The sequence below is a fragment of the Oryzias latipes genome, chromosome 17 (assembly GCF_053564925.1).
Source record: "Oryzias latipes strain Hd-rR chromosome 17, Olatipes_Hd-rR_3.1".
Classification (NCBI taxonomy): domain Eukaryota; kingdom Metazoa; phylum Chordata; class Actinopteri; order Beloniformes; family Adrianichthyidae; genus Oryzias; species Oryzias latipes.
Genome location: NC_136253.1, coordinates 13120922 through 13265100, shown reverse-complemented (window position 1 = coordinate 13265100; position 144179 = coordinate 13120922). Strand labels below are relative to the sequence as shown.

At 41.9% G+C, this 144179-nt stretch overlaps 2 protein-coding genes, 3 long non-coding RNA genes, 1 pseudogene and 1 gene segment (V, D, J or C); 6 read left to right on the top strand and 1 right to left on the bottom strand.

The window, feature by feature from the left end:
- Positions 1–21079: 21079 nt before the first annotated feature.
- LOC144986700 (uncharacterized) lies at positions 21080–22087 on the top strand (the record flags this gene model as incomplete). Its single annotated transcript, XM_078934474.1, has 2 exons — positions 21080–21422; positions 21596–22087. Coding segments are annotated over 2 exons (573 nt in total), but the record flags the coding sequence as incomplete, so codon positions are not given.
- Positions 22088–26620: 4533 nt separating this feature from the next.
- On the bottom strand, positions 26621–27584 carry LOC144986607 (uncharacterized). The gene is made up of 2 exons (XR_013650426.1): positions 26879–27584; positions 26621–26800 (listed from the first exon to the last, which is right to left on the bottom strand). It is a non-coding gene; the product is annotated as an uncharacterized LOC144986607 (long non-coding RNA).
- A 19949-nt stretch (positions 27585–47533) lies between these two features.
- LOC144986699 (uncharacterized) lies at positions 47534–48519 on the top strand (the record flags this gene model as incomplete). The annotated part of the gene is made up of 2 exons (XM_078934473.1): positions 47534–47876; positions 48029–48519. Coding segments are annotated over 2 exons (573 nt in total), but the record flags the coding sequence as incomplete, so codon positions are not given.
- A 419-nt stretch (positions 48520–48938) lies between these two features.
- Positions 48939–61359, top strand: LOC144986777 (immunoglobulin lambda constant 6-like). The segment is given in 3 exon segments: positions 48939–48956; positions 60674–60959; positions 61091–61359. Coding segments are annotated over 3 exon segments (534 nt in total).
- Positions 61360–74302: 12943 nt separating this feature from the next.
- Positions 74303–75155, top strand: LOC144986698 (uncharacterized). The gene is made up of 2 exons (XR_013650552.1): positions 74303–74602; positions 74735–75155. It is a non-coding gene; the product is annotated as an uncharacterized LOC144986698 (long non-coding RNA).
- An 8699-nt stretch (positions 75156–83854) lies between these two features.
- Positions 83855–101820, top strand: LOC111949127 (immunoglobulin lambda-1 light chain-like; annotated as a pseudogene). The gene is made up of 5 exons (XR_013650551.1): positions 83855–83897; positions 83990–84305; positions 90674–90716; position 92993; positions 100950–101820. The product of XR_013650551.1 is annotated as an immunoglobulin lambda-1 light chain-like (transcript).
- Positions 101821–126415: 24595 nt separating this feature from the next.
- On the top strand, positions 126416–127217 carry LOC144986828 (uncharacterized). The gene is made up of 3 exons (XR_013650671.1): positions 126416–126682; positions 126773–126834; positions 126900–127217. It is a non-coding gene; the product is annotated as an uncharacterized LOC144986828 (long non-coding RNA).
- Positions 127218–144179: the final 16962 nt, after the last annotated feature.

The following is a 144179-nucleotide window of genomic DNA, read 5'->3' as shown; positions in this document are numbered from 1 at the left end:
TTAACACAGATTATTATTTATCTATATTTTACTTTTTCATTTTTTACATGATCCAGTAATAAAATAAGCTCATTTTCTGAATGGAAAATGATTCATTTCTTTCTTTGGAAGCAGCAGTGTGCTGTGGGTCTGGAATCAGAAGCGGTGAGTCTCATCCTCTCTTTCCTCGTCCTTCTACCTGCTTTCCCTCTCAGAGTCAGACTATCTGTTCTGTTGACTTGATAGTAGGGACGCCCTATAGCAGTGGTGGACAAACTTTCTGACTCATGAGCAACAGATGCTTCTAAAGTTTGACAGAAGGGCCGGTCCAGGAGCAGATGTGGGGAGTGTTTTGGTAATCCACCTGATGGGAGAAAGAAAGAAGATAGAATGTGGATGAAAACAAGTTTTATTGTTGATTGAAAATGAGCATGCATATTATAAAGCAGAGCATTTTAATTTTTTTTCTCAAAACTGTGACTTTTGTTCTCATTTTAGTTCCAATTGCACCAAAGGGTCGATGTCCCTCAGGGACAAAAACAAACTTAGAGAAATGAGGAGCAGTGCTAGAATGATTGGAAAATGACTATTAGACTCATAAAACACACATGAACATCAGAAAAACAACAAATTTCCCAAAACCACATGAATGCAGAACAACTTTCTGCATCTAAACTAAAGGTGAAGGTCAATTTGTAATGTTCCATCTATGGGCAGACACTAATATTGAGCTGTCAAAGAGAACCTCCAGATTTCTAACAGCAGTAGAGTCAAATGGAGAGCTGGGGGGTAATCCAGAAAGCAGGTTATGCTAGCTCCCACGATAAGTTTGAGGCTAAGGAAGTTGATAATCTCAGCTTTCGGTTCCAGAAATAGAGGTATGTTTCAGGGTAGGTCAAGTTACCATGGCAACTCATGCTCTGAACATAACCTGGTCTGGAGCAGGTTTAGTTGAAGCTTAGTTTGTTTACAGAGAGGTGAAGCAGCATGGCGTGTCCATTTGAAGATGATTTAGTGGATGAAGAAGCTCAGATAATACTTTTTCCACCATGAGAGGGTGATAAGACCACATATGGATGTTGGAAAGATAAACTTTTTTACTTTGATCTAACTTAATTATTTGCTTCAGTTAAGATAAATCATTTTTTGTTAGGTCACCTTAAAAATAACACGTAGTTTTCAGACAATTATTTTCCTTTCGTTCAAATTAATTCAATTAAGTAGGTGTAACTTTGATGCTGCTGTTAGATCGGCACCGCGAGGGATTCTGGGATATCATTCCCTTTGCCTGTCTGGACGGATTTGGGTTAAAGTGTGTTTTTTTTTTTACAAAATGTGTTTAGTTGTATAGCTGTTTTACTGTGTTTCACCGTGTTTTGCAGAGCTATTTTGTCCTACTATGCTTACGTCTCTGCACCATGAGTGAGAGTAAAGGAGACGATGATGAGTTTATATAGCACCCCTACCACTTTAACTGTCATTTTAGAGATGGAAAATTCTTTAATGAATTTTTGCACTCCGTGCATTTTTTTCTGTTCTTTTTATTGTTATAAAAATGAGCATATCTGCCGGCTCAAACTTAGACATATGAAAGTTCAAGAAATATAAGTAATTTATATGGAAAAAGATTAATGGAGTAATGTGACATTTAGTTAGATAAATACGTAAATTTGAGTTGTATAAACAATTATTGAGTTTGAATAAATTTAACTAAATTATTTAAATTATTTTTCAGCCGTGTTACTTTTTTGATGGACTTATAATTTTTATCCGCCGTCATTAAAATCTCAGACTCCGTCTCACTTCCGTCTCAAGTGTCGCGCTTTCTTTTTTTTCTCCACGCGTTTCCATGGTGACTCCAGAAATCGGCGATCTATTGAGAATGTCTTTATGTACCGTGCGTTAACCCAGGGTTACCAAGTCGAGCGTAATTACGCCAACTCATATCCGGTCTTTTGGAACCGACATACCCAGAGTAAGCAAGTTCAGGCGGATTTCAGCCAGAGTTCAGGCTTAAAGTCAGGCTAGTTTAAACATGCTTCCTGGAATACCCCCCAGTTGTTTTAAAGGAGGACAGTTGTTAAAATGACAGATGTGGGGCATTTCGTGAAATTGTACGTCAGTATGGTTTCATAAACGAAGACATGCTGATATGCCAGAATATGAAGTATCACATTGCCATAACTATCAAAACTGTTAAAAGAATATTTTGCTTTTCTGCAGAAAGAACCAGCCTCATAAATTTATGACTATCTTTTTTCCTCAGTGGGGCCCTAGTAGTCTGTCATATAAACAAATACACATTCCATATGAATATAAAAACACAATGTGTAACATTATGTTCCTTTATTGAATAAGGATAAAACAAAGCAGGTAAACTATCTTTAAAAAACGTTCACTTTGAATGAACATAAAAAAATTATGGAAATGATTTCCACATGATTAGATAGCGTTACTTGAACAAAAATGAATCATATTGGTCCTACTTAATGTATTTAGGTTCAAACTAATAAATTTAAGTTGATTCAATCTAAATACTGCAGTTGGACCCAACTTTAAATTAATATTGTTGCTCACTCTCAAAAGATAAAAGTTGATCCAACTTAGTTGAATCAATTCAATTGGTCACACCTCATTAAATTAAGTTTATTCAACTTAAATTTGTATGACTACTTAACACAATTTATGTTGATATAACTTAATTTTTTGCTTTAATTTTATTTATACATCTGACATTGATAAGGTTTTCCAAAGTTACAACCAATAATTTTCACATCAAAGAAATGAAATACGCAGCAAAGTCCCACATCACAAGCTCCAATATCACAAGGAGCTCCAATATCGCAATTTCTGTCTTGAGCATAGTAACATTAATATTGTTCCGCACAAGGGGGTTGGTCATCATCCTCTCCCACACTAACTCATGGTGCAGAAAAATAAGGAAACATGACAGTTTAAATCACTAGTTAAAACGGAGTAAAACAGCTAGACAATAAAACCCATGGACAAAAACTCACACTTAGGCCCCAATCTTCCCAGTTAGACAAAGAAAATGGAATCCCACAATTCCTTGCGTTACTAACGTTACTATTTGAATGAGCCGTGAGCGCTCACCTATCCAGGATTGGTTACACCTGGCTTGATGAATCCATGTCTGCTCATCCTGGCTTGGTCTTTGTGTAACCAATTAAGCCTGGACGCACGTTTTGGCTTCATTGAGCTCAGCTCAGTCATTTATCCCAGATGTCTTAATTCTACTTTTGTGCAATAGGCCTCCAAAGTTTGTGCAGAAACTCAGCTTCAAGCTCTTTGCTCCAAATGCTGTTTTGTGACCTTAAGTCTGATCAGGGAATTCTTTTAGTTTAGTGAAGTTTAGCAGGAAAATAACAAACATTATATTCGTCTCAAACTAAAAGACTTGATGTCAAATTGAACAGAATTGAGACACAAAGCTGTTCTAATGTCAAGTAAAAATCCTTGATAAAACAATGAATATAAAATATGACGAAGAAATGGAACCTTTGTCAGAATTTTGAGTGTTCATGTGTTTCATGTCTTTAGGATCACGTATGTTTTTACAATCAGGAGGAAAATGTCATGTCTCGTCAAGTTCCTGTCAATCTCTGGTGTTGTCTTGTGTTTAACTTCCTGTTTTATTTTGAAGGTTTAACTCACCTCTCGTTTCAGTCCTTCCTCTCCCTGTCTGTTTCCCCACAGCTGAGCCTGCCTCATCATCCCTGATCGTTTCCACCTGTGCTTCCCCTCCTCATGTATTTATAGCCAGAGTTTCCCTGTGTCCTGTGCCTGATTGTCTTGTTTCCTCCTTGACAAAGCCAAGCCAAGATTATCAAGTCTAAGTAATTAAAACTATCTAAAACTCTGCATCTGAGTCCAGTCCCGTGTTCTGCCCTGTCAGAAAAACCACAACAGAGGAAGAAAAAGTACATTACCCCTAATTTTAAAATGGGACATATCCAGGGGTAACCTGCCTTCACCCAAAAATGGTCAAAATAGACTCCAGCAGCCCTGTGACCCCGTGACCCTGTGAGGGATCAAGTAGGTTTAGGAAATGGATTTAAAGTGGTCAGATATGAGGGAGTACAGTAAGGTTTGGATCAAAATATTGATTGTTCCTCAGTTTTGAGACTGGGACTTTATAAAACAATTGTTAAAGTAAAACTTAACCATAACAATTATTAGGCTGCTAGAAGTTTAAAGCTGTTGGAAACTATGATGCACTGGGGTTCTGTCCTCTATTCTCATCTACTTCTACTCTCCTTCTCTCCTCTATTATTGATCATTATTTATCATTCAGTTCTCCATGTCTCTGTTTGGTGCAGTATGATTCAGGTACTGTCCCTCCAGGGGAGGGGGAGTGATTTCAGATTCCATTTGGCTCATCCGTGCTCCTGTACCTGACCGTGTGCCTCGTCTCTGGCTGGTCTCTGCTCCTACACCTGGCTGTGGATCCTGTCTCTGACTTGACTCCCCAGCCATCCCCCCAACTCCATCTGGATGAAGCTCATCTGCTGGATTATTTAAACATGTAGTTGTAAAGTTAGATAATGATATTTCTTCTCTAAGAATTCTGGTGCATCGCCTGTCTGTCCTGGGGGAGGATCCCTCCTTCATGTGGACACCCCTGAGGTTTCTTCTTTTTTCTGGAATCTGCCTTACCACGAAGGAGGGTCTAAAGGCAGAGATGCCAGTTTAGTTTAGTCTGTTTAGTTTAAGTTTTGTATTTTCCTATTGAATCCTATGTATTCATGGTCCTTTTGATTTTACGTTTACTTTACAATTACCGGTAAGAAGCCCATTGAGACGACTGTTGTTGTGAATTGGGCTATACAAAAAAAATTGAATTGAATTAAATGAAATGGAATAATGCTGATATGCTCAAAAATAATATTATGTCTGTGAAAAACTGTGTTTCTGTTGTGGCAGCAACACAAAAACGGAAATCTAAAACCATCCTCATGCCCTGTAACCTGTGATGTCATCACTTGGTTGTAAACATTCTTCTCCAGTGAGATCCATTCAATCCAGAAATGCTTTAAATTTCTAGTCAAACCTAAACTGTGATTGTGTGAAAACCATGTAAGGAATTGTTGAAAGAAGAACAAATGAAAGAGTCCAATCTCTGCTGAACAGCTTGAAGGTTGAAAAGTTTCTCAGGCTGAAAGTTTTCAGAAGTTTAGGGTTTTTAGAGAGAACAAAACATTCAGAGTTGAACACCTCCTCTTCCATTTCTATGATAATACAGGGATTTTGTTCATTATGAAGCATTTTACTAAACTTAAACACACTTTTCCTGATTGATCTCAATGTTTTGTATACCAAAAAGCTCCAAGAAATATGTAGTCGCCATTATCATGCTTGTATATAATTCCATTTTTTTGGTCACGTGATTAGTTAAGACGTCATTTAGGCGCACCTGTCACCTGTGTTAGTTTGGTTTGTTATACTTTATTCTACCAACAGATGGCGCCCTTTTTACTGGAAGTTTACAACGAAAGTATTTCTAATGACACCCTACCCTGGAGTATGACCCAAGGACTTATTACCCTTATCCCAAAACCTCACAAAGATTTACTCTATATTGATAATTGGACACCCATCTGTCTTCTTAATAATGATTATAAAATTTTAGCTTTAGTTTTTGCTAAAAGAATTAAATCTGTTCTTAACTCAGTAATAGATGAATCACAATCAGGTTTTTTACCCAACAGACATATCACAAACAACATTCGTTTGGTTTTGGATATACTCGATTACTCTTATCTAATTGCAGATGACTCTTTTATGCTATTCCTGGACTTTTTTAAGGCCTTTGATACAGTAGAACATAACTTCCTGTATCGCTCCTTACAAATATTTGGTTTTGGTGACTACTTCTGCAAAGTCATTAAAACTCTTTACAACAATGCCACCTGTTCTATTAAACTGAAACATGGTTCATCACCTAGGTTTGATATAAAACGTGGGATTAGACAGGGTTGTCCCATATCTCCATATCTATTTCTTCTTGTAGCTCAGCTTCTCTGTGACCACATTAGATCCAGTCCATTACGAGGGATCTCCATCGCTGGTAGATCTATTGTCGTAAGTCAGCTCGCCGATGATACGACTCTCTTTCTTAAAGACAGCTCACAAATTCCACTAGCAATAAATATAATTAAGTTCTTTTCCAAAGCATCCGGTCTTTCATTAAATCTGAAAAAATGTGAACTCCTACCAATTAAATCTTGTGATTCAGATTCACTCTTTAATATTCATGTAAAGACATCAGTCACGTATCTTGGTATAATAATATCAAAAACTGAAAAGGATAGAGGTAATACTAACTTTTTCCAATTATTGATAAAATGAAAAAGAGGTTTAACCTCTGGCTTTTACGTGACCTTTCCATTAAAGGTCGAATTCTCCTCTCCAAGGCTGAAGGGCTCTCCAGAGTCATTTATGCCGCTCAGTCTCTTTATGTCAGTAACATCGTTAGCAAAACTGTTGATAAACTGCTATGCGACTTTGTCTGGAAAAACCGAACTCATCATATAAGGAAATCTGTTCTAATGAATGATTATACTAGTGGGGGTCTGAACTTTCTGGATTTCAGTACCTTAAATATGACTTTTAAAATTAATTGGATAAGAAAGTTTTTGAAAAATCCGAACTCTCTGTGGAACTTCATTTCAAATTATATTTTCTCCCAGGTTGGTGGCCTCGACTTTTTACTGCTCTGCACCTACAAGCCCGACAAAGTGCCCATCAAACTGTCTTCATTTCATAAACAGATGTTACTTGCTTGGTCCATGATTTATAAACATAATTTTTCTCCTCACAGGTTTTACATTTGGAACAATAGATATATTCTTTACAAAAACAAATCTATCTTTATCCAACAGTGGTTTGATAATAATATCAGACTAGTTAGTCAATTATTCAATCAACAAGGTCAACAAGGTCAACTTTACACTTACATCGAATTCCTTCAGTTCTACCATATCCCTGTCTATGAAGGACTTTTCGGTGGTTTTTGATGCCGTTTCCCTCAACCTCACCTATCTTTATAAAGGAACTCCTACTCCATCTGCCCCCCAACCACAACTTAATGTGACAGACACTGCTGTCGGAAAACTCTGCTTCTCTGCTTTGAAAAATCAAAACAAAGCCATCCGAAGACTGTTCCAGCAGGAGCTAAAAACGGAATCCCCGGCCATAACTTTCTGGACTTCACTTCATGGTCAAATGTGTTGGGAAAAGGTTTGGCTTCTGCCAAACAAATATCTTATAAACAACAAAGTGAAAGAGGTTTCGTTCAAGATCATTCATAGGTTTTATCCAACAAATCAGTATATGCAAAGGCTATAAAGGGATATTGATAAAAACTGTTCTTTCTGTTCTCAGTCTGAGGAAACGTTGGTGCATATTTTTTGGACCTGCAAGTACACTGAAAGAATATGGGACAGATTGACAAATTTGATAAAAACTCAAATTTATCCACATTTTAATTTAACCTGGAAAAACATCTTATTTGGTTACGTTAATTATGATAAGACATTTTTATCTCAATTTAATTTAATAAATCTTCTGATTTTATTAACCAAGTATTATATTCACAAATATAAATTCAGCAATAAAGCTCCTAATTTTCTTGATTTACTAGCCCAAGTTAGATGCTACTTACATTCCATTTCCCCCAGTACAAACAAAAAAGCTATTAAAACGTATCACCTTGCCCAGCTGTATAATTTAATATAAGTTTATTTTTTTGCTTGTATATCCCCTGGCGTTTATTTTGAACATTCGATGTGCAGTTTATTGTTCCTTGTTCTTTTGCTGTATGTCACTTTTGTTCTGCATAAATAAATTTTTTTTTTTAAAAATAAAGGTAAAAAAAAAAAAAAAAAAAGTTAGTTTGGTTTGTTGGTTTGATACAGAGAGGGTGTACAGGGCCCAGTATTTTTGGTTGACCGCTTTTAAACTTGATTATGTACAATACTTTTCAAATGGATCGTACCACATGTGTCATCTGAGGCAATAATGAAGTGGAATAAATCACGACACACAAGAAAAGTGGATTTCATGGTCATAGTTTTCTGTGGAGCGCGTCGCAAACAGGACCTGCCGCAGCCTCTCTAGCGGCTCATAAGCCCGCAGCTGCTACAACTTTGTCAACAAAAAATATAAAAGGACACTCCACACAGCGCAAGAATTACGGACGCCACAAAGACAGCGCGACAACCGCGGGATGGATTGCAATGAAAGCGCCTCTGTCAGTGTCATCCAAACGGAGGTAAGCACCCGGAAGCGACAGGCGCTCGGTCAGGAATCCAGTTTAGTGAAACTCTGAACCGCTATCTGGTGAAAACGAAAAATCAAACTGTGTATGTTTAACTAAGTCAAGATTGTATGGCAATCCCTGCACGAATGCTGCGCTGAGCAAGTCATTGCAGGATCTGTAAAGCTGCTCAAACAACGGAGTCGAATGAATGAAAGTATTGCGCAACACCACGCAAGTGACGAAGGGAGAATGAGTGAACCAGAGAATGAGTGCTCTGCGGCGGAAACGAATGAAAAAAGACAAATTAAACTGACTGTGAAAGCTCTCAGTAATAAAATTGAAAGGCTTCAAAAGGAACGCAAATTTGCTGTGAATAAAATAAAGGGCCTTATTCCAGAAATAAAGAAACTTATGACAAACGAAAAGAATGCTGAACATGTTAAGTCTCTCACGGTGGACTTGACAGAACTGTGCGCAAACGCTGGTGAATCACATGCAACGTTACTCCCTTTTTTGCCACAGCAGGATAAACAAAACATTCAAGATGAGTGGTTTTCTAATATTCGGGATCACAGGAGGTGTGACACAATGGCTTGGTGACGTTAAGGAACAAAAGGATGTTTCTGCTGCAACATATAATTTGCTCTCAAACATAAACATACATCAAATCACAAATCAAGAAATGGAGGAAAACGATGACATAAAACCCAGTGACAGTGTGTCAAATGTGGAGCGAAAATCAACAAGATCACATTCTGGAAAGTCAATAACGTCCTCTACAACTTCATCATGCATTAAAACAGAAGCAGATCTGGCTGCTTTAATGGCAAAACAAGAAGTTTTAAAACAAAGACATCAACTGAAAGAGGAGGAAGAACGACTTTGTCAAAGAAAAGAACAACTTAAATTGGAAGAGGAAATCTGTGCACACAAGGCCAAACTGAAAGTGCTGAAATCACAAAGTATTACAAGTCAAAGGCTTTCTAAAGCATCAGATGGAATGAACTCCTATTTAGACAGACAAACAACAAGATAAAAAACTCTGGATTGGAAAGTTGACCCCTTTATACCATTTTCACATCAAACAGCTCAACAGGATCATCAGGCTACAGGGACAAAGCCTAAAGAGAAAGCTGTTGGGGCTGAAATTACAATGATTAAAGACCAAAGACATGGAAAAGAAACAGTTCCCTCAGTCCATCCAAGTTTCCAAATCCAAGACACCAGAAACACAAACACTGTGATGGACAATCAACAACCAATGTTGGACATAATGAGAAATCAAAATGAAATAACAATGCTTCTGATGAATTAGCAATGTGTTTTATCTTTGCCGAAGTGAGATGTACCCATGTTTGACGGAGATCCACTACAGTACCACATGTTCTTGAGAGCATTTGAGAACAACGTAGAGAAAAAGACTGATAATAACAGTGATCGACTTTATTTCTTGGAACAGTATACCAAAGGTCTGTCTAAGGAACTGGTTCGGAGCTGGTTATTTCAAAGCTAAAACCTTACTTAAAGAACACTTTGGAAATGAACACAAGGTGGCAGCAGCTTACCTGGACAAGGTTCTTTCATGGCCTTCAATTAAAACAGAAGATGCTAAGGCTCTTCAAGATTATAGTCTTTTTCTCAGAAGCTGTTGCAATGTCATGGATGATTTGCATTACCTGCAAGATCTTAATGTGCCTGCTAACATGCTCAGTGTTATCAAAAAACTTCCCTACAAGATTAGAGACAAATGGAGGACAGTAGCTTGTGAACTACAGGAAAGAACTGGACAAAGATGCAAGATATCTGACATCACAGAGTTCATAGAAAAACAAGTAAGAGTCTTAACGGATCCAGTGTTTGGAAACATACAAGATGTTCCACCTGCAACTAGGAGTTTGACCAAACCAGAGTCACAGATCCGTTTTGGAAGGAAAGAAAGCAGTTTTGCTACAACAGAAACCCCAGTGAATAAAATATTAAAAGCTGAAACCCAGGAAAAGAAATGTACCCAAACGTCGAGAAAGAAATGTCTCTTTTGTGGAAAAGAACATTCTTTGGATTCATGTGAACAGTTGGAAAAGAAATCCCGAAATGAGAAGATTGGCTTCTTGAGAGAAAAGGGGGTTTGCTTTGGCTGTCTGTGTATTGGACACACCAGTAAAGACTGCAAATGGCGCGTCTCTTGTGCTAAATGTGGCTTTAAACATCCAACTCTGCTTCACATTACTTCACTTGGGAAAGAAGAGACTCCAGACATTACAGAGGCTGAAAAGAAACCAGAGGTTCAGCAAATGAGAACTTTGGTGTCCAATGGTCTTACTGGGGCTGGTGATCAAGACTGCAAATTACCAATAGTTCCAGTTCAAGTGAAACTCAGCAAAGGAAGCAAGATTGTCACAAGCTATGCTTTTTTGGATCAAGGAAGTACTGCGGTGTTCTGTACCGACAGTTTAATGCACAGACTCAACGTGGAAGGACGGAAAACACACATTCTTCTCAGGACAATGGGTCAAGAGAAAATTGTGGACAGTCATGTTGTCAATGGACTAGAGGTAGCAGCCATTCAAGGAAATGATTTTGTTGCTATTCCTAAAACATACACACAACCAAGCATCGCAGTGCAGAAATGTAATATACCGCTGCAAAAGGATCTGCAAAATTGGCCTTATCTAAAGGACATCTACTTACCACAAATAAAGGAAGAGATTGAACTTCTAATAGGCGTCAATGTTCCTAAAGCTTTGGAACCACTGCAAGTGATACAAAGTGAAGATGACGGACCTTTTGCTATAAGAACAATGCTCGGTTGGACAATAAATGGACCACTGGGAAGTAACTGTGGAAATACAATAGATCAACGACAACCAGAATTGTCAGTAAACAGAGTGTCTGTTGTACAGATGGATGAACTTTGGCAGAAGCAATTCCAAATTGATTTCCTGAATGCAGTATGGATGAACAGTCTGGATTGTCACAAGAAGACCAAAAATTTATGGAGACAGTTTCAAATTCAGCAAACCTCATAAATGGACACTATCAGATTGGTTTACCACTGCGAAACAAAAACGTTTACATGCCTAACAACAAAGATTTAGCTCTGCAGCGTGTTGCTCATTTAAAGAAAAGACTCCAAAGAGACCCTGTTTTCTGCACGGATTACATGGCCTTTATGAATGACATGTTCACCAAAGGTTACGCTGAACAGGTACCGGATGAAGACCTGAAGGGTCCGGATGGGAAAGTATGGTATATCCCACATCATGGGGTTTACCACCCAGTTAAGAAAAAGTTAAGGGTTGTTTTTGACTGTGCTGCAACTTTTCAAGGCACATCTCTTAACACCCAGCTGCTACAATGGCCAGACCTCACTAGTTCTTTGATAGGAGTTGTGACTAGATTCCGCAAAGAGCAGGTGGTGATCATGGCAGACATTGAATCAATGTTTCATCAGTTGAAAGTACCTTCTGAGGATGCAGACTTGCTAAGATTCCTTTGGTGGCCAAATGGAAATTTGAACTCACAGCTGTCTGACTACAGAATGACTGTACATTTGTTTGGGGCATCATCATCTCCCAGTTGTGCTAACTTTGCCCTCAGGAAATGTGCCGAAGACAATAAGGATCAGTATAATCAAAACAAAGTGGACACAATCAGACATTGTTTCTATGTGGATGACTGCCTTGTTTCAGTGGCTACTGAAGATGAAGCCACAGTTTTACAACAAGAACTTGTTTCTATCTGTGCTAAAGGTGGATTCAAACTTACAAAGTGGATGAGCAACAGGAAAAATATTCTCGAAACTATACCAGAAGAGCTCCAATCCAAAGACACAATGATTCTCCATTTCAACCAAGATCAAGATCATCTTTGGGTGGAAAGAGTGCTTGGGATGCATTGGAGTGTGCATTCCGACATCTTTGGGTTCAAAATCACCATTAAAAACAGACCTCTGACCCGAAGAGGAATCCTCTCAATTGTAGGCTCCATCTATGTTCCACTGGGTGTTTTGAGTCCTGTGGTGTTATCAGCAAAATTATTGCTAAGAGACCTATGCAGAAGAGGAGTTGGTTGGGATGACACCATACCAGAAGATATTGCCAAAAAATGGATGAAATGGTTGCAAGAACTACATCTTCTGAAGGACTTTAACACTGAAAGATGCCTGAAACCACAGAACTTTGGAGAAATAACACAAGCACAACTCCACCTCTTCTGTGATGCAAGTCAACTTGGTTATGGATCTGTCGCCTACTTGCTGTCACGCAACACAGAGTCACAAGTACACTGTGCTTTTCTCATTGGAAAGGCGAGAGTAGCTCCCTTAAAGACAGTCAGCATACCACGAATGGAGCTCACAGCTGCCACAATGGCAAGTCGAATTGAAGGCTTCCTGCACACTCTATTTTTTGGACTGACAGCGCCTCTGTTCTCAAGTACATCAAGAATGAGACATCCAGATTTAAAGTTTTTGTTGCTTACAGAGTCTCTGAGATACTTAAGAACTCCCATTCATCTCAGTGGAGGTTTGTCAACACCACAAACCACCCAGCTGATCTGGCATCTCGTGGTTCAAAAGTGGATGCCTTTCTTAAAGACACGATGTGGACCTCTGGACCTTCTTTCCTCATGCAACATGAAAGGGAATGGCCAGTGAATCCTGAAGATATCGAACAACTTCCCTTACATGACCCTGAGGTCAAGAAAATGGTTGCAAATCCACTTCGAGCCAGCGAAGAGGTTGATCCAGTTATGACCATTATTCATCATTTCTCCTCTTGGACCAGGTTAAAGACTACTGTTGCTTGGCTTCTGAAGTTCAAAAGGTGGATTATGGTGTCCCACCGAGAGAAAGCTCTTTCAATCGCAAAAACTACAAAGATAAATGAAAAGCAACAACCAATCTCTAAGAAAAATAGAAAGGTCCTAAGTAAACAAGAATATGTTGAAAGATGTTTAACTGTGGAGGATATAGAAGAAGCTGAAGAGGAGATAATCAAGTACTGCCAAAAAATAAGATTTAAAGAAGAATTCTTCTGTTTACAAAGTGAAGCCGCGGTGAAAAGATCCAGCCATGTCTACAAACTCTGTCCAATCATAACAAATGGTGTACTAAGAGTTGGTGGACAGCTTAGCCGATCTTCAATGCCACTGGAGACTAAGCATCCAGTTATACTGGCTAAGGACTTGCATATTTCCAACCTTATACTACAACACGTCCATCATCAAGTGGGGCATAGTGGTCGTAATCATATGCTCTCTAAGCTTCGAGAAAAGTACTGGATTACAGGGGCCTCCTCTGCTATACGAAGTATTCTAAAGAAATGTGTTCTCTGTCGTCGACTAAATGCACAACCCCTGTCTCAACACATGGCTGATCTGCCAAAAGAGAGAATCTCGCCTGATGAACCACCGTTTACATATGTTGGCGTTGATTATTTTGGGCCTTTCGAAGTAAGGAGTCGAAGAAGTGTTGTGAAAAGATATGGAGTTATTTTTACTTGTATGACCATACGTGCAATCCATATTGAAGTAGCATCTTCGCTGGATACAGACTCTTTCATAAATGCCTTAAGACATTTCATAGCAAGACGTGGTCAAATCAAAGAGATACGGTCAGATAATGGTACAAATTTTGTTGGAGCAGAACGTGAGCTTAGGACAGCTATGGAAGGGGGGAACCAAGCAAGGATCAACAGCATGCTTCTCCAGAAGGGAATTAAGTGGAAGTTCAATCCACCCACTGCCTCCCATCATAGTGGATCCTGGGAACGACTAATCAGATCCATACGCAAGGTTCTTAATTCCATAATGACTGAACAAACAATGGATGAAGAAAATCTACATACTCTGTTCTGTGAGGTTGAAGCAATCATTAACAGTCGTCCATTGACTACAACGTCTTTGGATCCTCATGATCTGGAAGCCTTGACTCCAAATCATCTTCTACTACTGAAGACTTCACCATTACTGCCACCAGTACTCTTTGATGCTGCGGATATCTATGCACGTAGACATTGGAAACAAGTTCAATATATGTCAGACTTGTTCTGGAAAAGATGGACAAAAGAATATTTGCCACAACTGCAGGAGAGACAAAGATCACTTGGAATGAACTTCAGAAAGAAGCATTTTCTAAATGTTCCAGAGTCTCTGTCCTGGACTTTTAGGAACTGATCCTTCCAGAATGTGAATGTGGATTTGAGCTTCTTCATGGTCTACATCTACAGTTTTCATTGAATCAGCTTCTCTAGTTTCAGAAACACAAACTGCTCTGGTTCAGAGAAATGTTCTGTTCAGACAGAATGGGATTGAAACCCAAAGTGTGGTTTTCTCAGAGGAGCAGAGATCTTTCTGCTTCTGTTTGACTGCATGAAACCAGCAGTGACCAGAAGTGAGACAGAAACTAAACCACACCCCATTACTGAAAAGCATACAGGACGATCTAACACGCTGGACCAACCTGCCTCTGTCCCTTATGGGCAAGGTAGTCACGGTAAAAATGAAAATCCTACCCAAAGTTAATTATCTCTTCTCAATGATTCCCACACAACCGCCATTAAAATGGTTCAAAACATTAGACTCATCCATATCAAGCTTTTTATGGAACAATAAACCTGCAAGAATCAGTCTAAAAACTTTAAAATCTGCAAAAAGCTGTGGAGGATTAGAATTACCTAACTTCCACAATTACTTTCTTGCAAATAGATTACAATAAATCTTAAAATGGTTAAAAAATAATCTAGAAACCAACTCATGGTTAGACTTGGAACAGGCGTTAGGTGGAAAGATCAACCTGTCAGATCTACCATTTATTAGCCAAACAGTCAAAAAACAGGATTGTTTCAAAAGTACTAATATAAATTCCACTTTAACAGCCTGGTGGGAATTTCTCAAAATATCAAAATCGTCAATTCAACCGTGCAAAATGACACCCATCTGGAACAACCCAGACATTCTTATTAACAAAAAAATTATATACTTCCCAGCTTGGCAAGCAGGGGGCATAAAACAACTAGAACACATAATTATTGATAGAAGATTCATAACTCCCCAGGAACTTCAAGACAAACATGGAATAAATAACTTCTTGGAATATCAGCAACTTAAATCAACTATTGCTAAAAAGTTTAAATACAGAGACAACGATTTAAAGCTACCAGATGTAGTTACCACTCTGATCAATTTCTCAATGAATAAAACTCTCTCCAAAATATACAAACTTTTATGTAATTTAGATAACAATATTTCACTTCCAACAACAAAATGGGATGCGGATTTGAGCATCAGCACAGATGGAAGCTTCTGGTCAGAACTTTGTCTAAACACCTTTTAAACTGACAAAAAGTCCAAATCTGCAGCTAATCCATTTCAAAACTCTTCACAGAATTTACTACACTGGACAGAGGATGTTCAAGATGGGTCTCAGTAACTCAGACATTTGTCAGCACTGTGACAGTAATCTACCCGACAATTACATGCATGCACTGTGGTTCTGCACTCCTGTCCAGGCTCTCTGGCAGCAGGTATGTGCTGATCTATCAGTCTGGCTTAAAGTTTCAATCACTGCTTCACCGTCACTTTGTGTGCTTGGTGACATGAGTGCCATCGATGTAGAAGGAGGATTAGGCTCTATCATTTTCATAACTCTTTGTATTGCTAAAAAAAATATTTTAATGAATTGGAAAAACAAGAAAAATATAAATATAAGTCAACACAGAAATCTGCTGCTTGATCATATCAGCTTGGAAAAAATGTCAGCCCAAAGTTCAAATAACTTTGAAAGAATTCAGTCTCTCTGGTCTCCCATAGTTAACTCCATGACTTAGGGGGTGAGGGGCCTGGTCGTCGCTGCTCCTTGCCCTTCTGCCGTGGTTCGGGGTGGGGGTCGGGGCCTCCGGTGCCTGGCGGGGGGTGGTGGGGGCTCCGTTGGTCGGGGGGTCGGGCTGGTGCGCTGCGTGGTCCTCTGGGCTTGGGTGTGGGGGTGCGTGGTGGGTGGGTGGGGTGGTGGTCTGGCTTGGCTTGGGGGGGTGGTTCCTTTGCCTGTTCTGGGGGGGGGTGGCGGAGGGCCCTGCTCGGGGGGGGAGGCCCGGCGGCGCTGGATGGGCTGCCCATCTGCGCCTGGGGCTTGGATCGGCCCTTCCCTGGCTCTGGGGCGGGACGGGACAACCCTCTTGGGGCCCCCGGTCGCTCTGGGTGTCATCCGCTTCGGCTGCGGGGTTTTGGGTGGGGTGGTGTGGGGGGTCTTGTCTGCCCTGTCCTGTGGGGGGGCATTCTGGGGGAGGGGGGGGCCCACTATTGGTACGGGGCAGGGGGGGTTGACGGGTCGGTGTCTCCGCTGAGGCCATCGGCGGTTTCCCCGGCTGGTTGGCTGCCTCGGTCCCGTCGAGGCGTGACTAGAGCTCTTCTAGGGCCGGCGTTTGGAGGTGGGGGCCTGGGCTTGCTCCGGGGGGGGGGGGGGGCGACGCTTTCTGGCTCCTCTCTCTCTGTGTGGGGTGGGTGGTGCTGGGCCTGGGATGTCGGCGCCTCCGGGGGTGGGGCCCCTGGGCTGGGTGGGCCTGGCCCCTTTGCTGGGGGGGGGGGGGGACAGCTGTTTGACCACCGGGGGACAGTCTACCAGCTGTCCCCAACTTACCCCCTTCCTCATATAACCTCATATTAGGGTAAGGGGGGGGGGGCTTAGCCTGCGATGAGCCTTGGGGGGGGGGTTACTTGGCAGTGGCCCCCCTCCTATGGTTGCCGTATGGAGTGGGCCCCCCTTCTTTCGGTTTTATTTGCACCTTAGACATGTAGGGCCCTTGGTAGGGGGGGTGCTTGGACATCACTGCCAGCAAGCAGCAGATGTCCTCCTAGCACCCTACCCGCCAATTTTTACCGCACCTTAGACATTTAGGGCCCCTTGGTGGGGAGGGTGAGGGGACGTCACTGTGAGTAATCAGGAGATGTCCCCTTAGTGCCCTACCCGCCAATTTTAACTGCACCCCCCTTAGTACACACACCCCTCCCCCCTCAATATATACATCCCAACATAAACACACACACATGCACACACACACCCTCTCAAACACACATACACGCACACACATTTTGCAAGGAAGGTGGGACCTAGGACCATCTGTCCCCTACCTCTTCCCTGGTGGGGGGTACGGGCCCCTTTGCAACGGCGGCCGTGTCCCCGGGGTGCCGGCTTCCTGGGCCCGGCGGTGCTCTCTCCGCGCGATGGGTGGGGTTCACATTACATCTGAGCCGGGGGTGTTCGTGTCCCTGGGGGGTGGGTTCTGGTCGTTGCTCCTGAGCGCTGGGCCCCGCCAAATTTCCAACTGTGGCCAAGCCTGGTCGGGCCGTAAATACAACACCCCTTGTGGGCCCTCTTTTTTCCCCGGGGTTCCCCCCTCCTGGGCGGGGGCGGCGGGCCCCTGCCTCGCTCCTCCCTGGACCAACCGTGGGCCGGGCGGATGGCTGCCTGGAGTGCGGAGCGGGTCTCCCTTGGGGGGTCCTGGCCTGTACCTGGGGTTGGGGCGGGGTTATGCCCGGAACTCCTGGGTGGTGGTGGGGTGCTCGTCTGGGGCTGTGGGCGTCCTTCTCCGGTGGGGCCCTGCGTTGGGCTCTCCCGGCGCGGCGGGGGGGCTGCTCTCCTGGTTGGGCTGGGGCGGCGCTCTCTTCCCCTCCGTGCCTCCCTGCTCTCTGGCTCTGGGGGCCTTGCGGCGGTCCTGCTGGCCCTGGCCTGGGTGGCGGGCTTGGTCGCCCGGGCGGCGGTTGTTCCCTGCCGGTTCCCGTGTGGCGTTGGGGGGATTCCGGCTGCCGCTGCTGCTGCGGTGGGGGTCTTGGGGTGGGGATGGCTGGGCACTCTCCCTCCGTCTTTTCACGTTCCACCATCCATTTTAGAAGAACATAAAAACTCACCTGAGCACAGGTGTTAGCTCACCTTTGCACTAACAGTTTGCATGATTGAATGACTGAATTATCTCACACTAGTTGGTTTTAAGGCATAAGTATGCGTGTGAACACTATCTGTTTTGTGTACAGTAAACCCTTGTTTTTCGCGGGGGTTACGTTCCAAAAAGAACCCGTGATAGGCAAAATCCGTGAAGTAGAAACTTTTTTTTTTTAACAAGTATTATACAATTAAATTCTCTATTATACATTGAAAAGAAAGAACAAACCGTTTTACAGGCTCAATCATTTCTTTCACAAATAAAAGTACTTTAGAAAAGGGTTTTCAACAAATATCTTTTGTACTGTACTGTCAAATAATAACTTTAATCATCAATGTGAACAGAAGGCTTCAAATCGCAGTGATTAGCCCCGCCCACCGCGACCCGAGAGTAATTGGATTAAACGGGAGAAAATTTAAAATGATTTTAAAAAAAATACAAAGCAAGGTCAGACAAATAGTGACTCAGGTGTATTTAACTGCTCTTGAGCCGCTGCATCCTGACTACACTCTGCAGTGTTTTCTCCCTTTAAAGCCCGCGGTGCAGCTGTGTTTGTTCGGGAGAAGAACACAGTGATTGACAGTTGTTGTTGTCGCTCTTTTTTCCATGGGTTATAGAGAAACTCGAAATTGCAAGATGATTTGCACGTATCTGTTGTAAATTTGGCAAGCTGTTTTACCTACGTGTACATATTAAACTGCAACGTTATTGACGCACAGGTAGAGAAGTGGAGTGACTTTTTAGCCAATCAGAATGCAGAACACAATGCACGATGCAAATCCGTGAAGTAGCGAAACCGTGAAAAGTAAACCGTGTTATAGCAAGGGATCACTGTACATGTCGACAGGTGGACATTTTTGCGGCTAACAGGTGTGTTTATAACATTTGAGTGTGTGTGGACAGGCCCTGCCCTTTTTGTACTACATTTGAACCTTACCATAATGATTAACAACAAGTAAACTTGTTGCTTTATGCTGCTTCATGGTCTTATCCCCCTTCCCCTCCTATTATCACCCTCCTACCCCCCCCCCTCTCTCTAACGTCCCTCTCTCTTCTTCCCCTCTTTCCTTTTCCGTCCGGTCCAACACCAAAGATTTTCAAACATGATTGAAATTAATAAAGTTTGGCCTCAATTACAAAAGGGGTTTATTCAGACATACCTTTGGTTTGTCTGAAGATTAATAACCCCTCTTGTTAAAGTAAAATATGTCCAACACAAGAGGCTCTCAGCTCTCATCTGACTGCCCAGCTGTTGGACAGGACAAGTTAAAAAAAAAACAAAAAAAAAAAGAAGTGAGACAGAAACTCTGAGAGTGGAAGTGAGCTCTGAATGCTGAATGTGTCTGTGTTTGGACTCCCAGCAGAACTGTGCTGCTCTCTCATGTTCCTGTGGTTTCAGGAGGAGCAGAAGAAAACAGACTGATGGACTTCAGGATAACTGAACACGTGCACAACTCTACATTTCCTCTTTCATGCTGTCACTTTCTGCATGAATCTTTCATCTAATAACTGCAGGAATATTTGTCATTTTTTCTCTCATTTCACACAGCAGTTCACCAAGTTCCTCCACTGCAGACAGAGACAGTCATGTTGATCTGAACATTAGAGAAACTCATCATGGAGCTGAAATATGATCCTGATTCACTCAGATGACACTTTAACAGCACACAGGTTTTTGTAACACACTTTCTCACTGTGTGGGTCGGGCTATTGGTACTTCATCTTTGGATCTGGAACTGGACTGTTTGTAACGGGTAAGAAGAACCATTTCTGCTCCTTCAGCTGTTTGATTGTAGAAAATGTGTTTCAAGTCAGTTTCTGCTGCTTCAGCTTCACATGTTAGTTTGTTCATCATTAGCAGAGAATTCATCAAGCAGCCATTGTTCCAGAAGAAAAGCTGAATCATTTCTGCAAACATGTTGAAATCTCACTGAACAACTAAACTGATTCTTGATTTCTGCAAATCTGAGTGATGTTCCAAATATTTAGAGTTTGATGGTCTCACTGATTCTGGAACATCTGCTGGTTTCTGAGAACAAGATCAGATCTGAGCTTCAACTGAATTTAAAGCAAGTTTGGAAACAAAACGGAAGAAAATGATCATTTTGACAGATCTTGACTAACTTGTTTAAATTAAATCAATATGATAATTTAAGACACAATTGTAATTTACCAAAGTCTAGATTTGAAAAAAATTCAAAGCATTTTGCATAAGTTACCTTTAAGTAAAGTAATTATCATGAAAAACAAAATTGATTTGTTGGATCAATTATTGATCGTATAATGTTATTATTTTTTCACCAAAAAAATAATTCAAATTTAAAAAGTCTGAAAATCTAGAAAATAATTAATGTGAGATTAAAGGGATAATTTGACTACAGTGTCTTGGCATGTTCTCCCCCTACTTTTCTTTCTTATACATTTAAAAAAAAAGTTTGGAGTAAAAGGATGTTGTTTTTAGAGCAGCAAACTAAATATATATATATATATTGTTTTCTAATAAAATGGCTACTTTTCTGGATAAAAAAATAAAAATTGTTTAAATATAAAAAAAAGAAGAATTTTATCATAGAATGAGAAAAAATTTTTTTTGATGAACTTGAAACTTGAAAAAAGTTTCATTTAATTGAGGATATTTAATATTTTTAATCACATATTTAATGTTTAATTTCCAAATTTCTAAAGATCTTTTTCTTCCAAATGAGTTAGTCTGAGTGTAAAAATGATTTGCAGCCGTCGTTTCTCCTGATGACGGTTTGATGTGAAGCTGAATCCAGTGAGTGAAGTGAACTTTGTGCTGCATTGATGAGGAGTTTAGTGATCAGAGTTCATGGAGTTTCCAGGATCAGACTGAATGCACTTCTGGAAGCTGCTGTTGACTGTGTGAGTGTGTGTCTGTGCTGCTTGTTGCTGCTGTCAAACTTCAGATGAGTCCGTAGTGAAGCCCGTGGTGAGCGTGTACCCAGCAGCATCCAGAGTCCATGTGGAGGGGAGCAGCTCCCTGCTGTGTCTGGCCTCAGCCATGTTTCCTCCTGTGGTCCAGTTCTCCTGGAAAAGACAGAAGAACAACGGACCACTGGAGGACCTGACCTCTGAAGAGCAGCTGGATCTCAGAGAGTCGGGACGCAGCGCCTCCATCCTGCTGCTCCATCAGCAAGAGGACAGCTCCTATAAATACATCTGCTCCGTCAAACATGAGGGGGGCACAGTGGAGGCCCAAACACAACAAGGTAATGAAGGCTTGGTGACTGTGTTCAACGGAGATTCAGCTTCATGCTGACTCTTTCTGACTCTTTCTCTGTTTCAGAGGTTCCTGCATTTCCAGCTGCAGGTTCCACAGCAGCTCCAACATCCCATCCAGCAGCTCCAACATCCCATCCAGCAGCTCCAACATCCCATCCAGCAGCTCCAACATCCCATCCAGCATCTTCCAGCATTCTAGCAGAGGGAACAGCCTCTGTTCCTCCTCTGGACCTGGTGAAGCTGTCCTTCCAGTCTGAGTGCAGGGTGAAGCTGCTCTGCCTGCTGTACTCAGTGCTGATAGTGAAGAGTCTGGTGTACTGCTGTGGACTCTCTCTGCTGATGATCCTCAGAAACAAGGGAGCATCCACCAACTCCAGACATGCTGAATGACTGTTTTCTGCTCGTCTTTTCTCTCCATCAAATCTCCTTCTTTCATCTCATTCATCACTTTGATCACAGTTCTCAAATGTTCTTCATGACTTGCTGTAGATCCTTCATCAAACTGTGTCAGCTGTGTTGTAGAGATGGAACTTTGCAGTTTTCTGCTTTTTCATTTACATTTTCTGTTTCTACACATTGATCCATGTTGTTACATTTTATTTGCAACAATATTCTCAATAAACTCAAAGACAATTTTTCTTGTTTGAAGACATTTTACTGTAAGTTTGTGATTCTTTCAATAACATCAACAAATCAAAAGTTTCCATGCAGCAGAATAAAGACAGAGAGCAGAGAGGAGGGAGGTTGATGAGTGAACAGCAGCAGATATGAATCTGCTCTCAGTGGTTTGGATTACAGGAAATGCTGCTGACAGACAATCAAACTGCCTGCAGATGTGTGTGTTTGTGCTCTGCAGCCTTCACACCCTGAACTCTGGCTACACAATTGAAAACACACACAAAAGAGAGGGTAAAGAGGGGAAGATGGAGAGGATAAAAACAAAAAACAAAGCAAAGAAATCTAAAAATAAACAACAACTAAAGTTGTTTTAAACTTAACATTATTAATGCTTTTCTTAAGAGGACTGAGGCGTTGTTCTGAAGTTCACCACGAGAGGGCGCCGTCGTTGTTTGAGTAAATCCAATTCTAAATTGTAAACAGAAGTAAACAGAGCAGTAAACACAATATTTTAAAGAGCAGTTTGGGTTTCTAAGCTTAAGTGTGCGTCCATGAGAGCAGTGAGACAATGTTTGTGTTTGTTTAGAGTAAAATCTGATTGTTTTTTGGTTTGGACATTTTATGCTGACTTAACAAGTTAAACTAGTTTTGGTTAGAAGTTTAGAATATTGGATTTAATAAGTTCCTCCAGTTAATATCATAAGTTTTCTGGTTATAATATTCTGGGTATAATAATGCTATAATAGGTTTGTGGAATGTTTCCAAATGCAGATCCAACAGGCTAAGTGGTTATTATGAAGACATCCTGTTGCTAAATTATTGACTCATGAATATTATTCAAATCATTCAAATCTTTAAAAATCTGATATCAGGTAATAAATCAGTATTAGAAATTTACATACGATTTTTTTATTCAAACAAACAAACTGTTTTGTTCTTTAAAACATTTGAAGTTTCACTCAAACGTCTTATTATTTTGTCCTAATGAGGACATTGAAAAAATCGGAGAAAAATCTTCAGTAGATCAATGAGAACCAAAGAAAAACTGGTATCTTGTCTTTGTGACGATCAGGTCAGAAGTTTTCACACAAAGATCTCCTGAAATGTTTCTAATGGAGGAAAACAGACTTCATGGTTTAGAATCTTCCATTAAAAAGTAACTGAAATATCTCTGAAACCATTACTTTTCATTTAAAGCAGCTGGAGAGCGCCCCCACATGGCTGTTGAGGAACTTCCCTGTGTTAACAGATGAGAATCATTGATATTTTTCTCTAGACATAAACAGTGTAGAAAACATTTCAAGCAGCTTCCAGCATCAACATGAGTTCATCATGGATCACAGAGATTCATCAAGAAACAGAACATGAATTGATACTTGTGTATTTTCTCCACAGCTGTTAAACAGCAGATAACAGTGTGTGTTTGTGAGTTCAGCATCAAGCTGAGTGTGTTTGTGGAACATGAATGTGTTGGAGTGTTTGTGCATCATGTGACCCAGATTCTCTTCATCTGCTGTCAGATTCAAATCAGGAAGATGAAACCACACAGCAGCTTCAGCTGAGCTGTCCGTCTGCAGCAGCAGTCTTCTCTGTGAGCTGCAGGGGCTGATGGGAGCTTGGAGGAGGAGTCCCAAACAACGTGGTCCTGCTCTCATCTCACAGCTCTCAGGTCCTTCTTTGTCCTCAGCTGCATCAGAACGCCACTTCTCCTCAGGTTGAGCAGAGGAAACACGGCTGAACAAAATGCTTTTCCTCCCAGCTGCTGCTCTGTGCTGTCTGTGTTCAGGTGAGTGTTTGCAGCCAATCAGGAGCCAACCAGGTCTACCTGGAACAAACACTGTCATCCTGACCTTCACCTGTCTGTCTGTGTCTCTGCAGCACTGGTTTCCATGGCAGCAGAACTGATTCAGGAGGATTTAACATTGACCAGGAGAGTTGGTCAAAGTGTCTCTTTCAGCTGTGGAGGAATTCAGGAGTGTTATGATGACTACAGATACTGGTACCAGAAGAAAGAAACAGAAACATTTAAAATAATTCTTCTTTTTTATGGAAGCAGTTGTGGAATCAACAAACCTTTTGGTCATCCTCAACAAGATGATTTCACGGCTGAAAAAACCCAGAGTGGATGTGAATTGAAGATCAATAAAGTCAAAGTGGATCATTCAGCCTCCTACTACTGCAGCTGCTATAAATACAATCCTCCACAGTGAGAAATGATCCCTGCAGGCTGAACAAAAACCTGCAGATGAACAGATGTTAGTGTTTGTGACAGAAAGAGAGCAGGAAACCACAGCCAGGTTCACATGTTTCACCTCCATCTCACACAGACTCACAAACTCACTGAACTGAGGATGAAGGCGCCAAATGAAAACACAATCAAATCAAATCAAACTTTATTAAAAAATAGCTGTCAATGCTTAGTCAGCCTTTTGAGAACATCTGCTGCTCTGCAGCCTTCAGATCCACTGAACTGAACTGTTTCCCTGCTTCTCCTTATTTTCAGACTGGAAATAGAAAAAACTCCAGTTTGAACATCAGTGTGAGAACAAACACATTCAACATTCCAGGCCTGTTATTTCTCTAACCACAGTTTTTTAACATGTTGGAAAACAGCAACTGGAAACATTTAGAGACACAAACCCTTTATCTATTATTTTTTTGTTTTTAATATTAAGTTACTGCAAGTTCAGTTTATTTATGGATTTAATAGAACGTTGTAAATTAGTGACAAATGGCATGAAGAGTTGAATAAAAATAACCAGTAAACTGGAATCATGTCAGATGATTACATTCAGTTTTCTTCATTAAATCTAAATCAAACATTGTTATCAGTGTGTTTGTTTTTAGAGGGTAACTCAGTCCTGTCTGAACTTCATCTGATTGATTCTCCTGTTAAATATTGTCATCATCAGTCTGCAGACATTATTCTACAAATGTTTACATTCCAGCTTTTAGCAAAAACTTTCTTGTCTTTTCTAATCTGAACTTTAAGTTTTGTCTGTTTGGTTCTCAATACTTATTTTCAAAGGCGGTTCTGGTCAGTTTGGCGCCCTAGATGAAACACTGGACCCCCCTAGCCCCGCCCCCAAGAATTCAAACCTGCATACACACAAATAAAAAAACAAAATATAGAATTTATTTCCCTTTATTAACTATGGTATTAAAAGTAAAATATATACTGAATTCCCAACTAAGATACAGTATCTAAGTTTGTTCCCGCTTAACTTGAAGCTGTTTTCTTTTTAAAGATTTATGGTAAAAATCACATCAGACCTGCAGAAAAAGACAGAAATAAATCCACCATTAAGCTAAATAACAATACTAGTCTATTTAGGTGCAAATATTTATTAGCCATTTGGCAAATGGTCCTCAAAATGTGGCTCATCAAATGGTATCTTTGGTTTCATCTGGTGTTTACTGAGTGTTAATTGTAGAAAATGTCTGCTTATCTTTTTCTGTGGAGTGTTTTTTCTTCATCTTTTCTGTCTAAACTGAACACCTGATGCTTTCTTAAATCTTTTGTCCTTTGTCAACAACCTGACAACCTTTAATAGACTTTTCTGTCCATCAAACAAGACGAGTGAAGTTATGGATATAAAATCATTTTGACAAAGATTATCATTTATTATGGTCTGCAGCATTCACAGACTGCAAGGACCATATTGTAACTGTAAACACTCAAAAGGGTTCAAAACACCAAAAAATCAGGTCAAAAGTCACCCAAAGCACAAAATGACAGGGCAATTGTGTAACAAAACAAAAATACACACACACGTGCACAACATCACCGCAAAAATGTCAAAATTGTCATTGCAAAAATGACGACAAAAACACAGGAAGGGCATAAAGCCAAAAAGACATGCCCATCCTATAGTAAAAGACAGGCCGCATTGAAATACATAAGAGATCCTAACCGCAAAATCTTCAAGATTGTTTTTCAAATGTTTTCTTATTCTTCTTTCTAACGGCGTCTTTGAGATCAAATTTGACCCCCGCCACATACCAGAAAACTCACAAAAATTGGCACACACCTGGGATAAATGTGAAATGAATTTTCGGTAAAGACAACCACACAACGCCACTTGTGGCTTTAATTTATTAATTACATTTTCATTGTTTGACATGATCCAGTGCAGTCAATAAAATACACTCATTTTATGAATGAAAAATGATTCATTTCTTTCTTTGGAAGCAGCAGTGTGCTGTGGGTCTGGAATCAGAAGCGGTGAGTCTCATCCTCTCTTTCCTCGTCCTTCTACCTGCTTTCCCTCTCAGAGTCAGACTATCTGTTCTGTTGACTTGATAGTAGGGACACCCTAGAGCAGTGGTGGACAAACTTTCTGACTCATGAGCAACAGATGCTTCTAAAGTTTGACAGAAGGGCCGGTCCAGGAGCAGATGTGGGGAGTGTTTTGGTAATCCACCTGATGGGAGAAAGAAAGAAGATAGAATGTGGATGAAAACAAGTTTTACTGTTGATTGGAAATTAACATTCTGTAGTTGTCATAGTGACGATGACAAGGCAGACCCAGATGCTGGAACCCGGAAGTAAACTCAGGCTAGGAGATCAAGTGAAAGAGTTTAATGGATTCACAATCCCAGAGTTCAGGAAAACAGCGTGGACCTGAGGTGAGTATATGTGGCGTGGAAACCAGAGCTTCGCGCCAGAATGTCTTGGGACTTCGTGGCCTGAGCGGAGGAGACGAGGAGAGAACAGGATACCAGCTGCACCCGTGGTGAGGAGGACCTGAAGGAGCACAAAAGAGGTAAGTTCAAGGCTTAGACTTGAATAGGCGTAACTTAACCTTGAGCCAGACGTAAGCACCGGAGAGTGTATAACGGACTGGCGTCGAATGGTGGGATGGATCTCCTTAAGAAGGACAGCAGGTGATGAGATGATGAGAGGCAGCTGGATCCAATGAGCAGAGTAGGGAGGGGGAAGGCAACCGACCGAGGCACCGTGACAGTGCCCCCCCCTCAACGACCGCCTCCAGGCGGTCCAGGACGGCGATCCGGGTGGGACCGGTAGAAATCCTCGATGAGGGAACGGTCCAGAATAAGCGAGCGGGAGATCCATGAGCGCTCCTCTGGACCGTAACCCTCCCAGTCCACCAAGAACTGAAAACCACGGCCCCGGCGACGGACGTCCAGAACCCGGTTGACCGAGAAGGCGGGGGCGTTGTCAATGACCCGGGCGGGTGGAGGGGAAGCGGACGGCGGGCACAGGGGGCTCTCCTGAACGGGTTTGATCTGTGAAACATGGAAGGCGGGGTGAACCTTAAGCGCCGCTGGAAGCCGCAACCGTACGCAGGTTGGGTTTATGATCCTCTCAATGATGTAGGGACCGATGAATCGAGGAGCCAATTTGCGAGAGGTGGCCTGGAGAGGTATGTCACGAGAAGAGAGCCAGACCCTCTGTCCCGGCTGGTAGATGGGACTGTCCCTCCTGCGACGGTTCGCGATGCGGCAATTACTCTCCTGGGTGCGCAGGAGAGCGGCCCGAGCTTGGTTCCAGAAGTGCTGAACACGCTGGAGATGATGTCGCACGGAGGGCACAGCCAGATCCAACTCCTGAGAGGGGAAGAGAGGTGGAGAATATCCCAGAGAGGCTTCAAAGGGGGACATACCGGTGGCAGAGGAAGGGTGGTTGTTGTGGGCGTACTCGATCCAAACCAGGAACGAGGACCAGTTAGAAGGGTTCTGGGCAGCCAGACAGCGGAGGGCAGCCTCGAGTTCCTGGTTGGCACGTTCAGCTTGCCCGTTGGATTGAGGGTGGTGACCTGAAGTGAGACTGACAGTGGCCCCGAGGGCAGAGCAGAAAGCCCTCCAAACCTGAGACACAAATTGAGGGCCTCGGTCGGAAACAATGTCACAAGGGATGCCGTGATGACGAAAAACCTGCTGAACCATGATGTCAGCCATTTCTGTGGCTGTGGGTAACTTGGGGAGAGCGATGAACTGAGCAGACTTTGAGAAGCGGTCGATTATGGTGAGAATGACAGTGTTACCTTTCGAGGGTGGTAACCCAGTGACGAAGTCCGCTGCGAGATGAGACCAAGGGCGTTGAGGAACGGGCAGTGGATGGAGCAGACCGGCAGGTGGGGCATTGGAGGATTTTGAACGGGCGCAGACGTCGCAGGCGGCGACGAACTCCCTGACATCTCGTTCCATGGAGGGCCAGAAGAACCTACGTTGGAGGAGCTTGAGGGTTCTCTGGACACCTCCATGACAGGAAATACGAGAGGTATGCCCCCAAACCAGAACTTCAGAGCGGAGTGAGGAGGGGACATACAAGGTGTTCACCGGGACAGGGGGATGATCAGGTTCTTCGTCTTGGGCCTGTAGGACTCGAGTCTCAATGTCCCAGGTGAGGTTCCCTACTATGCAGGTGGGGGAGATAATGGGAGAGGGGTCCTGACTGTCCTCTTTACTATAAAGACGTGAAAGTGCGTCCGGTTTAACGTTCCTGCTGCCAGGCCTATAAGTAATGATGAACGAGAAACGGTCGAAGAAGAGGCACCAACGGGCTTGGCGTGAATTAAGGCGTTTGGCGGAACGAAGGTAGGCCAAATTTTTGTGGTCTGTCCACACTATGAAAGGCTGCTCAGTACCCTCGAGCCAGTGACGCCACTCCTCAAGGGCGAGTTTGATGGCGAGGAGCTCCCGATTACCCACGTCATAATTGCGTTCAGCAGTGGACAGTTTTCGTGAGAAGAACGCGCAGGGTTTTAATTTGCCCGTGTTGTTCTCACGCTGGGAGAGGACCGCCCCAACGCCTGAGTCGGAGGCGTCCACCTCGACAATAAATTGGCGAAGGGGGTCAGGCTGAATCAGGATAGGAGCCGAGGTGAATAAACCCTTTAGGAGATCAAAGGCAGCCTGAGCCTCGGGACCCCAAACAAAGGGTCTGTTAACCGAGGTGAGCTGAGTGAGGGGAGCTGCGATACTGCTGTAGTTTCTTATAAAACGGCGATAAAAGTTAGCGAAACCGAGGAAGCGTTGCAGTTGCTTTCTGGAATCAGGAGGTTCCCAGTTGGCTACTGCCATGATCTTAGCTGGGTCTGGACGGATATTACCGGCCTCTATGATAAAACCGAGAAATGATATGGTAGGGACATGAAATTCGCATTTCTCTGCTTTAACAAAAAGCTTATTTTCAAGAAGGCGTTCGAGGACCTGCCGGACATGGTGGGTGTGTTGATCTTGATCACGTGAGTAAATTAGTATGTCGTCCAGGTAGACAAATACAAAACGATTTAAGAAATCACGGAGGACGTCGTTTACTAGGTGCTGAAAAATGGCGGGGGCATTGGTAAGCCCGAAAGGCATCACCAGGTATTCAAAATGCCCTTGGGGTGTGTTGAACGCCGTTTTCCATTCATCCCCCTCCCTCATGCGGACTAAATGATAGGCGTTGCGGAGATCTAATTTAGAAAAGATGCGAGCCTCTTGAACGGAATCTAAAGCGGAGCTGATGAGGGGAAGGGGATACTTATTTTTGACCGTGATCTGATTTAGTTCGCGGAAATCTATGCAGGGTCGTAAGGTTTTATCCTTTTTCTGAACGAAAAAGAACCCTGCACCGACAGGGGACGAAGAGGGGCGGATGTGACCGGAAGAAAGAGCGTCGTGAATGTATTTCTCCATAGCCTGCTTCTCAGGGCCGGATAAATTAAATAAGCGGCTCTTGGGTAGAGTAGCCCCCTTTAATAAATCTATGGAGCAATCGTAAGGTCTGTGAGGGGGAAGAGCGCCAGCCTTGGTTTTGCTAAAGACAGCCCTAAGGTCGTGATAGCAGGAGGGTACCTTAGTAAGGTCGATGATTTCTGGGACTGAGTGATGACTTGGAGGAACCGAAGGGATGGCGGAACGGAGGCAATTAGCCATGCAGGCAGTACTCCAGTTGGTGATGTGACGATTCACCCAATCAAACTGCGGGTTGTGAGCATGAAGCCAGGGGAAACCTAAGATGACGGGAGATTGGAGGGATTGAATGACATAGAACTGCATGAATTCATGGTGATTACCAGAGGAGATGAGTTGAACAGCCTTGGTGCGGTGAGTTATGTGAGTGAGGAGCTGGCCTCCCAGACCTGCTGCCTTGACCGGGTGTTCCAAAGGCTCTGTGGGAAGGTCGAGTTCAGACACAAGGTTACAGTCAATGAAACTTTGCTCAGCGCCAGAATCTATGAGGGCTTGGCAAACATGGGTCTTAGCTTGGTTACATAGCTTGACAGGAATGTACAAGAAAGAGTTCTTAGTAGTGAGGGAGTGACCCGCCCGCGGCCTGTCGTCTAGCGGGGGGTTCTGGCGTTTAAACGCAACGTACACTGGTGAACAAGGTGACCTGCCTGACCACAGTAGAAACATGATCCCTCGTCCCTCCGTCTCCGCCGTTCCTCGGGTGTGAGCTTTGAGTGCCCGATCTGCATAGGCTCCTCACGGGATTGTCCGGCGGCCTCATGAGAAAAGGAACGAGCTGAATCAGCTGTGGCGAGGGGGGGGAGAAAGTTAGCCAAAGGTCCTTTATCATGGCGTAGACGCTCAGTCTGGCGTTCCCGGAGACGCACGTCGGACCGCAAGGCCGCGGTGACGAGCTCTTCAAAAGATCTAGCCTCGGGTTGAGAACATAAATGATCTTTAATTGAATCGTTTAGTGACTGGTAGAACACGCCTTTCAGGGCGATGGCCGGCCAACCTGCTTCCACCGCTAGAATCCGAAAGTCTATTAAATGGTCACTCACAGATCTGTTGCGTTGCTTCAAGGCTAGTAGACGACGGGTCGCTTCCTCCTCCTTGCGGGGCTGGTCGAACACCAACCGGAATTCCCCTATGAATCGTTGAAACGGAATTTGGTCAATGGGATTAGCCGTTAGGTAGGCCTGCGCCCATTGTAGCGCTTTACCCCTGAGGGAGTTAACGATGAGTGTAATTTTGCTATGATCTGCGTGGTAGTGTCGTGGAGCCTGCTGGAAAATCAGTTGGCACTGAAGGAGGAAACCCCCGCAGGCCTCCACGTCTCCCTGGAAGTTCTCGGGTTGAAGCCGGATGTTTTCGTTAGCCGGGCTAACGGTAGCGGGGGCTGAACTTCCGGCGGAAGGAGAGGCGCTGGCTGTGGCGTAGGCGGATCGCTGACCTGTTAGTTCCATCAGGGGGAGGAGCTAAGATGGCGGTCCGTGCGGTCAACTTTTTGTGAGCTGCTACGGTCCGGTCCCAAAATATCCCTTTTGACCTCATTTTCAAACTGCTGAACTAGTTTTGCTTTTTTTTTGTATTACTCTCAAGTCTTACCATTGTAAAGGGACAAGAACGAACTGAGAAAAACAACAACGGCAATATTAAGAGCTCCTAGAATGCCACGGGAAAAGCCTGTATCGGAGAAGCCGACTCCCGCATCCAAAAACCCAGAGATGACAACACATGACCACGAATACGCCATGGAAGTTTCCTCGCTGTCTACTAAAAGGAAAACCCCGGTTACACCCACTAAACCCTCCGTTCCACCTAACAAGGTAGTCATCTCTAACAAAAGTGATGCCGAGTTGTCAGCATTAACTGCCGCCATCGAAAAACTGACTGCGAGATTTGACGACTTTGACGGCAGACTTCGGGAAAACTCTGTGATTCTGGCTAATCTGACGAAGATCACTGAGGTAAACGCTGCTGATATAAAGGACTGTAAATCCAAAGTGCACAATTTGGGAAAAGAAGTTTCTGTGCTGAGGAAAGAAAATGATGACTTAAAAGAGAGGGTGGTGGAGATGGAGCGATATAAACGGCGCTGGAACCTGAAGTTACAAGGTTTGAAAGAAAAAACCGAGGAAAACACCCGCAAAGAAGTCCTGGAGATCCTGGCAAAGATCGCGCCACAGCACACATCGGTGTTGGAAATGGTTGTGGATACAGTACATCGGCTGGGGAGGAAAGAAACCGGGAGGCACCGCCAAATTATCATCCAGTTCTCCATGAGGCACTACCGCGACATCTTCTGGAAGGTTTCTAAGGATGCAAGGGTTTGTCAAGAGTTGGGAATCTTCTTCAAGCAGGATTTCTGTAAAGCTGACCGAGAAGCAAGAGCTGCTGTCTGGCCCAAAATGGAGAAAGCTAGAGCTGCGGGACAGAACGTGTACTATCGAGGCCACGTCGGGTACGCTAATGGAGTCCGTCTGTTTCCAGACTAGTTGTGTTGTTGTTTTTTTTATTCTTCTTTACTAGTTTGGAGTTAACTACCATAAATGCTTTGTTCTTAAAGCATAAACCTCATTTGCTCCGTTTTTTCCACACCTTAAGTTCACAGAGGAAAGTGAAACTCTGTTGTTGTTAACTTGAAAGTTATAAGTTCTAAAGTATTTTTTCTAAAAGTTTGAGGTCTAGTTCTGCATTACAATGTTGTTTGGGATCTGAATTCCAACCGCTAACTTTCACCTTCAGTAACTAGCTAAGTAAGTAACTTTTTGTTCATTTTTGTGTTATTGTTTTTTTGTGTTTCATGTCTAATTTTAACTTTGTTTCTTTAAATGTTAGGGGTTTACGAGACAATGTAAAAAGAAAATCTATGTTCCTATTCTGTAAAAATGTGAAAGCCAGCAGCATTCTACTGCAGGAAACTCATTCTGTTAAAGCAGACGAACAGTTTTGGTCTAATCAATGGGGAGACAAAATCCTATTCTGTCACGGTACAAACAAATCTTCTGGAGTTGCTTTGCTCTTTAAAAACTGTTCGTTCAAAGTGATTACCCATATCTCTGATGATGACGGTCACTGGCTCATCTGTGTTCTTAAAACTGATGATGGTTTTCTGATCCTATGCAATGTCTATGGCTATAATATTCCTAGTCAAAACAAGTTATTATTAACGGAAATTGCAAAACATGTCAAACTTCTCAATCACAAGTACTGTACAAATACTGTAGTAATTGGTGGTGATTATAACATGGTTCTAGATGAATGGCTGGATAGAGTACCCTCAAAGTTCAATACCCATCATATTAATCCAACTTTACGGGACTTTTGTCTTGATGTTAATGTTTCTGACCCCTGGAGGATTAAAAATCCTCTCAGACAAACATTCTCTTGGTTCAAGCCTAATGGATCATCAAAATCTCGTATTGACTTCTGGCTAGTCTCAAATAACCTTCTACAAAACAAAATAGACGTTAACATCTCAGCAGCTCCCCTTACTGATCACTGTTTGATTGAACTTAATGTCAGCTCTCAAATCCAAAAATCCTTTGGAAGAGGCTACTGGAAATTTAATTCTTCACTTCTCACTAATGAAACTTTCTGTAATGCTGTTATTGAATTATTAGAAACAATAAATAGTGATTCAACCCTAAAATCTTACACTGATAAGTGGGAATTCTTTAAATTCAAAGTACGTCAAACTGCCATTAAACATAGCAAATTAATTGCAAAACATTATAAGCAAAAAGAAACTGAAATTTTGACTGAGTTAAATCAGATTTGTTCCAAGCCTGTTTTCAACGAGGATGATAAACAACGCAGAAGCATTTTACAGTGTTCTCTTGACGATATTTATATTAAAAAAGCGAAAGGAGCCTTCATCAGATCCCGAGCAAAATGGGTGGAGCTTGGTGAAAAGAGTACTTCTTATTTCTGTAATCTAGAAAAGAAGAGGCAAGAGAAGAATGCTATAAAGAAACTTCATATTAATAATCAATTATGCTCTGATCCTCAAATGATCTCTAAAGAAATAAGTTCATTTTATAGTAATTTGTATTCGTCATCTTATTCCGAATCCCATAATAATACTTTTTTCCAGACAATTAAAGATTTCATTCCTAAGATTGATGACAATTTTAGAAATTCTTGTGATTCAGAAATAACTTTGCAGGAATTAGAGAAGGCTTTAAGCTGTCTGTCCAAGGATAAAGCTCCAGGATGTGATGGACTGACCAGTAACTTTTATAAATTCTTTTGGGAGCATATCAAAGATTTAATTTTTGAAATGTTTAAAGAAATTATTCAAAATGGGTCTCTAACACATACAATGAAACAGGGTGTAATCACCCTTATTCCCAAGCCGGGTAAAGACCCAACATTTCTAGATAATTTAAGGCCTATAACTCTTTTGAATACTGACTATAAGCTTCTAACGCATATATTTTCAAACAGATTCAAGTCAGACATAACCCAAATAATCTCTGAAACGCAGTCCGGTTTTATTAAAGGTCGCTCAATTCATAATAACTTACGTCTTGTTCTGGATATGATTGACTATGAACAACTCATAGATACAGACGGTTTTATTTTATTTTTAGATTTTTACAAGGCCTTTGATATGATTGAGCATAATTTCATGTTTCAAACTCTGCAATTCTTTGGTTTTGGTAACAAATTTATTAATACAGTTAAAACTTTTTATTATGAAACCAGTAGTTCTGTTTGTTTACCTCAGGGGACGTCTCACAGATTTAACATCAGCAAAGGTATAAAACAAGGTTGCCCAATTTCACCCCTTCTTTTTATTGCAGCAGCAGAAATGCTGTCTTTGCTCATCAAACATACTGACTTTGGTAAGCTGACAGTTGCAAATGCTGAATTTTCAATAAGCCAACTAGCCGACGATACAACAATTTTCCTTAATAATCTTCATGACATCCCCAAGATTCTTAAAACGATTGACTTCTTTTCAAAAGCTTCAGGCCTCAAATTGAACCTAAACAAGTGTGAGATCTTACCCATTAAACCATGTACATTATTGAATGCTTATAATATCCCTATTAAATCCACAGTTAAATACCTCGGAATGCATATAACTAAAAACAAAACAGACTTGGAAAAACTGAATGTTTGGGACAAATTAGAGAAATGTTCGACTCTGCTGAATAACTGGGCACAGAGAGATCTTTCTATTTTTGGTAGAATTCTCCTCACCAAAATTGAAAGCATATCCAGATTCATATATCCCACCTATTCTATAGGTGTCCCTAAACAAGCCATCAAATCTATTAATCAAGTCAATTTTAACTTCATATGGAAAAGGAAAACACACTATGTTAAACAAGGTACGCTGACTAAAAAATATGAAGATGGAGGTCTTCAAGCCATAGACTTTAACAGCCTTAATGGCACCTTAAAAATAAACTGGTTAAAATCATTTATTAGGAATCAAAATAGTATTTGGTTCATTGTTCCTAATAAAATATTTTCCAGCCTAGGAGGGATCCAATTTTTACTCAGTTGTGATTTTGATAATAAGAAACTTCCCATCCAACTCTCGTCTTTTCATCAGCAAGTTCTCATGTATTGGAAGCTCATTTATAAACACAATTACAGTCCACACAACACTCCCATATGGAACTGCAGATACATCACTATCAGAAACAAATCCATCTTTGTTCCAACATGGTTTGAAAATGGAATTTGGTCTTTAATGCATCTTCTTAATGACAATGCCACTCTCATGTCTTTTGATGATTTCACAGCTAAATATGGTTCACTAACGAATAGAAAAGATTTTGAAAAAATTATTAAGGCCATTCCTCAAAATGTTGTGAGCTCAGTTTCTGATCTGTTTCATAATGACATCTACAGACATCCTACTGTCCCCAAGCTTCTGATTAATGGACACAACATAGCAACTGCCAAACTCCCAAACCTTCAAATCAGAGAATATTTTAATGTAACGTCCTTTCCCTACATCTCAAATCCAAATTATATAACCCAATATTTTAATCATTCAAAAAAGAAACAAATACGAACTAAATATTTAAAACTCCCCATTCCTCCTAAAGCCAAGGAAGTTCACTTTAAGACCTTTTCAGGTATTTACCCTTCCAAGGAATTATTAAGAAAACGGTTTGGAATTCCTGAAAATTGTTGTTCTTTTTGTCATGTGGAGATTGAAACAACTGAGCATCTTTTCTTTGAATGTTTTTATTCTGATGTCTTTTGGAATAGTTTAAATTATTGGCTTTTCCCCAAGATTCCACTTTTAGCAGACTTTTCTATTAAGGATATCATTTTTGGGTTTATTTTAGAAAACAAGAACACAGAACTTCTTCTGAATGTTGTAATTATTTTGGGTAAATTCTATATACATAAATGTCGTTTCCTTAAAATCAAACCATTTTTTTCTACATTTCATAAAGAACTCTGCTCTTTTTTTTCATCTGTAAACTTCATGGAAAACAAACTTGCTATGGAACTTCAAAGTATCATATGTAAATTACAGCTTCTTGATAGCCCCCTAAGTTAAGATTAATTACAATGTCTATGTAACCCCCCCCCTTTTTTTTTTTTTTTAATTTATTTTTTATTTTAATGTCTTGTATTTATTTTATTTTATTTTTCTGTATTATTGGTAAAAAAAAATTATATTGTCTTTATTCTGGAAAAAAAAAATATCAACAGTATTCGAATTTCAGAGAAGCAAAAAGCAATCAGAACATTGTCTGTATGTGATAGATTCAGTATTTTTTCATAGAGTTTAACCCCCTGGCTTATTTCTATTTCTACTCGTGTTCCTCTGTATGTTACAGATGTTTATTTGATATATGCTGTTGTGTTTTTTTTTTGATTGCATACCTAAAAGTACTTTCTTGTAAAATGGCATAATGTGCAATAAAGTTGTTAAAAAAAAAAAAAAAAAAAAAAAAGTTCCATCAGGGCCTGAGAAATTCCATCCAGACGTCTGAAAAGGTCCTGTTGTGCGGCGGCCATCTGGTTCAGGGATTCAGCTTGTCGTCCCAGGGCTATGCCTTGATGAGAGACGGCCAAGCGGAGTCCTTCCGGGTCAGCTGGGTCTGGGTGATGGCCAGTCCGTTCTGTCATAGTGACGATGACAAGGCAGACCCAGATGCTGGAACCCGGAAGTAAACTCAGGCTAGGAGATCAAGTGAAAGAGTTTAATGGATTCACAATCCCAGAGTTCAGGAAAACAGCGTGGACCTGAGGTGAGTATATGTGGCGTGGAAACCAGAGCTTCGCGCCAGAATGTCTTGGGACTTCGTGGCCTGAGCGGAGGAGACGAGGAGAGAACAGGATACCAGCTGCACCCGTGGTGAGGAGGACCTGAAGGAGCACAAAAGAGGTAAGTTCAAGGCTTAGACTTGAATAGGCGTAACTTAACCTTGAGCCAGACGTAAGCACCGGAGAGTGTATAACGGACTGGCGTCGAATGGTGGGATGGATCTCCTTAAGAAGGACAGCAGGTGATGAGATGATGAGAGGCAGCTGGATCCAATGAGCAGAGTAGGGAGGGGGAAGGCAACCGACCGAGGCACCGTGACAGTAGTTTTATTTCAAAACTAAGAATTTTCTTCTCATTTTAGTCCCAATTGCACCAAAGGGTTGATGTCCCTCAGGGACAAAAACAAACTTAGAGAAATGCTGCATTCATGCTCTGTTGGAATGATCAGAAAAATGACTATCAGACTCAGAAAACAGACATGAACGTCAGAAAAACAACAAATCTTCCAAAACCACATGAATGTAGAACAACTTTCTGCATCTAAACTAAAGTCAAGGTCAATTTGTAATGTTCCATCTATGGGGAGACACTGATATTGAGCCGTCAAAGAGAACCTCCAGATTTCTAACAGCAGAAAAGTCAGCTGGAGAGCTGCTCTCTGGTTTTGATAACTCGTTAAAAAAACAACAACAATATATATTTACAGTAGAAGTTATGTGACAAACAGTATTAGAAGGATCAAATTTGCTTTTAATGATTAAAATGTTAAATCCAGAAAAATCTAAATTTTTGTCAGAATCCTGAACCTGTTGAACTGCAGACAGATTTCTGTGTTTATTCAATTGTAAGTTGAAGAAACAGTGATGAAGATGTCAAAGTCTTCATCAGTCTGTTAGTGAGAGTCAAGCTGTTGTTGTTGTGTTTGTAAACATTGTGTTTGTAAACATTCATTGATTCAACTCTAAACAGGTTGTCTTTGTTAAAAAGACCCAAAGTTTGTGCAGAAACTCAGCTTCCAGCTCTTTGCTCCAAACATCTGGATGCTGTTTTGTGACCTTAAGTCTGATATAGATAGATGGGTAGATAGAATTTATTCCAGGCTCATGGTCCAATCAGTAAAAAGGAGTACACAGACCTACCACGTTTAAAAAAATACAGTGTCAAGAATACACAAGCTGAGGTATAGAGAATAGTTACGGTTAATGTTGTTTCTCTTTTGGCTTGTCCCATCTGGGGTCGCCACAGCGAACAAGTTGCATGGTAAACTTGGCAATGTTTTACGCCGGATGCCCTTCCTGACGCAACCCTCTCAAAGCAACTGGGCTTGGGACCGGCATAGAGGTAGAGAAGGGAACAGGGAGCAGCCTGGAGTTGAACCTGGGTTTCACGGATGGAAGGCGCCGCAAACCAGCACGAGCTAAACCGGCTCCCCAGTTATGGTTAATAAAAAAGTTAATAAAAAAATACTTAATAAAAATAAATTAATTAAAAAAGATAAGAATAAATACCAAGATAAAAAGATTACATATACATAACACACTATAAAACCTTAATTACAAAGACAAGTACAAAGACAGTCCCTCCAGTGTTTCCATAGATTTGACCGGAAACGTATTGCACTAAATCTAATGTTGCTTATAACCAAGATGAGAGTATTCTCTGAAGCGTTTAATCTGCAGATAAATTTGAACATAAGCGAGCGCATGCAAGCCCAGAGAGTGTTAATTCTGAGTGAAACGAAAAGCGAACTAGCACTTGTCCTCCTTGGCTTTTTTAAAAGCAGTCTGACAGCATCATTGTACGCCGCCTGCAGCTTTCTCCTACTGGCACTTTTATAGTCGCCCAAAGATGAGCTGTGTACAGACGAGTGCAAAAAGCTTTAAATAATGTCACCTTGACTCCTTCTGTGCACATACCAAACATTTGAGAAAGAGTGTTGGCTTGCCCATATACCACACGACACTGCCTGTAGATGTCTGCATCATCTGACAAGTCTTCCGAAATGATATGCCCAAGATACTTGATCTTATTAGTACACACAAGGACAGCATTTGACAGGTAAAAATCAGAGAATTTTTGGTTTTTGTCTTCTTTTGTCCGAGAGATCATAATCAGACTTTTTTGTGCATTAAAAATGATGTCATTATCAAGCCCATAAGCAGAACAGATGTTAAGCAATTGTTGAAGTCCAGCAGTACTTGGACTCAACACAACTAGATCATCAGCATACATCAAATGGTTGATAATTAGATCTCCAGCCACACAAACAGTGTGACAGGCGTTAAGTTTGAGAGAAAATTCATCCAAATATAAATTAAACAGAATAGGAGAGAGAATGCCCCCTTGTTTCACCCCGTTGGTGGATTTAAAAGGTTCTGACACCTGGTTTCCCCATTTAACCTGCTTTGTTTGTTGAGCATACCAATACAGCAGAATACGCACAACACATTTGGGTACATCTCTTCGTCAGTTTCATAAATAATTTCTTATGATTTACCCTGTCAATTGCTTTAGAGGCATCTAAAAAACACAGAAAAACAGAGGAATTTAGACTCCTATATTTGTAAATCATTTCTTTAAGAGCATATATACACACGTCAGTACCAAGCTTTTCTTTGAACCCAAATTGATTGTGAGTCGTTCTCACAAACTCTGTAATCATGTCCAGCAGGATTATCTCAAAGAGTTTAGATAGAATATTAGCCAGAGCAATTGGTCTGTAGTTTTCAGTGCAACCAATCTTTCCAGCTTTGTTTTTTAACACTGGTACTAACATTACAGCTATCATGGAGTCTGGTAAAAATCCATGAACAAGAAAAGCTGTAAAACACATTGCAAGTAGTGGAGTTCCCCTTCCACTGGCAAACTTCACATGCTCAGAAGATACCCCATCAAGTCCAGTAGCTTTGTTATTAGACAGTCTGGAGATGGCTTGGTGAACATTATGTGTTGTGATTATACCAGTGGTATCAGCATCATTGACTACATACAGATCAGTCTGGACACAGTTGAATATTCTTATGTAGTGTTGTCGCCATAGCTCTAAAATATTTTCAGTGCCAGAGGCCCCGTCTACCACACATGGAATTGTTTTTATGCCAGCAGTATTAACTTTCACTTCTTTCCAGAAGTTTCGACTGTTGTGACAAAATAGATTCCTAGCCATGGAGTCAGCTCTCATTGCCTGGTCGTTTTTACAAATAAAACGTTTTGCATTCTTGTATCTTACATTGGTAACCCGCTTTTGCTCAAAAACTGGCCCATGCCTTGGTTTCCCAGCGAGAACCCATTCCTTTGAGGCTTCTCGTGCTCTTAAGAAGCTACTAGAATCAAGCAAAGCTTTCGTTATATTCTTGTACAGAGAGGAGATAGCAGAGACATGAGCAGGGTTTTTGCAATTTCCATTTCTACATGTAATTGCTTCTCTAGGCAGAGAAATGGAACTTAATAATGTATCTGAATATACAGAGTACAATGACACTTCATCTTTTGAGAGAGTGCTCCAATCCAAATATGAGGAACTATCAGGATTGTACCTTTGCCTCAAAGGTAAACTCAGCAAATTTATTTGCATCCCAAAAGGAATATGGTCAGCAAATGACAGTTCATAAAAAATCGTAATGTTAGTCAGGGAGGCATGAGCATCAGCTGTTGTAATACAATGGTCTAACCAGGAAGTCATATGCCATGCTTCATTAATGTGTGTAAAACTATCTTCAGGCAGCAAGATTTCAGATGAGAGTGTCAGACCATTATCCACACAGAAATGTTTCAAATGATTTGCAAAAATAGATTTGTTGTCAGAGGCGTGAGAGTTCATATCACCAATAACAAACACATTTAAAAATGTATAATCTTGCATAAAACAGTTAATAAAAGCAAGCCTATTAAGAAACTCTGTTTCATTTTGATGACACTCATAGGGGGTGTACACATTGAGGATGACACATTCCTTGCCGTTCTGTGTTGAGTGTATAGCTATACACCAGTCCACTTCCATCCTTATGATATTTATACAGGAATCAAGTCTTTTATCCCAGAGGATGGCTACTCCCCCTGATATTCGACCTCTTATTATTCCATCACAAATATCCGTCGTGGACTCCCCAGCCCCGTGGAAATTGTCATGTATTGAGTTTAATCCCTCCAAGTCCTGCTTTGTTAAGAAGGTCTCTTGTAAGCAAAGCACATCACATTTTTCCAGCAGTTGGTCTACAACAACTCGGCGGGCTCGGTCCTCTGCACCCTGACCCAAACGCAGGCCACGACGGTTGTAGGAGAGTACTCTTAAATCCATCAGTTCAGCTTTAAGGCACTGCTGCGCTACCAGGAGGTGAAGCCCCGCCCCTCAGTGACAAGGACCACAGAATGGCGAGGACTCAGATGCAGAGTTCTTGGAAAACTTTTATTCCTGAGAACCTGAGATAGGCGTAGGGTTTGGTAAACATCTACACATGATAATCAGGCACAGGACAGAGGGAGACACAGACCATAAATACATATGAGGAGGGACAGCACAGGTGGGAACGATCAGGGATGATTAGGACCACAGCTGTGGGGAAAACAGACATGAACAGGAAAGGGAAGAACTTTCAAAAGAAAACAGGAAGCGACACACGAGGACACAAAAGTCAGACAGGAACTTGACGAAATATGACACTCAGCTTGCTTGGAAGCGCGATGTTTAAACCAGTGACACCAACTTTACGTGGCTCAAAGAATCGCCGCACATAAGCACCAGCTGGCCAGATTTCCGGGTTATACATGTCAGGCACATTATTGCACTCAGCTGAGACTTTGAAGGATGCATATCTATTATTAACAGTGTTCAGCCTCTGGCACATCACCTCCCGGCCAAGTTGCCTCTTGAGATAATCCGATAATGTCTCTGGATCAAGATCGGGAGAGAATTTTGAAGCAAATACACTCACCATTTTTGTGGTGACCATTCGGATATTCCCTGCTGCTCCCGTGCCCATGATTATTTTTTTACCCAGTTTTTTAACTCCGGCCGGATGCGGCTGTTCGTGGGACCTTCTTGTTCGCCATTTGCCTTTTGCCTTTTTTAACAACGTGGCAGGTGTTGGGGCAGGGGGCAGGTGTTGCGTCGAAGAGTGGGGATTCCCATCCTGCTCACCCACACACCCACTCGTCGCAGCACCGGTAGCTCCAGTGGCCTGCGGGGTCTCTGACGTCGATCCACCTCCTTTAACCCCCAGGCCAGTACCAAAGACACGCTGATCGCTGTCCTGAACCATTTCCGTGACACGCTCCAATCTACACACCCAATGATTCACGTCAGTGGTGATTGCACGAAGATCAGCACACACATCCACTTGAAGCTGTAGCGCATCCCATAGCGCTGAAGTCAGCATGTAACCTCTCCACTCTGCTCAGCAGGCCGCAAACATCCTCAAACTTTTATCTTCAACTTTTCAAAGTTTATTTAAAGTTTTGATTTGGAGACAGTGTTGTTGTTAGACACTGATGCTATGAAGCTATGAAGCTACAAAGCTATGATGAAATGCTAAAGAGCTGTTCTGTGTGTCACTTATGTGTTTTCAAGGACCAGTTTCAAGTCACACAATATTTTTACAGACCGGACATTAAGACGTGATGGATAAATACAGCTACATAAATTTATAGGACCTTCATAAAATATTTTGTGTTCTAACAGAATTAAATCCACTGCTTCATGAAATTCTTTCAGTTTAGTGAAGTTCAGCAGGAAAATAACAAACATTATATTTGTCTCAAGCAAAAAGTCTTGATGTCAAATTAATCAGAATTGAGACACAAAGCTGTTCTAATGTCAAGTAAAAATCCCTGATAAAACAATGACTATAAAAAATGACAAAGGTGAAGAAATGGAACCTTTGTCAGAATCTTGAGTGTTCATGTGTTTCATGTCTTTAGGATCACGTATGTTTTTACAATCAGGAGGAAAAACCACTACAGAGGAAGAAAAAGAACATGACCTGATTTAAAATGGGACCAATGCAGGACGAAACCTGCCTTCACCTAAAAATGGTCAAAATAGACTCCAGCAGCCCCGTGAGGGATCAAGTGGGTTTAAGAAATGGATTTAAAGTGATCAGATATGAGGGAGTCCAGTAAAATTTGGATCAAAAAAGTGGATGTTCCTCAGTTTTGACACTGGAACTTTATAAAAGAATAATTGTTGTTAAACTTAACAATTAGTTGTTAGTAGGATGCTAGAAGTTTGAAGCTGGGGTATCTATGGTGCACTGGGGTTCTGTCCTCTATTCCCATCTACTTCTGCCCTCCTTCTCCCCTCTATTATTGATCATTATTAATCATTAGTTCTCCATGCATCTGGTTGGTGCAGTATGATTCAGGTACTGTCCCTCCAGGGGAGTGGGAGCGATTTCAGATTCCAGTATGCTCATCCGTGCTCCTGTACCTGACCGTGTGCCTCGTCTCTGCTCCTACAACTGATTGTGGGTCCTGTCTCTGGCTCGTGTCGCACCCCCAGCCGTCCCCCAACTCATCTGGATGAAGCTCGTCGGCTCGATTTTTAAAAATTTTATTTGTAGAGTTAGATAAGTCAATTTTTTTCTAAGAGTTCTGGTACATCACCTGTCCATCCTGGGGGAGTGTCATGGTAAGTTGGACGGGGCAGACCCAGACACTGAAAACCCGGAAGGAAACTCAGGCGCGTAGCGAAGTAAAGAGTCTTTAATTTCCAAGCAGGAAATAAACAGTTCAGTTTGTTTGTTTGTTACTTCTAGCTTGGAGCTCTGGAGGTGCGTCGACGTAGCAGAAGCTCGTAGCGTCTTGAGAGTTAGGCTGGAGCGGAGCGAGATGTGCGGAGAGGATCCCCGCAGACTGCCTGATGTCTTGGGGCCCGTGGCGAGCGTGGAGCGAGGCGTGACTTGAGGTGAGACTGGAGCGAAGCGTGAGGAAGATCTCCCAGGTGGACACTCGTGGAATGGGAAACCTGAAGGCGGATCGAATAAGCAAGGTAAGTAGAAGGCTAGGACATGAATCACAACTTAACTTGAGATTCAACATGCACCGAGGTAGGCAACGGACTGGCGATGAATGCTGGGCTGGATCTCCTTATGAAAGCAGAGAGGTGATGAGCAGAGTGTCCACAGCTGGTTCCAATCTTCAGGTGCACAGAGAGAGGGGAGGGGAGGAGCACTGACAGAGGCCACCATGACAGGGAGGATCCTTCCTTCATGTGGAGACCCCTGAGGTTTCTTCTGTTTTTTGGAATCCGGTTTATTTAGGAGTTTTTCCTTACCGCGAAAGAGAGTCTAAGGGCAGGGATGTCCAGTTTAGTCTGTTTAGTTAAAGTTTAGTATTCTCCTATTGAATTCTATGTTTGATTTTATGTTTATTTTACAATTACCGCTAAGAAGCCCATTGAGACAACTGTTGTGTGAAAACCATGTAAGGAATTGTTGAAAGAAAAACAAATGAAAGAGTCCAATCTCTGCTGAACAGCTTGAAGGTTGAAAAGTTTCTCAGGCTGAAAGTTTGCAAAAGTTTACAGTTTTTAGAGAGAACAAAACTTTCAGAGTTGAACACCTCCTCTTCCATTTCTATGATATACAGAGATTTTGTTCATTATAAAGCATTTTACTATCAAAGCATAAACACACTTTTCCTGATTGATCTCAATGTTTTGATACCAAAATGACCAAAAAATCAAAGCTGATCAGAACTAAAATCCATCCATCATCTTTGTTTATTTGATCCTGAGTCCCAGGATTTACTGACAGAGTCATAAATCAATGTATTTGTTGCTGCTGCCTTCATGAAAAGGCTGGAATTCATAGATGAAGCCACATTGCAGAGGAATCATCAGAGTCTTTGTTGTCTTTGTCCAACATTCCTGTGTCCAGGAAAGAGGTGGACATTTTCCAGTAGATGAACAACACCCACAGACATGTTGCTCCTCCCAAACAGGAAGTCATGTCAATTCAAAACACTGAGGCTGATGCTCAACTAGACCCTCAGCAACCAAACCAGCAGATGCAGTTAGTTGTTGACTAGAGGAGGAGATTCTCTGACTCCTGTTTCTCTGCATCTAAACATCCAAAAAGCTTCTCTTTTCTTCAGTAGATCCATGTCAGTCCAACTGTTTGAACAGTTTCAGGGAGAGTTTTGCATCTTTACTGCATTGACACAATGACAATAATCCAACATTTTATCAGGTTTTCCAGCTGAATTTATTATTTCATATAAAATATAATAACCTGAAGGTAGAATTATGTTACTTAAAAAAGATTCTTTAGAAATAAAAACCATATACAGTTGTTGTTGTGTTGTTCCTGTTTGTGTTCAACATACTATCATTGTATGAAGTAAAACACTTAAGTGTCTCTGTGTAAAATAATTTGGTGGATAAAAAATGTGTTTGACTGGTTGATATCTACGGGCAAAACTTGATCAGTGACTAGAAAACAGAATTCCAGCTCTAACCAACAACACAGCAGAGTTTCAGAAAGAAGCATTTTCTAAAAGTTCCAGAGTCTCTGTCCTGGACTTTTAGGAACTGATCCTTCCAGAATGTGAATGTGGATTTGAGCTTCTTCATGGTCTACATCTGCAGTTTTCATTGAATCAGCTTCTCTAGTTTCAGAAACACAAACTGCTCTGGTTCAGAGAAATGTTCTGTTGAGACAGAATGGGATTGAAACCCAAAGTGTGGTTTTCTCAGAGGAGCAGAGATCTTTCTGCTTCTGTTTGACTGCATGAAAGCAGCAGAGACCAGAAGTGAGACAGAAACTCTGAGAGTGGAAGTGAGCTCTGAATGCTGAATGTGTCTGTGTTTGGACTCCCAGCAGAACTGTGCTGCTCTCTCATGTTCCTGTGGTTTCAGGAGGAGCAGAAGAAAACAGACTGATGGACTTCAGGATAACTGAACACGTGCACAACTCTACATTTCCTCTTTCATGCTGTCACTTTCTGCATGAATCTTTCATCTAATAACTGCAGGAATATTTGTCATTTTCTTCTCTCATTTCACACAGCAGTTCACCAAGTTCCTCCACTGCAGACAGAGATAGTCATGTTTATCTGAACATTAGAGAAACTCCTCACGGAGCTGAAATATGATCCTGATTCACTCAGACGACACTTTAACAGCACACAGGTTTTTGGAGCACACTTTCTTACTGTGTGTCAAGGGATTACTACATCTTTGGATCTGGAACTAGACTGTTTGTAACGGGTAAGAAGAACCATTTCTGCTCCTTCAGCTGTTTGATTGTAGAAAATGTGTTTCAAGTCAGTTTCTGCTGCTTCAGCTTCACATGTTAGTTTGTTCATCATTAGCAGAGAATTCATCAAGCAGCCATTGTTCCAGAAGAAAAGCTGAATCATTTCTGCAAACATGTTGAAATCTCACTGAACAACTAAACTGATTCTTGATTTCTGCAAATCTGAGTGATGTTCCAAATATTTAGAGTTTGATGGTCTCACTGATTCTGGAACATCTGCTGGTTTCTGAGAACAAGATCAGATCTGAGCTTCAACTGAATTTAACACAAGTTTGGAAACAAAACTGAAGAAAATGATCATTTTATAGAAAATAATGATTCACTGAAAGTTGTTTAAATTGATCATGACTTTAAACTTGTTTAAACTAAATTGAAATTATAAATTATACATAAATTTGAATGATTCAAAGCACTTTGCATAGTTTATTTTTGAGTGTTAATGATTAGAATAGATGTTTAAATTTAATGTTAAAGCGCTTCGAGCTGCACAACTGCATGAGAAGCGCTATATCATACATAAAGTTTGATTGATTGATAAATAAAAATTCACAAAAATGTTGTAAAAATGGTTCTTGAATTTTAACTAATTTAAATAAAATTAAAATAATGCTTTATATATAAATGCATTACATAAATGTAAAAAAAAATTGAAAACATTTAAAGCACTTTACATAATTGAAGTAATTATCATAAAAAAACAAAATACTTTTCTCAGATCAATTATTTTTTAGAACTTGTTTCTTTTCTCTAAAATATCTAGAATTTAAAAAGTCATAAATATAAGATTAAAGGATTTATTTGCTTAAGTTGACATGTTTTTTGGTGTCTTTTAAGGTCCTTTTTGTTCTTGAATATTTTCAAAAATCTAAAAATAGTTTAAAGTAAAAATAAATGTGTTCTGATTTTTGGGATAATGTGAACAATTTTCTGTAAAAAGTAAGATTCTGTAAGTGTTAAAAAATCTATAAATGTTATCATAAAATGATAACATAAATCTTTTGGTAAATTAAATAAAAAAATTGTTTTTTAATTCAGCATATTTAAAATTTTTAAGCACAGATTTAGTGTTTAATTTCCAAATTTCTAAAGATCTTTTTCTTCCAAATGAGTTAGTCTGAGTGTAGAAATGATTTGCAGCCGTCGTGTCTCCTGATGCCGGTTTGATGTGAAGCTGAATCCAGTGAGTGAAGTGAACTTTGTGCTGCATTGATGAGGAGTTTAGTGATCAGAGTTCATGGAGTTTCCAGGATCAGACTGAATGCACTTCTGGAAGCTGCTGTTGACTGTGTGAGTGTGTGTCTGTGCTGCTTGTTGCTGCTGTCAAACTTCAGATGAGTCCGTAGTGAAGCCCGTGGTGAGCGTGTACCCAGCAGCATCCAGAGTCCATGTGGAGGGGAGCAGCTCCCTGCTGTGTCTGGCCTCAGCCATGTTTCCTCCTGTGGTCCAGTTCTCCTGGAAAAGACAGAAGAACAACGGACCACTGGAGGACCTGACCTCTGAAGAGCAGCTGGATCTCAGAGAGTCGGGACGCAGCGCCTCCATCCTGCTGCTCCATCAGCAAGAGGACAGCTCCTATAAATACATCTGCTCCGTCAAACATGAGGGGGGCACAGTGGAGGCCCAAACACAACAAGGTAATGAAGGCTTGGTGACTGTGTTCAACAGAGATTCAGCTTCATGCTGACTCTTTCTGACTCTTTCTCTGTTTCAGAGATTCCTGCACTTCCAGCTGCAGGTTCCACAGCAGCTCCAACATCCCATCCAGCAGCTCCAACATCCCATCCAGCAGCTCCAACATCCCATCCAGCATCTTCCAGCATTCTAGCAGAGGGAACAGCCTCTGTTCCTCCTCTGGACCTGGTGAAGCTGTCCTTCCAGTCTGAGTGCAGGGTGAAGCTGCTCTGCCTGCTGTACTCAGTGCTGATAGTGAAGAGTCTGGTGTACTGCTGTGGACTCTCTCTGCTGATGATCCTCAGAAACAAGGGAGCATCCACCAACTCCAGACATGCTGAATGACTCTTTTCTGCTGGTCTTTTCTCTCCATCAAATCTCCTCCTTTCATCTCATTCATCACTTTGATCACAGTTCTCAAATATTTTTTTATGACTTGCTGTAGATCCTTCATCAAACTGTGTCAGCTGTGTTGTAGAGATGGAACTTTGCAGTTTTCTGCTTTTTCATTTACATTTTCTGTTTATACACATTGATCCATATTCTTACATTTTTTTTACAACAATATTCTCAATAAACTCAAAGACAATTTTCTTGTTTTAAGACATTTAACTGTAAGTTTTTGATTCTTTCAAGAACATCAACAAATCAAAAGTTTCCATGCAGCAGAATAAAGACAGAGAGCAGAGAGGAGGGAGGTTGATGAGTGAACAGCAGCAGATATGAATCTGCTCTCAGTGGTTTGGATTACAGGAAATGCTGCTGACAGACAATCAAACTGCCTGCAGATGTTTGTGTTTGTGCTCTGCAGCCTTCACACCCTGAACTCTGGCTACACAATTGAAAACAAACACAAAAGAAATACACAAACATCATTTTTGTTATTTTGATTATGACAAATATTCAGTTTTGACATTGGTTTCAGTAAATATAGAATCTAAAATATGTGTATTCATATTTTATTTCTTCATGAGGATTCTGAATTCAGAGCTTTAAATGAATCATCACTTCCATTGTCTCTAATCATGGGTAGAGGAGAGAGGGTAAAGAGGGGAAGATGGAGAGGATAAAAACAAAAAATCATGAAAATCTAAAAATAGACAACAACTAAAGTTGTTTGAAACTTAACATTGTTATTGCTATTAAGGACTGAGGCGTTGTTCTGAAGTTCACCACTAGAGGACGCCGTCGTTGTTTGAGTAAATCCAATTCTAAATTGTAAACAGAAGTAAACAGAGCAGCAAACACAATATTTTAAAGAGCAGTTGGGGTTTCTAAGCTTAAGTGTGCGTCCATGAGAGCAGTGAGACCATTTTTGTGTTTGTTTAGGGTAAAATCTGTTTTGTTTTGTTTTTTGTGTGGATTTTTTCTGCTCGCTTAACAAGTTAAGCTAGTTTTGGTTAGAAATTCTAGAATATTGGATTGAATTAGTTCCTCCAGTTAATATCATAAGTTTTCTGGGTATAATATTCTGGGTATAATAATGCTATAAGAGGTTTGTGGAATGTTTCCAAATGCAGATCCAACAGGCTAAGTGGATATTATTAAGACATCCTGTTGCTAAATTATTGAATCATGAATATTATTATTTTGGGTTTGGTTATAGAATTTGGTTTATTCTAATTGTATTATTTTTTTCTTGATTCTGTTGTAGAACCACACACACAGACACATGTGCAAAACAGGCATGGATGTATCTTCTAATGTAAATCCAACTACATTAAAGAAGAAAAAGGTCAAAGGTCATCATTTGGTCTGTGGTTGTTTGGGGATTAAACACACACTTGACCAGTTTGCTCTCTGTGATCATCAGCATCCAGAACCCATATTAGAGACAGAAGTCTTCAATCTAAATGCTGGAAATGACTGTTTACTGAGAGGAAGCTTGAAGCAGATTCTCACCTGAACACACCTGTTTACTCCTTGCATGTGTGTTTTTTTGTGTGATGAAAATTAGTGTGTATTTATAAAAGGATAGATAAAAATTGGTAGGTGACTGTTTGATGGACAACATTCAAATCGTCAAAAATCTGATATCAGGTAAGAATACAGAATTTTACATACAATTACATACATTACATACAGACAAAAAAAACTGTTTTGTTGTTTTTACAAAAAAACAAAAAAAGTTTCACTCAAACGTCTTATTATTTTGTCCTAATGAGGACATTGAAAACATCAGAGAAAAATCTTCATGAGATCAATGAGAACCAAAGAAAAAAACTGGAATCTTGTCTTTGTGACGATCAGGTCAAAAGTTTTCACACAAAGATCTCCTGAAATGTTTCTAATGGAGGAAAACAGACTTCATGGTTTAGAATCTTCCATTAAAAAGTAACTGAAATATCTCTGAAACCATTACTTTTCATTTAAAGCAGCTGGAGAGCGCCCCCACATGGCTGTTTAGGAACTTCCCTGTGTTAACAGATGAGAATCATTGATATTTTTCTCTAGACATAAACAGTGTAGAAAACATTTCCAGCAGCTTCCAGCATCAACATGAGTTCATCATGGATCACAGAGATTCATCAAGAAACAGAACATGAATTGATACTTGTGTATTTTCTCCACAGCTGTTAAACAGCAGATAACAGTGTGTGTTTGTGAGTTCAGCATCAAGCTGAGTGTGTTTGTGGAACATGAATGTGTTGGAGTGTTTGTGCATCATGTGACCCAGATTCTCTTCATCTGCTGTCAGATTCAAATCAGGAAGATGAAACCACACAGCAGCTTCAGCTGAGCTGTCCGTCTGCAGCAGCAGTCTTCTCTGTGAGCTGCAGGGGCTGATGGGAGCTTGGAGGAGGAGTCCCGAAGAACGTGGTCCTGCTCTCATCTCACAGCTCTTAGGTCCTTCTTTGTCCTCAGCTGCATCAGAACGCCACTTCTCCTCAGGTTGAGCAGAGGAAACACGGCTGAACAAAATGCTTTTCCTCCCAGCTGCTGCTCTGTGCTGTCTGTGTTCAGGTGAGTGTTTGCAGCCAATCAGGAGCCAACCAGGTCTACCTGGAACAAACACTGTCATCCTGACCTTCACCTGTCTGTCTGTGTCTCTGCAGCACTGGTTGCCATGGCAGCAGAACTGATTCAGGAGGATTTAACATTGACCAGGAGAGTTGGTGAAAGTGTCTCTTTCAGCTGTGGAGGAATTCAGGAGTGTTATGATAGCTACAGATTCTGGTCCCAGAAGAAAGAAACATAAACATTTAAAATATTTATTTATTTTTATGGAAGCAGTTGTGGAATCAACAAACCTTATAATCATCCTCAACAAGATGATTTCTCAGCTGAAAAAACCCAGAGTGGATGTGAATTGAAGATCAATAAAGTCAAAGTGGATCATTCAGCCTCCTACTACTGCAGCTGCTATAAATACAATCCTCCACAGTGAGAAATGATCCCTGCAGGCTGAACAAAAACCTGCAGATGAACAGATGTTAGTGTTTGTGACAGAAAGAGAGCAGGAAACCACAGCCAGGTTCACATGTTTCACCTCCATCTCACACAGACTCACAAACTCACTGAATTTAGGATTAAGGCACCAAATGAAAACACAATCAAATCAAATCAAACTTTATTTGTAAAACAAAAAGTTCTTTTCATGACACACAACTCAAAGTGTTTTACAGCTAAAAATCAACCCACCCCATTGCCCCCCCTTCCCCTCCATTGACACATTGACCCCATGACCCCACACACAATGAATCCAGACATGAAATCATGACTGTAGTTCTAAAAGACACTCATGGCTTGACTCTGCAGGAAATGAAATGAAATCCTGAAATCATGAACCTGTTCTAATTCCTTTGTTCCTTTGTCCAAATGTGTGGAGAATAAATGATCTCTTTCTGAGTTTCATGAATGCAGAAACCAGAGTGACAGCTTCTGCAGACACAGAAACTCAGAAATCAGTGAGTCTGAAAAAGCTGAGCTTTCAGTCTGCTTTCAATGCAGTGATTAGCAGCTGCTCAGAGAAACACACAAAACAAAGAAGACTGTGGATCTGGCAAAGTTCTGACAATCTGTTTTTTCCAGATGATTCCTTGATGGACTGCTCACCATCTTCTGTCCTTTTGTCCACCTGCTAAACCTCCAGAAAAGTCCACATAGCTGTCAATGCTTAGTCAGCCTTTAGAGAACATCTGCTGCTCTGCAGCCTTCAGATCCACTGAACTGAACTGTTTCTCTGCTTCTCCTTATTTTCAAACTGGAAATAGAGAAAACTCCAGTTTGAACATCAGTGTGAGAACAAACACATTCAACATTCCAGGCCTGTTATTTCTCTAAGCACAGTTTTCTAACATGTTGGAAAACAGCAACTGGAAACATTTAGAGACACAAACTTTATTTATTATTATATTGTTTTTAATATTAAGTTACTGCAAGTTCAGTTGAGTCCTGGATTTAATGGAACATTAAAAATGAGTGACATACGGTGTTAAGAGGTGAATAAAAATAACTAATAAACTGGAATCATGTCAGATGATTACATTCAGTTTTGTTAATTATATCTAAATCATTTCTGTCCATTTGTTTTTAGAGGGTAACTCAGTCCTGTCTGAACTTCATCTGATTGATTCTCCTGTTAAATATTGTCATCATCAGTCTGCAGACATTATTCTACAAATGTTTACATTCCAGCTTTTAGCAAAAATTTTCTTGTCTTTATTAATCTGAGCTTTGAGTTTTGTCTGTTTGGTTCTCGATACTTATTTTCTTTTTTTTCTTTTTCTTTTTTTTAACTTGTCCTGTCCAACAGCTAGGCAGACAGATGAGAACTGAGGGCCTCTTGTGTTTGACATATTTTACTTTAACAACAGGGGTTATTAATCTTCAGACAATACCAAAGGTATGTCTGAATAAACCCCTTTTGTAATTGAGGTCAAACTTTATTAATTTCAATCATGTTTGAAAATCTTTGGTGTTACATACCTTTGGTTTGTCTGAAGATTAATAACCCCTCTTGTTAAAGTAAAATATGTCCAACACAAGAGGCCCTCAGCTCTCATCTGTCTGCCTAGCTGTTGGACAGGACAAGTTAAAAAAATAAAAATTAAAAAAAAAAAGAAAATCTTTGGTGTTGGACCAGACGGAAAAGGAAAGGAGGGAAGAAGAGAGAGGGATGTTAGGGGAGGGGGGGTAGGAGGGTGATAGTGGGAGGGGGGGGGGGGGTGAGACCATGAAGCAGCGTAGACAGCAAGTTTACCAGTTGTTTATCATTACAGTAAGGTTCAAATGTAGTACAAAAAGGGCGGGGCCTGTCCACACACACACTCAAATGTTATAAACACACCTGCTAGCTCCAAAAATGTCCACATGTCAACATGTACACAAAACAGATAGTGTTCACACACGCATACCTATGCCTTTAAACCAACTAGTGTGAGATATTTCAGTCATTCAATCATGCAAACTATTAGTGCAAAGGTGAGCTAACACCTGTGTTCAGGTGAGTGTTTATGTTCTTCTAAAATGGATGGTGGAATGTGAAAAGAAGGAGGGGGAGCGCGCAGCCATCCCCACACCAAGACTCCCGCCGCAGCAGAACCAGAACCAGAACCCCCCAACGCCACACGGCAGCAGGCAGGGGACAACCGCCCCCCGGGCGACCAAATCCGCCACCCAGGCCAGGACCAGCAGGACCGCCGCGAGGCCCCCAGAGCCAGAGATCAGGGAAGCACGGGAGGAAAGAGAGCGGCGCCCCAGCCCAACCAGGAGAGCAGTCCCCCCGCCGCGCTGGAAGAGCCCAACCAACCCCCCCCCCCGAGCGGAGAGAGCACCGCCGGGCCCAGGAAACCGGCACCCAGGGGACACGGCAGCTGTTGCCAAGGGCCCCGTTCCCCCCCACCAGGGATGGGGTAGGGGACAGATGGTCCTGGGTCCCACTTTCCTTGCAAAATTTGTGTGCGTGTACGTGTGTTTGTGAGGGTGTGTGTTTTATGTTGGAATGTATATTTTGAGGGGGGAGGGGTGTGTGTACTAAGGGGAGTGCAGTTAAAATTGGCGGGTAGGACACTGAGGGGACATCTCCTGATTACTCACAGTGATGTCCCCTCACCCTCCCCACCAAGGGGCCCTAAATGTCTAAGGTGCGGTTAAAATTGGCGGGTAGTGTGCTAGGAGGACATCTGCTGCTTGCTGGCAGTGGTGTCCAAGCACCCCCCCACCAAGGGCCCTAAATGTCTAAGGTGCAAACAAAACCGAAAGAGGGGGGGCCCACTCCATACGGCAACCATGGGAGGGGTACCACTGCCAAGTAGCTCCCCCCAGCCCCCCCCCAGCATAGGGGCCAGGTCGCCCTAGCCCAGGGACCCCATCCCCGGAGGCGCCGAAACCCCAGGCCCAGCACCACCCACCCCACACGGAGAGAGAGGAGCCAGAAAGTGCCGCCCCCCCGGAGCAAGCCCAGGCCCCCACCCCCAAGCACCAGCCTTAGAAGAGCTCTGGTCAGGCCTGGACGGGACCTAGGCAGCCAATCAGCCGGGGCAACCGCCGAATGCCTCAGCGGAGACTCCGACCCGTCAACCCCCCAAGGTCCTGTACCAATAGCGGGCCCCCCTCCCCCCCAAAATGCCCCAACACAGGACAGGGCCAACAAGCCCCCCCACCCCCACCCCACCCCAGACCCCGCAGATGAAGCGGATGACACCCAGAGCGACCGGGGGTCCCAAGAGGGTTGTCCCGTCCTGTCCCAGAGCCAGGGAAGTTGCTGATCCCAGCCCCAGGTGTAGATGCTTATTTTCAGAGGCGATTCTGGTCAGTTTTGTGCCCTGGATGAAACACTGGACCCCCCCCCCCAGCTCCGCCCCCAAGAACTTAAAGCCTGCATACATTTTATAAAAAAAATCTTAAATCTTGTTGTTTTTTTTTACTCCAAATGGTGAAACTTTTCTTTATGGTGGGTCTTATAGTGGTGCTGAATGTTGTATTTTCTGAGCACCTGTGGCCTGTTGATGACATACCAAGCACGCAATTCAGCTCTGTGAACACATAAAACTGTCCACTTTTCCTGGAAGGTTTAGGACTTCACTTCAACCCTTTTTAATTTTGACAACATTGTGGTCATTATTGTGTCACTGCTGATCATTCTTATAGCAATTTAACAGAGATGAAGCTCACAGGGAACCAAACTACTCCCTACCCAGATGAGGAGCTGTTAGGTTTCGCTATTGGCAGGTGCAGAGATATGCTTTTCCCCTGTTTTTCTTGTCCTTTGCTCCCCCTAATGGCGGAATTGTGCATTTCGGTTATTTCTTTAAAAAATCACAGCTAGCCACAGGAATGGACTAGTGCTTTCTGTTTTAAACATCCTTATGATTTTTACTCTTCACGTGTGGGCCGGACTAAACCACCTGGCGGGTTGCTTACGGCCCGCGGGCCGTGTGTTTGACACCGCTGTCTACTACAAGCAGAAACTCTTTCTTTTGTTGATGCAGCCATATAACTTTTTTGATCGGCGTATAATCTTCATTCGCCATCATTAAAATCTCAGACTGTCTTTATGTACTTGCCGTGCAGGTGCGTTTACCTAGGTTACCAAGTCGAGCGTAATTACGCCAACTCATATCTTTTGGAAACGACATACCCAGAGTAAGCAAGATCAGGCGGATTTCAGCCAGAGTTCAGGCTTAAACTCAGTGTAGTTTAAATATGCTTATTGGAATACCCCGTGCTGTTCTTGTTGTTGTTGTGTCTGTAAACATTAGCTGTGTTTACATGCACAAAAGTAATCGGTAAGAACGCCTGATCGTAAGGAAAATGCGTCATGTAAACACGCCGTTCGGAATAGTCTGCCCCGATCAGACTCGTTCAGGTCAAAATTTCTGTCCAATCAAGATAGGTGGGTTATGCCGATTGATTATCCGATTGTGTTGCATGTAAACGGTTCATTCCGATCGTGTCTCACTACTCTGGTTTACGTCACTCATAGACGGTGCCGTGCTTCAGAGAAAGTTTTGGAGCTCAAACAGGTCCGACCGGCTGCTCTGCAGACGCCCGGTGCGAAGCGCCGCTCCGCTCTTGCCTCGCTCTCGCCCCGCTTTTGCCCCGCTGGCTCTTCGCCTCTCCCCTCTCTTACACCCCTCACGAAGGGGTTGCGGGGGAGGAGTGCTTCGTGCGCGGTCTAGACTTGGGTGCCGGTGGACCGAGCAAACTGTGTCTCTGAGCAGAGAAGCTGGACTTAACAATGTGTGTTTTAGGGGAGGATGCTTTGTTACGTGTGCGTTTTGTTGATTTGTTATGTGTGGGAGACTTTGGTCTGCGATCCGTCTCGCCGCTCTGGGTTAGCGGTTGCAGGACTCAGGAGAACTGTGTGTCCGAGCTGAGACGGACTTCCAGCTCAGACAGCGGCTCTGGAGCGGTGTGTGTGTTTTTCAAAGCAGAAATGCCGCTCAGTCCTCAGAAACCATTGAAACAATCAGGTCAACTTGTGTTTCCAGTCATGTCCCGACTAAATAAAGGCTGATGTTAGTCCCATATATTTACGTGCAGCCAAGATGCAGATTGCTGTGTTTCCTGCATGGATTTTATATTCATCTAAGGCTAATGTTGTTAGCGCGTGTTAGCTTCTCTTGACCCTGGCTTCTTCCAGCTCCGTTCTTCCACAAAAAAACCACTGACCACACGGATTAAAAATAAAATGATGAGCAAAAAGGCACTTCATAATATTCATAATAATAATAAAAGCAAGTTTGGAAGATCGTCTTGTATATTACTGAAATGCTACATAAACGGATATGGCAGCAAGGTTTGTTTACTGTAGGACTCATTTCCTCTTCTGGTATTTTCAACACTACTGCGCATGCCCAAATGATTTATTCCGACCTTAAGTGTGTCCCATGTGAACGTTTGTTATAGTCGGAAAAGGTTTTTTGTGTCAATGTGCACGGTTGGATTTTAATCCGACCATTGATCCGATCAAGTTATTTTGTCCATGTAACCACAAAGTTCAGCAGGAAAATAACAAACATTATATTTGTCTCAAGCTAAAAGTCTTGATGTCAAATTGATCAGAATTGCGACACAAAGCTGTTCTAATGTCAAGTAAAAATCCCTGATAAAATAATGACCATAAAAAATGACAAAGGTGAAGAAAAGTGTTCATGCGTTTCATGGCTTTAGGATCACGGATGTTTTTACAATCAGGAGGAAAAACCACTACAGAGGAAGAAAAAAAACATTACCTGATTTTAAAATAGGACCTATTCAGGGCGTAGTCTGCCTTCACCCAAGAATAGCCAAAATAGACTCCAGCAGCCCTGTGACCCTGTGACCCCATGAGAGATCTAGTGGGTTTAGGAAAATGGATTTAAAGTGTTCAGATATGAGGGAGTCCAGTGAGGTTTGGATGAAAAAAGTGGTTGTTCCTCAGTTTTTTTTAAATAACTTGGGAGTGAGTGGAAAAATTGTAAGCAAAATCATTTATTTTATTTTTATGATAATTTTCACAGACATCATTTTATAACATTAAAGCACCAGAAATTGAAGTTGAGAAAATACCAAAAATAGTTACTGAGGGTCAAATGTGTGCTTAACACATCTGTATACTGGAATTCGTTTATAGTATTTATACAAAGGAAGAGTGTTCTATCCATGTCCATAAAAGAAATATTCTCAAATATGTTCTTGTGTGTATTTTATATACTGTTAGCTGTTATTGGATGAATGCTGAAATATTCAGTTCTTTCATTGTAAATCTGACTCCAAAGGAGTCAAGGCCTCACCAGCCATCAACCCCCCCTCACATCTCTGACTGCAAGCTCTCATCTGTGAGGCAGGTGCGATATTTTGATTTGATGTAGTTCACAGGTTGATCCAAAGATGGACAATACCCCAAATGCTTATGTCTTCATGTTCCTATAACTGTCAGGAAGAGCATTCCATGTGTCATAGACAAGTTTCTCTGGTTTTGGGAGGCTTTCAATTTACCTCCACTTGTGGCTTTGGCCAAGCTGGGCTTTCTAGCGAGTGACGTCTTCAAGCTCGGCTGTCAGACGTTTGAATTTGAACACCCATAAATCTTTGTCGGCTATATCAGCCATTTCCATTTCAAGGTCAGCTTGATTTACTCCTGGAATTGTGCTCAACGTGGACGGATCGATCTTCAGAGGTGTGACAGGAAAAGAGAGTTTCATTTTTTTCCTTTCAGAACTCGCAAAATCTGCTTCCAAATGCAGTTTGCAACAATCACACCTTGTAAATAATCACCGTTGAGGGTGTCATAATGCTGGACTTTTTTTAATTCTCTCAGGGGGGGGGGAAGTGGGACAGTGTGCCTCGCTGTACATCTCTGGCAAAGACAGTCAGCTTGAATGACAGAACAGCTTCAAGCATTTGCAGTGCAGTGCCCCCCCCCCTGCAGACGTTCATTCAGCTTGTCACAGTCATATCCACCAAAAAGTGCAGTTTTTCGAGCCTCTCAGTATTCTCCAGTTGCGGGTAGTTCAGGTCTTTGCTTTTCAGGAATGTTTTCACGTGTTCTAAACAGACGACAAAGCAACGCCAAACCTCCCCCCTGGACAGCCATCTGACTTTGTTGTCTAGCAGGAGATCGGAATATTTGCTTTCAACTTCCTCAAGCAATGCACGGAACTGATGGTAGTTCAATGCTTTTGCAATGATCTTCTTCACCATCTTGATGACAAGGTTCATCACCGCCACACACTCCGATAGGAATGTTTGTGCACACAGTGCCTCTTGATGCAAGATGCAGTGGAATGCAAGCAGATCTCGATCCAATTCTGTAGCAAAGTCACAAACCCCCTTTTTGATGCTCTAATGCTGGGTGCCCCATCTGTAGCCACTGAAATCAGGTGGTTGGTGTTTATTCCATTGTCATTTAAATACTTCAGCACAGCCTCACATGTCCCCCTCCCCCGTGTTTGGCCTTTCAGTGCTATTAATTGGATCATTTCTTCTTGCGGCCCTTTGGAGTGCCTTCAAGTAGTCCACCATCTGTGAACAGTTTTCCACGCTTTATTATCTCCCGGGTTGCAACAAAACTCGCAGCAGAAGTGGAGTTTGGAGATGCAATCCACTTCTTAAATATAATTTTGTGCTCCTCTAATTTCTCCAGAAGTAATGGAATTGCACTTTTTCTCTCTTTCCCAACTAGATACTCGGTTACAAATGTAGCCTGCCTTCCCTGGAAATGTCTTTAAACATTACTCATTTTGTTATTTGATATCTGTGGTTCTAGGAGGAGCAGAAGAAAACAGACTGATGGACTTCAGGATAACTGAACACGTGCACAACTCTACCTTTCCTCTTTCATGCTGTCACTTTCTGCATGAATCTTTCATCTAATAACTGCAGGAATATTTGTCATTTTCTTCTCTCATTTCACACAGCAGTTCACCAAGTTCCTCCACTGCAGACAGAGACAGTCATGTTGATCTGAACATTAGAGAAACTCATCATGGAGCTGAAATATGATCCTGATTCACTCAGATGACACTTTAACAGCACACAGGTTTTTGGAGCACACTTTCTCACTGTGTGAGTCGGGCTATTACTATGACTACCTCATCTTTGGATCTGGAACTGGACTGTTTGTAACGGGTAAGAAGAACCATTTCTGCTCCTTCAGCTGTTTGATTGTAGAAAATGTGTTTCAAGTCAGTTTCTGCTGCTTCAGCTTCACATGTTAGTTTGTTCATCATTAGCAGAGAATTCATCAAGCAGCCATTGTTCCAGAAGAAAAGCTGAATCATTTCTGCAAACATGTTGAAATCTCACTGAACAACTAAACTGATTCTTGATTTCTGCAAATCTGAGTGATGTTCCAAATATTTAGAGTTTGATGGTCTCACTGATTCTGGAACATCTGCTGGTTTCTGAGAACAAGATCAGATCTGAGCTTCAACTGAATTGAACTGAAGTTTGGAAATGAAACGGAAGATAATCATCATTATGAAGTAAATAATGATTCACAAAAAAGTTGGTTAAAATGGTCTTGACTTTAAATTTTTAATTAAATTGAAATTAATATTTCAGAAATAAATGTAAAGTAAAAAGGTGAAAAATAGAAAAATACAAAGCACTTTGCATAATTTAAGTTCAAGTGTTAATGAAGTAATTATCATTAAAAAATTGATTATTCAGATCAATTAATGATCATAACATTTTATTTGCGTTTCTATGTAAAATATTTAGAATCTAAACAGTTTGACAATCGAGAAAGTCATTTATGTGAGATGAAACGGTTTATTTGACAAACTTGATATGTTTTTGGTCTCTATTTTCTATCTTGAATATTTTCAAAAATATAAGTTGTTTTTGAAATTTTTAGACCAACAAACCAACAAATTACCAATTGTTTTTTGTAATAAAATGACTAATGTTCTGGATGATATAATTTTAAATGTTAAAAAATGCAAAAATATTATCATAGAGAGACACAAATAAATCATTTAATAAACTTTGAAACAGATGTTGCTTGATTCAATTCAGCATATTTAATATTTTTAATCACATATTTAATGTTTAATTTCCAAATTTCTAAAAATGTTTTTTTTCCAAATGAGTTAGTCTGAGTGTAGAAATGATTTGCAGCCGTCGTGTCTCCTGATGAGGGTTTGATGTGAAGCTGAATCCAGTGAGTGAAGTGAACTTTGTGCTGCATTGATGAGGAGTTTAGTGATCAGAGTTCATGGAGTTTCCAGGATCAGACTGAATGCACTTCTGGAAGCTGCTGTTGACTGTGTGAGTGTGTGTCTGTGCTGCTTGTTGCTGCTGTCAAACTTCAGATGAGTCCGTAGTGTAGCCCGTGGTGAGCGTGTACCCAGCAGCATCCAGAGTCCATGTGGAGGGGAGCAGCTCCCTGCTGTGTCTGGCCTCAGCCATGTTTCCTCCTGTGGTCCAGTTCTCCTGGAAAAGACAGAAGAACAACGGACCACTGGAGGACCTGACCTCTGAAGAGCAGCTGGATCTCAGAGAGTCGGGACGCAGCGCCTCCATCCTGCTGCTCCATCAGCAAGAGGACAGCTCCTATAAATACATCTGCTCCGTCAAACATGAGGGGGGCACAGTGGAGGCCCAAACACAACAAGGTAATGAAGGCTTGGTGACTGTGTTCAACAGAGATTCAGCTTCATGCTGACTCTTTCTGACTTTTTCTCTGTTTCAGAGGTTCCTGCACTTCCAGCTGCAGGTTCCACAGCAGCTCCAACATCCCATCCAGCAGCTCCAACATCCCATCCAGCATCTTCCAGCATTCTAGCAGAGGGAACAGCCTCTGTTCCTCCTCTGGACCTGGTGAAGCTGTCCTTCCAGTCTGAGTGCAGGGTGAAGCTGCTCTGCCTGCTGTACTCAGTGCTGATAGTGAAGAGTCTGGTGTACTGCTGTGGACTCTCTCTGCTGATGATCCTCAGAAACAAGGGAGCATCCACCAACTCCAGACATGCTGAATGACTCTTTTCTGCTGGTCTTTTCTCTCCATCAAATCTCCTCCTTTCATCTCATTCATCACTTTGATCAGTTCTCAAATGTTCTTCATGACTTGCTGTAGATCCTTCATCAAACTGTGTCAGCTGTGTTGTAGAGATGGAACTTTGCAGTTTTCTGCTTTTTCATTTACATTTTCTGTTTCTACACATTGATCCATATTCTTACATTTTATTTGCAACAATATTCTCAATAAACTCAAAAACAATTTTCTTGTTTGAAGACATTTAACTGTAAGTTTGTGATTCTTTCAAGAACATCAACAAATCAAAAGTTTCCATGCAGCAGAATAAAGACAGAGAGCAGAGAGGAGGGAGGTTGATGAGTGAACAGCAGCAGATATGAATCTGCTCTCAGTGGTTTGGATTACAGGAAATGCTGCTGACAGACAATCAAACTGCCTGCAGATGTGTGTGTTTGTGCTCTGCAGCCTTCACACCCTGAACTCTGGCTACACAATTGAAAACAAACACAAAAGAAATACACAAACATCATTTTTGTGTTTCTTATTCTGACAAATATTCTCCTGTTTTCTGTTTTAGACATTGGTTTCAGTACATATAGAATCACAAATCCTAAAATAAATGTATTCATATTTTATTTCTTCATGAGGATTCTGAATTCAGAGCTTTAAATGAATCATCACTTCCATTGTCTCTAATCATGGGTAGAGGAGAGAGGGTAAAGAGGGGAAGATGGAGAGGATAAAAACAAAAAATCATGAACCAGAAGAAAGAAAATCTAAAAATAGACAACAACTAAAGTTGTTTCAAACTTAACATTATTAATGCTGTTCTTAAGAGAAGACTGAGGCGTTGTTCTGAAGTTCACCACTAGAGGGCGCCATCGTTCTTTGAATAATTCCAATTCTAAAGTTTAAACAGAAGTAAACAGAGCAGCAAACACAATATTTGAAAGAACAGTTTGAGTTTCTAAGCTTAAGTGTGCGTCCATGAGAGCAGTGAGACAATTTTAGTGTTTGTTTTGGGTGTGGACATTTTCTGCTGACTTAACAAGTTAAGCTAGTTTTGGTTAGAAGTTCTAGAATATTGGATTTAATTAGTTCCTACAGTTAATATCATAAGTTTTCTGGGTATAATATTCTGGATATAATAATGCTATAAGAGGTTTGTGGAATGTTTCCAAATGCAGATCCAGCAGGCTAAGTGGTTATTATGAAGACATCCTGTTGCTAAATTATTGAATCATGAATATTAATATTTTGGGTTTGTTTATTGAATTTGGTTTATTATAATTGTATTATTTGTTTTCTTTATTCTGTTGTAGAACCACACACACAGACACATGAGCAAAACAGGCTCCTGAGTCGCGGGTTGCCGACCCCTGGTTTAGAATCTTCCATTAAAAAGTAACTGAAATATCTCTGAAACCATTACTTTTCATTTAAAGCAGCTGGAGAGCGCCCCCACATGGCTGTTTAGGAACTTCCCTGTGTTAACAGATGAGAATCATTGATATTTTTCTCTAGACAGAAACAGTGTAGAAAACATTTCAAGCAGCTTCCAGCATCAACATGAGTTCATCATGGATCACAGAGATTCATCAAGAAACAGAACATGAATTGATACTTGTGTATTTTCTCCACAGCTGTTAAACAGCAGATAACAGTGTGTGTTTGTGAGTTCAGCATCAAGCTGAGTGTGTTTGTGGAACATGAATGTGTTGGAGTGTTTGTGCATCATGTGACCCAGATTCTCTTCATCTGCTGTCAGATTCAAATCAGGAAGATGAAACCACACAGCAGCTTCAGCTGAGCTGTCCGTCTGCAGCAGCAGTCTTCTCTGTGAGCTGCAGGGGCTGATGGGAGCTTGGAGGAGGAGTCCCAAAGAACGTGGTCCTGCTCTCATCTCACAGCTCTCAGGTCCTTCTTTGTCCTCAGCTGCATCAGAACACCACTTCTCCTCAGGTTGAGCAGAGGAAACACGGCTGAACAAAATGCTTTTCCTCCCAGCTGCTGCTCTGTGCTGTCTGTGTTCAGGTGAGTGTTTGCAGCCAATCAGGAGCCAACCAGGTCTACCTGGAACAAACACTGTCATCCTGACCTTCACCTGTCTGTCTGTGTCTCTGCAGCACTGGTTGCCATGGCAGCAGAACTGATTCAGGAGGATTTAACATTGACCAGGAGAGTTGGTCAAAGTGTCTCTTTCAGCTGTGGAGGAATTCAGGAGTGTTATAATGATGTCAGATTCTGGTACCAGAAGAAAGAAAAAGAAACATTCAGATGGATTCTTAGGTTTGATGAAAGTGATGGTGAAATATATAAAGGTTACGGTCATCCTCAACAAGACGATTTCACAGCTGAAAAAACCCAGAGTGGATGTGAGTTGAAGATCAATAAAGTCAAAGTGGATCATTCAGCCTCCTACTACTGCAGCTGCTGGTCTCCACAGTGAGAAATGATCCCTGCAGGCTGAACAAAAACCTGCAGATGAACAGATGTTAGTGTTTGTGACAGAAAGAGAGCAGGAAACCACAGCCAGGTTCACATGTTTCACCTCCATCTCACACAGACTCACAAACTCACTGAACTGAGGATTAAGGCACCAAATGAAAACACAATCAAATCAAATCAAACTTTATTTGTAAAACAAAAAGTTCTTTTCATGACACACAACTCAAAGTCATTTACAGTAAAAATCAACCCACCCCATTTCCCCCCCTTCCCCTCCATTGACACATTGACCCCATGACCCCACAGACAATGAATCCAGACATGAAATCATGACTGTAGTTCTAAAAGAAACTCATGGCTTGACTCTGCAGGAAATGAAATGAAATCCTGAAATCATGAACCTGTTCTAATTCCTTTGTTCCTTTGTCCAAATGTGTGGAGAATAAATGATCTCTTTCTGAGTTTCATGAATGCAGAAACTAGAGTGACAGCTTCTGCAGACACAGAAACTCAGAAATCAGTGAGTCTGAAAAGCTGAGCTTTCAGTCTGCTTTCAATGCAGTGATTAGCAGCTGCTCAGAGAAACACACAAAACAAAGAAGACTGTGGATCTGGCAAAGTTCTGACAATCTGTTTTTTCCAGATGATTCCTTGATGGACTGGTCACCATCTTCTGTCCTTTAGTCCACCTGCTAAACCTCCAGAAAAGTCCACATAGCTGTCAATGCTTAGTCAGCCTTTAGAGAACATCTGCTGCTCTGCTGCCTTAAGATCAAATTTGCTTTTAATAATTGAAATATCAAATCCATAAAAATCTAACTGTTTGTCAGAATCTGTTCAACTGCAGACAGATTTCTTTTTTGATTCTATTGTGAGTTGAAGAAACAGTGATGAAGCTGTCAAAATCTGCGTTTGCGTGGGCAAAAGTAATCGGAAAGAACGTCTGATCTGAATGCATCATGTAAACGCGCCGTTCGGAATAGTCTGCCCTGATCAGACTCGTTGGGATCAAACTTTCTTTCCCATCTATATAGGTGGGTTATGTCGATTGTTGATGCCATCGTGTTACATGTAAACGGTTCATTCCGATCATACGTCACTACAGCTCTGGTTTAACGTCACGCAAAAACAGATGTTTCTCTCCAGAAAAGGCTTTAATCTCAAACAGGACAGACCGGCTGCTCCGCAGACGCACGGTGCGAAGTGCAGACGCCTTGATCTCCCTTCCTATCTTCTCCGACACTCCTCGTAAGGGGGGGGTGCTGGGAAGGAGTGCTTTGTGCCCTGACGTCTGGACCCTGTGCGGTCCAGGCGAGGCTGTGGTGGACGAAGCGAACCGTGTCTCTGAGCAGAGCAGCCAGACTTAAAGTTTTGTGTTTGGGGGGGGATGCTTTGTTACGTGTGGGAGGCTTCAGACTGCCATCTTGCACAGCGGCTTTGGGGCGGTGTGTGAGCTTTTCAAAGCAGAAATGTCTCTCAGTCCTCAGAAACCATTCAAACAATCACGTGGATTTGTGTTTCCAGTTGTGTCCCGACAAAATAAAGGCTGATGTCATTCCTTCATATTTATGTGCAGCCAAGATGCAGATTGCAGAATTTCCATTGATTTTATGTTCATCCAGGCTAAATGTTGTTGTTAGCGCATGTTAGCCTTCACCTAACCATTCTTCCGGCTTCGTTCTGCCACAAAAAAGCACTGACTACACAGATTAAAAATAAAATGAGCAAACAGTCGCTTCATAATAAAGATAACAATAATAAAAGCATGTTTAGAAGATCATCTTGTACTTTACGGAGCTCTTAAATATATGTATGTGACGGCTCGGCTTGTTTACATCGGGACTCGTTTCCTCTTCCGGTATTTTAACCAGAATTGCGCATGTGCAACTGATTTATTCTGACCAAAAGCGCACGTAAACGTTTGTTCTAATCGGAAAAAGGTTTTTGGGCCCATGTACGCGGTTAAATTCTAATCCGACCATTGATCTGATCAAGATATTTTTTACATGTAACCGCGGCTAAAGTCTTCAGTCTGTTAGTGAGAGGCAAGCTGCTGTTGCTGTTGTTGTTGTTGTTGTGTTTGTAAACATTGTGTTTGTAAACTTTGTGTTTGTAAACATTCATTGATTCAACTTTAAACAGGTTGTGTTTGTTAAAAAGACCCAAAGTTTGTGCAGAAACTCAGCTTCCAGCTCTTTGCTCCAAACATCTGGATGCTGTTTTGTGACCTTAAGTCTGATCAGGAAATTCTTCTGTAATAACTACACCTAACGGAGCTCACAGGTGGAAGCCGGGGAGGAGGGTGGGGCCATGAACGCAGCGCTTATGCTGAAGGAAGAGAAGGAAAACTTGCACACCTGGACTTAAAGTGAAGTGAAGTGTGTTTCAGAGGCATTCCATATTCAAACTTACAAGTATGACTGCTATGTGTGACCCGGCACCATTGACCATTGGGCCGCCCCCATTTGAGTCCATTGCCACGAAGGGAACACACTGTCTAGATAGAAGAGAAAAAAAGGCAGGCAAATTGAACGTGGAGCCAATGTCTGCAAAGTTGCTGTAGGGAACTATAAATTGAAACCGCCATGAAAAAACCTGTAAAACGACACGAAGCTTAACATCCAAATCTGATGATCTGATGAATGATGAATCTTTCCACTGGCATAATGATACAGCTTAAGTAACATCCACAAATACGAAGCTTCCATTTGAAGTACTACAAATGACTTAACGGCCATGATTTCGATGCTTTCAGCTGGTAAATAATAATACGAGCTTAAGAAGATCCGAAATCTGTGGCTTGCACCTGCCAAATATAGTAATCAAACATCCATAATCCAAGAAATTGTATTCCATTCTGCTGCTAACATATTGGTTGATTTAAGTCTGAAGTCTCTTTGGAACGCGGAGGAGGTCCACCGCCCCATCACTTTGAAGTGTAGTCGTCGTTGCGGCTCCAGTTCAAGGAGTGCAGGGGCAACGATCTGCAGGGAAGCTGCAGGACGAGCAGAGACTGTGGAAGTTGGAGCCAGCCAACTCTGTCAAAGGTTTTACATCATCAGCCAGAAACGGAAGTGCTGACCGGGGAGTAGGGGGGCACAGGCTCAGGAAGCGATGCATAGATAAAGACAAAAGCAGTACTGGTCTTGGCAATGAATATACAAATAACTTAGAAACTGATCAGTTTTAGAATGCTTGAGAAAAAGGGAATAAAGGTGCTTTTAAAGAACAAACATCCAACAGAGAATCGACAGTGAAATATGGAACCTGCATGGAATCTTAACACCATAAGAAGGCAATGAAATGAGAAGGAGAACAGCGAGTATGGAGATCCGGCGTAGAACACAGTGCTGCAGTAAAGGATGAACATCTTACACACCTGGACTTAAATAGGACGCTGAACAGGTGAGTTGATTGACTGAACCGCCCTAGGGGAGTAACCGAAGTAAACGCCTGCCTGAGTTGCCTGCCTTGAAATGCTCCCAAGGTCGCTCACTTAATTAAGGAATTGACATTGTGATAAATTCTGTTTCAAAATCATTTGTTTCCCATAATATTATAAAGCCCTATTTCATCAGAAGAAACATGTCATTCAGAAAATGTGTTGTTAGTTTTTTTTTTGCTTTAAGGACAGTAGGTCATGTGACTGAAGGTACCGGTGACTGATTTGATAAAGAGGACCAAAGTAGGGGGGGGGGGCATCTGGTCAAGACGTGGAAAAACTTTAGGGAGTCTACGAGAGACCTAAAGTATGACGTGCCCCTCTACTAAACAGAGTGCAATAAAACGCAGCCTGCGTTTACAAAAAAAAAAACAGCAGCTTTTTGAAAATGTAAAGTATAAAAAATCAAATTAATATGGTTTAAGTTTGATTTCTGTGCAAATGCCAAGCAAGTCAGTACAAGTGTAAAACACAGCAACATCCTCTTCTCTGTTGACACGCACCCAACGCAGCTATCCTCAGACCTGAGCAACACAACACAATAATACCCCTAAGTGCCATTCCAAATGTATACTGACAAAATTCAGAAATCACTATTTAAGCAGCTACTTTGTTACTGAATATATGTCTATGATAGGATTGTGTTCTTGCCCGTTTAATGTGACCTTTGTTTTCAAACATCACTGGTCACCTTCTCAGCATCGGGCATGTAAGATGTAATTTTAATCTTGACTTGGGACTGCAAGCAGTGACATGTTGTCAGGTGAGTCAGGTGAGGCACAGCCTCGCCTGTTATAATCGTGATAAAATAGAAAAAGGTGAATTAAGTAAAAATTATTTTCCACTGATCTGTGTTAAATATAAATTTTTAGTCAACTCAACCCGTTTTCCACAGTTTCTGAGGTTAAAATTGTTGAGTGTTGCGCCATCACAGACGGAGCTGGAACTCCGGGTGAGGCTCGGGAGCGCTGTGCCTCATGTCTGGCGGCAGGACTCAATGTTAACAGAGACGAGCGCTTGAAACAGTGCTGTAAGGGCGCCGAAAAGGCTTTAGGTGAGGAAATCCTCACCAGCAGGGGGCAGACGTGAGCTGACAGCTGCTTTGTAGATACACTGGTGGCGCAGAAACAGAACAGAGTAAAGGCCTGTTCACACCGGGATGAATTTCGCGCGTGATATTCGCCGACGTTTAACGCCTCGTGACTAAACAAAGGGCACCAATGTGAGTGTGCACACCGACGCGAATAAAGCCACGCGTAAAAGCGTCATTTTTTAAAAGACGCCTCGGGTTCATTTTTTTGGTTTGACGCACCGCGTCAAAAACTATACGACCAATGAGAATGGCGCTTTTGCACACGTGTCTGGAGCTTCTGAAGTTACAGTAGAACACAACTTGGGGGCACTCAAACATAAAACTATCTTGCTGAGCACACATACGTAACGGCGAATAAGATATCACTGTAAACACACAGCCAAACGCTGTTCTGGGTCGATTGGTTTACGGTAGTGTGTCTGTTTTTTCGTCAGCGAGGGAGCCAGTTGTTGAAGTAAATTTTCGAACTCGCTGACAGACATTCTAAAATATTCCCTGAAAACGCTCATGATACATTTTCAGCTCTTGTACCAGTCGATAAAACTCCCCATGTTCTTCTCTTATTGTAACTATGGGATGTACCCAAAATCGGCGTCTTTTCCGGCGTCTTTCATCATTCAACAGTACAATAATTTCTTCATCGCTGGAACTGGAGCTAGAGCTACTGGTGCTTGAAATATTCATGTTTTCTTTGTATGATTCTGACAAGCGCCTAAATACTTGCTCTCTTCTTCTGAGTGAAAAGCGAGTTTAAGAAGCGTAAAGTTGCGCAGCGCCACCTTGTGTACAGGGGTATTTCTGTTTTACACCTAATGTCAGGGAATGAATTGGCAGGTTCACTCGGCCCATCGTGAGCGAAAATCGCTTGGGTGTGAACACAAAAAACGTGTTGAAAAATGCTGGCGAATAACATGTGCTGATATTCGTCCCGGCGTGTACGGCCCTTAAGGGCGTCTTTCTCCATTGTGAGGGAAAAACTCAGATAAAATAAAGGAAAATAAGGAAGACTTTTCCAACAGATCATAGAGCTTTTTGTGGAAAAGGATCGACACATGGACTTAAAAAGTAAGGCCAAACATGTTTTTCAATGTTTGTTTTTTTAAAATATCATGGGAGTAAGTGGAAAAAATGTTAGTAAAATCATTTATATTATTTTAATGATGATTTTCACAGACAACATTTGATAACACTGATTAAAGCTCCTGAATTTTAAGTTGAGAAAATACCAGAAATAGTTACTGAGGGTCAAATGTGTGCTGAACACATCTGTATACTTTAATTTTGTTTACAGTACATATGAATAATTTATACAAAGGAAGAATGTTCTATCCATGTCTATAAGAAATATTCTCTAAAGAACAAATATGTTCTGGTGTGTATTTTATAAGCTGTTAGCTGCTGTTGGATAAATGGTGAAATATTTAGTTCGTGGTTACACGGACGTGTGTGGGCTAACGACGGCTATACAACTATCTTCAAACAACTTAAAATGTTGATTTTCTCCAAATAAAGGGAGCTGACCATGGCCCCTAAGAAAAACCCTGAATACGAAGAACTTAAAAAGACTGTTGTTGATATCCAAGATACATTGTATCACTTTATGGAACAAGTTAACGCGAAGCTAACTCCGCTGTCAGTGCTAATGGAAGAATTCCTGAGGCTCCGTGCTCGGAATGAGCAATGAGATAACCGGGTCGACATTCTGGGGAAAAGACTGGACGATGTGGAACAACATGTAAGGATGAATAATGCCATTCTTACTGGAGTACCGATCAAACCTCGGGCAAAGCTAAATTCAGCTTAAGCTAGCATTGCTAAAGCTAGTAGCGCTGGCATTGCTAGTAGCTCTGAAACGGAGAGAGGTGGAGAGTCTCTGGAACACTAAGTGGAATCATTTCTCATATCTAAAGGGATTTCCCTGGATCTCAATACCATCGAGACCTGCCACCCGCTCCCCAGGGGTAAGGAGACGGATAAACCAGCGATCCTCATCAGAGTTGTGAATCAAAAACACAACCTAGCTCTGATGAAAACAGCTTCAGGCATTTGCAGTGCAATGTTTCTCTGCCCCTGAGACTTTCATTCAGCTTGTCACAGTCATATCTACCAAAAAGTGCAGTTATTTGAGGCTCTTAGTATTCTCCAGTTGCGGGTAGTTCAGGTCTTTACTCTTCAGGAATGTTTTCACGTGTTCTAAACAGACGACAAAGTGCCCAAAAACCGCCCCCCCTGGACAGCCATCAGACTTTGTTGTTTGGCAGGAGATCAGAATATTAACTTTCAACTTCATCAAGCAATGCACAGAACTGACGGTGGTTCAATGCTTTTGCAACTATCTTGTTCCCCATCTCGATGACAAGGTTCATCTGTGTGCACAAACATTGTGCAGACAGTGCTGCTTGATGAAAGATGCGGTGGAATGTAAGCAGATCTCGATCCAGTGCTTTCTGTAGCAAAGTCACAAACCCCCTTTTTGATGCTCTCATGCTGGGTGCCCCATCTGTAGCCACTGAAATCAGGTGGTTGGTGTTTATTCCATTGTCATTTAAATACTTCAGCACAGCCTCACATGTCCCCCTCCCCCGTGTTTGGCCTTTCAGTGGTATTAATTGGATCCTTTCTTCTTTCTGCCCTTTGGAGTTCACATACCTGCATAAAAGTCTGCAGTCTGTTCAATATCGACCACATCACACGACTCATCACATCAATTGAGTATGTTGGCGCTGAATTAAGGTCCTTGATTTACTGATTGGTGATGTTGCCTGCTATTTTAATTGCCCTTTCCTTCACTGTTTTAGCAGAGAGTGGCATGTCTTTGATTTTCTGTGTTATCTCAGTTTTGTATTTGAAGTCTTTAAATAAGTGTTCTGGTATTTTGATGAAAGAATCCTTCAAGTAGTCACCATCTGTGAACAGTTTTCCACGCTTTATTATCTCCCGGGTTGCAACAAAACTTGCAGCAGTAGTGGAGTTTGGAGATGCAATCCACTTCTTAAATATAATTTTGCGCTCCTCTAATTTTTCCAGAAGTAATGCAATCGCACTTTTCCTCTCTTTCCCAACTGGATACTCGGCTACAAATGTAGCCTGCCTTCCCTGGAAATGTCTTTCCACATTACTCATTTTGTTATTTGACAAAGCAAACATTCAGGCAATCCTTCCACATTGGCAATGAATGCAAATGATTCGGTCCAAGAAAAGTTGGATGTTCCGTTCTCCTCAGTTATTGTTCTTTTTCCCCCTTAGGATCCATGGCCCATCACACAGCCACCATTTTTCTTTTACAACAGCCCCCCTGCTGATAGAAACGTGTGTCACAGGCTATGACACAAATCTTCCTTGACAGAAAGGATGACATTTAATATTTATTCTATACATTCTCACAGTATTGGAAAATGTTAAAAATGTTTGTGTCATGTTTGTCCTACAGAAACCATATTAAAACAAAAAATATATTTCTCTCCCCCATCTTTTTACGTTTTTTGAAAATGCTCCATGGAGCCACTACGGCAGTGCTAAAAAGCTGCATGCGGCCCCCGCTCTAAAGGAACACAAGCAAATAGTAATTTCTCAGTTTTGAAATTGTTTGTATAAAACTTTACAGCAGAAGATTTTTACACACAGATGCAGATTTTTGGTGCCAAAGTTTTCACATCAAATCTAAGAGCTTGTCCATTTAGACACATTTGTATCTTCATAACATTCTCTGACTCCTGGTTCTCTGTATCTAAACATCCAAAAAGCTTCTCTTTTCTTCAGTAGATCCATGTGAGTCCAACTGTTTGAACAGTTTAAGCTGTTTCAGCTCCATGAAATCCAAACCTCAGTGGTTCATCTCTACAGCTGCTGCTCTCCTGAAGTTTTCTGTTCATTCCAGAAACTCTTCATCCTCAAAGAGGAAGAGACACATTATTGATCTCTCTGACTCTTTAATTGTGTTGCTTCTCACTAAAGAGTCTTTCTGTGTTGTTCCATCCATGTTTTTACCAGAGTTGTTCATCTTTAACTCTCCCAACTTAACTTAACTATCTCTCCACCAACGACATCACAGAGCTTCAGAAAGAAGCATTTTCTAGATGTTCCAGAGTCTCTGTCCTGGACTTTTAGGAACTGATCCTTCCAGAATGTGAATGTGGATTTGAGCTTCTTCATGCTCTACATCTGCAGTTTTCATTGAATCAGCTTCTCTAGTTTCAGAAACACAAACTGCTCTGGTTCAGAGAAATGTTCTGTTCAGACAGAATGGGATTGAAACCCAAAGTGTGGTTTTCTCAGAGGAGCAGAGATCTTTCTGCTTCTGTTTGACTGCATGAAAGCAGCAGAGACCAGAAGTGAGACAGAAACTCTGAGAGTGGAAGTGAGCTCTGAATGCTGAATGTGTCTGTGTTTGGACTCCCAGCAGAACTGTGCTGCTCTCTCATGTTCCTGTGGTTTCAGGAGGAGCAGAAGAAAACAGACTGATGGACTTCAGGATAACTGAACACGTGCACAACTCTACATTTCCTCTTTCATGCTGTCACTTTCTGCATGAATCTTTCATCTAATAACTGCAGGAATATTTGTCATTTTCTTCTCTCATTTCACACAGCAGTTCACCAAGTTCCTCCACTGCAGACAGAGACAGTCATGTTGATCTGAACATTAGAGAAACTCATCATGGAGCTGAAATATGATCCTGATTCACTCAGATGACACTTTAACAGCACACAGGTTTTTGGAGCACACTTTCTCACAGTGTGGGTCTATTACTACTACTACTACTATTACTACCCCATCTTTGGATCTGGAACTGGACTGTTTGTAACGGGTAAGAAGAACCATTTCTGCTCCTTCAGCTGTTTGATTGTAGAAAATGTGTTTCAAGTCAGTTTCTGCTGCTTCAGCTTCACATGTTAGTTTGTTCATCATTAGCAGAGAATTCATCAAGCAGCCATTGTTCCAGAAGAAAAGCTGAATCATTTCTGCAAACATGTTGAAATCTCACTGAACAACTAAACTGATTCTTGATTTCTGCAAATCTGAGTGATGTTCCAAATATTTAGAGTTTGATGGTCTCACTGATTCTGGAACATCTGCTGGTTTCTGAGAACAAGATCAGATCTGAGCTTCAACTGAATTTAACGCAGGTTTGGAAACAAAACGGAGGAAAATTATCATTTTAAAGTAAATAATGATTCACAAAAAAAGGGTTAAATTAGTCTTTACTTTAAATCAGTGTAAATTAAATCAAAATGATAATTTTAGACTTAATGTAATGTAAAAAGGCAAAATTTGAAAAAATTCAAAGCACTTTGCATAATTACCTTTAAGTGTTAATGAAGTACTTAGCATTATAAACCAAATGAGATTAATTATTGATTATAAAATGTTAATTCCTCTCTTTTTGAAATATTTAGACTTTAAAAATTTAGAAAAATCTAAAAAGTCATTAATATAAAATTAAAGGATTTATTTGACTAACTTAACATGTTTTATGTCTCATTTTTCTGTTTTGAATATTTTCGAAAATCTAAAAAAGTTTAGAGTAAAAGACAAAGTTGTATTTTTACTTCATCAAATCAACTAATGGTTTTTAGTTTTTCGTAATAAAATGTATTTTTTTTGCAATATAAAAAGAAAGCTTTATTTAAAAGTCGACTATAAATGTTATCATAGAAAAACCAAGGAAAATCTTTAGATGAATTCAAAAAAATATTTATTTGATTAAATTCAGCATATATAATAATTTTAATCACAGATTTAATGTTTAATTTCTAAAGATCTTTTTGTTCCAAATGAGTTAGTCTGAGTGTAGAAATGATTTGCAGCCGTCGTGTCTCCTGATGACGGTTTGATGTGAAGCTGAATCCAGTGAGTGAAGTGAACTTTGTGCTGCATTGATGAGGAGTTTAGTGATCAGAGTTCATGGAGTTTCCAGGATCAGACTGAATGCACTTCTGGAAGCTGCTGTTGACTGTGTGAGTGTGTGTCTGTGCTGCTTGTTGCTGCTGTCAAACTTCAGATGAGTCCGTAGTGAAGCCCGTGGTGAGCGTGTACCCAGCAGCATCCAGAGTCCATGTGGAGGGGAGCAGCTCCCTGCTGTGTCTGGCCTCAGCCATGTTTCCTCCTGTGGTCCAGTTCTCCTGGAAAAGACAGAAGAACAACGGACCACTGGAGGACCTGACCTCTGAAGAGCAGCTGGATCTCAGAGAGTCGGGACGCAGCGCCTCCATCCTGCTGGTTCATCAGCAACAGGACAGCTCCTATAAATACATCTGCTCCATCAAACATGAGGGGGGCACAGTGGAGGCCCAAACAGAAGGTAATGAAGGCTTGGTGACTGTGTTCAACAGAGATTCAGCTTCTTGTGGAGATGCTGTCAAGGAGAGGAGAAGAACGGAGGACTGACATTTTTCTCTGCAGTTCCAAACATTTGACTCTTTCTCTGTTTCAGAAATTTCTCAATCCTTCAGGAAGATTTTCCATGACACGAAGCTGCTCTGCCTGCTGTACTCAGTGCTGATAGTGAAGAGTCTGGTGTACTGCTGTGGACTCTCTCTGCTGATGATCCTCAGAAACAAGGGAGCATCCACCAACTCCAGACATGCTGAATGACTCTTTTCTGCTGGTCTTTTCTCTCCATCAAATCTCCTCCTTTCATCTCATTCATCACTTTGATCACAGTTCTCAAATGTTCTTCATGACTTGCTGTAGATCCTTCATCAAACTGTGTCAGCTGTGTTGTAGAGATGGAACTTTGCAGTTTTTTGATTTTTCATTTACATTTTCTGTTTCTACACATTGATCCATATTCTTACATTTTATTTGCAACAATATTCTCAATAAACTTAAAAACAATTTTCGTGTTTGAAGACATTTAACTGTAAGTTTGTGATTCTTTCAAGAACATCAACAAATCAAAAGTTTCCATGCAGCAGAATAAAGACAGAGAGCAGAGAGGAGGGAGGTTGATGAGTGAACAGCAGCAGATATGAATCTGCTCTCAGTGGTTTGGATTACAGGAAATGCTGCTGACAGACAATCAAACTGCCTGCAGATGTGTGTGTTTGTGCTCTGCAGCCTTGCCAAGCATTGCCAAATTTACCATGCGACTTGTTCGCCGAAAGTGGAAGAAGAATTTTGAAAAGAAGAAGGATCTCCGGTGCTGGAAAGTGTGAAATAGTTGAACGTCTTGGACAAAGTATAAAAAGCTTTGATATTTTACAAAACCATAAGCTTTATTATTGTACTGTTAAGAGAATTGTGGCTGATTCAGAGAACATGCAGGTTGGTGCAGATTAAGGCAGAATGAGGAATATTTCTGCCACACAAATACATCAGATTAGCAGAGCAGCTGCTAAAATACTATTACAAAGCAGCAAGCACATATTTGAAGCTGCTGGTGTCTCAAGGTGTAGGAAACTCCAGAGGCCTGCAGTTATACGTAACCCTTTCTGTTTGCCCCCCATAGACAACACTCACAAGCAGAAACGACTGCAGTGGTTCCAGACATGCAGAACATGAAGACCCTTGTCTTAGAACATGACAATGCAGCCTCTGGTGCTTCAAGGAAAACCTCTGCATCATTGCCTGTGGTGGGCATAGAAGGAGATAAAGTGATGGTGCCGCCCCCATCCTCCCTGACCTCAACCCCACACTGTCTGGAGAACCTTTGGAGCATCCTCAAGCAGACATATCTGTGAGGGTGGGAGGCAGTTCACATTCAAACAGCAGCTATGGGAGGCCATTCTGACATCCTGCAAAGAAATTCAAGCAGAATGTCTCCAAAAACTCACAAGTTCAATGATGTAAGAATTATTAAGCTGCTACAAAATAAGGGGTTCTATGTTTAAATGTAACTTAACCAATTAAGAAGTTTTTGATAGGAATGGTTTTTGATTTAAGTAAATCTGGCCTCTGCGACACACTGGCGACCTGTCCAGGATGTCCGCTGCCCTCGCCAACAAGTGGGGGGGATAGGCTCCAGCAGCCCCGTGACCCCGAAAGGGAAAAGCGGAACAGAAAATGAATGAATGAATAAATTTGACCTCCTAAGACAGAAAATTCAACAAATTACCATTTTCAGTTCTTTACAATCTACACAATGTTATGCTGGTTATAGTGACATGAAAATTATGCTGATTAGTTATTGTATTTTGTTTTTGGTGAAATCATAGAAAAATTTTATTTGTATAATAATTTGGAACTGTAAAAATTAACTGAAATATCTATTTAACTAAATAGTAACAACTGTAAAGAGTAACATGAAGAACAGACAGCTACTTTTGCTTTAAAACAACTCAAGGGCGCCCCCACATGGCTGTTTAGTTCCTTGTGTTATCAGATCAGAATCATTCTTTATTAATCACAGATTTATCAGTAAACATGTAGTGAATTTGTAGTTTAGAACCTGCAGATGAACAGATGTTAGTGTTTGTGACAGAAAGAGAGCAGGAAACCACAGCCAGGTTCACATGTTTCACCTCCATCTCACACAGACTCACAAACTCACTGAACTGAAGATCTTGTTTGACCCTTTGTGGGGTCGGGAGTTTGCTGGATCCTACCCCAATTAATGTTGGGTGAAGGGCAACACAACCACACTCACAGTCACACCTAGGTGTAATTTAGAGCCACAAATTAACCTATGAAGCATGTTTTTGGACAGTGGAAGGAATACAAACTGTAAGTTTGTGATTCTTTCAAGAACATCAACAAATCAAAAGTTTCCATGCAGCAGAATAAAGACAGAGAGCAGAGAGGAGGGAGGTTGATGAGTGAACAGCAGCAGATATGAATCTGCTCTCAGTGGTTTGGATTACAGGAAATGCTGCTGACAGACAATCAAACTGCCTGCAGATGTGTGTGTTTGTGCTCTGCAGCCTTCACACCCTGAACTCTGGCTACACAATTGAAAACAAACACAAAAGAAATACACAAACATCATTTTTGTGTTTCGGATTCTGACAAATATTCTCCTGTTTTCTGTTTTAGACATTGGTTTCAGTAAATATAGAATCACAAATCCCAAAATTGTATTCATATTTTATTTCTTCATGAGGATTCTGAATTCAGAGCTTTAAATGAATCATCACTTCCATTGTCTCTAATCATGGGTAGAGGAGAGAGGGTAAAGAGGGGAAGATGGAGAGGATAAAAACAAAAAATCATGAACCAGAAGAAAGAAAATCTAAAAATAGACAACAACTGAAGTTATTTGAAACGTTACTGTTTTTTCCCAATAAACTTTATTGCACATTTTTCAATTTACAGAAATTCACAATCACTTGCACAATAAAGAAACAATTTTTAATATCAAACACACATATAAGACCAAAAAACAATAATAGTAATAATTCCTGAGTGTACCTCTTTTTTTATTTTATTTTCATATGCAAACCAAGTTAGGGTGAACAAATGTTATAAATGCGCATATATTTTATATACAAAACAAAACTTAAATAAAAGGCAAAGGCAAGGCAAAAAACAATTCAAAATAACAATACTTTTGATATATTTTGATAAATTTCTGTAGTTTTCTTGTTTTTGTTTGGAATGCATTTAAGACACTTATAATAATCAGAAAAATAATTAAAAAAAATACTAAACAAAGGGCATGTATTTTTCCATTTACATAAATGAATGAAATGTTTGCATAAAATAATAACAACATAAATGACATCACAAATTCCTGGGTCCAGATTTTTTAATAAAGAAAAAAACTGCATCAGGTAAAGAAAAAAAGAGAATATTTAAAACTTTGAGTAACAACCAATTCTGAATATCAGTCCAAAATATTTTTATTTGGTTGCAACTGTAAAAGAGATGTTCTAATGTTTCAGTTTCAGATGAACAGAATATGCATGGTTCCGATTGAAAATTGAATCTTTTATGTAAAAAGTCTCCAACAGGGTAAATTCCTACAGGGAATTGCTTTACAGACTTTGTTATAACAGTTACTACAATCCTTAATTTTGTATTTAGTTACAAACTCATTGTATGATAACAGCCTTCCATCAGTATGCATCAAGTCATGACAAACACACACACCATTATCATACCATTCAGACATAAACAAGGATTTCTTGTTTACAGTTATAAATCTGTTGTTCCATAAAACAGTATTCTGAGGGGAGAAGTTATGGGTGGAAAGCATCTTCCCAAATTCTAAGGCTTGCTTGTAAAAGTTTGATAGTTTCATTGGTATTTTTGTTGTAATATAATCACATTTCAACAAAAACTCCAGTCCCCCGACCTTCTCAAAAAGTTTGTTTGGGATATGATACCACATAGAATGAGGCTGGGAAATACAGTCTTTTAACCATTTCATTCTAAACGCTACAATTTGTCATTCTAAAACTTTTAAATAAAACATTTTATTAGCAAACTGAAACATGACAAACGATGAGGAGAAACAAAACTGTCACACAACAGAGCAGATGACCTGACAAGGAAGAACAGAAACCAAGACACTTAAATAGGCTGAGGGCGATAAACTGAACTGAAGACAGCTGTGGATCATGAACCTGAAGGTGGAGTGACTGACAAAGAAAACCAAAAACATGACCAAGAACAAAACCACTGAATCCTTACATATTTATTCCACTGAAATTATGAACAACAGCGGGCTAATTAGACATCCTTGGCGACCACCTCTATTTACAGGAAAACTGGGTGAGAAACCTTGGTTAAGTGCAATGTTGCTATTTATGTCTTTGTAAAACATTTTTATTATGTTACAACATTTTGATTCAAAGCCAAAGGTTTCCATGGCATTGAAAAAAAAGACGTGTTCTAATGAGTCGAAGGCCTTAAAAAAATCAAACAAGAGTATAAGACTTTCCTGAGAAATAATTTGGTTATAATCTAATAAATCTAAGATTAAGCGAGTTTGGTGATGAATATGTCGCCCCTTAGTAAAGGCTGATTGTGATTCGTCTATGATCTGAGCTATTCCTGATTTCAGTCTGTTAGCATAGACATGTGCTAATATTTTATAATCACAACAAAGAAGTGTGATTGGTTTCCAATTATCAATTAATAACACATCTTTGCCTGGTTTGGGTAAAACGGAAATAATGCCTCTTTTCATTATAGGTGATAACATTTGTTTGTCAATGCATTCATTGAATGCCTCAAACAACATTTCTCTGATGTCATTCCAAAAGTGTTTATAGAACTCAGCTGTAATTCCATCAGGTCCTGGTGACTTACCACTGGTCATCTGGGAAACAGCTGGATCAAGCTCATCTATAGTAAGTTCAGATTCCGTGATATATCTGAATGTCTTGTCTATTTTAGGGGCTTTATCATAAATGAACCTTTCAAACAAAAGTGTGTTTTGACTTGAATATTGAGTAGTGTAAAGGTTTTTATAGAAGTTAGTGATATAATCCCTAATATTGTTTTGGTCCTCCACTAGAGAGTTTTCAAACTGTAACTTAGCGATAGATTTTTTCCTTTGTCTACTTTTTTCAAAGTTAAAAAAGTAAGTCGAATTTTTTCCCCCATCTTCAATCCACTTTGCCTCCGAATGAATAAATGCTCCTTTGGCTTTTTCAGTATAGAGTTCATCTAATTGAGATTGCAGTTTGTTAATTTCAATGACAGTCTCCTCTTTGATGTTGATATCAATTACATATGGAATGTGGAAATTATTTCAGTCTGTTCTTGACTTTTGTTTCTAGCCAAAACTTTTCCTTCTAAAATCACAGTTTTTCTAATATTAATTTTTAACCACTCCCATCTGTTAGTAGGATACAGGTATGGTATTTATTTTATTTAAAAAATAAGCGATTCTATCATTTTACAAAAGTTTGTGTTATTTAAAAGGTTATTGAGGTTCCAGTGGGATGTTCCAGTTTTTGGTTGATTTTTTTTCAGGGGAAAGGGCCAGAGTGATAGCACAATGGACATGAAAGGAGAGTGGGAGATATTACAGTTCAAGGTTGAAGATGCTAGATTACTTGTTACTAACCAGTAATCTATTCTTGAGCGTTGAGAGTGTTGAGAGTTATTCCAGGTGTTTTGGAGCTTATTTGGATTTTTTCTACACCAAATATCGATAAGGTCTAGAGAGCTAAAAAAATTCAGAAATGATTTTATTGAAACGAGGAGAGTTGTGTTGAGTTGGATATCTGTCCTGGTTTTCATGTGGTACTACATTGAAATCATCTGCAACAATAACCTTGTCAGTTGCATACGTCTGTTTCCAGTTAAGCATATGATTCATGTTTGTAAACAATCTGTTTTTTTGTCCTTTTATTAAAACCATAAACGTTAATAAGAATATATTTAGTGTCGTCCACCTCAATGTTAACCATTATCCATTTTGGGTCATTTTTATGATCAATAATTTTACCATCAAAATTATGTACGAAAATTGCCACTCCTGCTGAACAAGGACTTCCATGAGATAAATAAATGTTTCCACTGCCCCACTGAGATTTCCAAACATCAAAATCTTCTACAGTACTGTATGTTTTTTGAAAGAAAACACAGTTAACGTTGACTTGTATTGCCTTGCAGTAAAGAAAATTGCCTTGCGCTTTGCTACAATCTTAAAATGACCGACATTTAAAGATAAAGAAAGAACCATAAAGATTAGCTAGAAAGTATGGTCCAAGGGAATTTTTTTGGCAAATGCACACAAAAGGCAGGAGATGGAGGTACCAAAGTTAAAATTATTTTATTACAAAACGTTAAAACCAATTAAAAATAGACCCGTTAAAAATACACACACACAAAAACAAAACAAAAAAGAAACAGATTCAGTCCGCTGAAGACCAGAAGAGTTAGGGGAGGGGGAGGCTCCCAGACAACAAAATAACATTTCACCCCACTTACATAATGCAGACCACACACACTCGTGAACCCTTCACCCAAGGACACGTCACTCCAAACCGGGCCAAAGCCTCCACCTAGAACTCAGGACTGACACAACTGGGTCCTCAGCACCGAAAAGAATAAAAGAATTGTATAAAAATTCTTAAAACAAAAATAAAAGAAACTCTCATGGGAGTAGGTCAACCCTTAGGGTGCTGCTGGATGGAGAGAGTGCGGCCGAGCTTTTATTTTAGTGGGCGGTGGGGGAGAATTCAGGCGTAAACACCCCGTTAGTCCTCATTTACTGAAGAGCACCCAGGCCCGGCAGAACCCTGGCGAGCGGGAGCGTCAGAAAGTCCCAGAAAGACTGTTCATCACCTGGGAGGCACGCTGAAACGCAGAGGCTATAATTCGGCTCAAAATCTGTGCCTAAAGTTTTCATCCGGAGCTGTGAGGCTAACCGGAGGTTAGGATGTGAGCAGGATGTGAGCAGTTCCAATGGCCAAATGCTGCCCATGACCAACTGAGGGCTTCTTAGCCTTTTTACAGTGCCCCATGAGGCCACTGCCTGTTATCATCCTCCCCACTGCACCTGAGCCAATTAATCCTGAAACAAAAGCAATTACCGGTAACTCCATAAAGTGCTATAATACAGTTTCAAATTTCTGAACCTGTTTCCTCAAAGCTGTAATAGCATTCAACACAATAACATACCAGCTTTGGATTTATTTTCTCTCTTCTCCTTAAGGAAGATGTCTTTGTCCATTCAGTCTAGATGAAGGAGTGTTGGTTTTATGCTTTGACCTGATGACCATCGATGACCGCGTAGGCGTCCTTTAAAAAGGCCTTGAGTCCTCTCCTCCTCACTTCCTGCACTCTCGGCCAAAGACGCTGATGAGTCTCCCTGTCTTCTTTGCAAAAGTCTTCTTTGAAACGAATATTCAGATCTTTGCAGATTTTTTGCATTTTTTGACATTCTCCAGACTTGGTCTCAAACTATTGGATGATAATTTGTCTTGGTTGGTTGTTTTTTCCTTTCTGTCCAAGCCGATGCACTGACACCACTGTGTTCTGCAGTTCCTCAACGTTGACCGATATCACTTTTGGAAGGATCTTGAGAATTTCATCTCTTGTGATTTCCCCTTCTTTCTCAGGAAGGGCAATAAGTCGCAGAGACCATCTTCTTTTATATCTTGCATGTTCCAGACACATTTCACGGAGAGAAGCATTTTCTTTTTGCAGAGACACCATCTGCAGTTTGAGGCGGTTCAGATCTTCCACAACACTTTTAACAGCAGCTGTATTTGCATCAACAGATTCTTTAACTTATTTAACTGCATCTGTGATCTCTTGCAGTTGAAACTCATATCCTTTCAGATATTCACTTTGAGTATCAAACTTGGTCGTCAAGGTTTGAATTGCATTAAAGAGGACACTGTTGGATATGTATTCCTTGCGTTCTTGTGGAGCATTCTTTTTAATCTTTTTAGGGTTTGGGCTTTTTACCGGTGTGTGGTGTCTGTTGACTCTCGTCTGATCTTGCGAGGTGTCTTCCTGCTCATCCATCCATTCAACATCTCCCTCGCTGCATGTCTGTCCTGAAGCCACTAGATGGTACTCATGTTCTTTGCTAGCGTAAGCCATTTCTTCTAGTTCGAAAAATACAAATAAAAATGTGGTGAAAAAACCTCTTTCAAGGTGGATCAGGTTGAAAGTTCTTTGCTGTTATTTTCTTTAGCTTTGATTGAACTTCTCACATGGAAAGAGTTGTTTTTTCAGGGGGAACCCACATAAAAGTAACAACTTTCTCCACCATCTTGGTAACACCCCAGGAACAACTGTTATGAAGATCATAAATTCAGTTATGTTCACTTTGAAACAGCTTGATAGCGCCCCCACATGGTAGTTGTGGCTGGGTAGCTCGGTTGGTAAGGTGACAAGCTACCATGCAGGAATCCAGGGTTCGATTCCCGGAGGGGAATAAGCAATGGTACTGGGGGGCAATTACCATATCAATGGCGAGCAGTTAACATCACCCAGTGGGGGTCCTTAGGCAAGGCCCTTAACACTACTGCCTCCCGAGCGCGGTTCAGCTGCAGCTCACCGCTCCCCCAGGGGATGGGTCAAATGCGGAGAAGAATTTCCCCATTGAGGGATGAATACAGTATAAATTTATTATTTTATTTATTAGTTTAGGTTCTTCATTGTGAAGATAAGCAGTTAAATGTTAACGCAGTCAGTGTAGAAAATGAACTAAGCAGATTCAAGCAGAAATTTGAAGTCAGATTTCTGGAGGAGAAGGTTTCACTTTCATGCATCAGTCAGTCAAATATTAAATCATTGATCACAGAGATTCATCAAGAAACAGAACATGAATTGATACTTGTGTATTTTCTCCACAGCTGTTAAACAGCAGATAACAGTGTGTGTTTGTGAGTTCAGCATCAAGCTGAGTGTGTTGTGGAACATGAATGTGTTGGAGTGTTTGTGCATCATGTGACCCAGATTCTCTTCATCTGCTGTCAGATTCAAATCAGGAAGATGAAACCACACAGCAGCTTCAGCTGAGCTGTCCGTCTGCAGCAGCAGTCTTCTCTGTGAGCTGCAGGGGCTGATGGGAGCTTGGAGGAGGAGTCCCAAAGAACGTGGTCCTGCTCTCATCTCACAGCTCTCAGGTCCTTCTTTGTCCTGAGCTGCATCAGAACACCACTTCTCCTCAGGTTGAGCAGAGGAAACACGGCTGAACAAAATGCTTTTCTTCCCAGCTGCTGCTCTGTGCTGTCTGTGTTCAGGTGAGTGTTTGCAGCCAATCAGGAGCCAACCAGGTCTACCTGGAACAAACACTGTCATCCTGACCTTCACCTGTCTGTCTGTGTCTCTGCAGCACTGGTTGCCATGGCAGCAGAGCTGATTCAGGAGGATTTAACATTGACCAGGAGAGTTGGTGAAAGTGTCTCTTTCAGCTGTGGAGGAACCCAGGAGTGTTATGATAGCTACAGATTATGGTACCAGAAGAAAGAAACAGAAACATTCAGACTGATTCTTGTCTTTGTTGAAAGTAATGGTTATATAGATAAAGGTTATAATCATCCTCAAAAAGATGATTTCACAGCTGAAAAAACCCAGAGTGGATGTGAATTGAAGATCAATCAAGTCAAAGTGGATCATTCAGCCTCCTACTACTGCAGCTGCTGGAAATCTGATCTCCACAGTGAGAAATGATCCCTGCAGGCTGAACAAAAACCTGCAGATGAACAGATGTTAGTGTTTGTGACAGAAAGAGAGCAGGAAACCACAGCCAGGTTCACATGTTTCACCTCCATCTCACACAGACTCACAAACTCACTGAACTGAGGTTGAAGTGTTTTTTAGGCCACACATCTCAAAGTGTTTAATGGTTAAAAAAAAAAAAACCCACCCCATAGCCCCCCCTTCCCCTCCATTGACCCCATGACCCCACACACAATGAATCCAGACATGAAAGCATGACTGTAGTTCTAAAAGAAACTCATGGCTTGACTCTGCAGGAAATGAAATGAAATCCTGAAATCATGAACCTGTTCTAATTCCTTTGTTCCTTTGTCCAAATGTGTGGAGAATAAATGATCTCTTTCTGAGTTTCCTGAATGCAGAAACCAGAGTGACAGCTTCTGCAGACACAGAAACTCAGAAATCAGTGAGTCTGAAAAAGCTGAGCTTTCAGTCTGCTTTCAATGCAGTGATTAGCAGCTGCTCAGAGAAACACACAAAACAAAGAAGACTGTGGATCTGGCAAAGTTCTGACAATCTGTTTTTTCCAGATGATTCCTTGATGGACTGCTCACCATCTTCTGTCCTTTTGTCCACCTGCTAAACCTCCAGAAAAGTCCACATAGCTGCCCCGATCAGACTCGTTGGGATCAAACTTTCTTTCCGATGGAGATAGGTGGGTCATGCCGATTGTTGATGCCATCGTGTTACATGTAAACGGTTCATTCTGATCATGCGTCACTACAGCTCTGGTTTAACGCCACGCAAAGACAGATGTTTCTCTCCAGAAAAGGCTTTAATCTCAAACAGGACAGACCGGCTGCTCCGCAGACGCACGGTGTGAAGTGCAGACGCCTTGATCTCCCTTCCTATTTTCTCCGACACTCCTCACAAGGGGGGGTGCTGGGAAGGAGTGCTTTGTGCCCTGACGTCTGGACCCTGTGCGGTCCAGACGCGGCTGCCGGTGGACGAAGCGAACCGTGTCTCTGAGCAGAGCAGCCAGACTTAAAGTTTTGTGTTTGGGGGGGGGGGATACTTTGTTACGTGTGGGAGGCTTCAGACTGCCATCTTGCACAGCGGCTTTGGGGCGGTGTTTGAGCTTTTCAAAGCAGAAATGTCGCTCAGTCCTCAGAAACCATTCAAACAATCACGTGGATTTGTGTTTCCAGTCGTGTCCCGACAAAATAAAGGCTGATGTCATTCCTTCATATTTATGTGCAGCCAAGATGCAGATTGCAGAATTTCCATCGATTTTATGTTCATCCAGGCTAAATGTTGTTGTTAGCGCATGTTAGCCTTCACCTAACCATTCTTCCGGCTTCGTTCTGCCACAAAAGAAGCACTGACTACACAGATTACAAAATAAAACGAGCAAACAGTGGCTTCATAATAATCATAACAATAATAAAAGCATGTTTAGAAGATCATCTTGTACATTACGGAGCTCTTAAATATATGTATGTGACGGCTCGGCTTGTTTACATCGGGACTCGTTTCCTCTTCCGGTATTTTAACCAGAATTGCGCATGTGCAACTGATTTATTCTGACCCAAAGTGCTGCTCATGTAAACGTTTGTTCTAATCGGAAAAAGGTTTTTGGGCCCATGTACGCGGTTAAATTCTAATCCGACCATTGATCCGATCAAGATATTTTGCACATGAAACCGTGGCTAAAGTCTTCATCAGTCTGTTAGTGAGAGGCAAGCTGCTGCTGATGCTGTTATTGTGTTTGTAAACATTGTGTTTGTAAACATTCGTTGATTCAACTCTAAACAGGTTGTGTTTGTTAAAAAGACCCAAAGTTTGTGCAGAAACTCAGCTTCCAGCTCTTTGCTCCAAACATCTGGATGCTGTTTTGTGAACTTAAGTCTGATCAGGAAATTCTTTCAGTTTAGTGACGTTCAGCAGGAAAATAACAAACATTATATTTCAGTCAGACAACGCATGCAGTAAGAGATTTTATTTTCTCATTCTTTTAGTTTGGCAAAAGATCTCCATAAAACTTTAGGGTAATAACTACCCCTAACGGAGCTCACAGGTGGAAGCCGGGGAGGAGGGTGGGGCCATGAACGCAGCGCTTGGGCTGAAGGAAGAGAAGGAAAACTTGCACACCTGGACTTAAAAAGATGCTGAACAGGTGAGTTGATTAACTGAACCACCCTAGGGAGGAGGAACCGAAGTAACTGCACTGCTAGAGTAGTCTGCCTGAAATGTTCCCAAAGGTCGCTGACTTCAGTCAGACAACTCATGCAGTGAGACATTTTATATTCACATTATTTTAGTTTGGCATAAGGCTCCATTCAATTACATAAGACAAGATCTCCATAAAACTTTAGGGTAATAACCTACCCCCAACACCAAAAGATCATCAAGGTTAGAGAGAATGTAAATGTATATCAGTGTGTGATAAGATGAAGTGTGTATTCAGACATTCCATATTCAGACTTACAAGTATGACTGCTATGTGTGACCCGGCACCATTGACCATTGGGCCGCCCCCATTTGAGTCCATTGCCACGAAGGGAACACACTGTCTAGATTGAAGAAAAAAGAGGCAGGCAAATTGAACGTGGAGCCAATGTCTGCAAAGTTGCTGTAGGGAACTATAAATTGAAACCGCCATGAACAAACCTGTAAGTACTACAAATGACTTAACGGCCATAATTTCAATGCTTCCAGCTGGTAAATAATAATACGAGCTTAAGAACATCCTAAGTTTGTGGCTTCCACCTGCCAAATATAGTAATCAAACATCCATAATCCTAGAAATTGTATTCCATTCTGCTGATAAAAAAAGGTTAATTTAAGTCTGAAGTCTCTTTGGAACGCAGAGGAGGTCCACCGCCCCATCACTTTGAAGTGTAGTCGTCGTTGCGGCTCCAGTTCAAGGAGTGCAGGGGCAACGATCTGCAGGGAAGCTGCAGGACGAGCAGAGACTGTGGAACTTGGAAGCCAGCCCACTTTGTCAAAGATTTCACATCATCCGCCAGAAACGGAAGTGCTGACCGGGGAGTAGGGGGGCACAGGCTCAGGAAGCGATGCATAGATAAAGACAAAAGCAGTACTGGTCTTGGCAATGAATATACAAATAACTTAGAAACTGATCAGTTTTAGAATGCTTGAAATAAAGGGAATAAAAGTGCTTTTAAAGAACAAACATCCAACAGAGAATCGACAGTGAAATATGGAACCTGCATGGAATCTTAACACCCCCACACCATAAGAAGGCAATGAAATGAGAAGGAGAACAGCGAGTATGGAGATCCGGCGAAGAACACAGTGCTGCAGTAAAGGATGAACATCTTCCACACCTGGACTTAAATAGGACGCTGAACAGGTGAGTTGATTGACTGAACCGCCCTGGGGGAGTAACCGAAGTAAACGCCTGCCTGAGTTGCCTGCCTTGAAATGCTCCCAAGGTCGCTGACTTAATTAAGGAATTGACATTGTGATAAATTCTGTTTCAAAATCATTTGTTTCCCATAATATTATAAAGCCCTATTTCATCAGAAGAAACATGTCATTCAGAAAATGTGTTGTTAGTTTTATTTTTGCATTAAGGACACGTCAGCAGTAGGTCATGTGACTGAAGGTACCGGTGACTGATTTGATAAAGAGGACCAAAGTAGAGGGGGGGGGGGGGGGGGGCGCATCTGGTCGAGACGGAGAAAAACTTTATGTAGTCTACGAGAGACCTGAGGAGAGAAAAGAAAAAAGAAGCGCATCTAACGCCTCTGATTTTGTTTTTGGGATTTATTTCTGTTTGGACTCGCCTGGACAATCGACTAATGGATGAGAGGATTCCTTTTTACGTTTGGATTTCCTTTGGTGATGATGCCTACATGTCGGGAGTGGGAGTGACCGTGAACTCTGAGAGGAAGACGCAGCAACACGGACATTAACGGGACATTTAAGGACAACAAATCGGTTTTGAGAGTTGGAGGTTTAATATACAAGTTGGGTTTTTCTGTTGTTTTGGTTTACTTGTGTTACATAAAAAGATTCTGAATAACAAAGAGTAAAATCTGTTGTGTAAATATATCAAATTAAAGAATCTAATCACCCTAAAAACATAATGAGCACTATAAATAAATAGATGATCGTAGCACACTTGTCTCAAGCAAAAAGTCTTTATGTCAAATTGATCAGAATTGAGACACAAAGCTGTTGTAATGTCAAGTAAAAATCCCTGATAGAACAGTGACTATAAATAATGAAAAATGTGAAGAAATGGAACCTTTGGCAGAATCTTGAGTGTTCATGTGTTTCATGACTTTAGGATCACGTAATCAGAAATGATGGAGTCTAGTGAAGTTTGGCTCATATTTTTAACTTAAGAGAAAACAGTGGTTGTTCCTCAGTTTTGAGACTTTGACTTTATAAAACCAGAGGAATAATAACTGTAATGCTGAAAATAAATATGAAATCTGTGACAAACTGTTGTGGCAGCAACACAAAAAAGGAAACCAATCCTCATGCACTGTAACCTGTGATGTCATCACCTGGTTGTAAACATTCTTCTCCAGTGAGATCCATTCAATCCAGAAATGCTTTAAATTTCTAGTCAAACCTAAACTGTGATTGTGTGAAAACAATGTAAGGAATTGTTGAAAGAAGAACAAATGAAAGAGTCCAATCTCTGCTGAACAGCTTGAAGGTTGAAAAGTTTCTCAGGCTGAAAGTTTATTACTCATTTTGTTATTTGACAAAGCCAACATTCAGGCAATCCTTCCACATTGGCAATGAATGCAAATGATTCGGTCCAAGAAAAGTTGGATGTTCCGTTCTCCTCAGTTATTGTTCTTTTTCCCCCTTAGGATCCATGGCCCATCACACAGCCACCATTTTTTTTACAACAGCCCCCCTGCTGATAGAAACGTGTGTCACAGGCTATGACACAAATCTTCCTTGACAGAAAGGATGACATTTAATATTTATTCTATACAGTCTCACAGTATTGGAAAATGTTAAAAATGTTTGTGTCATGTTTGTCCTCCTACAGAAACCATATTAAAACAAAAAATATATTTCTCTCCCCCATCTTTTTACGTTTTTTGAAAATGCTCCATGGAGCCACTACGGCAGCGCTAAAAAGCTGCATGCGGCCCCCGCTCTAAAGGAACACAAGCAAATAGTAATTTCTTAGTTTTGAAATTGTTTGTATAAAACTTTACAGCAGAAGATTTTTACACACAGATGCAGATTTTTGGTGCCAAAGTTTTCACATCAAATCTAAGAGCTTGTCCATTTAGACACATTTGTATCTTCATAACATTCTCTGACTCCTGTTTCTCTGCATCTAAACATCCAAAAAGCTTCTCTTTTCTTCAGTAGATCCATGTGAGTCCAACTGTTTGAACAGTTTAAGCTGTTTCAGCTCCATGAAATCCAAACCTCAGTGGTTCATCTCTACAGCTGCTGCTCTCCTGAAGTTTTCTGTTCATTCCAGAAACTCCTCATCCTCAGAGAGGAAGAGTCACATTATTGATCTCTCTGACTCTTTTTAACTGTGTTGCTTCTCACTAAAGAGACTTTCTGTGTTGTTCCATCCATGTTTTTACCAGAGTTGTTCATCTTTAACTCTCCCAACTTAACTTAACTATCTCTCCACCAACGACATCACAGAGCTTCAGAAAGAAGCATTTTCTAGATGTTCCAGAGTCTCTGTCCTGGACTTTTAGGAACTGATCCTTCCAGAATGTGAATGTGGATTTGAGCTTCTTCATGGTCTCCATCTGCAGTTTTCATTGAATCAGCTTCTCTAGTTTCAGAAACACAAACTGCTCTGGTTCAGAGAAATGTTCTGTTGAGACAGAATGGGATTGAAACCCAAAGTGTGGTTTTCTCAGAGGAGCAGAGATCTTTCTGCTTCTGTTTGACTGCATGAAAGCAGCAGAGACCAGAAGTGAGACAGAAACTCTGAGAGTGGAAGTGAGCTCTGAATGCTGAATGTGTCTGTGTTTGGACTCCCAGCAGAACTGTGCTGCTCTCTCATGTTCCTGTGGTTTCAGGAGGAGCAGAAGAAAACAGACTGATGGACTTCAGGATAACTGAACACGTGCACAACTCTACATTTCCTCTTTCATGCTGTCACTTTCTGCATGAATCTTTCATCTAATAACTGCAGGAATATTTGTCATTTTTTCTCTCATTTCACACAGCAGTTCACCAAGTTCCTCCACTGCAGACAGAGACAGTCATGTTGATCTGAACATTAGAGAAACTCATCATGGAGCTGAAATATGATCCTGATTCACTCAGATGACACTTTAACAGCACACAGGTTTTTGGAGCACACTTTCTCACTGTGTGGGAGCTATGACTACCTCATCTTTGGATCTGGAACTGGACTGTTTGTAACGGTTAAGAAGAACCATTTCTGCTCCTTCAGCTGTTTGATTGTAGAAAATGTGTTTCAAGTCAGTTTCTGCTGCTTCAGCTTCACATGTTAGTTTGTTCATCATTAGCAGAGAATTCATCAAGCAGCCATTGTTCCAGAAGAAAAGCTGAATCATTTCTGCAAACATGTTGAAATCTCACTGAACAACTAAACTGATTCTTGATTTCTGCAAATCTGAGTGATGTTCCAAATATTTAGAGTTTGATGGTCTCACTGATTCTGGAACATCTGCTGGTTTCTGAGAACGAGATCAGATCTGAGCTTCAACTGAATTGAACTGAAGTTTGGAAACAAAACTGATGAAAATGATCATTTTAAAGTAGATAATGATTCACAAAAAGTTGTATAAATTGATCTTGACTTTTAACCTTTAATTACATCAATATTTTATATTTTAGACATAAATGTGAAGTAAAAAGGTAAAAAGTTGAAAAAATAAAAAGCACTTTGCATAATTTAAGTTTGAGTGGTAATGAAGTAACTAGGATAAAAAAATTTATTTTTCTGATCAATTAATGATCATAACATTCTATTTGCGTTTCTTTGTAAAATATTTAGAATCTAAAAAGTCTGACAATCAAAAAAGTCATTAATGTGAGATGAAACGGTTTATTTGACAAACTTGATATGTTTTGGTCTCTTTTTTCTTTCTTTTTTTTTTTTTTTTTTTTTTCTTTTAACTTGTCCTGTCCAACAACTGGGCAGTCAGATGAGAGCTGAGGGCCTCTTGGGTTGGACATATTTTACTTTAACAAGAGGGGTTATTAATCTTCAGACAAACCAAAGGTATGTCTGAATAAACCCCTTTTGTAATTGAGGCCAACCTTTATTAATTTCAAACATGTCTGAAAATCTTTGGTGTTGGACCGGACGGAAAAGAAAAGAGGGGAAGAAGAGAGAGGGACGTTAGAGAGAGGGGGGGTAGGGGGTGATAATAGGAGGGGAAGGGGGGTAAGACCATGAAGCAGCATAAAGCAACAAGTTTACTGGTTGTTAATCATTACGGAAAGGTTCAAATGTAGTACAAAAAGGGCGGAGCCTGTCCACACACACACTCAAATGTTATAAACACACCTGTTAGTTGCAAAAATGTCCACCTGTCGACATGTACACAAAACAGATAGTGTTCACACGCATACTTATGCCTTAAATCCAACTAATGTGAAATATTTCAGTCATTCAGTCATGCCCAGGTGAGTGTTTGTGTTCTTCTAAAATGGATGGTGGAACGTGAAAAGAAGGAGGGAGAGTGCCCAGCCATCCCCACCCCAAGACCCCCACCGCACCAGCAGCGGCAGCCGGAATCCCCCCAACGCCACACGGGAACCGACAGGGAACAACCGCCGCCCGGGCGACCAAGCCCGCCACCCAGGCCAGGGCCAGCAGGGCCGCCGCAAGGCCCCCAGAGCCAGAGAGCAGGGAGGCACGGAGGGAAAGAGAGCGCCGCCCCAGCCCGACCAGGAGAGCAGCCCCCCCGCCGCGCCGGGAGAACCCAACGCAGGGCCCCACCGGAGAGGGACGCCCACAGCCCCAGACGAGCACCCCACCACCACCCAGGAGTTCCGGGCATCCCCCCGCCCCGACCCCAGGTACGAGCCAGGACCCCCCAAGGGAGACCCGCTCCGCACTCCAGGCAGCCATCCGCCCGGCCCACGGTTGGTAAGGGAAGAGCGAGGCAGGGGCCCGCCGCCCCCGCCCAGGAGGGGGGAACCCCGGGGAAAAAGGAGGGCCCACAAGGGGTGTTGTAAATATGGCCCGACCAGGCTCGGCCACAGTTGGAAATTTGGCGGGGCCCAGCACTCAGGAGCAAGGACCAGAACCCACCCCCCAGGGACACGAACACCCCCGGCTCAGATGTAATGTGAACCCCCCCACCGCGCGGAGAGAGCACCGCCGGGCCCAGGAAGCCGGCACCCCGGGGACACGGCCGCCGTTGCAAAGGGGCCCGTACCCCCCACCAGGGAAGAGGCAGGGGACAGATGGTCCTAGGTCCCACCTTCCTTGCAAAATGTGTGTGCGTGTATGTGTGTTTGAGAGAGTGTGTGTGTGCATGTGTGTGTGTTTATGTTGGGATGTATATATTGAGGGGGGAGGGGTGTATGTACTAAGGGGGGGTGCAGTTAAAATTGGCGGGTAGGGCACTAAGGGGACATCTCCTGATTACTCACAGTGACGTCCCCTCACCCTCCCCACCAAGGGGCCCTAAATGTCTAAGGTGCGGTTAAAATTGGCGGGTAGGGTGCTAGGAGGACATCTGCTGCTTGCTGGCAGTGATGTCCAAGCACCCCCCCTACCAAGGGCCCTACATGTCTAAGGTGCAAATAAAACCGAAAGAGGGGGGGCCCACTCCATACGGCAACCATAGGAGGGGGGCCACTGCCTTGTAACCCCCCCCCCCAAGGCCCATCGCAGGCTAAGCCCCCTACCCCCTCACCCTATTATGAGGTTATATGAGGAAGGGGGTAAGTTGGGGACAGCTGATAGACTGTCCCCCGGTGGTCAAACAGCTGTCCCCCGCCCCCCCCCCCAACAAGGGGGCCAGGCCCACCCAGCCCAGGGGCCCCACTCCCGGAGGCGCCGACACCCCAGGCCCAGCACCACCCCCCCCACACAGAGAGAGAGGAGCCAGAAAGCGTTGGCCCCCCCCGGAGCAAGCCCAGGCCCCCACCCCCAAACGCCAGCCCTAGAAGAGCTCTGGTCAGGCCTCGACGGGACCGAGGCAGCCAACCGGCCGGGGAAACTGCCGATGGCCTCAGCGGAGACCCCGACCCGTCAACCCCCCCTGCCCCATACCAATAGTGGGCCCCCCCCCTCCCCCAGAATGCCCCCCCACAGGACAGGGCCGACAAGACCCCCCACCACACCCCCCCCCAGACCCCGCAGCCGAAGCGGATGACACCCAGAGCGACCGGGGGCCCCAAGAGGGTTGTCCCGTCCCGCCCCAGAGCCAGGGAAGGGCCGATCCCAGCCCCAGGTGTAGATGGGAAGCCCATCCAGCGCCGCTAGGCCCCCCCCCCCGAGCAGCGCCCCCCGCCAACCCCCCCAGCACAGGCAAAGGGACCACCCCCCCAAGCCAAGCCAGACCACCACCCCACCCCCCCACCACGCACCCCCACACCCAAGCCCAGAGGACCACGCAGCGCCCCAGCCCGCCCCACCCAGGCGCCGGACCCGACCCCCCGACCAACGGAGCCCCCACCACCCCCCGCCAGGCCCCGGAGGCCCCGACCCCCACCCCGGCCTACAGCAGAAGGGCAAGGAGCAGCGACGACCAGGCCCCCCCCACCCCCTAAGTCATGGAGTTAGCCATGGGAGACCAGAGAGACTGAATTCTTTCAAAGTTACTTGAACCTTGGGCTGACATTTTTTCCAAGCTGATATGATCAAGCAGCAGATTTCTGTGTTGACTTATATTTATATTTTTCTTGCTTTTCCAATTTATTAAAATAGTTTTTTTAGCAATGCAAAGAGTTATGAAAATGATAGAGCCTAATCCTCCTTCAACATCGATGGCACTCATGTCACCAAGCACACAAAGTGACGGTGAAGCTGTGATTGAAACCTTAAGCCAGACTGATAGATCGGCACATACCTGCTGCCAGAGAGCCTGGACAGGCGTGCAGAACCACAGTGCATGCATGTAATTATCGGGTAGATTACTGTCACAGTGCTGACAAATGTCTGAGTTGCTGAGACCCATCTTGAACATCCTCTGTCCAGTGTAGTAAATTCTGTGAAGAGTTTTGAAATGGATTAGCTGCAGATTTGGACTTTTTGTCATTTTAAAGGTGTTTAGACAAAGTTCTGACCAAAAGCTTTCATCTGTGCTGATGCTCAAATCTGCATCCCATTTTGTTGTCGGAAGTGAAATATTGTTATCTAAATTACATAAAAGTTTGTATATTTTGGAGAGAGTTTTATTCATTGAGAAATTAATCAGAGTGGTAACTACATCTGGTAGCTTTAAATCGTTGTCTCTGTATTTAAACTTTTTAGTAATAATTGATTTAAGTTGCTGATATTCCAAGAAGTTATATATTCCATGTTTGTCTTGAAGTTCCAGGGGAGTTATGAATCTTCTATCAATAATTATGTGCTCTAGTTGTTTTATGCCCCCTGCTTGCCAAGCTGGGAAGTGGATAATTTTTTTGTTTATGAGGATGTCTGGGTTGTTCCAGATGGGTGTCATTTTACACGGTTGAATTGATGATTTTGATATTTTGAGAAATTCCCACCAGGCTGTTAAAGTGGCATTTATATTAATACTTTTGAAACAATCCTGTTTTTTAACTATTTGGCTAATAAATGGAAGATCTGACAGGTTGATCTTTCCACATAACGCCTGTTCCAAGTCTAGCCATGAGTTGGTTTCTGGATTAATTTTTAACCATTTTAAGATGTATTGTAATCTATTTGCAAGAAAGTAATTGTGGAAGTTAGGTCATTCTAATCCTCCACAGCTTTTTGCAGATTTTAAAGTTTTTAGACTAATTCTTGCAGGTTTATTGTTCCATAGAAAGCTTGATATGGATGAGTCTAATGTTTTGAACCATTTTAATGGCGGTTGTGTGGGAATCATTGAGAAGAGATAATTAACTTTGGGTAAGATTTTCATTTTTACCGTGGCTACCTTGCCCATAAGGGACAAAGGCAGGTTGGTCCAGCGTGTTAGATCGTCCTGTATGTTTTTCAGTAATGGGGTGTAGTTTAGCTGCACCAGTTCTGATATTTTGGGGGAAAAATAAATACCTAGATATTTTATATTGCCTGATTTAACTGGTATTGTGAGTCCTTGCTCCGCATTACTGTTCAGTGGTAATAAAACAGATTTATTCCAATTAATGGAATAGTCTGATATAGAAGAGAATTCATTAATGATTGTTGCCGTTTCATTTACAGAATGTATATTACTTAAAAACAGTAATATGTCATCTGCATAGAGACTAATTTTATGATGGCTGTGTTTGGTTTTAATTCCTTTAATACTCTCATTCTGTCTTATTGCTGCAGCTAGAGGCTCGATAAATATTGCAAAAAGAGAGGGGGAGAGTGGGCAACCCTGTCTAGTTCCTCTTCCAAGAAAAAACCTATTGGAAGTCTGTTTATTAGTTCTAACTGATGCATTGGGGTTGTGATATAATATTTTGATCCAATTGATGAATGATTCTCCAAACCCAAACTTATGGAGGGCAGCAATGAGGAACTTCCAATTTACTCTATCAAAGGCTTTTTCAGCATCCAATGATAGTATGGTCATTTCCTGGTTTTTGATGGTGGCAAAGTCTATTATGTTAACGAGTCTGCGGACATTGTCATCCGAGTGCCTGCCTTTGATGAATCCAGTTTGATCAAAGTGAATTATGTGAGGAGTGACTTTTTCTATTCTCTGTGCTAGTGCTTTGCAGATAATTTTTACATCTGCATTAATTAAAGAAATGGGGCGATAGCTGGAAGGACTCGTGGGGTCTTTGTCTGGTTTTAGAAGAAGGATAATGTTGGCAGAGTTCATGTTAGGTGGTAGAGATTGGCTTTCATTGATGAATTTTACCGTTTTATAAAACGTTGGTGCCAGTTGTTCCCAGAATTCCTTATAAAACTCTGCAGGAAAGCCGTCGGGTCCTGGTGCTTTGCTGTTAGGCATAAGTGACAGAGCTTCATGAAGCTCAGACAACGAGAGCGGAGAGTCTAAATTTGAGATTTGATCTTCGTTTAACTTGGGCAGGTTTATATTGTTGAGAAATGAGTTGATGCTTTGTTCTGATGGATTGATCTGTGGAGTGTATAAGTTTTGATAAAAGTCTTTAAACGCATTATTAATTTTTACCGGGTCATGGGTGATATTCCCTGTTTGGTCCATAATAGAAGTGATTGTTGATTTTTCTTTATTAATTTTAAGCTGATTAGCTAGAAATTTGCCAGATTTATTTGAGTTTTCATATCTTTCCAGTCGAAGCCTTTGTATCTGGAATTGTGTTTGTTTATTAATGATGTCATTTAACTGCAGCTTTAAATTTTTCAGATCTCCCAGAATGTGTTCCTGTGCAGAAGCAGCATAAGCAGTCTCCAGGGTTTGGATTTTATTTTCTAATTCTAATAAATCTGCTTTCTCTTTGCGTTTTTTATGCGTTGAATAAGAGATGATTTTCCCTCTCATGACTGCTTTTGCTGCTTCCCAAAGAATACTTGGTGATATTTCAGAAGTATTGTTGAATTCTAAGAAGGTTTCCCACTCTTTTTTAAAGAATTCAATAAATTCCTGGTCTTTTAACAGAGATGTATTAAACCTCCAGGTTGAACCCGAGGGTGTCGATATTTCCCTAGAAATATTTACAGAGACTGGTGCATGATCACTGATAATTATTGGATGAATGTTGGAACTTTTAATTTCTTTCAAAAGGGAGTTACTGACTAATAAATAATCTAAACGAGAGTGTGAATGATGAACTGGAGAGAAAAAGGTGAACCCCTTAGTGTTTGGATGACATGAGCGCCAAGCGTCGCAGAGACCCAGATCATTCATGTACTGCTTTAGAATACTTGCAGACTGCCATGTACGCTGGTTTGCTGCTGTGCTGAGTCTGTCAAGTTCAGGGTCCAAAACAAGGTTGACGTCTCCTCCTATAATGATTGTGGAGTCAGAGTGAACTGAGAGTGAGGTGAAGAATCTGTGAAAGAAGGAAGAGTCGTCGACATTAGGCCCATAGATACTGGCGATGCAAAAGTCCTTATTCTGAATGGATATATTAATGATTACAAATCTGCCTTCTGGGTCAGTAACTGTATCCTTATGAGTAAATGTAACATTTTTATTAATCAAAACTGCAACCCCTCTTTGTTTGGAGTTGAAACTGGCAGAATACATAACTGGATACTGGGAACAGCACAGGAGATGACCAGCTGATAAAGATAAATGGGTCTCCTGCAGCAGAGCTATATCTGCTTTAAGATCATTCAGGTGATTTAACACTTTCAATCTCTTTGGCCCAGAACCAAGTCCACGCACATTCCAGCTAACGATGTTAAGACTGTTCATAGCTGTTCTAACCGGGAGAGTGCAAGGCTAAATAGTGCGTGTGCCCGTCCGTGTGCGCGTGCCCGCTGTGCGTACCTGCTACACTGACAAGCGCTGTGCGTTGTGGGTGGACGTGTCTTGGCTGTGGGCTGCATGTTGCGTGCGTCCTGTGTGAGCCTAAGTGAGGTTTTTGCAGTTTATCAACGTGTGTGTGCGGGATCGCGTGTGCATGCTCTTATGCGCGCTAGTATGCGCGCGCGCCCGTTCCGTGCATAAATAAATACTCACCGTGGTTGCGTTGACTTTACCTGATTCACATATGAGGAGATGAGAAGGGGGGGGGACAAGAGAAAAGAGAGAGGGAAAGAGAAAGAACAAAAAACAAAAACAGCGAAACAACAACAGTAACATGAATGTGAGAGAAAGAAAAAACACTTTTCCTGAGAGGTGTGGATTATTGATGATCCGATTATTTCCTATTCAATTAAATAAGTTTGCGGGTTTCTTCTGGGCGGCGCAGATGTCAGTGCGCCTCTGAAAGCCTTCAGCACAGCCAGGGTGTTACCTCTGGGTCCCGGAACAGCTTGCCATTCACAAAAAGTTTATCAACGGCAACCACCGCACGGGCTCCAGCAGACAGGTGCTTCCTCCTCAGCGGGAAGAGGATTTTCCGCCGGCGGAGGATCTCGCCTGGAAACTGATCATTCACGCTATAATGTGTGCCTTTTAGCTCTCGCCCTCTGCTTTTTACCTGCATCTTTTGTTTATAATGTTCAAATTTAGCAACAATAGGACGGGGACGCTGATTGTCCGGCCTCTTTCCTCCGAGCCGGTGAACCCTGTGGAAGGAGATCTTCTGGACTTCTTCCTTGGGGAGTTTCAGGTGGACCTCTATGAAAGACTTAACAATGTTCTCCGGGACTTCTCCTGCCTCTTCTGGAATCCCTGCGAACACTAGATTGTCCCTCATGCTCCTCGCCTGAAGATCCAGGAGGGTTTCTTTGATGGATCGGTTTTCCTCAGAGAGACGGGCGGTGTCGTGGCCCAAGGTCTTCACGGTCTCTCTGAGGGCCTGGTTCTCCGCTGCGAGCTCCTGCACCTGCTGTTGGCTGAATTCCAGAGACTCTCGCAGACCTTGGAATTCCTTATGGAGGATCTTCAGCAGATTTAAACGGCAATCAAGGCTGGAGAGCCTTTTATCAATTGAATCCAGGATATCACTCATGTTGCTGCCTGGAGAGGAGACAGCCCCCGGGGAGTCTTCGGGACGGTTGCGTTTGGTGGACGGAGTGGCGGTGGTGTTGGATTTCCTCATTAGGCAGGTATTGAAACACTCGTCGATGTAATTCTCCAGATCCTCCAGGTCCTCCAGGTCTTCCAGGCTGGCAAATGCTTGACAAACTTTTTCAGATTTTTATTTTTTAACTTTCTGGATTATTTAAATATGGCGGTGTAATTAAATAAATCAAAAATGTTTGTTCACAACTTACGCGCCGCCAAGTAAACTCACCACACTCCTCTCGTCGGCTCTCGCGATACTACAGCATCACGTGCAACCCTACCTTCTCTTTTTTCTTTCTTGAATAATTACAAAAATCTAAGCTGTTTTGAAAATTCAAAGTAAAAAAAAATTTTTTTAGACCAGCAAACCAAAAAAACATTGTTTGTTTTTTGTAATAAAATGACTAATATTCTGTATGATAAGTAAGGGTTAATGGCCAGCGAAATATGCATCATCACTTTTTAACGCACGCCGTGGAAGCCTAAACTGTCTGACGCATTAAAAAGTAATAACGCACACTTCAAAGGCCATTGACCATTGTCACATTACACCATGGTCACAAAAGAAATAAATAGTAACCATTTGTTTGTCCTTAATTCTTGTTTTTTTCCAGTTTGGATCACTTTTCTCACAAAAAGCGAACTATTTATAAATAGTTCGCGTCGCGCCGCACCACAGCTGCAGCCAAGATTCAGCGATATAAAGCAATTTAAACCATGGTCCGGTGAATACTCGATTCTGACTGGCTCCTGGGTGTACGTTAAAAAGTTATATACAACAGGATATCTGCACGGTGAAAAAAGAAGTTCCGGTCAGCTTGCTTAAATGTTTTGTATCACTGCACCGGCTTCTTTAAAACAACCTTTTGCTTCATCAATTGGACAAAAACAGGCAGTAAAAGGAGAACTTTCTCTCTGAACTGATGCTTTATACAATCCATCGGAAGGATCAGCATATATATATCGCAGAATCTTGACTGCAGTTGTGGTGCTGTGCGACGCAGACTATTTGTTACGTGGTGCGGCGGTGGTGCCTAATAAATAGTCCCTTTTTGTGAGAAAACCAATCCAATTTGGGAAAAAAACAAGAATTTAGGACTTAAAAACTGGTTAATATGCATTGCTTGTGTAAGTGACCATGGTATAAGCGGGTTAATGGCCTTCGAAGTGTGCATTATTACTTTTTAAAGCACTTTGCGAAAGGCTTCCACGGCGTGCGTTAAATAGTAATAATGCACACTTTGTCGGCCATTAACCCTTACACATATATTCTGATCTTTCTGATGGGTTGAACGAAGCATCAGTTCAGAGATAAGGTTCACCTCTTGCCAGTTGTTTTTGTCCAAATGATGAAGTTTTAAAGAAGCCGGCGCAGTGAACATTTAAGCTAGCTGACCAGAACATTTTTTTTCACCGTGCTGTTATCCAGTTGTATATCACTTTTTAATGTACACCCAGCAGCCAATCAGAATCAAGTATTCACCCGGACCATGGTATATAAAGAAAGATTTTTTAAATGTTAAAAAATACAAACATGTTATCATAGAGAGACACAAATAAATCGTTTAATAAACTTGAAAATAAATTTTCTTTTTGATTAAATTCAGCATATTTAATATTTTTAATCGCAGATTTAATGTTTAATTTCCAAATTTCTAAAGATGTTTTTCTTCCAAATGAGTTAGTGTGAGTGTAAAATGACTTGCAGCCGTCGTGTCTCCTGATGACGGTTTGATGTGAAGCTGAATCCAGTGAGTGAAGTGAACTTTGTGCTGCATTGATGAGGAGTTTAGTGATCAGAGTTCATGGAGTTTCCAGGATCAGACTGAATGCACTTCTGGAAGCTGCTGTTGACTGTGTGAGTGTGTGTCTGTGCTGCTTGTTGCTGCTGTCAAACTTCAGATGAGTCCGTAGTGAAGCCCGTGGTGAGCGTGTACCCAGCAGCATGCAGAGTCCATGTGGAGGGGAGCAGCTCCCTGCTGTGTCTGGCCTCAGCCATGTTTCCTCCTGTGGTCCAGTTCTCCTGGAATAGACAGAGGATAACGGACCACTGGAGGACCTGACCTCTGAAGAGCAGCTGGATCTCAGAGAGTCGGGACGCAGCGCCTCCATCCTGCTGCTCCATCAGCAAGAGGACAGCTCCTATAAATACATCTGCTCCGTCAAACATGAGGGGGGCACAGTGGAGGCCCAAACACAACAAGGTAATGAAGGCTTGGTGACTGTGTTCAACAGAGATTCAGCTTCATGCTGACTCTTTCTGACTCTTTCTCTGTTTCAGAGGTTCCTGCACTTCCAGCTGCAGGTTCCACAGCAGCTCCAACATCCCATCCAGCAGCTCCAACATCCCATCCAGCAGCTCCAACATCCCATCCAGCATCTTCCAGCATTCTAGCAGAGGGAACAGCCTCTGTTCCTCCTCTGGACCTGGTGAAGCTGTCCTTCCAGTCTGAGTGCAGGGTGAAGCTGCTCTGCCTGCTGTACTCAGTGCTGATAGTGAAGAGTCTGGTGTACTGCTGTGGACTCTCTCTGCTGATGATCCTCAGAAACAAGGGAGCATCCACCAACTCCAGACATGCTGAATGACTCTTTTCTGCTGGTCTTTTCTCTCCATCAAATCTCCTCCTTTCATCTCATTCATCACTTTGATCACAGTTCTCAAATGTTCTTCATGACTTGCTGTAGATCCTTCATCAAACTGTGTCAGCTGTGTTGTAGAGATGGAACTTTGCAGTTTTCTGCTTTTTCATTTACATTTTCTGTTTATACACATTGATCCATATTCTTACATTTTATTTGCAACAATATTTTCAATAAACTTAAAGACAATTTTCTTGTTTGAAGACATTTAACTGTAAGTTTGTGATTCTTTCAAGAACATCAACAAATCAAAAGTTTCCATGCAGCAGAATAAAGACAGAGAGCAGAGAGGAGGGAGGTTGATGAGTGAACAGCAGCAGATATGAATCTGCTCTCAGTGGTTTGGATTACAGGAAATGCTGCTGATAGACAATCAAACTGCCTGCAGATGTGTGTATTTGTGCTCTGCAGCCTTCACACCCTGAACTCTGGCTACACAATTGAAAACAAACACAAAGGAAATACACAAACATCATTTTTGTCTTTCTGATTATGACATATATTCTCCTGTTTTCTTTTTTACACATTGGTTGCAGTAAATATAGAATCAAAAATTCCAAAATACATGTATTCATATTTTATTTTTTTCATGAGGATTCTGAATTCAGAACTTTAAATGAATCATCACTTCCATTGTCTCTAATCATGGGTAGAGGAGAGAGGGTAAAGAGGGGAAGATGGAGAGGATAAAAAAAAAATAATGAAAATCTAAAAATACACAACAACTAAACTGTTCTCCTTGCATGACAAAGGTGGATAAAGGTGGAAAGATTTCATGTAATCCATGGACACCAGTGAAGATCACAAATCATTGAAGAAAAAAGGTTCAGCGCACTGTCTAGTGGGTCTAAATGACCCAACTCCCAATGTTAAAGTGCCTAGGAGAGCACAAGGGTTAAATATGGAAACAGCGGACAGGGTAGAAATGAAAGTGTAGGAACAGCCAATGTCCACAAGGTGAAGCCACGAAACAAGACAAGAAACTGCTACAGGTGCAACGGGAAAAACCATGCAGCAAATGAGTGCTATTTTAAGGATGCAAAAAGCCATAACTGTGGTAAAATGGGACACATTAAGAAGACACGTTGCTCCAAAGCTCAAACTGGGAGCAGAAAAAAACAAAAGTTCAACTTCACCACACAAAACATGTGGAAGTGGAAGCTGATGCTGAACTAGGAGTGTTTAGCATTCTGACTGTAACAAATGATGCCATCGACTTATATAGGGAGACATTTATTGTTGCTAACACAGAGTTAGAGACGGTGATAGATAATGGAGCTGACAGGATTGTCATACCACAAGTTAAGTACAAAGACAAATGTTCACATTTTCCACTGCAGACTGCAAGTTAAACTCTGTCATGTCTCGTCAAGTTTCCTGTTGTCTCGTGTGGGGTTTCCTGTTTTGTTTTGAAAGTCTAACCTACCTCTCGTTCCAGACCTTCCCCTTCCTGCTGTGTCTGCTCCCCACACCTGTGTCTGCCTCATCATCCCTGATCATTCCCACCTGTGCCTCCCCTCCTCATGTATTTATAGCCTGTGTTTCCCTTTGTCCTGTGCCTGTTTGTCATGTGCTTTCACCTGCCAAAGCTAGCTTCTCTCTTGATTAAAGAAATTAAATCCTTAAGCTCTGCATCTGAGTCCAGTCCTGTGTTCTGCCTTGTCAAACTCAAGGTTTACAGTGGAGGTCACATCCCTGTTTTAGGCCAAATTACAGTACCAGTGAGCTATGGACAGGAGACCAAAGAGTTATCCTTGTTAGTAGTGAAAGGGGGTGGATCAATTTTGTGTGGTAGAGATTGGTTAAAGGAATTCAGTCTAAACTGGCAGCAGATTAAATCACTAACTTCACCCTCATGTAAGTCACTCACAGAGGTGCTGGAGAAACACTCAGAGGTTTTTACAGATGAGCTAGGCATGCTTAAAGACATAAAAACAGCAATAGTGGTGAAACCTGATGTGACGGCCACATTTTGTAAAAGCAGGCCCCTTCCATTTGCTATGAAAGAGCGAGTAGAAAGGGAACTTAAAAGACTGGAAGATGCTAAAAATAACCTCTCCAGTGAAGCATAGCGAATGGGCAGCACCCATAGTGCCCGTTCAAAAAATAGATGGATCACTCCAGCTATGCAGAGATTATAGTGTCAGTTAACCAAGCAGAGACTGAGTCGTATCCCTTACCACGTTTAGAGGAGCTGTTGGCGATCCATAGTGGCGGTAAAATATTTTCCAAGATAAACTCAGCTGCAGCCTATCAGCAGGTTGTACTCGACAATGACTCAAAAACATATATGACCATCAACAATCATTAAGGTGGGGCTGCACGGTGGCACAGTGGTTAACGCTCTTGCCTCACAGCAAGAAGGCCCCCAGTTCAAGTCATGAAAAACAACATCAATGGGGGGGACCTCTGTGTGGAGTTAGCATGTTTTCCCCGTGCATGCGTGGGCTCTCTCCGGGATCTCCAGCTTCCTCCCAACATCCAAAAACATGCTTCACTGTTAATTGGTCACTCTAAATTGTCCTTAGGCGTGAATGGGTGTGTGATTGTGGACATTCTACCCTGCGACAGACTGGCAACCTGTCCAGGGCATCCCCTGCCTTCGCCCAAGTGGCCAGGATAGGCTCCAGCAGCCCTGTGACCATAAAAGGGAATAAACAGTATAGAAAATGAATGAAAAACACTCATTAAGGACTATATGTATACAATCCACTTCCTTTTGGTATCAGCTTACCACCTGCCATTTTCCAGCATATCATGGACAATCTGATGAAGAATTTACCAGTTGTAGTTTACCTGGATGATCTGCTGGTCACTATAGAGGAGGCTCATCTGTCAAACCTGCAAAAAGTCATACAACACTCAAAGTGTGAGTTCATCAGGAAAACTATTGAGTATTTGGGACATGAACTGGATGAGCATGGTGTCAGACCCTAAAAAGAGAAAGTGAGAGCCATTCAAGAAGCTCCAGCTCCTACCAATGTCAGCGAGTTACAGGCTTTTCTGGGATTATACAATTATTATGGGAGGTTTGTACAGTAACAAAGCACAGTGTTAGCAGCTTTGTACAAACTGCTTCAAGCAAACGTGACATGGAAATGGACAGAAGAGCAAAACACTGCCATCCTTAAATGCAAGGCATGGCGATCAGCTACGAGAGCGAGCTGTACCTGCGGCGGACCCGGTGGTCTTGACAGAAGAAGCAAATCTGGAAGTGGAGAAGAGCTGTGGGAGTTCCCCACAAAAGGGAGATTTCCCTAAACAGTCACCTGAGCCAGTGGTTTTGAAATAAAACCTCCCATTAGATTTCAGACACGACATTTAATAGTTTCTTTTTGAGATTGATGGATGGATAGGACAGAGCGTAAGAAGACTGTTCCGTCTATTTTGAAGAAATTGATGATTTTCAGCATTTTTAGTTTTTTTTCTTATGCACTGTTAAGATAACGGCCTATGTTGTTAATTTGTCCCAGTGAAAAGGGAAGGTAATGTGGCATACTTGTTCATAACTCTAAAGTCTGATTTTATTGTAAACTGTATGCACGCGCCTCATTCGATGCTTGTGGCTGAGTTGTATCAATGGTGGAGTAAAGAAACAACCTGAAATAACGTCTCATCATTCAAAGATACCACACTTCTATTAAAAAGTAACTGAAATATCTCTGAAACCATTACTTTTCATTTACAGCAGCTGGAGAGCGCCCCCACATGGCTGTTTAGGAACTTCCCTGTGTTAACAGATGAGAATCATTGATATTTTTCTCTAGACATAAACAGTGTAGAAAACATTTCAAGCAGCTTCCAGCATCAACATGAGTTCATCATGGATCACAGAGATTCATCAAGAAACAGAACATAAATTGATACTTGTGTATTTTCTCCACAGCTGTTAAACAGCAGATAACAGTGTGTGTTTGTGAGTTCAGCATCAAGCTGAGTGTGTTTGTGGAACATGAATGTGTTGGAGTGTTTGTGCATCATGTGACCCAGATTCTCTTCATCTGCTGTCAGATTCAAATCAGGAAGATGAAACCACACAGCAGCTTCAGCTGAGCTGTCCGTCTGCAGCAGCAGTCTTCTCTGTGAGCTGCAGGGGCTGATGGGAGCTTGGAGGAGGAGTCCCAAAGAACGTGGTCCTGCTCTCATCTCACAGCTCTCAGGTCCTTCTTTGTCCTGAGCTGCATCAGAACACCACTTCTCCTCAGGTTGAGCAGAGGAAACACGGCTGAACAAAATGCTTTTCCTCCCAGCTGCTGCTCTGTGCTGTCTGTGTTCAGGTGAGTGTTTGCAGCCAATCAGGAGCCAACCAGGTCTACCTGGAACAAACACTGTCATCCTGACCTTCACCTGTCTGTCTGTGTCTCTGCAGCACTGGTTGCCATGGCAGCAGAACTGATTCAGGAGGATTTAACATTGACCAGGAGAGTTGGTGAAAGTGTCTCTTTCAGCTGTGGAGGAATTCAGGAGTGTGGTAGCAGCTACAGATTATGGTACCAGAAGAAAGAAACAGAAACATTCAGACTGATTCTTTGGTTTCGTGAAAGTGATGGCGAAATAAGGAAAGGTTTTGGTCATCCTCAACAAGATGATTTCACAGCTGAAAAAACCCAGAGTGGATCTGAATTGAAGATCAATCAAGTCAAAGTGGATCATTCAGCCTCCTACTACTGCAGCTGCGTGAATAAAGATCTCCACAGTGAGAAATGATCCCTGCAGGCTGAACAAAAACCTGCAGATGAACAGATGTTAGTGTTTGTGACAGAAAGAGAGCAGGAAACCACAGCCAGGTTCACATGTTTCACCTCCATCTCACACAGACTCACAAACTCACTGAACTGAGGATTAAGGCACCAAATGAAAACACAATCAAATCAAATCAAACTTGATTTGTAAAACAAAAAGTGATTTTTATGACACACAGTTCAAAGTGATTTACAGTTAAAAAATCAAGACGACAAATAAAATTTAAAACATTAAAAGTAAAACCCACCCCATTGCCCCCCCCTTCCCCTCCATTGACACATTGACCCCATGACCCCACACACAATGAATTCAGACATGAAATCATGACTGAAGTTCTAAAAGAAACTCATGGCTTGACTCTGCAGGAAATGAAATGAAATCCTGAAATCATGAACCTGTTCTAATTCCTTTGTTCCTTTGTCCAAATGTGTGGAGAATAAATGATCTCTTTCTGAGTTTCCTGAATGCAGAAACCAGAGTGACAGCTTCTGCAGACACAGAAACTCAGAAATCAGTGAGTCTGAAAAAGCTGAGCTTTCAGTCTGCTTTCAATGCAGTGATTAGCAGCTGCTCAGAGAAACACGCAAAACAAAGAAGACTGTGGATCTGGCAAAGTTCTGACAATCTGTTTTTTTCCAGATGATTCCTTGATGGACTGGTCACCATCTTCTGTCCTTTTGTCCACCTGCTAAACCTCCAGAAAAGTCCACATAGCTGTCAATGCTTAGTCAGCCTTTAGAGAATCATGTCAGATGATTACATTCAGTTTTGTTCATTATATCTAAATCATTTTTGTTGATTTATTTTTAGAGGGTAACTCAGTCCTGTCTGAACTTCATCTGATTGATTCTCCTGTTAAATATTGTCATCATCAGTCTGCAGACATTATTCTACAAATGTTTACATTCCAGCTTTTAGCAAAAACCTTCTTGTCTTTTCTAATCTGAGCTTTATGTTTTGTCTGTTTGGTTCTCAATTCTTATTTTCAGAGGCGGTTCTAGTCAGTCTGGTGCCCTGGATGATAAACTGGACCCCCCTAGCCCCGCCCCCAAAGAATTCAAAGCCTACATACATAAAAATACAAAGTATAGAATTTATGTTACTTTATTAACTATTAAAATAAATTTAGTTATATACTGAATTCCCAACTAAGATACAGTATGTCAGTTAGTTCACTCTTAACTTGAAGCTGTTTGTTTTCTTTTTAAAGATTTCTGGTAAAAATCACATCAGAACAGCAGAAAAACACAGAAATAAATCCAGCAATAAGCTAAATAACAATACTAGTCTATTTAGGTGCAAATATTTATTAGCCATTTGGCAAATGGTCCTTAAATCATCAGGTTGCATTTGGTGTTTACTGAGTGTTAATTTCAGAAAATGTCTGCTTATCTTTTTCTGTGGAGCTTTTTTTCATCTTTTCTGTCTAAACCAGTGTTTTTCAACCTTTTCTGAGCCACGGCACACTTTAACCTTAAAAAATATCCCGCGGCACACCAGCATCCAAAAATTAAAAAAAAAAAGGAGAAACTCATTGTCTGTATTGATCTACAGCCCCTCCCTCCACAATCTCACATGCATTTTTGAGATAATTGTTGCAGAAAAAGCTGGAAACTGCAGCTGTTTTTTTCTAAAAGATGCAATAAAAGTTAAGTTAGAAGATTTAAAAACAGTTTGTTGTGTGTTTGTTGGTTTCAAGACGTTTAACAATAGATCTCCTTGTGCGCTGTCACTCTCACAACCCAATGCATCATGGGAGATGTAGTGCATAAAACGGCAAAAGATCGCTTTTCGGAGCTTCATTGTTTTGTTCACTTGTTCCACGGTCTGACACCGGATTCTGTGGAAAGCTACACCGCTAAAGACGAGCTTTAGCTGGTATTTTTGTTAGAACTGAGCGACTTTACGAGCTAAATCGGGACAAGGAAGTGAAGACTTTAACCACTTCTGATTGGTCATACTGATGACATGTGATTAAGCCCCCCAGGGATGATTGGTGGAGACAGTAAAGGGACGGGACTTTTCCAAAATACAGCCGAAGGTGCAGCTGAATCGCGGTTTGTCATTCTTATCAAAATGTCTTTAATAAAATAAAATAAATGCAAAGAAAAAGTATATTATGATCTTTTATATTCCTAACTTCTCAGTGTTTTATCAGGGCCTGTTTGGATGAACAAAGAGCTGATTTCCTGGAGATGGGAAATGTTTTTAGATCAGTTAATGAGGGCAAATTCCCACGGCACACTTGACCATCTCCCACGGCACACTAGTGTGCCGCGGCACACTGGTTGAAAAACACTGGTCTAAACTGAACACCTGATGTTTTCTTAAATCTTTTTTTCTTTGTCCACAACCTGACAACCTTTAATAGACTTTTCTGTCCATCAAATAAGACGAGTGAAGTGATGGATATAAAATCATTTTGACAAAGATTATCATTTATTATGGTCCGTAGCATTCACAGACTGTAAGGACCATATTGTAACTGAAAAAACACTCAAAAAGGTTCAAAACATCAAAAAAAAACACGTCCAAAGTCGCTCAAAGCACAAACTACATGGCAATTGTGTAATGCAACAAAACATCACTGCAAAAACGTCAAAATTGTCATCGCAAAAATGACGACAAAAACACAAAAAGCCCTCAAAGGAAGGACATAAAGCCAAAAAGACATGTCCAGCCATAGTAAAAGACAAGCCGCATTGAAATAAGAAATCCTAACCGCAAAAACTTCAATAGTGTTTTTCAAATGTTTTTTTATTCTTCTTTCTAACGGCGTCTTTGACATCAAATTTGACCCCCGCCACATACCAGAAAACTCACCAAAATTGGCACACACCTGGGATAAACGTGAAATGAATTTTCGGCATAGACAAACATACAACACACCTTGTGGCTTTAATTTATTAATTACATTTTCATTGTTTTACATGATCCAGTACAGTCAATAAAATACACTCATTTTCTGAATGAAAAATGATTCATTTCCTTGTTTGGAAGCAGCAGTGTGCTGTGGGTCTGGAATCAGAAGCGGTGAGTCTCATCCTCTCTTTCCTCGTCCTTCTACCTGCTTTCCCTCTCAGAGTCAGACTATCTGTTCTGTTGACTTCAAGTTGAAGTCTACAGAGTTGAAGAAACAGTGATGAAGCTGTCAAAGTCTTCATCAATCTGTTAGTGAGAGTCAAGCTGTTGTTGTTGTTGTGTTTGTAACATTCATTGATTCAACTCTAAACAGGTTGTGTTTGTTAAAAAGACCCAAAGTTTGTGCAGAAACTCAGCTTCCAGCTCTTTGCTCCAAACATCTGGATGCTGTTTTGTGACCTTAAGTCTGATCAGGAAATTCTTTCAGTTTAGTGAAGTTTAGCAGGAAAATAACAAACATTATATTTGTCTCAAGCTAAAAGTCTTGATGTCAAATTAATCAGAATTGAGACACAAAGCTGTTCTAACGTCAAGTAAAAATCCCTGATAAAACAATGACTATAAAAAATGACAAAGAAATGGAACTTTTGTCAGAATCTTGAGTGTTCATGTGTTTCATGTCTTTAGGATCACGTATTTTTTTACAATCAGGAGGAAAAACCACCACTGTTGGGTTAAAACAGTGCTTCTCAATTATTTTTTGCAAGGCCCCTCCCCCCTAGGAATAAGAAAATGTTTCACTACTACTGCGCGGCCCCCCTGGCATCGCATCGTGCCCCCCACTATTTGAGAAGCACATCAGAATAACAATAAGGAAAGAAAGACAACAGACCAAAGGTACCTTTTTACGAGGAGAACAGACAGAGATAATACCCAGCAACAGTCTCTCTCCTCTCTGGTGCATATTCTGTCGCCTCCTTCTTTATTAAGTTTGTTGGCTTTTCCCTAAATGACGATTTATCGTATTTCGGGCAGATACTCACTGCAGTGTTTTTCAGGTAAATACCCTAGGGCGGTTCAGTTAATTAACTCACCTGCTCAGCGTCCTATTTAAGCCAGGTGCGCAGTTGTTCATTCTTTCTTACCTTCAGCGCTCATTCTTCGCCGGTCTCCGAGGCCGCGGGTCTCCGTCTCTTTCGGCATCTTGCTGTGTTCCCCCGTCCTTCGGATGGATGATCCCCATCTTTCTGATGTGGGGTTTTCATTTCGCCGCGTCTGCTCTCCTTAATTTCTCCTCCGATCCGCGGGCGGCTGACGGCGCGCAGCGCGTTCGTTTCGCCGCGGTCGCGTGCATCTGCAAGGGGTGTGCTTTCCGCGATGTTCGGGATGTCCGTGCCCCCCGATCAGGAGTAGTCCGGGTCTTCTCGTCTGCCGTGGTCACCCCAATTATCCACGGTGAGCGTCGTGCGGTACTTTTCCCGTGTAGTTTTCTATGGCTGCGTCTCACTTCCTGTTTACTTCGGTGACGTCACGCCCCTAAGGACCCTGGGAATTGTAGTTTTGACTCCGGGTCCTTCATGATGCACTTCTGATTCCTTTTCTGCTGCGTAGTTCTGCGTCGTCCGGTTGTTTTTTCAGGGGTTGTGGGGTCCTTTCTGTGGTTGTGAAGGCTGGCAGTCCTCGTTTGGACAGGTTTCTCATGCTGGCTGAATTTATCGTGGCTTTTAGCATTTGTTTTCTGTTGCTGTTTTGTTCTTTGGGAGCTGTGTGTAAATCTTATCTTTAATTTGATGCTGGCTTTATTATTATTATGGCGATTCTTCTGTTTGTTTTCCTCGTTGTTGTAGCTGCTGGTTAGTTAGAATGTGAATCAGTGTCTCTTGGACCCGTCTCTGCTCTGTGGACATTTTTCCCTATGATTGGTCTCTCTTATGCAGCGTCTATGGCTCATTTTATTCACTCAGCGATCGTCGTTCATTGCCCCCGCACATTCTGCATCTGGTTCTGCTTCGCCTGTTTTTCCCCGCTCTGTGTACCCCAGTGGGTCCTGCCCTGTCCTCAGGGACTTGCGTCGGCCGCATTAGTGAGTGTGTCGGTCTCGTCGCGGCCTTGTTTTCCCGGCTGGACAGTTAATTTGTTGTTCTCTCTCTAGTTTGGTTGGAGGTTTGTGGGGGCTATGTGATGGATTCTTCCGGGGCATCGTTTTCAAAGCCGCCACTGAGGGTGGCCCCTAGGAAGTGTTCAGGTTGACGTGACTTGATCTGGACCTGTTAGCGCCTCGCAGTTAATCTTCTGGGCATCAGTGGCCTGGTTCCCCATGCGCCTTCAGGATTAGTATACATTTTCTTCAGCTCCCCATGCTGTCTCCACGATTTTCCTCCGAGCGCGATATAAGGCTGAGGATGACTGTCACTGATGGTCTCCCTGTTCTGCCTCTATGCCTCTCAGTGGCGTCTATTGGCCTTCAGTTGGCGCTCGAGGTGTTTGCCGGTTTGCCTTTCCGTTGTCGTGGCAGTCCTCATAAAATCGACTTTATTATCGCCCTGTACTGGATATTTGTAGGCGCTTGGTGCCCTTCATTTTGCATGTTATTGATGATTTCTTGGTGGCCAACTTTCCTTTGTATCCTTGGTCTTTTGAATCTCTGTGGAAAAACTTTATTTTCAAAATTGGGTTTCCACGTTATCTATAATGTACGGTCCTCCACCCGTCCGGATTTATTTTTCTTCTATAGATTTGGGTGGTTCATTGATGCTTGTCTCTCCCCATTATGTCATCTCTAGCTTTTGTGCAGCATGTCGTTTATTCAAATTTTGGTTGGTTATGATTCGTCAATGATTGGCCCACCTGACATTTGCTGTAGCTTTGGTCCTATGGTCATCCGTTCATCTTGCGTTCTTGTCCTGGGTAGTTCGATCCTGGGCCACGTGTTCCTGTTCTGGATTTTCGTGTTTTGCGTTTGATCTTTCCCTCTCTATGCCTGGAGTGGTTTTGTGATACCTGTTGTGTCTTCAGGCTCCCTCCACTTGTTCTCCTGAGTCTGCGCCTTCTGGTTTGGGGGAAAAGGATTTAAGAGGAGTGGTTTGTGTTTGTCCGGCCGCCAGAATCTACAGCTCTGATGGTTCTTAAGGGGTCGTCAGGTTATTTCATCCTTGGAGATTATATTAAGGCTGTTTCAATATTGAATGATAGTATTGTGTCATAGGTTGACTTGGTTAATGTTTAAATAACACCTTGAGCAACTTCTACCCTGACCGTAGGAAATGTATCACTTGCGCTCTCAAGCTTAGTTCAAGAGTTAAATCTTGTGTCCACAAGTCAGTCTTCTATCTGCCTTTTCTAAGCAGATGACACTCTGCTAGATGCATCCCCATTTAGAGGCTTGTTATACTCCGCCTCTAAATGCTTAAGGTTCAGTCTAGCAAAAATACTATCAAAACCTATGATCCCTCATGGCTCTCAAGTTCTCTTTTGCAGTATCCAGTCGCCCTTGGCTAAATAAAAAATTTGAGAACCACTAATATCAAATACAAGGCATCAAATCCAGCCGAGCTGTAATCCTCTGCTACGTGGGATGTTGACCTTCCTCATCTACAAATCTCCTTGGCTACTCTTCCCATCTACCACTCCTCGATGGCCTCCTGAAGGTGCGTCCCTCTGAAACTGTCAAAGGTTACTTTTCTCATCATTGGATTATATAAAAAATTGGTGTTAAGATTTCGTGCAGGTCATATATTTCACTATCATTTCACTGTTGGAATTTGTAATTATGGTGGTTTCTAGGGTGCGATAAATCCACAATGGGTCTTTACCTTAACTATCTACTAAATTTCACTTTCTCAGATTTGTTTTTTAAAAGCACTGTTATTTAATTTATCTCAATCATTTTGAAACTGATCAGTTTCTGGGTTATTTATATATTCTTTTCAAGACTAACACTGCTTTGTTTTATCTATGCATCGCATCCTGAGCCTGCGAACCCCTACGCCCCGATCAGCTTCTCCGTTTCCAGGAAATGACGTCACCCATGCATTCCTTGATCTGGTGCTGCAACGATGACTGCTCGACGTACCTATTGCTGCACTGAAAGTGACGGGGCGTTGGACCTCCACTGCATTCCAATGACACTTCTGACTGAATTAATTAATCAATGTCAACCGCAGAATGAATGTAAATTCTTCGATTATAGATGTTAAAAGAAAATTATAGCCAGGTGGAAGCCTCAAAAATTTAGGTTGCTCTAAGTTGTATCATAGTATGCGCGGAGCTCGAATCTGGTTCTTAAGCTCATTTGTTTGTAGTATGCCAATGAAGCATAGTATATATGGGCATTGAACTCGTTCTTAATATTGGGATGGAACCTCATTTATATGGATGTTCCTTGAGCGCTTATAATTGGTATGCCAAATGGAGAAAATTATGGCTATTAAGCTCGTTCGTGGTACTGTCGTTGGGAGCTTCGAAATAATGGATGTTACTTAAGCGCGTGTATATATATATAGTTGCCAAAATGGAAGAGTTTATGGCCATCAAACTTGTTCTTAGTTTAATAGAAGTTTGAATAATGGCTGTTAAGCATGTCATACGCCATCGGAAGCTTTGGATTGGATGTTAAGTTAGTGTATCATACGGGTTGTTTGGCGGTTTAAATTATAGTTCTGCACAGCGTTTTGCGGAAGTGAGCTTACGTTCTAAGATCAGGTATAAGTAATTTTATGTTGGCTCCCCTTTTATTTCTTTCCCTCTCTCTTTCAGATAGTATGTTCCTCTAGTGGTTTCCACGAACGGGACCGACCCTACGGTCAATGGTGCCGGGTCACACATAGCAGATCCACTAGATAGCATGTCCCCTTCGTGGCGCTGTACTCGAACGGGGCGGCCCAACGGTCAATGGTGCCGGGTCACACATAGCAGATCCACTAGATAACATGTCCCCTTCGTGGCGCTGTACTCGAACGGGGGCGGCCCAACGGTCAATGGTGCCGGGTCACACATAGCAAATCCACTAGATAGCATGTTCCCTTCGTGGCGCTGTACTCGAACGGGGGCGGCCCAAACGGTCAATGGTGCCGGGTCACACATAGCAGATCCACTAGATAGCATGTTCCCTTCGTGGCGCTGTACTCGAACGGGGGCGGCCCAAACGGTCAATGGTGCCGGGTCACACATAGCAGATCCACTAGATAGCATGTTCCCTTCGTGGCGCTGTACTCGAACGGGGGCGGCCCAAACGGTCAATGGTGCCGGGTCACACATAGCAGATCCACTAGATAGCATGTTCCCTTCGTGGCGCTGTACTCGAACGGGGGCGGCCCAAACGGTCAATGGTGCCGGGTCACACATAGCAGTCATACTGGGAAATGAAATGAAAATGGAATGCTGCCGAAAACACACCCCATTTTATTACACACTGATTATACATTCACATTTTCTCTTCTGGATGATTTTAGTGTTGGGGGTTTTGTTACCCGAAAGTTTTATGGAAATTTTATGGAAGTTTTATGGAATTGAACGGAGCCTTATGCCAAACGAAAATATGTGAATGCCAACTTAAAGAATGTGGAAAAAATGTCAAATAAATATTTCTTACTGCAAGAGTTGTCTGACTGAAATGACGATTTATCGTATTTCGGGCAGATACTCGCTGCAGTGTTTTTCAGGTAAATACCCTAGGGCGGTTCAGTTAATTAACTCACCTGCTCAGCGTCCTATTTAAGCCAGGTGCGCAGTTGTTCATTCTTTCTTACCTTCAGCGCTCATTCTTCGCCCCACCCTCCTCCCCGGCTTCCACCTGTGGGCTCCGTAAAGGGGGGTTTTGTTACCCGAAAGTTTTATGGAAATTTTATGGAAGTTTTATGGAATTGAACGGAGCCTTATGCCAAACGAAAATATGTGAATGCCAACTTAAAGAATGTGGAAAAAATGTCAAATAAATATTTCTTACTGCAAGAGTTGTCTGACTGAAATCTAGTGGGAGATGGTCAGGTGTGCCGTGGGAAATCACCCATTTTCACTGATATAAAAACATTTTCCATCTCCAGGATATCAGCTCTGTGTTCATCCAAACAGGTCCTGATAAAACACTGAGAAGTTAGGAATTTAGGTTAGAATTGGGGAGTGTTTTGGTAATCCACCTGATAAGAGAAAGAAAGAAGATAGAATGTGGATGAAAAGAAGTTTTAATGTTGATTGGAAATGAACATGTATAAGACAAACTTATAGTAATGCTGCATTCATGTGGTGTTGGAATGATCAGAAAATGACTATCAGACTCAGAAAACACACATGAACGTCAGAAAAACAACAAATCTTCCAAAACCACATGAATGCAGAACAACTTTCTGCATCTAAACTAAAGTCAAGGTCAATTTGTAATGTTCCATCTATGGGGAGACACTGATTTTGAGCTGTCAAAGAGAACCTCCAGATTTCTAACAGCAGACTCGTGCTGGATTGCGCTCTCTGTTCAAGACCCGAGGAAGGGAGGAGCGGCTGCAGCAGGAGCGCCCAATCAGTTACAATGTGCTTCTGTTTCTGATCATATCATGTAAATATATGTGCACAAACAGCAGGGAAAGTTTGGCCCCCTGTTTGGCCGCCGCCCCAATGTGAGGCATATGCTGCATACCCACCATATGAGAGTCCAAGAAGTACAATACATTAAGATGGAAAAGCATTTAATTGAATGTGAGTGATATGATATTTAGTTAGATAAAAACATAAATTTGAGTTGTATAAACAATGATTGAGTTTTATAGACGTAAGAAATTAGGTTGAATAAATTTAACTCCATTACTTGTTACCAATAGAAGTAATTCATTTAAGTTGGATAAGTTATATTTATATGCGTCACAATGAAAATAGAAATGAGATAGAAACTCGTGCGTTTACTTTGTCTGTTCTTTTTCTCCAAGCAGAAACTCTTTCTTTTGATGATGATGCATTCGTGTTACTTTTTGATGGTCGGATAATCTTCATACGCCGTCATTAAAATCTCAGACTCTGTCTCACTGAAGTATAGCGCTTTCTTTTTTTTTTCCACCACGCGTTTCCATGGTGACTCCGGAAATCGGCGATCTATTCAGAATGTCTTTATGTACTCGCTGTGCACCCGCATAAACCCAGGGTTACCAAGTCAAGCGTAATTACGCTAACTAGAGTAAGCAAGTTCAGGCGGATTTCAGCCAGAGTTCAGGATTAAAGTCAGGCTAGTTTAAAGCCAGTGACTGGCTCCAATACAGCGCAGCCAGATCTGCCCTAAAAAAAGGCATAAATAAGGCCAAAATGGCCTACAAAAAGGAGATTGAAGAGCACTTCGCTGACAACAACCCCAGGAAGATGTGGCAGGGGATAAACCACATCACAAATCAAAGGAGCAGCAACACAGCGTCCACTGGAGCGGATGCCTCCTTGGCAAGGGAGCTAAACCATTTCTTTGCCAGGTTTGACACGCAGAGGCCCCCAGCAGACACGCCACAATCATCACCACCCCACATCAACAGCACCCTAGTACTCCAGGAGCAGGAAGTACGACGGGTGCTTAAATCAGCCAACCCCAGGAAGGCAACGGGACCAGATGGAGTACCAGGCAAAGTACTCAGCGCATGCGCCGACCAATTAGCGGACGTCTTCACCAGTATCTTTAATCAGTCCCTACAACAGTGCAGTATCCCAGCCTGCCTCAAAACCTCCACCATAATTCCGGTTCTCAAAAAGCCAGCAGCAGACAGCCTCAACGACTACAGGCCAGTCGCCCTCACGCCTGTAATCATGAAGTGTTTTGAAAGACTGATAGCAAAACACATCAAAGATAATCTCCCACCCACCCTCGACCCGCTTCAGTTTGCCTACAAACCAAATCGCTCAACAGATGATGCTATTTCCACCACTCTTCACTCTGCCCTGAGCCACCTGGACCACCCAGGGAACTACGTTAGGCTGCTCTTTCTGGACTTCAGCTCAGCCTTTAACAACATCATCCCAGACATCCTGACAGAGAAACTGCTTCACCTGGGCCTTTCTTCCCCCATCTGCTCATGGATTAAAGACTTTCTGTCAGAACGACCACAATCTGTTAAACTTGGACCCCACCTTTCATCCACCATCACCATCAGCACAGGATCACCACAAGGATGTGTACTGAGCCCTCTCCTCTTCACGCTCTACACATCGGACTGCACGCCAACCCACCCCTGCAACACCATCATCAAGTTTGCTGATGACACCGCTGTGGTCGGGCTCATCTCAGGGGAAGATGAGACTTTCTACAGGGATGAAGTCAGCAGACTGGAAAAGTGGCGTTCAGGAAACAACCTCCACCTGAACACCACCAAAACGAAAGAAATAATCCTGGACTTCAGAAAGGGGAAAGTGGACCCGCCCACACTTTATATAAATGGGGTCAGCGTGGACAGGGTTCACTCCATCCGCTACCTAGGGGTGCTGATCACAGAGGACCTCTCCTGGACTGCAAACACCACTGCGGCAGTAGGGAAGGCCCAGCAGCGTCTCCACTTTCTGAGAATACTCAGGAGGAACAACCTGGACAAGAAGCTGCTGGTGACCTTCTACAGAGCCACCATCGAGAGCATCCTAACGTACTGCATCACAGCCTGGTATGCAGGATGCTCGGCCGCAGACAGGAAGGCGCTGCAGAGGGTGATCAACACGGCCCAGAAAATCACCGGCTCCCCCCTGCCCAGCCTAGAGGACATTGCTAGCTCTAGCTACACGAGCAGAGCCAGGCAAATCATCAAGGACTCCCACCATCCCAACCACCACCTGTTCCAACTGCTACCGTCAGGCCGACGGTACAGATCCCACAAGGCTCGCACAAATAGACTAAAGAACAGTTTTTTCCCCAGAGCAGTCAACCTCCTAAATAAATGCGAATCCCTCAAAAACTGTAACTCGTGCAATATCTGAAGCCAATGTGCAATATTAACAATTCCCAGTGCAATATAATGCAATTTAGAATAGTTATGTAGCTTTGTACATATGTATATTTTCAGTTAAACTCAATTTTATTGTTCTTTAGAAGATTATCTATTTTATTGTTTAAGCAGCTGGAGAGCACCAGAAATTTCGTTGTCACAAGTTTCTTGTGTTACAATGACAATAAAGGCTTTCTGATTCTGATTCTGACATGCTTCCTGGAATCCCCCCAGTAGTGTCAGCTGTAAAGCAGGGGGGTATTCCAGAAAGCAGGTTATGCTAGCTCCCACGGTAAGTTTGAGGCTAAGGAAGTGGATAACCTCAGCTTCCTGTTCCAAAAACAGAGGTATGTTTTAGGGTATGTGTAGTTGCCATGGCAACTCATGCTCTGAACATAACCTGGTCTGGAGCAGGTTTAGTTGAAGGTTAGTTTGTTTTCAGAGCGGTGAAGCAGCATGGCGTGTCCATTTGAAGATGATTTAGTGGATGAAAAAAGCTCTGATAATACTTTTACCACCATGAGAGGGTGATAAGACCACGTATGGATGTTGGAAAGATAAACTTTTTTACTTTGATCTAACTTAATTATTTGCTTCAGTTAAGATAAATCATTTTTTTGTTAAGTCAGCTTAAAAATTACACGTAGTTATTAGACATTTATTTTACTTTGATTTAAATTAATTCAATTAAGTAGGTGTAACTTTGGTGCTGCTGTTAGATCGGCACCGCAAGGAATTGTGGGATACCATTCCCTTTGTCTGCCTGGACAGGCAAAGGGAATTTGGGTTTAACCCTTGTGCTATCCTAGGCACTTTAACTTTGGGAGTGGGGTCATGTAGACCCACTAGACAGTGCTCTGAACCTTTTTTCTTCAATGATTTGTGATCTTCACTGGTCTCCATGAATTACATGAAATCTTTCCACCTTTATCCACCTTTGTCATGGTAGGGAGAACACGTCAATGTAAGGGTGGAGTCATCTAAGATACCACAAGGTTTAAGTGTGGGTTTTTTGTCAAATCAAATCAAATCAAACTTTATTTATAAAATAGCGCTTCTCATGCATTTTGTGCAGCTCAAAGCGCTTTAACATTAAAAACAGAAAACACATAATATTAAAGTAAAAGCCCAACCCACCCTTCACCCTCCCCACTCCCTTCCGTTAAAACATTTGACCCATGGCCCCCACGTACAAAGAATGATGACTATGTAGCTTACATAAACAAATAAATAAATAAATAAATAAGCAAACAAACAAACAAGTATGGCTTGGCTCTGCTGTGAGGAAACAGTTTTTGGGAATCCTTTCATACCAGGAGCCAGCCCGGCCACGGGAGCCTCGCCACAGCGCCCACCCAGACCGGGACGACACTGGGGTCCACTTCACAGCCGTGAAGCTGCAAAGTTAGACCCCAGCTGCCCCAGCAAGGACGACAACTGCGGCAACGACCGCTGACCAAGCCGGCAAGCCCTGGAGGAAAAGATCCCCACAGGAAACACTGAGGCTAAAATCATGATAAGATTTTATTATTATTATTATTATTTACCAAGGCTGTGTCCCACCAAGGTGGGGTAGCCTAGACAAGGCACACAATTTTAGCTCCCTCTGTCTCTTCCCCAAACCCTCCTCCTTCAGTGCGTGTGTGCGTATGTGCCTGCGACTGGTCTGGGATCTGGTCTAAGCCACACCACACTGCACCAGGGTCAGCTGCACAGCCCAGTGTGGGCACCTCCACTGCAGGGCCTCAGCCAAGGCTGGTTTCCCCTTGCCGCTTCATCCCAAGACCAGACCTCTACCACACCCATCCATTCATCCATACACAAACTCTCTCCACCCATCCCTGTCCTGAGCAGCCTCTCTCCCCTGCACCACAGTCATCCCTCTTGCATTCAACGCTCTTTTTACACCCTCTGTCCATCCCATTCGCGGTCTTCCTCTCATTCTCACTCTACTCACATCAGATTCATATACCTTTTTCACCAATCGCTCCCTTTCCATTCTTTCAACATGTCCAAACCATCCCAGTGCCTTTTGCTCTGCTCTTTCAGCCAACTCTCGCGTCACACCAGTTCTCTCTCGGATAACTTCATTTCTCACACGATCCATACGCGTCACACCACACATACTCCTCAAACATCTCATCTCAACTACATTCAGCTTCCTCTTTTCCGCCACTTTCAGACTCCATGTTTCAGCCCCATATAACGCTGCAGGAACCACCACACCCTCATACAATCTCCTTTTTGCATCCTTTCCCAGTGACCTACATTCAAACACTCTCTTCATTCCCCCCCATATCTTTCGTACTTCATTCATTCTAAACTCTAACCCCAAATACTGAAAACACTCTACCTCTTCCAACAACCCCCCATTTAATGCCACATTCAATCTGCGTTCACCCTTTAACCTCGTACACCTCATCACCTTACTCTTTTCCACATTCACTCTCAACTTCCTTCTGTCGCACACCCTTCCAAACTCCTCAACCAGACGTCCCAAGTTCTCTTCTGAGTCAGCCACTAGTGCAGTATCATCTGCAAACAGCAGCTGATTCACACTCCATTCGCTGCCGTCAGTATTTATCATGCTCACACCCGTACCCGACACCCTTTCATTCACCTCTTTTACCACACCATCCATATACACGTTAAACAACCACGGAGACATCACGCATCCCTGACGCAGACCAACCCTCACAGGAAACCACTCACTCATGCTATTTCCCACTCTCACACACGCTCTACTGTGTCTATAAAAACTCTTCACACCTTCCAACAATCTACCATCAATACCATACATACTCAACACCACCCACAACGCCTCTCTATCAATCCTATCATACGCCTTCTCTAAATCCATGAATGCCCAAAACACCTCCCTCCCCTTAGCCAAAAACTTTTCACACACCTGTCTCACAACAAACACCTGATCCACACACCCTCTACCTCTCCTGAAACCACACTGCTCTTCACCAATCATACACTCAGTTCCCTCCACTACCCTATTAATCAGCACTCTCCCATATACTTTGCCTACAACACTCAACAGACTAATACCCCTAAAACTACCACATTCATACTTATCACCCTTATACCCTTGTACAGGGGAACCACACACGCACTCATCCAATCAAGCGGCACCTGCCCATTTGCAAAACACACATTCAACAATCTCACTAACCACTCAATCACGATCGCTCCACCACACTTCAGGCATTCCACAGCACAGCCATCCACACCTGCAGCCTTTCCTACTTTCAACTTTCCCACAGCTTGCACAACTTCCTCTCCTGTAATCAACGCTTCATTCAACTCTTCTAATACATTCAGTCTACTTTCCCTTCCATCCATCCCAATCACAGCATCCCGATCTTCCTCCACATTCAGCAGCCTCTCGAAATACTCTGCCCATCTTTTTCTTACTGCATTCCCCTCATTCAACATCCTTCCATCCTCTGTTTTCACTTTCTCCTCCCTCCCCGACACTCTCTTTCGCACCCTCTTCACCTCCTTCCAAAACATTTTCTTGTTCTCTCGAAAATTATCAGTCAACTGTCTGCCCCACCTTTCGTCCGCAGCCGCTCTTGCCTCACGCACAGCTCTCTTAGCATCCCTTTTCTTCTCCTTATAACACTCATATGACTCCCTGTCCTTTCTCTGCAGCCATACTTCGTACGCACATCTCTTCTCAACTACAGCCAACCTTACATCCTCGCACCACCATTCACTTCCCTTTCTTAGACCACCCCCAACACGTCTCACACCACACACTTCCTCTGCACTTCCAACCACTGCACTTTTGAACTGTTGCCATTCTTCCTCCACTCCAACAACCATTTGCTCCTTCACCATATTCCACTTGCCACCTAATTCCTTCTGATACTCACACATTTTCTCTCTGTTCTTCAAAACACTCACTCTCAGAACTTTTCTTGCCTCCCCACTCTTTCTCGATCTCACCCATGGCATACCCACACGCAACCTTCCTTCCACCAAAAAGTGATCAGACATACCTCCACACTCTCCCCTCCTCACACTTACATCCAGCAATCTACTACATGCAACCTTTGAAACCACCACATAATCCATCAGTGCTTTGTCAATCACTCTTCCACCACTCTGCCTCACCCACGTATACTTATGGATCTCTTTCTTTCTGAACCATGTATTCCCAATCACCATCTCTCTTTCAGTGCACATTCCTATCAGTCTCTCACCATTATCATTCTTTCCAGGAACACCATGCACGCCAACAACACCCTCAATTTTCTCATCACCCACTCTAGCATTCAGATCTCCCATCAGCACTACATTCACATTTGCTCCAAATCCTTGCAAGCACTCATCCAAGTCGTTCCAGAAGGTCACTCTCTCCTCTTCATTCCTCTCACTGCCAGGACCATATGCACTCACGAACACCCACAGCTCCTTCCGAAATTTCGCTTTCACCCATATCAGTCTTGGTGAAACCTCCTTCCATTCAACCACAAATCGTTTCACCTCACAGCTCACCAGCAAAGCCACACCTTCTCTTGCTCTCCCGCTCTCTACACCAGACATTCTCCCACTCACACTTCCAAACACACACTCACCCTTCCCTTTCATCTTTGTCTCACTCAGTGCTAACACGCTCATTCCCCTCCTTTAAAAAGCCTTCCAATCAGATCTTGATAAGATACCAAAATTAAAGACATAAGATGTATATAAAAACATAAAATTGAGAATAAGATGCATATGTAACAGGACGTTATCTGTTCATTTTAATTACACAAAATATTGACTGTCTCTAAGTTTCTTTCCTCCCTTGTATTCTGTGTTGGGTTTTGTAGCCCCTCCTTAACGTGTTCTTCTTCGCTGGTTTTCTCTTTATAAGGTTGGCGCTTGCTTTCCCTCTCTCCTTTTTGTTTTACTGTCCAGCGGGAGAGGTGGGTGTCCTGTAATGTTAGCCATATGAATCCTCATTTTATGTTAATTATTGTCCCATATACTGTTATTATTTGGAATCTGTTATGAAAAACATAAAAACCTTTGTAGATGTTAACTGTTTATTTCAGAATAAGAATTTCCTGTTCATGTTCTGTGCTCCCTCTACCTCTCACCCTCATGTAGGAGCTAACGGGATGCTAACACCGTGATTTCTATTTTCTTTTTGGAAAATTGTCAGATGCGCAATAAACGAAGGTGGTCTCCAAGGGTGCTGCTGTGTCCCGAGATCTTTTGACTTCCTAAACACAATGCAGAAGTGATCCGGTTACACATAAAATGAAAATAAATACCTAAAATAGCCTATACTAAAAACAGAATAAATTAGCAGTTAAATCAACTAAAAGCTAAATTAAAAAGGTGGGTCTTGAGCCTCTTCTTAAAAACCTCTACAGTCTCTGCGGCCCTGAGGTTCTCCGGATGGCTGTTCCACAGGCGAGGACCGTAATGGCAGAACGAAGCCTCACCATAAGTTTTAGTCCTCACCTTGGGAACAACTAAGAGGCCAGCACTGGAGGACCTCAGGGTCCGCAAGGGTTCATATTTTAAAATAATATAATTTAAATAAGAAGGCCCAAGACCATAAAACGATGTATAAACCATTAAAATAACTTTAAAATCAATCCTGAAACACACAGGGAGCCAATGCAGCGATTTCAAAATCGGTGTAATGTGTTCCCGCCCTCTGGTCCTCGTCAAAACCACAAGCTTTATGCTTTGTGGTTGTTTGTGCTAAACCGTCCTCACTTTAGATGAGGTGCTGCAAAACAATTAATAAACTATTAACAAAGTTAACTAATACATTTGTTAAGCTTATAAGCAGTTTAGTAATATGGATTTAGAAGACAGTGGTCTGACTTAAGATGTTAATAAATCTTATTAACACTTTCAGGTATTTACAAGACATCTATAATGCTAATAAATATCTTACTAGCATCTGACACATTAATAAAGCCTATTAATTTTTTAAGTTAATCAATAAAAAGTATTAAGTTTATGAACGCTTAGGCTTGTGTCAGGCATCTATAATGCTAATAAATATCTTACTAGAACCCCAAACAATAATACTTCTTAATTTGTTAACAAAGGTTGTTAATAAATCTTATTAAGCTTATTAACACTGAAACATTTGTTAGGCACCTATCATTTCAATAAATGCATCATTAGCATCTTGAAAACATCCTAATAATAATGCTTGTAAATGTGTTAACTAAGTAATTTAATAAATCTTATTAGACTTATTGTACTAATAAATGTCTTACTAACACCCTATAAATTCATTTATAATGCTTGTAAATGTGTTAACAAAGCTTGTTAATGAATCTTAATATAAAGTGTTACCCACGTATCTATACTTACATAAAAGTGTCGCCCTGTAAGGTAAGAGTAAAACCATAGAAGAACATTTCCAGAGAGGCCCACTAGACTCCTAAGTCTGTCTAATAAAATCTGTTGATCTACTTTATCAAAAGCGGCACTAAGATCCATTAGCACCAGAACAGAAAGTTTCTGTGAGTCGTGGTTTATTCTAAGATCATTAACCATCTTTAAAAGTGCCGTCTCTGTACTATGGCTTTTCCTAAAACCAGACTGATATTTTTCTAAAAATTTTTGGCCATTTAAAAACTCATGCAGTTGAGTAGCGACACTTGTTTCTATAATTTAACTTAAAAATGGTAAGTTGGATACGGGTCCATAGTTATCCAGATTTTTTGGATCTAATTGACTCTTCTTCAGAAGGGGCCTCACCACCGCTGTCTTACAGTCAGAGGGGAAGACCCCCGTCTGAAGAGAGCAGTTTACTATATTTAAAAGCTCTGACTCAAAGAATCCTTAAAATGTTTTAAAGAGTGAAGTGGGAATGGGATCTAAAAGGCAGGTTGTAATGTTTACTTGGGATACAACTCGACCAAGCATCTCCGCATCAACCAGAGGCCTGTTGCACAAAAGTAGAATCAGCTGAGCTCAATAAAGCCAAAACATGTGCGTCCAGGCTTAATTGGTTGCACAAAGACCAAACCAGGATGAGCGGACATGGATTCATTAAGCCAGGTGAAACCAATCCTGGATAGGTGCGCGCTCACGGCTCACTCAAATAGACCCCGCCACAGATCACAGATTAACTGATTTACAATGGCAACTAGAGCCACGTACTTTTCCCCGTCGAAGCACAAATCCTCATTGAGGCATACGAGGAGGTAAAAGATATAAATAAGAAGAAAGGCAACACCGCCACAGTGATAAAGCAAAGAGAAAAGGCGTGGCAAAGTATTGCAGACCGCCTGAATGCGAAAGTAGTACACAATTACACACTCACCGCTCCGCTGAAACATCACAATTACAGATCAAATATTTAATTCACATCTCCAAAAACGCAGTTGTATTATAATTATGAAACGGTTAAATTTTATATTAAGCTATGATATATTATCATTAAAGCCTCACATTATTATTTTATGTTTCTACTCTCAGTACGGTTTAATCTTAGCCGTTGGACTCTGATTATTATGTTGTCCACTGGTTCTTTTTGTGTTTCCCCTGCTTTTATTAATGTAAAGCAGCTTTGACAGAATGAAACAATTGTGAAAAGTGCGATGTAAATAAAATGTTCTTGAATTCATAGATGAGCCATAATAATAATCACTTTAATTTATATAGTGCCTTTCAAAGGACCCAAGGTCCGTTGCTCACTGCACTGCAAAAATGTCTTTCTTATTTAGTATTTTTGTCTTGTTTTCAGTCAAAAAAAATATCTAAAAAAAATCTTAAATATTTCATAGAGCAAAATAACCTAGGAAAATAAGCAAAAAACTCTGCCAGTGAAACAAAATGACTTTGCTAAAAGTAAGTGTCTATGGAAAAAGTAAACTTATTTCAAGACAATTTTCCTTATTATATTGACAGATATTTAAATTCTTTTGCTTGTTTTAAGCACACATTTACTTGAAGTTTATATTTTTGGTCTAAACCTATACTTATTTTGCTAGGTCATTTAGAAAATCAAGAAAATACATCCTTAGTGTTTTTGTTTTTATATTTCTACTGAATACAATACAAAAATACCAAGTCATTTTTGTCAGTGTGACTCCATTAAATGTTCTTGTGATAAAGAATGTGTGTGTGTGTGTGTGTGTGTGATGAAGATTAAACATGAACGGGCCAAAACGGACATGGCAGCAGGTCAAAATCAAATACAAGAACATCCTGCAGAATGGTATGGTCCCTTACTAATATTTAACGAAGCACAAGCATATTTTGTACCCAGAAGGTGCCTGCTCACACATTGTCTGTACTGTTTTAGCAGTGAAAATACCCACAGACAAGGCACGGGTGGTGGGTCACCAAAGGCTGACCTTTCCCCAGCAGAGGACATGGCCTTGGAGCTAAATAAAGGCAGGCCCGTCTTTGAGGGGATCCCTGGGGGGAAAGAGACGAGCAGAGGTTCCTCCCAAGATGCCACCCGCTTCATTCAAGGTATGTCCTTCCATCTCTACATGGAATACAACCACATTCATATTGAATCAAATTGGACTGTCTGACTTTGGTTTACCCATTGCCTTGCAGTGTCTGGCAGCACTGTGTTCCTGTTAGAGCCACCAGCACAAGCACCAGACTATGCTGATCCAGTGAGTACTCCATCAAAGGCATGCTGTAGGCCTGGCATGTCTTGTCTACTAGCTTCATGTGATAGGGTGAAAGCCCCAGTGCAGCAGCAACAGCACATGATGGAGACGATGAGGAGGAGGAGACCATCTCTCTGGATTCCAGAAGCCATGAGGTATCATGTTAAGACTGTGAAAGTACTATTCACTCTACAATGGTGAGGAGTCTGTCACGGTGCCTGGCAGTCTCCTCCCCCCTCCAGCTCTGCCCTGATGTTCCTGATTGCCACCAGCTGCCATCACTCTCCTCATCATCTTCTGTGGATTCAAAAGGAGATCCAACGCCACTACTCGACGCCAGTTTGTTACCCCTTATGGTGACTGTTCTGGTTCTAAGCCTCGTTACTGCTTTGTTCCAAGTCTCTGGATCTGACTAATTCTATGTTCCCTGTCTCAGGATCCTACCGCTCACGAGTGACGGCAGCACGGACCGTCCATTCTACGCCTCAGGAGAACGGAAACCCTTCAAGGCTTCAAGACCCTCCAGCCTCGCCACAGCCACGTCTAATCTGGACACTCTTCAAACCAGCCATCTTCACATCTGGAGTAAACAATAAATCCATTCTCATCATCCACTTACCTGTCTTCCTTCTGGGTTGCAGAATCTGGGTTCCTCATCCTTGTGAAATCATGACATAGTCCTCATCCAAATCAAAAAATCTAATTTCTTTAACAGGACCCAGATGCTATACAGTGGGAAAACCAGCCTGGCAACATAGTGCGTATTAATAAAAGGACACCACATCCTGCCAAATTCCAGCTGCGCTAATTGTATTGTGTTCACAGAGCTCACAAGCTATCAGAAAGTTGTATGGCAACCACAGGACGGTGGCATCTTTCTAAGGTATTTCTTATTTTCACAGCAATCAGTACAACCAAGTCATCGTTATAAGGCACCGGCCTCTTCTGCCCACCCCCCCAGCACCAGGTGTGGCCACTAGCCTATACGAAGGCCCAAAATTGTGTGATCCTTTCTGCTCTGACAATGGCATGCCCATTCTTTCAAGATGTGGTGGATGAAGAAGCACTTGTGCTGAGGAGAGCCTTCAGGCGAGAAGTGGTCTTCAGGGACCGGTTGGACACACTGGCCTTCCCTGATAACCATCTATATGAAAGATACAGGTTTTCTGCAGATGGCATCAGGTATCTATGCAGACTACTGGGTCCCAGGATTAAGCACCGCACTGCACGGAGCCATGCACTGAGTGTGGAGCAAATGGTTTGTGTGGCCTTGCACTTTTTTGCTAGTGGAGCCTTCCTGTACTCAGTGGGGGATGGAGAACAGCTGAACAAGGCCACAATTTGCCGCACAACAAGGAGTGTGTGTCTGGCTATCAAAGCATTAGCAGATGTCTTCATCTCCTTCCCTGGCCACAGAAGACTCTGTGACATGAAAGAGGAGTTCTATTGGATTGCAGGTAAGAGGATCTACAAATTACAGGACAACTGTTAACACATAGTAGGATACTCATTACTCTGTGTGACAGGTTTCCCCAATGTCATTGGTGCAGTGGACCGCACACACATAAGGATAAAAGCCCCCTCAGGTGCCCATGAGGCCGATTTTGTGAATAGGAAATCCTTTCACAGCATTAATGTTCAGGTGAACATAACTTTTTGATATTGTCCATTGACAAACACTCTGCATTGCCAATGATGTGCATTGATCAGCAATGTTGTGGCAAAATGGCCTGGCACAGTCCATACTCCAGAATCTTTCGGGCCTCTGAAATCTATCAGTGCCTATCACAAGGTAAGCCACACAACCCCTATTTATAACCATCATGGCTGTGTCAAGAATATCACTGTGTTTATGAGGTAGTAATGAGATTTTGTGTTGACAGGTGAATTCTCTGGTGTGTTGCTGGGAGACAGGGGGTATGGCTGCCAGCCTTTTCTCCTGACACCTTTCACAGACCCCCAGGAAGCACAGCAGGCCTACAACCATGCCCATGCCAGGACCAGGGCCAGAGTTGAAATGACCTTTGGCCTCCTGAAGGCACGCTTTCACTGCCTTCACAAATTAAGGGTCAACCCTGTTAGGGCATGTGATATTACTGCGGCTTGTGCTATCCTCCCCAATGTTGCCTGCCTGAGGAAGGAGAGGGCCCCCAGAGTGCCACCAGCCATGGACTGGGACAATCCGGCCATCTTCCCTGATGACGACAGTGGTCGGCTGCTGAGGGACCAATATGTGTTGAGTTATTTTAGTTAGTATGTGTGCTTTCAATTTAGGTAAAAAATGTCCTGCTGTGGCAGAGGAAATGAGTTTTTTTTGGTCTGTTTTTTTGTACGAATTTGGCCTCTTATGATGTTTGTGCGGTATACTGTGTGTAATACAAGGCTGCAGGGAGGCTACTGCATCCATTCATTTGTCTGTTCAGTTTATGTGCATGGATTTGTCCTGCATTTCTTTTAGTGTGCAGACATGCAGGGTGTGTTATATACAGACCTTTGAATGTGTACGTATCATTTTGTATAATATGCTTTGATTCTGTGCTTTCCATCTTGTAGAGTCACTGTGACTTCAGTTTCGAAAGGAGCTGATGGTTTACCTGCTTTGTTTTGTCCTTATTCAATAAAGGAACATAATGTTACACATTGTGTTTTTATATTTATATGGAATGTGTACTTGTTTATATGACAAGAGTACTAGGGCCCCACTGAGGAAAAAGGATAAAGTCATAAATTTATGAGGCTGGTTCTTTCTGCAGAAAAGCAACATATTCGTTTTACAGTTTTGATAGTTATGACAATGTGATACTTCATATTCTGGCACATCAGCATGTCTTCGTTTATGAAACCATACTGAAGTACAATTTCACGAAATGCCCCACATCTGTCATTTTAACAACTGTCCTCCTTTAAAACAACTGGTTACAATATTATGACTTGTCTTTTTTTCCCCTCTGTGGCCCAATATTCTATCATTTTATATATAGCCTTATAGTCTATGGGAAACTGTAAATTATCTAATGATAGCAACATCATCTAAAACTCATTATTTATCCAAAATGATTGAAATTAATGATCACAAACGTTTAAATAATGACAGTGGGTCTAGTTATATGTGATAACAATGTATAGTGAGCAGTGACATAACTATTGGTTTCCATTTGTGGCGACTGCTGACTGACATTAGGGATGAGATTAAATAGATCCTGGAATTTAGCATGGTCTGGAGCAGGCTAGCTCCACAGAATAAATCTCTATGGTAATTTATACCATAACATATCCTCCTGCCCCCTATCCAGCTTTAGTGCAACCGGATTGGGGATTAATTGAGCCAAGAGCACCAAGATATCCTGGCTTAATCCCTTATCCTACTTTTGTGCAACAGGCCCCATGACAAAACTCCCCAGTGTTTCTTCTGGTAAAAACAATGCTGGTGGTCTGTTAAGATCAGTGTATTGCATGGATGAAATGTTTGATCTCATAGCATTGAGTTTACCCATGAAGTGGTCTGCGAAGTCCTCACATGCAGCATTAGATGATGGCATGGAGGACTTGTTGAAGTTTTTATTTAATAAAATATCAATGGTTTTAAAAAATTTTATTTTTATTTTCTGAAATGATTTTAGAAAACTAAGAGGTTCTGGCCCGTTTAACTGAGTTATTGTAGATTTTGAGTTGTTCTTTTCAAATGTCTTTATGAATTATCAATTTCGTCTTCCTGTATCTCCTCTCTGACCTCCTGCAGTTCTGCTTCAGACCCTTAATGTCATCAGTCTTCCATGGGATTTTAGGAGTGGCTCTTAATGTTTTTGTTTTGAATGGAGCCACTGCATCTATGGAAGACTGAAGTCTGTTATTAAAATGATCAACAATAAAATCACAGGGTGCAGGTAAAATCTGAGCAGGAGTTTGCTTAAAAATATCAATAAAACTTGCAGCCACTTCAGGAGTTAAATACCGCTTCCTCAGAGTTCTCACTGAGGCTTCCTGCTGGATTTCACTGGTGACATTAAAAAAACACACAATAATGGTCCGATATGACCAAGTCAACAACAGAGGACACCCCGTTGGACAGACCGTAGGTAATGACAAGGTCCAGGGTGTGTCGTCTGTTGTGAGTTGGCTGTGTGACATGCTGCTGAAAATCCATGCTACTCAGAAGATTTAAAAACTCACAGGCATAGATATCGTCTATCAACATGCAAATTAAAATCACCAGTTAATAAAATCCTATTGTACCTAAGATGAAGAGATGATAAAAATCCAGAAAATTATTCGATAAAACAGGAAGGAGGGGTTGGTGGTCTGTATACTGTGACAGTTAAAACAGGTGGGTCTCCAAAAAGAAAAGCATGATGCTCAAATGAACAATATTTACTAAGTAAAATATTTTCAGATGATATTGTTTTGTGAGCAATCGATGCTGTACCTCCACCTTTCTTTCCTCCCCTGATTGAAAATAAAAAGTTAAAATTAAGTGGAGAAGCCTCAGTGAGAATAGCTGGTGCATCAGTGGCAAGCCAGGTCTCAGTTAAAAACAAACAGGTTAAATCATGGTCTAAAATCAGATCATTAATGAGAAAAGACTTATTTAAAAGTGACCCGACATTTAAAAGAGCCATCTTCATGGTTGTGGGTACAATCTGATGTGTGCATGTCATGGGTTTTGTGACTGATGAGTGAATTGGTTGGAGACATCTAACATGCGAGGCACGTGGATATGACTGCAAATGATTTGAATGTCTATTGGTGATGCGGACTGGTAGATGATGCTCTATGGCAGAAAATGATGAGCCAGGGGTGTGGGTGTCCTGGTTCAACCGTCAGCTGGGAATAGTTTTGAAAGAACGGAGGGAGAGATCAATGTTCATGCTGAGAAGACGGGAACCACTATTGTTGGGGTGTAAACCGTCTGATTTGAAGAGATTTGGTCGGTTGTAAAAAGTTGTGAAATTATCAACGTATGGAATGCTTCTGAATGACAATATGTTTTTAACCAAATGTAAAGCTGATGGACGCGTGAGAACATGATGTCTCCATAACGGGGTGCAGGTAGTGGTCCAGATATGATGCAGTTTATGTTTAACTGTTAGATGGTGTGAATCAGATGGATGAAGTCAATTTTCAGAGTCTCTGATCGCTGCAGTTTCAGGTTGTTGGTGCCTGCATGTATGATAAAAGTCTCCGCAGAGGGGTGTTTCACAGAGAGTTGGTGGGCAGAGTTTTTAATGCCATTGACGACCGTTCCAGATAGTGAGTGTGTGTGGCACCTTCTGACCCGGACATCCCGGACAACGGAGTCTCCCACGATGAGCACGGGCTGCTGCATAGGTCCGGGTCTTCCAGCGGGTCTCCCCGCGACAGCAGCGGGGTGATGAGCAGCGGCCTCCGCTCCAGCGGGCTCAGGTGGAGAAATGGGAGCTCCATAGCGATGTTTCTGGGCAGACAGTATTCCAGCGTGAAAACCTGGTTTTGATGTGGAAAGTGGATCCCCTGAAGCCGCTGAAACGCAGGATGCAGCGCGCGAGCCCTGGGAAAGCTCGCCTGAGCGTCGGGCCACCGCCTCTTTCAGTAGACGACGACGGCGTTTCCCTCTCGTGGCGGGCGCCAGCGGAGGATCCAGGCGGCTGGGGCCAGTGCCGCGGCTCCCGGAAGAAGCGCGAGCCGGTCAGGTTCCAGCAAAGCGGGCCCCGAAGCAGCAGACGCCGTTGGACCTGTAGAGGTGGACATGGGAGTCGTCGCCTGGCTGAGACCAGCAGCAGAGCTGGATGCCTCGGTAGGAGCTCCGCCCGAGGTCGGTTCTGGTGGGCCCGCTCGGGTCGCTGACGCCGCGGTGAGGTCTTCAGCCAGCGGGGCAAAGTGGTTGGTCAGCGCTAGATTCCCCGAGCTGGCAGTTTCGGGTTCGGGTCCACAGATCCTCCGGCCGCGACGTGTCACCTCAGCCCACGACTGCTTGGGCGTAGAGCAGAGGGCTGGAGCCCTGGGCCCGGCCTCGGCCTGGTCTTCATGGAGGTCCTGTCGACTCCTGGCCTCCACTGCAGAGCTGGTGTTGGTGGTGCACGGAGCCCCGTCCATCCTGCGTTTCTTTCTCAACTCTCGTCACTTACACAATTGATAAACTCGAGGTCAGACATTCTGGAAAGGTTAATTAGTGGCTACTCCAGAGAAAACTCTGAAATGAAAAAAGCAGTGCAGGAGAACTCCATGCAAATCTCAGCTGTAAATGACTCCGTTGATGTCGTTTGCACTGAGATTAGTGACATGAAGAACAGAGTGGTCCACGCTGAGGCACAACTGGAGAAATATAAAACAATCGTGGAAACACAGGAAAAAAGGATCTCCCAGATGGAAAGCTACTCCCGCCGCTGGAAACTGAAACTTCGCGGTTTGGATGAGAAAGAAAATCAGAACGTGCGGCAAGAAGTGATCCAGATCTGTCAGTCTGTTCTACCGGAGGCGAAAGATAAATTCCCCGATGTTGTGGATACCGTACACAGACTCGGTCCGACGAGACCGAAAAACAACCTGTCATGGTTCAGCTGGCAGCTGCACCCTCCTCCTCCCCCTTTAATGTGTTCACCTGTTTCTCTCAGCTGTTTTCAGTTTGCTGGTTATGTGGTTAGGTATTTAAGTTTCTCTCCGTGTTGTTTTCAGTGTCGCAGAGTCCTGTTTGTTTGTACAACTGGATGTTTGACTTCCTTGAGAATTCTAGTAAACCTGTGACAGTCTACTTTGAGTTTCGAGTAATTCCTTCCTGCGTTTGCGTTCCTACGGTCACGAGTCGTAACATTACTCTGCGACCATGACCAACCCAGCAGGAGGTTCTCAGCTGAGGGACTTACCTGGATCATCGGCTGAAGGAGGCTCCACCGCCAGTGAGGAGCTGTTGGCTCTGGCTCAGGAGATGCGTGGGTTCATGTCCGGGATGCAACAGCTCCACGATCGTCTCTCCAGGCTGGAGCATGTTCCTTCACCTTCGACCCGCCAAACCAGACTGGGTCATCCCGAGCCGTTCGATGGAACAGCTGAAGACTGCCGGGCGTTCATCACCTCCTGTCGCCTCCACTTTGATTTCAACCCTGACGAGTTCCCCTCCGAGCAGAGCAAGGTTGCTTTTGCTTTGAGCTTTTTGACGGGTAGAGCCCAAACGATGGGGTTTGGCAGAGTGGGAGCGCGGAGCCGAGCTTTGCCGCTCTTTCCGAGCATTTTCAACCCAGCTCCTCACTGTGTTCGACCCTACGACACCCCAACGAGCAGCCGCATCTGAGCTTCTTCGGCTCCAGCAGGGACCGCGCAGCGCCTCAGACTACGCCGTGGAGTTCCGAACCCTGGCTGCCAGCACCCGCTGGGCGGATGAGGCACTAGTGGACGTGTTTCTCCAGGGTATCTCCAGCCTCCTTAAGGATGAGCTGGCGGCGAGGGAGATTCCTGAGGACCTAGAGGAGCTGATTGATCTGGCAGTCCGTATTGCTCGGAGGATGCGGGAACGGGGTCGTGAGCGATGCCGCAACACCAGCCCCCGTCCTCGCCCGCTTCCTCCTGTGAGTGATCCTCCGCTCCGTTCCAGCACTCCGCGCCAGGGCGTTCCTCCCTTCCCCGTAGCCCATGCAACTGGGTGCAGGACGTCTGTCTCCCGCTGAGTGGCGGCGCCATATGGGAGCTGGACTTTGTTTGTACTGTGGACGGTCAAGACATTTTGTGCGCGACTGCCCGGGAAACGACAGGGCTCATCAGCAAGGAGGGAACTGGTGAGCTGTATTTCATCTTTTTCTTCTCCCTCAAGGCCTTCAACCAAGGTCTTAATACCACTCTACGAGCTATGTGCTCAAAGAACCCAAACACCTGGTCATCTCATCTCCCCTGGGCAGAATATTTACAAAACTCTCTCATCAATACCACCGGTTTTTTCCAAGCAGCTTACGGCTACCAACCGCCTCTCTTCCCACACCAGGAGCAGGCGGCCTCTGTTTCGGGTCCTGCTGCATTTGTGAGACGTTGTCTGCGTTTTTGGGAGGGCTTCCGACACCGGTTGCTGAGAAACCAAGAGAGGTTTACCGCTGTTGCAACCGTCGGATGACGGCTGCCCCTGACTACAAGTTGGGAGATCGTGTGTGGCTCTCTTCCACAGACATTCCTCTCAAGGGGGGCTCTAGGAAGCTGATGCCTCGCTACATTGGTCCTTACCCCATAGTTGGAATCATCAACCCTGTGGCAGTCAGGCTTGGTCTGCCCCGTACTCTCAGGGTTCATCCAGTGTTCCACGTCAGCCAACTCAAGCCTGCAAAGGACTCACCCCTTCAGCCTCCCCCCGTGCCCCCTCCTGCACCTCGTTCTGTGGATGGAGGCCCTGTCTACACCATTCGAGAACTCCTCGCCTCCAGGAGGGTTGGTCGAGGCGTCCAGTTTCTGGTGGACTAGGAGGGGTATGGCCCTGCTGATCGTCAGTGTGTGCCGGAGCGCCACGTCCTAGACCCAAGCTTGATTGCCCGTTTCCACCGTGACCACCCTGATCAGCCTCGTCGGGTACCGTCTGGGAGCCGGACTTTGTGAGGGGGGTTATGTCATGGTTCAGCTGGCAGCTGCACCCTCCTCCTCCCCCTTTAATGTGTTCACGTGTTTCTCTCAGCTGTTTTTAGTTTCCTGATTATGTGGCTAGGTATTTAAGTTTCTCTCCTTGTTGTTTTCAGTGTCGCAGAGTCCTGTTTGTTTGTACAACTGGATGTTTGACTTCCTTGAGAATTCTAGTAAACCTGTGACAGTCTACTTTGAGTTTCGAGTAATTCCTTCCTGCGTTTGGGTTCCTTCGGTCACGAGTCCCAACACAACCAACCGAGAGGGATCATCATTCAGTTTACTGCGAGGATTCACCCCGATGCTGTCTGGCGCGCCGCAAAGAAGTTTGCCTTTCTGAAAGAACACAACCTGAAAATGGCGGAGGATCTGTGTGCTGAAGACCGCGAACGGAGAAAACGACTGTGGCCGGCCATTGAGAAAGCCAGGAGGGAGAACAAGCTGCCGTTTTTTGTTGGAGGACGTGCCTTTGTTAATGGTAAAGAAATCCTGCCACCTTAACGAAGGCTGCAGATGTGAAAGCTGGAGTTGAACGTTTTTTGCTATTTTTCCCATTTGTCCAAAATGATACTGTTGCTCAAAATTTGATTTTATTTGAGCTCATAAGCTTATTGCATTCAAGCTGCTACTTTTTATTTTAATTCTTATTATTTTGCATTAATATTGTTTTTGGTACAACATTATATCTTGTTTCTGTTCCTAAGTGACCAAAAATCCTTAACTCAACTTCTTTTTTCTTCTTCTTTGGTCTAAATATCTTTTGTTTTTGTTCTTTTTTCCTCTTTCAATTTCATGTCTTTATCCATTATTTCTTTAAGTGCGAGAGGTTTAAGAAACAATGTTAAACGTAAAGCCATTTTTTTGTTTTGTAAGAAGTTTAATTCAGATTTTTGTTTTATCCAAGAGTCCCACTCAACTGAACAAGAAAAATCCTTCTGGAGGTCACAGTGGGGAAATGATGTGTGGATGTCACATGGTACAGAGCGAGCTGCTGGTGTCTGCATACTGAAAAACAGATAAAGATGGTCATTACATTTTTATAATACTTGAAGTAGCCCATTCCGTCTTTATTCTAGTCAACGTGTACGGGTTCAACACCCAATCAGAAAATAATCTTCTCTTCAATAGACTAGAAACACGTTTATTGCACTGGCTAAATACCCAAAGTCTTTTATAATATTTGGAGGGGATTTTAACACAGTTTTTGATGATTCTGTTGATAGATGGCCTCCTAGGAGTCTAGACTCTAACTCTCCTATAAAGTTGCTTGCACAAAAATTAGATTTAATTGATTCTTGGAGAGATTCTCATCCAAACCAAAGAGCTTATACATGGTGTAACAAATCACAGACCAGACACTCGCGCATTGATTTCTGGCTTACTTCTAAAGACTTAAAAAATGTTAAAACAGATATTCATGCCACACCGCTTTAAGACCATAAAACAATTCATCTAACTGTCCCTTTGTCGAGCTCCTCTGGCACTAAAGCTTCATACTGGAAGTTAAACAGCACCATTCTTGAGCATCTGGAGGTGATTTCTGAAACTCATCGCTTAATAAAACTTTATTGGAACAAAGCACTAGCTGTACACTCATCCTGTAATAATTGGGAACTTTTGAAATACGAACTTGGTAAATTTTTTAGCTCTGACTTAACAAAAAAAAAGAAGAGCTGATGAGACAGAGGTAATACAGAAGATTGCTCTTCTTACATCTAAACCAACAGAGGTCCTAGATGAAACGGATAAAACAGCTTAATAGAATTACAACACAAGTTAGATGACATTTATAAACGTAAAGCTGAAGGAGCGTTTATCCGATCTAGGAGAAGGTGGATTGAAAAAGGAGAGCAGAACTCTGCCTATTTTTTCAGGCTAGAGAAATACCAGTCTAATAGCAATTCTATTTCACAATTAAATATTAATGGGGTCATTTCTGATGATAGAAGTACCATAGCGAAATATTGTTCTGATTTTTGTAGTAAACTTTATTCTTTCAACTATTGTTCAACATCTGCCCTTACCTTTCTTAACACTGTCAATAATATTACTCAAGTGAGTGAAGCGGAAAGAGTCTGTTGTGATGATGTCATTTCTTTGAATGAGGTCACAGATGCTATAAAATATCTGAAAGTAAATAAATCTCCTGGAACAGACGGCCTTACTGCCGAGTTCTATAAACAGTTTTCTGACAACTAAGCCCCATTTTTACTAAAGGTTTTTGAAGAAAGCATTAACAAGGGTGCACTCCCACCCACGTTATCTCAAGGACTGATTACCTTGATCCCTAAACCGAGAAAGGATCCTCTTTCCTTAGATAACTGGCGACCAATCACCTTAATGAATTGTGATTATAAGATATTGGCTTTGATTCTTGCAAATAGAATAAAGCCTCTCTTAGATACAAGTTTTGATGAAAATCAGTCTGGATTTATGCAGAATCGTCATATTTAAAACAATATTAGATTAATTTTAGACATACTAGATTACTCAGAATTCGTACAGGATGACAGTCTCATTCTTTTTCTAGACTTTTATAAAGCCTTTGATTCTTTAGAACACAATTTTATTATTGCTGCTTTCATTAAATTTAGTTTTGGTCAATTGTTCTGCAATGCTGTCCAAACTTTATATGTCAATAGTAATAGTTCTATAAAACTCGCCAGCGGAACTTCTCCTAGATTCTTCTTGAAAGGTGGGGTAAGGCAGGGATGCCCCTTATCAGTGTATCTGTTTTCTTCTTTCTGTTCAACTCCTCAACCTACATACCAAACTCAGCCCATTAAAAGGTTTAATTGTGGCTGAAAGGGAAATATTCATAAGTCAACTAGCAGATGACACTGCTCTCTTTCTCCGAGACGCTTCACAAGTAGCTGTGGCGATTGATATTAGACTCACCCTTAATTTAAATAAATGTGAAATTCTGCCTGTTAAAAACTGTTCGCTTACATCTATCCAAAGTATTCCTGTAAAAACGTCTGTAACGTACCTTGGTATTCAAATCACTAAAGATATGCAATCCAGATGTACAAATTTCTCTCCAATATTAGATAAAACCCAAAAAAGCCTAAACCAATGGCTGCAAAGAGATCTATCTTTGAAAGGCAGAGTTCTGCTTACAAAAGCAGAAGGGATTTCTCGTTTAACGTCTCTACAGGTTAATAACACAGTCTGCAATGCAATTAATAGAATGTTGTATAACTTTCTATGGAAAAATAAAACCCACTATATCAGAAAATCAGTTATTTTAAATACCTCTGACAAAGGCGGTTTAAATTGTATTGATTTCACTGCCCTTAACAATACACTCAAGGTAATCTGGATTAAGAAATATCTCAATAACCCCACATCTATCTGGAACTTTATTCCACATTTTGTATTTTCAAAGTTAGGAGGCCTTAACTTCCTGCTATGCTGTAACTATAGTATTCCAAAAATCCCTTTGAAACTGTCAAATTTTCATCAACAGGTTCTCTTAGCCTGGGCTCTGATCTACAAACACAACTTTTCTCCACAGAGTTGTATTATTTGGAATAACTGTAATGTTGTCTATAAAAGGAAAACTCTGTTTTTAAGTAACTGGTTTAATAATGGTATAATTTTCCTCAATCAATTATTCAAAGAACCTGGATTATTATATAACTACTCAGATTTCACAATGCAGTATAAAATACCAATAACTCCCAAAGAATTTGCAGTAGTGTTTGATGCTGTTTGATGTCTGGGCTTTGCATGTTATTCAGGGGTTTCTACAGCGCTCATCCTCTGACTCTAAATCCTCCTGATGTGCTCAAATCCCCTCTGGGTAATTTCTGCTTCACTTCTGCTAAACAGTTGAACTCAAAAATCAACTCAAAAAATTTGTTTCAAGATAATTTAGTTTCTGTTCCATCGGCTACCTCTTATTGGGCTAATTTCACCTCGAACATTGAATGGAAAAAAGTCTGGTCTTTACCACAAAAATACTTCTTAACAAATAAAGTCAAAGAAATCTCTTTTAAACTTCTACACAGATTTTATCCAACAAAGCATTATTTAACTAAATTTAAGGCTGACAAACACCAACTGTACTTTTTGCCAGAAACAACCTGAAACCTGCTCTCATTTATTCTGGTCTTGTGAATTTACATACAGATTTTGGAAAAACTTTAACAAATTTATCACCGACTCTATTTTTGCTGATTTACAACTTTGTTATAAAAACCTACTATTTGGTTTTCATAGCTTTGATGTCAAAGATCAAGATGCTTTCTTTTGTATAAACATGTTATTATTTAGAGTACTGTTATGTCAGCAAAAGCAGAACAAACTGTCAACACCATTTGAACCTGAACCCTACACTGTCATCAGCTGAAAAGGTCCATCAGTATGGCTGGAGAAAGACGGGAAAAAGAATATGAGACATGTATCACACGTGAAGTTATGGATTGAGCCTGAACAGGACACTTCTATGCTTTATGATGGGGCTGAACCTATTACATCAATGCCTGATCCACCGCAGCAGCAGGAAGGTCGACCTCAGAGGGTCAAGAAAGCTCCGACACATCTGAAGGACTTTGTCACATAAACAAACAAAGCCACAAAAGGGGCAGAATAAACCCTGGCGTTGTTTAATGGAAGGGTAGTCCACCCCTCTCCATTTATAAAAAAAAAAAAAAAAAAATGTTTAAGCAGGTTGTTTTAAGTAGAATGTTCATTGTTCTAAATGGAAGTTAAGTGGTAAAGCATATTTCAAGTTAAGTACTAAAGATTGCATTTCGGATGTAAAACGGAAATTATTTTGTGAAGTCAAAGTCTTGAGACAAGTTGTGTTTATTGGGAGTATTTCATTTCATTTTACGACCGATGTTTACAAGTTTAGTATAAGAGGCTAACTCATTTTCTGTTACTGTTTGTAGCACAAGTCATCTGAGTAAAGGATGGGGCATGTAGTGGATGTAGTGGATAGCAACAGACGGGCTATTTGTGATGACGTCATCAAGGAGTTGTAGAAAGTACGAGAGAGAAATAAAAAGCATGGTGACTGCTATCCAGAGTCCAGTGAATCATTCAGAGTGAATTTAAAGGAGAAACACTACACGTGCATTAGCTAGAATTACATATTTCAGAAGATATGTTTTAACAAGAACAAACCGTAGACAAAACAGTTATTTTAAAATATTTGACATTGTGATACACAAATCACAACCACACCATGGACCAAAAATAGTTTTTGAGTATTAAGCAAACTATATGATACATTTAGTACTTGAACCCGAGCCCAATTCAGGACAAAGTTATAACTTCTACAAAACTTCATATTAAGATAGCTTAAGTTGAACATTTTTAGTTTTTTACAATTAATTTAATTTGTCAATAAGGTCAAATGTTCTCCATAGCCGAAGGATTCATTGGACTGGGAGCTGCTCACGTGTCTTAAATATTGAAACCATGTAGTTAAATTACAATTTAAACTTACCTCAGCTCTTAGCTGGAACTCTTATTTTTCAAACGGACCGGTTCACTAAAAGAATATATGAGAACACGTTAGCATAAGGCAGCTAACTTAGCCCACATTTGCATTTATGAGGTTACTACATGAAATACAAGTTACGTGAAAACATTACGATTACCAAATCACAGAGCCTGCGGTGAAAAGTAGTAAAAAAAAAAAGGCAATTCCCACTGACTCGTATGTGCCTGTGGCAGCCGCTCTGCCAGAGATAGCGGTTAGCTAGTAGTAACGGTTAGCTAATTTAAAATGTGCGCCAACCAACTCAGAAAACGTAAAACTTAAAACTTTGCCCCAACACCTTATTTTAACCACATGCAATAATTCTGTAATGACATGATACTGCAAAACATACATAATTGTTTTGTTCAGAACAATATTCGAAGATAGAAAATTGTGGAGGACGTCATGAATACAAAGGATATACTACAAGGGACATCAAAAGAAGCAACAAATATTTAATACAGAGACGAAATTCATACAATAAAATAAAAAGGAAAATAATACGACTTACCTAGACGTATGTGAGTTATCAACTTGGGCTCGCTTCAGACCTCCACCATCTTGAAGACTTCTGTGGCTGAGTTCACGTTCATGGGCGTACGTTATGACGCCATCACGTCTCATTACTCATAAGTTTTGACACCAAGGTTTCATTTACTCAAAATGTTTTAGTCCAATAAAGATATAACTGTGGTCAAAGTTTAATCGGCTTATAGGTTTTAAGCTGACTCGACGTGGTTGTTATTTTTGAGTTCTGTGCTTATAAAACTTTTGAGCTCATGGGACTGTTCGGGTTCACAGTGCACTGTCCCTCTTTCCCACTCCCCTTATTATTTCTGTGACAACCTGTGTTGCTTTTTTTTTTTTTTTTGGCTAGTGGGCTGGCCACTGGTGGCCGTGGCGCTGGTGCTGGTGTGCTGAGAGATGTTTGTCAAGGTTAAAGTGTGCCGTGGCTCAAAAAAGGTTGAAAAACACTGATCTCAATTACACATGCGCTGAGCTCTAAGGAGGGGAAACAGATAAAGCACATTTGCAGCACGATCAGAAAACATTATTTGCAACATGTCTGTCTTTCCACAGTCTTCCCACATCATCTCTGGACCTGCAAAGTCTTTTCTCACGGATAACTAACACAGAGCGTCCTTCGATTAATTCTAGACACAAATAACACGCAAGTTCTCATGCTGATGCTGGTAGGACGCTAAGATAGTTGGTTTTCCCCCAAGAGTTTCACCTCCACCTTCCTGTGAAACAGAACGTGGACACTTCTGCAAACATGATTATATCACCTTTATAGCTAAGTAATGCATAAAAGCAAATATGACATAACTTATATACATTATTCCAACAACTACAGAGGAAGAAAAAAAACATTACCTGATTTTAAAATGGGACCTATCCAGGGTGGAACCTGCCTTCACACAAAAATGACTCAATCTTTTGATACCAAAAAGACCAAAAAATCAAATCTGATCAAAACTAAAATCCATCCATCATCTTTGCTTATTTGATCCTGAGTCCCAGGATTTACTGACAGAGTCATAAATAATTGTATTTGTTGCTACTGCCTTCATGAAAAGGCTGGAATTCATAGATGAAGCCACATTGCAGAGGAATCTTCAGAGTCTTAGTTGTCTTTGTCCAACATTCCTGTGTCCAGGAAAGAGGTGGTAATTTCTTGAAGGTGAAAACTCTGATAATCAGAAAACACTGAAATCAGAACAGTGATCTTTAATAAAGTCTTTCAAACTGAACATGAACAGTTACTTTAAACCCACAAACAATGAAAAATGAATCTTGTCCACTTGAGAAACTATTCAGTGAGTCTCTACTGTTTGAATGGATCTCCACCTGAAGGCTGATGCTCAACTAGACCCTCAGCAACCAAACCAGCAGATGCAGTTAGTTGTTGACTAAAGGAAGAGATTCTCTGACTCCTGTTTCTCTGCATCTAAATGTAACCCACTCCGTGCAGGATCCACACCTCTCTACCCCGAAGACTCTGCGTTGTGTTATTTGTAGTTGATTAGGGGTACCCAGTGAGGCAGGAGTCGGACACACGGTGATCAAGGTCGTGGCTCAGACCGTGCCGTTTATTTGGTATTGATGCTGACAATTCCACCTTCCAAACCATAAACGAACACTCAGTCTCAGTTGGTCATTTACAAAACTGTAGATGCAAATTTAAAATAAGGAATTAAACAGAACTAAAAAAAAAAACTAAGTGCTGTGTTTCATTAGCTGCTAAACATAGAAATAAAGTGCATAGCTAACTACATAGCTTACAATAAAAAGCTGACAAGCTCATATTAAACAATGAAATAAACTCCAAAAAAACCCTTTCAGGTGGCAACTGAACATCTCAACACAAATATATTTTTGCATAAACCTCATAACAATTGCTTATGGTCAAGTTATTTAACTAAGATGCAGAGGGTGCAATCTAGAGTGCTTACCTTCCAAACCATAAACGAACACTGAGGGAATTCGCGCCACACAGAGTAGTCAAGAACTCTAAATACGGTGTCCCGCGAGGGATAAAATAGAAAACAAACCTGAACCCAGAGAGCTCATGCGCCACAATAGCACCACCTGCTGACTCATTTAGGCTACTGCTTTACATAAACATCCAAAAAGCTTCTCTTTTCTTCAGTAGATCCATGTCAGTCCAACTGTTTGAACAGTTTCAAGCTGTTTCAGCTCCAAGAAATCCAAACCTCAGTCAGAAATCTGAATTATTTAGAGACAAAATAATCAAACAGATCAAACTTTCATGTTTCATCTTCTCTGGTAAATGGTTTATATTTATATAACTTTTCTGTACTTTGCTTTAAGGTCCAAAATGCTTTGAAGCTTTTTTTTCTCCAATGGAGAACTCTGTTCTGTGCTGAAGAAGGACTTCATGGAGCTGCTGGTTCATCTCTACAGCTGCTGCTCTCCTGAAGGTTTCTGTTCATTCCAGAGACTCCTCATCCTCAGAGAGGAAGAGTCACACTATGGATCTCTGTCTCTGTTTAAATGTGTTGCTTCTCACTAAGTAGTCTTTCTGTGTTGTTCCATCCATGTTTTTACCAGAGTTGTTCATCTTTAACTCTCCCATCTGAACTTAACTATCTCTCCACCAACGACATCCCTGAGCTTCAGAAAGAAGCATTTTTCTAAATGTTCCAGAGTCTCTGTCCTGGACTTTTAGGTACTGATCCTTCCAGAATGTGAATGTGGATTTGAGCTTCTTCATGGTCTACATCTGCAGTTTTCATTGAATCAGCTTCTCTAGTTTCAGAAACAC